Raw genomic sequence first — 144,179 nt, forward strand, 5'->3', positions numbered from 1 at the left:
AGATTTTTTACCAAAAACACCTTTTTTGGCATTAATTTGCCAATTTTCAACAATATCAAAAAATTAAAAAAAATAGTTTCTCAAAATCATATTTTTCATCTACACAACAAATATCAAATCAGTAAGTACTGCGGTTCTCAAGATATTTGAGTGGACGGACGCCTCACAAACGGACATACATACATACATACATACATACATACAGACTGACGACGGACGCCGGACGGATACCCATCCCAATAGCTTCTATAGACTATAGTCTATAGTAGCTAAAAACAATGTTGCGGTATTCAGCTTTTCTTGGGAACGATAAAACCAAGTGAGTGTCGCCATCGGCCACTGTTTCTTCAAGTTGTTTTAAAGAGCGGTGTTCGAGCATTCATGTCTCAAAGGGGTGCAACGTGACGGCAGATTGTAAAAGGGTGCATGTGTCTTAGGTGTAAGACGGATTCCGTAATAAGCAAAAAAGACTGCTGTCAGCGCCAGTAAAAACACAGGGAGTTTTCCTAAAAAAAAACCTTTTTTCTCAACTTTGCGTAAAACACGATTGGAACTAATTTGGGAGAATGTGATATTTTCGCAATGTTGGTTTAATTAGCAACTTTAAGCCCACCTACTTTTTTTTGGAATTCACTTGTTTTTTTTCATCGGTATAATTTGTAATAATGCAACTTTCAGCTATACATCACAGAGTACCATAGACAGAGTGGCAACACTTGCATGCCTTTTGTTCCATGGTCGTCTCGGTAGACTATTGGCTTTTCATATTAAAATGAGCTTCAAAGGTGTTAAACTTTTTGGAGGCTTTGTTTGTGGTTGGTAATTACACGAGATTATGCGAAACATACGACGAGATGGCATCGTACTGCCAGTCGCGTAGCAACCATAGTTACTTTGTGAGCTCTCAGGCCAGAAACACTGCTTCACGCCAATCAAAACATAACACGCCAGCAGTTTCATAAACATGTCCTTTCTTGACGCACGTGTAAAAGACGGTATGACTGACCGTAAACCATTGAGTAACACCAGACAGTATCGATAAAAGACTTTCAAAGTTGGTTCAAACACACTCATTATATATTCATAAAAATATGAGAGGAATTTTTAAAACGGTAAAACCCACTTTCCTGAAGCTCAAAACATTCCCGTTTTTGCCAGCACATCAATTCCGATCAGCACCACACGACAACAACAACACAAACTTTGTCGAACATACTTTCGCTTAACAATTGGTGAAAATCCGAAAATTACCGAAGGGTGCATGGTCGGCACTCTTCGGAAAAGAGAGCCAAGAGCTTCGTGAGGCGAGGCAAACATGGATTGTTTACGTAACCGCTTCACGCCTTAAACAATAGGTGTTGCCACTCTGTGTATATTACTCTGTGTATACATGTAGGGCACCGAACACTTTCGATAAATTTGAACAATTATTCTCCCATATTAGTTCCTGTCGTGTTTTAAGGGAATTTCAAGTACATCGTATACCAAATTAAGAACAAAAATCAGCCGTCACTGTGCAAATTATAGTACTTGAGAAACAAATTATTCAACACTAACCGATATTTGAAATTAAAAATGGCCGTCACCACTTTTGTCTTTAAAGATTGGTTTTTGGAACACTGAAGGCACTCAAAACTTACCATGCTCTAAGAGCTACAAAATGAGCCACCAAAATGTGTCGTAAAAGTTTGAGTGTCCGAATGTCTTTCTCCTAGGCCCATTCTACCTAAACATTGACACCCTTTATTTTGTAGCAATGAAGTGTAGTACCTCAAAAGTTCTCGAAAGGAGCCAGCAGCCAAAAGGCGAAAAGTACGAAAGAGTTTAAGACAACCTCAAGAGTCATAGACCACAACTGCGTGATTTTGAATATAATTCCTTGGTCCAGTAAATGAAATATTGCAGTGCAAAAAAATTCTCTTAGAACACCACTAAGCTTATTGTAATAAAAGGTTACAGCATAAACGCTGTCTTCGCCCTTGAACGTGAGTGAATTGCTCAAGAAGTGTCTAATAAATTAGTTCAAATTCAATGTTACTTTCCTTAATCTAAAGATAGTTTCCCTAAATGTAAATAGTAAATTGTTTAATTAAGCAATAACCCACGCCGCAGGAGGGTATACAACTCTGCGCCCGAGACCGAGCATTTTTATTTTGGGATTACGTACACAGTATCCTACGATAAATACGCATTACGTTCATCAACATTGCATTTTATTCGCCTGCAACGCGATATCATAATACTTGTTAAAAATACCTGCTGCAGACACAGAAAACAGGTCAAGAGTTCAAATCAAAAGAAAAAGTAACAATTTTTTTCGTAAATTTACATATGAACAATAGTCCTGGATTTTAGCATACTAAAAATACATTTTTCTCATTCTGTACCGCTTACGCGTATATACGGTATACTTCGACCGTTGCGACATTAAGAGGTGGTACAATGAAGTTACAGGATGTATTTTTGATGGATAATTCGGACGTTAATTGTACCAGAAATCATGCAGTTTTGAAATAATCCAGACGTGCGATGACTGTAACTGTGATGAGCAGTTGTGCAGAGTGTGTTGCCCGATGCAGGGAGAGCTGGACGCTGACACTGCTCCTTGCATTTGATATCCAATTTTGTCGCAGTCGCCAGGAGTCATTCCATTGTTATTTTGAACTTCTTGGTCTACATCGTTAGGAGACCCTGGTCTGTTGCAGCCAAAACTTTGGTTAAGAATATCTGACATAGTACCGTTACTGTGAGGAAGTGTCAATTTATTAGTGTGTGAACGAATACTAGCTTCATTTTAGAGAAAGGTATACGGTGGCCCCTACACGCCACGGAACTCTATTACTTTTGAATATAAACTCTAATTTTTCTTGACAATATCTTTAATATTTGTAAGAGATTTTATTTCTCCACCGCAAACTTTTAATTTTGTACGGGCAACTTTATCTTAACATTATCTTAACTTTAACTTCTCGAAAGTATTTTTAGTTTTAACCATAAACAAAATATGTTTCTCAAAAGTATTTTTTATTTTGTAAAACAAAAGTAAAAATTTTTCAAGATAACAAACTCCCCTACACGTCATGGAAATTTATTACTTTTGAACATAAACTCATATTTCTTGACAATATATTTAATATTTGTAAGAAATTTTATTTCTCCACAGCAAACTTTTATTTCTGAACGGGGAAACTTTATTTTTGGGGTAAACTGTTTTTAAAAACTTTTAACGAAAAAACTTTAACTTTTAAAAAATAACTTTAACTTTGAACAAAATATTTGTTTCTCAAAAGCGTTTTTTATTTCGAAAAAGAAGTAAAAATTGTTCACAGCAAGAGTTTAAGATTTTTGCTAAGCGCGAACTGAGTTACTTAAATGACATAACCTTATGTCTTTAGAGCAGAAAACTTAAATTCTTAAGAAAAGTTTTATTTTTCCAAGAGTAAAATTAATTTCTTTATCGAAAAAAGATTTTCTCAGAGCAATTGAAATACAGAGAATAAAACTTTTTTCTCAATGGCGAGAAATTATTTTCTGAAGACAACAAAACTAATTCTTTCAAGATATATTTTCTACATATGAGTGTGGTTTAAGAATTTGGTAAAACTGAACTGAGAAAGAACGAAAAAGGAAGGATGAAAAAGTCAAACTTATACTTTTCTTCAGAGCGAAATTTATTTCTGAGAGGAGAAATATTTCATGTGAGGGCGCAATTACCTATAATGCATAGCAAAATCTTTCTAGTGAGAGTAAACATATTTTTGGGAAGAGTAAAACATTTTTCCGACGAGCAAAACTTTATTTTAACGGCGGCGGAAGTTAAAGTATCCCACCATGCAACACCATAGTTTGATGACCCAGAGTCTCCGAGACAACCATGACCTACTTCATCAGCGATACAGGCACGCTAGCCCGGCCCTAGCTACAGTACAGTACCTCGAGGTTTACCTGGGTATTTGGGTCGGACGGTTTGCCGTACTGTACTGCAGCTAGCCCGGCCCTACCCTGCCTGCGTACGATGCTGTGTGTTGGGCCGTATAACGCCGGGAACACACAGCATCGTACACAGGGCTATGGGCACGGGCACGCAAACAAGTCAGTTCAACAGTTGCCACTTGTCTGAGTCCCCGAAGAACGGTTTTGTGTTTGAGTGATTCGTCCTGACTGCAGACGTGCGACGGGATGGACCGCATTGGGTTCCTTCATTAGCTCTGAATGGGCTGTGTGTTACCGGCGTTATACGGCCTCACACCACATAACGCCGGTAACACACAGCCCTGCCATGCAGAGCTATTCCTTCATCAGTTGCTGTGTTGTTAATGTTATGTTGTGTGATAGTCATCTTTTCTATAAGCCAGATTCGTAATTGATCGAGTCTTCGACTGAAACTGAACCTGGCCCGCCATATTTGACCACAGTCGAGCGTTGTTCAATACAGTAGTTGTGGGTCCACAGCTGTGGTGTTTTTGGACGGGATATGCCTTTTACGGGCTGGTTGACTTTCACGTTTTTGACCCCGCAAACCACACGTGAAAGTCAAAACCAGTCCGCGACTGTGGTCACATCTGGCAGGCTCGGTTCAGTTTCAGTTTCTATAAATTACAAATCTGGCTTCTCCTCTTAGAAAGATGAATATCACACATATTGGCTGTGTGTTACCGGTGTTATGTGGTGGGAGACTGTATAACGCCGGTAACACACAGCCCTGCCGGCTGCCATGCATAGCCCTGCGTAACCTGTACGCAGGGCTATGCCATGCAGAGCTAATGAGGAACCCCATGCAGTCCGTCGCACACCGTCTGCCGTCAGGACGAATCACTCAAACATAAAACCGTTCTTCGGGGACTCAGACAAGTGGCAACTGACCCGCGTGCCCGTAGCCCTGTGTACGATGTCGTGAGTTTCCGGCGTTATACGGCCCCAACACACAGCATCGTACGCAGGCAGGGTAGGGCCGGGCTGGCGTGCCCGTATCGCCGATGAAGTCAGTCATGGTTGTCTCGGAGAGCAGATCGTCCATGTAGCCGACACAAACACGAACTGTCTGTTACCGGCTACCAACTCGGAGACTCTGGGTCATCAAACTTGGGTGTTGCATGGTGGGATACTTTAACTTCCGCCGCCGTTAAAATAGTTTTGCTTGTCGGAAAAATGTTTTACTCTTCCCAAAAATGTTTACTCTCGCTAGAAAGAGTTTGCTATGCATTATAGGTAATTGCGCCCTCACATGAAATAGTTCTCCTCTCAGAAATAAATTTCGCTCTGAAGAAAGAAAGTTTGAAATTTGCTGCTCTGAGAAAATCTTTTTTCCATAAAGAAATTAATTTTACTCTTGAAAAATAAAACTTTTCTTTAAGAATTTAAGTTTTCTGCTCTAAAAACATAAGGTTATGTCATTTAAGTAACTCAGTTCGCGCTCAGCAAAAATCTTAAACTCTTGCTGTGAACAATTTTTACTTCTATTTGAAATAAAAAATGTTTTTGAGAAACTAATATTTTGTTCAAAGTTACAGTTATTTTTTAAAAGTTAAAGTGTTTTGTTAAAGTTTTAAAAACAGTTTACCCCAAAAATAAAGTTTCCCCGTTCAGAAATAAAAGTTTGCTGTGGAGAAATAAAATTTCTTACAAATATTAAATATATTGCCCAGAAATATGAGTTTATGTTCAAAAGTAATAAATTTCCATGACGTGTAGGGAGTCTGTTATCTTGAAAAAAATTTACGTTTGTTTTACAAAAAAAAAATACTTTTGAGAACATATTTTGTTTATGGTTAAAACTAAAAATACTTTCGAGAAGTTAAAGTTAAGATAATGTTAAGATAAAGTTGCCCATACAAAATTAAAAGTTTGCGGTGGAGAAATAAAATCTCTTACAAATATTAAAGATATTGTCAAGAAAAATTAGAGTTTATATTCAAAAGTGGAAGAGTTCCGCGGCGTGTAGGGGCCACCGTAAAGGTAGGATATATCGCGTCTCGACTTAAAAGTCCACGGTACGCTGTCGCCTCAATATTTATCATCTACATCACACTCAAATGTGCTGCTTCAGAGATGTATTCTATCATCGATCGCAACTTATTTTCACCAAGACGTGAGTTACAGACCCACACTTTATCTGTCTATCGAAATTCGGACTTCTTTCTTTGAAACAAAGCAGACCGTTTCGGTTTTTCTCGAGGGTCTATGGTGTAGATCCGATGGGTACGTTCAAATGCAGCGAGTGGGAAATTTTCGAAAATGCTGGTTTAGGGGCCCGTTTTACCACCGCTATCAGCGCTAAAACAATATTTTAGGATGGGTGGAATGACCTCTCGTCCAATCAGAATGGCGCATGGTAGCATGATATAATATAATGTCAACTTTCGCGCCCCTGACCACTGTCACTGTGCAACACTGCTTTGTTTACCTGGTAAAATCACGCCAACGTCGACGAACATGTTTGGATTCGTCCAACAATCCACAACGTGCTGTCTTGCGAGCAGACGCCATAGACAATTCGCTTTGACGGAAAGTGACCCTTCAAAAATATTTTGACGGCCTTAACTCTTTGCTCACAAATTTCCTCAAGGAATCTTTCAACCAATCTCTCTCCAAAACTCAAGAATAAAACTCACGGGGATGACGGTGCAAATTTTGGTACTAGAGAAACAAATCACCAAAAGATATAACGATATTTGAAATTCAAAATGGCCGCCATGAAAAATAAAATTTTCGATTTTCTAAAAACTAAGACAGTGAAAAGTTTTCTACACCAAGAGCTGTAAAACTGAACCCCGACAAATAGTATATCAGAAAATAATTGTAAAAGTTTGAGAGTCCGAATATCTGTCCCAGAGGGCGCACTCTACCTTAAATTGTACGATGAGGTATTATCTGTTAAACCCGACAGTCTAGTCGAATTACACATCACAGCGTCGCATAAAGTCGCATCACTCAATGCACCCTATCACCCTACTTGCACAAACGTACGGTGGCTGTATTTTTTTTGTAAAAGCAAATATAGAACATTGACCTCTAACAGCAATTATATCATACCGGTATATTGATGGGGCAAATACAGCGATCGGATTGGTCGAGGCAAGAAAATCACTTTGATATATTCGCGATATAGGAAGGTTAGCACACGTGAGAGCTCTCAGCAAGATCAAAAATCCTTTTTTGACATTTAACGCCAGATTTCCAATATGCTGTTATGATATATAACAGCAGTAAACCACCTCGGTAACGGATGTACCACTCGGTTTTGACCTATATATCCACTCGCTATCGCTCGTGCATGTAGTGTACTTGTAAAAATCTTGTGGTACACTGTCGCAAAGTATTTTTCATTGCTTAATTATATCATATCAGTATATTGATGGCGCAATTGCAGCGATCTGATCGGGCGAGACGTGAAAAGAACCGTGGTATTTTGGCGATATACCGCGGTTGGTACACGCGCGAGGTTTCCGAAATAGCGAAAAGCATTTTCTGACGTTCCTTGCCAGAACATCAATATACTATTATGATATGATGAAAATAAGTCACATCCAGCGACGGTACACGAGATTTTGACCAGTTCACGTGAACTGGTCAGAATCTCGTGGTATACCAACGCTGGGTGTATGTGCTTTATTGCTTAAATATCTACTTCGTAATTCAAATTACCTCATGAACAGTGGGTTGAGATGGTTTCTTGAAGTCCTGTCTTAAATGACACGGATAAGGCTGCATTCACAAATATTGGTGAGGGGGCCAGCGGAATTACGGGGGACTTGAAAGATTGTAGAGGGGTAACTTGAAAGTTTTGCTCAGGGTACAAGGGGGCACCAGAAAATATTTTGGTTTCCTGTTATTTTTTTACTTTTTCAGATTTCATATTTTGTAAGGTAAAATGAATAATATTTTATGCCATGCAAAATCTCTAACCATTTTGCCGCATTTCATGACCTTTATTTTGAAAAAATCCAGAAATGTATTGAATGCCATTGAATTTTCATAAAAAAACAACATCAAGAAGATTTATAACGGGACAGAAGCTGCTACTTTTGATAATTTTTAAAAATATTTTTATAGATGCAATGTTTCAAATACAGTTTCTTCCTGTCTCCCTACAGCATGCTGAAACACACAATTAAGTTAACCGACAAAGCCTGTATATGTAAACACTATTGGTGATAATTGAATAAGAGTCAAGACTGATAGTCATTTGTCAATGACTCAAATCCACAGTACACATACACAAGCCGTGTTGTCAGGCTGAATTTCAACATGCTGTAGGGAGTAAAACAAGAACTGAGTTGTATAAACTGAACTGAAATATCGTCAAATTTTTTGAAAGTTAATAAAGCCACTGCCCTGCTACTACCTTTGGGCAGTGTCACTGTCACTACACACCGGCAGTGACAGTGATAGCTCTGACTATGATGTAGCTTAAGAAGAGCTCGGGTCAAATGATGCCCTCTTGCGACAGTGAAACATACTTGTACACAAGGTCAGGTTGAAGATCAAAACATGGAAGACCAGGAGACTTGAGAATTATCAAAGTACAATGAACAGGATTGGAACTTATTTGGGATAATTGTATGGTAAAGTAATGTCGATTTAATCTTCAAATGCAATCTTATCTTCTTTTCTTCTTACATTACACACATGTTTTTATGATTAATTTGCAATGTTACAACATTCAGCTATACGGCACCTAACACTTTTGAGATATTTGAAAAATATCAAAATCCAATTATCCCAAATTAGGTCCAATCGTGTTAATGGTCAAGAAAGGTATATCACACGAAAATGTTGACTATGATACACAAAATGATTGCATCTCCTTGAGTGCAAAGGTACAGCTTACTTTATTCTTATATGGATAGTACTTGTATTTGTCATTTTACAATGAATACATTGTCCATACAGTGGGACACTGATGTAAAATGATAACTAGGTATGTTAAACTTGGTGTTTTTAACATTGTACTGTGAATCTGATTCAACATGACTTTTTGTAGTAAACTTTTTTAATCATGCTGAAATGTTTTAAAGTTATTTTCACAGAAAAGGTTGTATATTACCATGCCCTGTTCGTCGTATTTTAATTGGTCGAGCTGAACCATGTGCCTGATCACAAATACACATTATACTACCTTGCCTGGTCCAACGCATTTTAATTGGTCGAGCTAAACCACGTGACTGCCCACAAATACACGGTACTGGTTTGTTTACATGCCCGTGAATATGAATGATATCGTAAACATCGTAACTTTACAGCTAAAACATAAATTCTAATTTGTACAAAGACCATGATCAATCACAAAATAAAATGAAGCACTCGTGGGCCAAGTTCAGACACTGTTTTCAAAAAATCTACGGATTTGCAACATTTTTACAGTGCGCGCACTACTCACTGACAAGTTCTGGGGCCCTGTTGTCGTTCGCATGGGAAATTTTGGTAAATTTTGACCGTTTTGGGGTTTGTTGATAATATAATAATATGTTGCAGTTTTATGGTATATCGACAATGCGGTGTACATGAAATACAAGTGGCAGCAACAGAAAGACATAACACATATGTAGATATTGTTGATAGGCTGAATACTTGAACACAATAGGATGACAAACGAGAGATTGCAGTTAATACAAAATACGCAAAACTACCGAAAAGTAACAAAATTTATGTTTGTAATATTGTTTGTTTAAGGGAGTGTCATCAGAAAAATTGTAGATGTTGTTTTACTTTTTATTAAGATTTTTGAATTGTTGTATATGAAAATAATCAAATATTAAAGAACAAAGATGGGGTCACCATGCTTGATTTTCTACAAACAAAAGTCATTGTTTTATCGGTCAAAGTCAATAAAACCATTCATTTCAAGTTCATACAGTGAATGACATGTTAAAATTCAAAGTCGCACAATAACACAAATGTAAAATTTGGACAGGAAAAGTTCTGATTTAATGTCTGCATAAATGGAATTTTTATTTCACCAAATTTGCCATTATTGCACCCAAATTTCAGAGATTTAAAGTTTTATTTAATGGAATGTTTCAACGTCATTTCAAATTTTGAAAATTTCTTTAGAAGTAGGATCTAGGTCATATATGTCTGTAACTGTTTTCTTTGGTAAGTCACTGTGCTCAGATTTTCACACTTTGGTAAATTGTAGCCAGAAATTTCCAATTTGCAAAGTCTCTCATGATTGTCATTTTGTGTGCTTTTCAGCTGGTGCCATTGACCTGGCCAGAGTTGGATTAACTCAAGTCAGCTTACATTGATAAATTCAAAAAAAGTCCACTGATGCATGAGAAATTAATAAATTTAATGTGGCTCTACAAACTGCTGACAACATTTCTATTCACCACTACCGCAGATTTGCCGGTATGTGTGCGTCCAAAAAGGATAGTGTCGCATATCTGCGAGCAGAACTGCTCAATACTTCCGCGCGTACATCCCTTATAAATATGCGGCTATTTGATAGTTTGGAGACCTTGAGAAAATTTGATCATAAAGAGAGGGATTTGGAATGTTTTGTGGTTATTGATAGCGGGGTCTGATCTGAAAAAGAAATTAATCGGAATTCCTCCACCCTCCCAACATTATGTGTGAACACGGCCTTAGACGAGACATTAGGTGTCATGAATTAGTACGTCCTCACACCCGTACCCTAGACTGCCCGCAGTCGCCTTGCCTTTCCCAGTAGCTGAGTTATTGGCTGTGGGTCAAGGCTTTCACCCCAGGATTTACGCACAGCCTGTCACTTAGCCCGTCGGTCTGCTGATTTTCAGTCCTTCAATTTATTCTATGTTTTGATACTTATGTGCCCACAGGCTTGGACAGGGGCGTAGGAAGCACTTCACGGTTGGGGGGGCAAAGATAACCTATATTCTGGTGATGAATGAATTACGATCGAAAATTTGCATATATGAATAAATTAAAATATTAAATCATACATGAATAAATTTAAATATTTAAAACAGGCCAAAATATATCTAAATAGTAAAAATGTAATGAAAGCACCACTACTTACACATACGGCAATGTCTCTATATTTGTGTTTTGTGTATTAACTCCAGTTGTTTTTTTAACTCCCTACGCACTCAGCATCACACAACAATCTATTTGTGTAAAAAAATACTCATCTATGGGCAGGGGCATAGGAAACAATTTTTTGTTGGCGGGGGACAAAAGTTACCAACTTTCTGGATGTGATTGAGATACGTGAAAAATAAATAAACTACAAACATGCATAAAATGCATGCACACAGGAAGCAATTTTTTGTTGGGGCAAGTGTCCCAATAACAACTCGTTATGACTTACTTTCTAAAATTTTCCAAAGAAAGTGACTCTTCTATCATTGGCTGAAGCAAAGTCTCTGGCAATATCTTTGAGGCAAAGGGAGTCTGTGATCTGTTTGTGAATATGAAGCAGCATCACATTATTAAGTCTCTGTTGTGACATTGTGGACCTCAAGTATGATTTCAGGCGTCTAAGCGCTGAAAACGACCTCTCAGCAGTCGCTGTTGTAACAGGAATTGTGAGGTAAATCCTTAATAATTTCTCTACCTCACTAACCATTTGCCTGGCGACTGGTACTTCTCGTATGATTTGTGCCAGAGTGCGAATATTAGTGATCTCTTTCAGGCTAGCAAAAAGAGGGTTACTTTTTGCTATCTTTACAAGATCTGGTAGCAGGCTAAGTTGGTGACCAAGCTTTCTCATGTCAATATCTTTATCATAGTTTTCTCTGATGATCTCAGGAACCTGACAGTGTATTTCTCCACCTTCGTCTGTACAAGATGACAGCAGAATCGACTCAATGGCACTTGGAATTTTCAGAGTTTCCTGAGCGAACCGTCTGTCCATTTCTCCTGCCACAAGATCCAACACTTCAAAATACATTTGTCTGTGATATTCTCTGGGGGAAGAAAATCTGTGTGGCTGAGCTCCATCGTCGATTCTTCTTGGTGCATGCCTATACCTTGGTATAGACGGTTCATTTGTTAGATCTGCGGCCTTTGAAACCACATCATCATAGAAGGTGTCGAATCTCTCCTCCTTTCTCAGCCTTTCGAGGTGTTTTTTTGCCAATTCCTTGGCTGTCACTGCTTCCGCAACCGTTGTATCTATTGACTGAATTGTGATAGATACCTGTTCAGTTGCACTGAACACATCATAGGCGAGTCTGAGGCCAAAGTATGAAGAAAATCGCTCAAGCTGTGCCAATACACCGCCAGCCCGTTGACCATACTCATCATTTTGTTCCCGATTCACCTGGTCCATAGTACTTAAAAGGGCATCATAGTTGACCAAAATAGCATTAATAGCTCCGGTTCTTACAGTCCACCTCGTAGGACACAGAGGTCTGATGTTTCCAGCATGTGACTGACCAAACTCCTTTTGCCATTGGTGGAAAAGCTGCATTCTCTTTGGAGACCAGTTGATCAATTGTGATATGCTCTTACAAATATCAAGAGCATCCCTAATGGCTGTGCATTTTCGAGCCATATCTTGCAATGCAAGATTGAGGGAGTGTGCTAAGCAATGCACACGGAGTGCGAGAGGTTCAACCCTGCTAATCTGTGCAGCAACTCCATTTAAGCGACCCGACATGCTACTGGCACCATCATAAGCCTGCCCGCGACAGAGAACCAGCGGCAAAGAACAACGAACCATTATATCTTTGATTCCCTGTGTTAACACGTTTGCATGTGTTGATGGTACTTGTAGTAATCCCAGGCAATCTTCATGGATTTCTAAGTTCTCATCTACCCATCTGACCGAAATACTCAACTGCTCTAAGTTGGACACATCTCGTACTTCATCAGCCAAAATGGCAAACCATTTTGCAACATGAATTTCACTGAGAATCTTACGAAGTAGAGTATGACCCATCAAAGAAATCTGTTCATTTATGATGACTGGCGACAAGTAATCATTACCCTGAAGCCATTTCTGCATATCCGAACTGTCATTACATATCATTTGTAGCAACTGTCTGAGATTGCTCTCCTCATCTTTGTGACCACGAATTGACAGTCCCTGTCTGAGAAGGAACCGGAGGCATGAAAGTTGTTTTAATAGCATTTGTCTGTGATAGCTTTGGTCTTTCACTACTTTATCAGATAACATGGCAGAAACACTTTGTTGATCATTTCTAAGCTTAGAGACAGCTTCACGGTGCCCATCACTTTCTTCATGCTCCCGAAAACGTTTTGTTGCTTTCTGCCAGCTCTTAAAACCGTTTACAGTAAAAGCTTCTTCTAGTTTTTTGCTTAAGGTTACAAGGCCCCTTTCATGTGCTTTTCGGCATGAGAAACAGTAAGCTGCATTCTTGGTCAAGCAAAGATTTAGCCATGGATGTTGCTTATACCAACATGCCCTAAAACATCTGAAATCGTTCTTGTTTCCTATCTGTCTTTTGGTCGCTTTTAGAACATTTTCATCAACAGGTTGGTGAGGCATATCATTATCTGAACAGCAACATAAAGCAGTGCACGGTTGACATGAAGAATCATGCTGACCAAATACCGATGTTTGTTTTTCACAAGGCTGATTTGAGGGAATGTCAGGTAGTACTGATCCAGTGGCCGAATTATGTGAGGTCGTTGATCTCGAGTCGTAACTAACTGAAGTTTCAGGATGAGTGGCAGTATTGTTTGTTGGAACAAATGCAGGGGAAGCAGTCTCTGGTCCATCATTGCTACTACTACTACTACGACTACTACAACTTTCGGCAGGGTCAGTTCTTCTGTTTGGGTCATTTTCAAGCCGTTGTATTTTCTCTCTGAAATTACAAAATTTATCCAGACCTGCGATCAGTTTGACAGAAAATTTGGCAGTAGTTTCATTACAGGGGTTTCAAACAAGGATAATCAGTCATAAAAACAATCATATTACGTGCAGATAACGTAAACTCGTTTGAAAAGGCAAAATGTGCATATTTTTGTATTATAATAGTTTCGAGGGGTATTAATGCAAAACATGCTCGATAACCTATTATCACAATTAACCTCAGGCCCTGTTATTAGCCATTCATATTTCTTCGTTAATAATGAAAATTGTAAGCTTATATTTTTATTGTTGCATTTATTTACCACACGCGGTTGACTGGAGCCAAACATTCCATTCCAAGGAATTAGTGCAGACTATCAGTGTTTCCATTAACGCGAAATCCTGCGTATTTGATGCAATATTCTTTACTTTTACGCATGAAAAATAAAAAAACACGCCAACATTGAACCATGATCTAGACCTTCTACCGAAAACCCCCCGTACCAATGAATAACAGGTATTATAAAATTCACTATAACAGTAAACAACTTTAGATGATAATTAATGAGGGGTCAACTGCATGTCAAAGTCTTTTTATATGTTCATTTCTCAGGCATTTTGTTTTATGGCTACGCAGTTTTGTTACATTTTACGCAAAAAAAACCACATTCTGACCGCGAAGCAAAATACGCAAAACAAAATTTAAACAGAACCACTGCAGTGCTAACTACCTTTGGCTTTGAAAAAGACTTCTTATATCTTGATCGGACTTCTTCTTTGATGCCATTATCAGTTTTCTAATATGCCAACCTAAAGTAAAGAGCAGCACCAAGTACACTTATCAAAAGTACGGGATAAGGGTCAGAAAATACTCCTAATCGGTCAGAAAATAAAAATGATGCTATAAACCCGTAGTGTTTTCATGGGATTCTTTTTCCATCTTTTCCTTCAGTGTGTCTTTGTCCGCGGCTTATTAAGAGCAGTAGGCCTAAGTATAAGAGCTTAAGCTTATAGGACACAGCAGAGTGCCCTATACGATGAACAGTTACACAATACATTTGTCACAAGCCATAAAGCTGTATCGCGACCCTTATTAATTATGAGGACGAGCAAATTGCTAAAGCCATGCACAATGACAAAATCATCCCACTAAACATAGAAAAAATATTTCCCCAGTTAGGAGAGTAGTGCAAGCTTGCGCCCAATATCTGAAGACAGTGTTACATACGAGCTATGATATTGTTGATGCATCCGGAAATGATGGAAACACTTTTGTACATAAACATTATAATAACTTTTAGGTATATTTCAATCTGGTCTAAATTTTCCCTTCTCTTCTGCTCAATATGTATTAACCGACAAGGACGGAAAATCAAAAGAACATTACGCATTTTACAATTTACTCTCTGCACATGCGCACAAAGTCAGAATACCATTTCTCAATATGTCTTCACGCGCACGGTATCTGCAAGATCCGTACGACCGCTCCGAAGCAATCGCCGAACTCCAGGAAAATCTGGAAACTCTCTACAGGCAGCGGCGGCGATTGATCATGGACATGGCCCCAGTACTTCGATCTCGTTCCCGGACACGGAGGGTGAGGAGGCTGCGTTCAAGGGCAGAAGAACAGCTAGATTCCTTGAACGAGATGATCGAAGCTGTATACCACATGTTAGAAGTACTGGGGCGGCCTTGGTCTGATGAATCAGATTAGTTCTGATTAAAAAAAAACCGTACCAAACGGCCCTTTTCAGGGCCACCACATCCTCCAAAAAGAGATCATCCCAATTGTTATCTTACCTCTGACATACAATTATAGAGAACGCTGTGGTAGTGCTTGCTCAAAATACCCACGGTACATGTGCACGTGGAGCGGTATACGGTACCCGCGTTTCCATACAGCGCGTTCAATTGTTTTATTGCAACAAACTTTGCTACTTTCTACGGTCGTCGATTTTGTTACGTTTTGCCTGATTGGTCAAAATGACCGACATGGGCAGCCCCCCAGCCAATTACACTGAATGTTACATAGTGCGTAAAAACATGTGCTGCGCTTGTTTAATTTGTGTATTCGAGCCGCCTCAATGAGACTACGTCATTCTCTAGATCTATATTTCTATAGTATGTAAAAGTTTAGACAGCTTAGCCGTAGTCAATGTGTATTTGTAAAAGTTTGGGGGGGCAAAAGTATACCTTTGCCCCCCCAACTTCAGCATTGGGGGGGCGGCCGCCCCCCCTGCCCCCCCGGTTCCTACGCCTATGTTGGAGCAAGACTATTTGTACCCGGACTATATATGCAAAGTCACTGAAGCGAACAACATTTCCGTGCGTGAAATTATGGTTAGCTACGCTGTTAACACATCCTGGTAATCGGACCATTGCGACTCGGAAAAAAAAAATCTTGGCAATTGTTCGATGCACACTGCAGCATCAATGAAAATCAAGCAGTAGCTCTAGAGTTTTATAAAGCATAAACTGTTTCAAGCTTGAGGAACAATAACTGAATATGAACATTGTACAGTATACATGACCTTCTGATTAGAGGAAGTATGCTGAAATTGAAATTGCTCACCAGTGTTTTCCAGAAATGTGTAAATCTGAATGTAAGGATTTTGCCAAAATACCACAAGAAGAGAGACAGCCTGCAAACATTTTACTATTATCGTTTGCGCATAGAAAACTCATAACAATGAAAAAATGCGTAGAGACTCAATCCAATGCGTAATATTATTACGCATTGGATCGACTCTCTACACATTTTTTCATTGTTATGAGTTTTCTATATACGCATGTTTTATTCGTAAATGCGAACACTGTTATAGTGAATTATCTTACCATGTTTTTCTTAACAAAAGCGAATGTGTTTTGATTAGAATTGAATGAGTTTGATGGTTTTGGGGAAACTACTATGTGGTAATGAAGAATGGGAAATGGGCAATGAAATGAGCAGACAGCAGGTGATTTAAGATTAAATGTTACATCTTCATTGCAAATAAAACCATAAGTGTGTCATAAATAATACAAACAAAACAAAATCATGTTTGTTTGTTTGTTGTATGTGAGCCACGTCTAAGACACACAACAAAAGTACTGTTTCAGTCAGTAAATGTCACCTCAGATGCCACCAGAGAAAACCATTTCCACTCCAAAATTTCATTTTTCGCCTCGCGAGAGGGGGGACACCCCCCTCTCGCGCTCTCCCCCCCCCTCGTTCGCTACGCTCACTCGCCACTCAGTCGCTTCGCTCCCTCGCAGTCCACCCGTCTACTTTCTTAAATTACCCGGCTACTTTCAAAGTAAGGACAACAATAACAAGTAAATGCCATAAATGTACATGATTTTACAAATATGTTTTTGTAAAGTGAATCAAAAATGTACATGTATTTACATAACTTCATTTAGTTTCTTGAATATAGTCTGTGTGCGATAGAACAGCATCTTGTTACTGGGTGTGAAAAACCAAGCAAACAAACATTGCACCGAAATTTGGTAAAAAAAATATATCTCGAAGAAGGAAAGTGAAAAAAAAAGTTGCCAGCATATGCCCTGTAGAAAAAAATAATTCATGGTGAAGCATGTGGGGAAAAAAATAATGGCTCTCCACCAATCTTCCAAGCCCCCCCCCCAGGATATCAAATGGTCCACCCCTAAAAGTCCACGGTACGCTGTCACCTCAATATTTATCATCTACATCACACTCAAACGTACTGCTTCAGAGATGTATTCTATCATCGATCGCAACTTATTTTCACCAAGACGTGAGTTACAGACCCACACTTTATCTGTCTATCAAAATTCTTTGAAACAAAGCAGACCGTTTCGGTTTTTCTCGAGGGTCTATGGTGTAGATCCGATGGGTACGTTCAAATGCAGCGAGTGGGAAATTTTCGAAAATGCTGGTTTAGGGGCCCGTTTTACCACCGCTATCAGTGCTAAAACAATATTTTAGAATGGGTGGAATGACCTCTCGTCCAATCAGAATGGCGCATGGTAGCATGATATAATATAATGTCAACTTTCGCGCCCCTGACCACTGTCACTTTGCAACACTGCTTTGGTTAACCTGGTAACATGTTTGGATTCGTCCAACAATCCACAACGTGCTGTCTTGCGAGCAGACGCCATAGACAATTCGCTTTGACGGAAAGTGACCCTTCAGAAATATTTTGACGGCCTTAACTCTTTGCTCAAAAATTTCCTCAAGGAATCTTTCAACCAATCTCTCTCCAAAACTCAAGAATAAAACTCACGGGGATGACGGTGCAAATTTTGGTACTAGAGAAACAAATCACCAAAAGATATAACGATATTTGAAATTCAAATGGCCGCCATCCTTGTGTAACCTACAGAGAAAAATAAAATTTTCGATTTTCTAAAAACTAAGACAGTGAAAAGGTTTCTACACCAAGAGCTGTAAAACTGAACCCCGACAAATAGTATGTCAGAAAATAATTGTAAAAGTTTGAGAGTCCGAATATCTGTCCCCGAGGCGCACTCTACCTTAAATTGTACGATGAGGTATTATCTGTTCAACCCGACAGTCTAGTCGAATTACACATCACAGCGTCGCATACAGTCGCATCCCTCAATGCACCCTATCACCCTACTTGCACAAACGTACGGTGGCTGTATTTTTTTTGTAAAAGCAAATATAGAACATTGACCTCTAACAGCAATTATATCATACCGGTATATTGATGGGGCAAATACAGCGATCGGATTGGTCGAGGCAAGAAAATCACTTTGATATATTCGCGATATAGGAAGGTTAGCACACGTGAGAGCTCTCAGCAAGATCAAAAATCCTTTTTTGACATTTAACGCCAGATTTCCAATATGCTGTTATGATATATAACAGCAGTAAACCACCTCGGTAACGGATGTACCACTCGGTTTTGACCTATATATCCACTCGCTATCGCTCGTGCATGTAGTGTACTTGTAAAAATCTTGTGGTGCACCATCGCAAAGTATTTTTCATTGCTTAATTATATCATATCAGTATATTGATGGCGCAATTGCAGCGATCTGATCGGGCGAGACGTGAACAGAACCGTGGTATTTTGGCGATATACCGCGGTTGCCACTCGCGCGAGGTTTCCGAAATAGCGAAAATCATTTTCTGACGTTCCTTGCCAGAACTTCAATATACTATTATGATATAATGAAAATAAGTCACATCCAGCGACGGTACACGAGATTTTGACCTGTTCACGACATATATGCATTCGCTATCGCTAGTGCATATATGTCGTGAACTGGTCAGAATCTCGTGGTATACCAACGCTGGGTGTATGTGCTTTATTGCTTAAATGTCTACTTCGTAATTCAAATTACCTCATGAACAGTGGGTTGAGATGGTTTCTTGAAGTCCTGTCTTAAATGACACGGATGAGGCTGCATTCACAAATATTGGTGAGGGGGCCAGCGGAATTACGGGGGACTTGAAAGATTGTAGAGGGGTAACTTGAAAGTTTTGCTCAGGGTACAAGGGGGCACCAGAAAATATTTTGGTTTCCTGTTATTTTTTTACTTTTTCAGATTTCATATTTTGTAAGGTAAAATGAATAATATTTTATGCCATGCAAAATCTCTAACCATTTTGCCGCATTTCATGACCTTTATTTTGAAAAAATTCAGAAATGTATTGAATGCCATTGAATTTTCATAAAAAACAACATCAAGAAGATTTATAACGGGACAGAAGCTGCTACTTTTGATAATTTTTTAAAATATTTTTATAGATGCAATGTTTTAAATGCAGTTTCTTCCTGTCTCCCTATAGCATGCTGAAACACACAATATTTAGTTAACCGACAAAGCCTGTATATGTAAACACTATTAGTGATAATTGAATAAGAGTCCAGACTGATAGTCATTTGTCAATGACTCAAATCCGCAGTACACATACACAAGCCGTGTTGTCAGGCTGAGTTTCAACATGCTGTAGGGAGTAAAACAAGAACTGAGTTGTATAAACTGAACTGAAATATCGTCAAAATTTTTGAAAGTTAATAAAGCCACTGCCCTGCTACTACCTTTGGGCAGTGTCACTGTCACTACACACCGGCAGTGACAGTGATAGCTCTGACTATGATGTAGCTTAAGAAGAGCTCGGGTCAAATGATGCCCTCTTGCGACAGTGAAACATACTTGTACACAAGATCAGGTTGAAGATCAAAACATGGAAGACCAGGAGACTTGAGAATTATCAAAGTACAATGAACAGGATTGGAACTAATTTGGGATAATTGTATGGTAAAGTAATGTCGATTTAATCTTCAAATGCAATCTTATCTTCTTTTCTTTTTACATTACACACTTGTTTTATGATTAATTTGCAATGTTACAACATTCAGCTATACGACACCTAACACTTTTGAGATATTTGAAAAATATCAAAATCCAATTATCCCAAATTAGGTCCAATCGTGTTAATGGTCAAAAAAGGTATATCACAAGAAAATGTTGACTATGATACACAAAAGGATTGCATCTCCTTGAATGCAAAGGTACAGCTTACTTTATTCTTATATGGATAGTACTTGTATTTGTCATTTTACAATGAATACATTGTCCATACAGTGGAACACGGATGTAAAATGATCACTAGGTATGTTAAACTTGTTATTTTTTAACATTGTACTGTGAATCTGATTCAACATGACTTTTTGTAGTAAACTTTTTTAATCATGCTGAAATGTTTTAAAGTTATTTTCACAGAAAAGGTGGTATATTACCATGCCCTGTTCGTCGTATTTTAATTGGTCGAGCTGAACCATGTGACTGACCACAAATACACAGTAATGGTTTGTTTACATGCCCGTGAATATGAATAATATCGTAAACATCGTAACTTTACAGCTAAAACGTAAATTGTAATTTGTACAAAGACCATGATCAATCACAAAATAAAATGGAGCACTTGTGGGCCAATTATAGACACTTTTTCCAAAAAATCTCCAGATTTACAACATTTTTACAGTGCGCGCACTACTCACTGGCAAGTTCTTGGGCCCCGTTGTCATTCACATGGGAAATTTTGGTAAATTTGACCGTTGTGGGGTTGTTGATAATATAATGATATGTTGCAGTTTTATGGTATATCGACAATGCGGTGTATATGAACTACAAGTGGCAGCAACAGAAAGACATAACACATATGTAAATATTGTTGATAGGCTGAATACTTGAACACAATAAGATGACAAACGAGAGATTGCAGTTAATACAAAATATGCAAAACTACCGAAAAGTAACAAAATTTATGTTTGTAATAATGTTTGCTTAAGGGAGTGTCATCAGAAAAATTGTAGATGTTGTTATACTTTTATTAAGATTTTTGAATAGTTGTATATGAGAATAACCAAATATTAAAGAACAAAGATGGGGTCACTATGCTTGATTTTCTACAAACAAAAGTCATTGTTTTATCGGTCAAAGTCAATAAAACCATTCATTTCAAGTTCATACAGTGAATTACATGTTAAAATTCAAAGTCGCACAATAACACAAATGTAAAATTTGGACAGGAAAAGTTCTGATTTAATGTCTGCATAAATGGAATTTTTATTTCACCAAATTTGCCATTATTGCACCCAAATTTCAGAGATTTAAAGTTTTATTTAACGGAATGTTTCAACGTCATTTCAAATTTTGAAATTTTTTTAGAAGTAGGATCTAGGTCATATATGTCTGTAACTGTTTTCTTTGGTAAGTCACTGTGCTCAGATTTTCACACTTTGGTAAATTGTAGCCAGAAATTTCCAATTTGCAAAGTCTCTCATGATTGTCATTTTGTGTGCTTTTCAGCTGGTGCCATTGACCTGGCCAGAGTTGGATTAACTCAAGTCAGCTTACATTGATAAATTCAAAAAAAGTCCACTGATGCATTGAGAAATTAATAAATTTAATGTGGCTCTACAAACTGCTGACAACATTTCTATTCACCACTACCGCAGATTTGCCGGTATGTGTGCGTCCAAAAAGGATAGTGTCGCATATCTGCGAGCAGAACTGCTCAATACTTCCGCGCGTACATCCCTTATAAATATGCGGCTATTTGATAGTTTGGAGACCTTGAGAAAATTTGATCATAAAGAGAGGGATTTGGAATGTTTTGTGGTTATTGATAGCGGGGTCTGATCTGAAAAAGAAATTAATCGGAATTCCTCCACCCTCCCAACATTATGTGTGAACACAGCCTTAGACGAGATATTAGGTGTCATGAATTAGTACGTCCTCACATCCGTACCCTAGACTGGCCCGCAGTCGCCTGACCTTTCCCAGAAGCTGAGTTATGGATTGGCTGTGGGTCAAGGCTTTCACCCCACGATTTACGCAACAGCTTGTCACTTAGCCCGTCGGTCTGCTGATTTTCAGTCCTTCAATTTATTCTATGTTTTGATACTTATGTGCTTGGAGCAAGACTATTTGTACCCGGACTATATATGCAAAGTCACTGAAGCGAACAACATTTCCGTGCGTGAAATTATGGTTAACTACGCTGTTAACATATCCTGGTAATCGGTGAAAAGTTTTTAAAATGCCGAAAATGTAAGCCTTGGTTCCACTGTGCTATATATGAACAGCTTACTCTGTCAAATTTATCATCGGAAATCGTAACCGTCATAATTTCCGGGTCATTTCGTTTGACCATTTCTGCTATTTATAGATATGGCTGCGTTTAAGCAGAAGTGCTGGTATATTTTTTTCATTCTGTGTTTACAACGCTTATCAGATTAACGTGTCTGATAATGCACCATTTCAAGCTCACCTGAAGTGTTTTTATCGCCTGCAAACGATCGAGCAAAAGTTCACTTCGTATCCATAGCAACAGGTAAACTGTAGACTTTGCTCACTACTTTCAGTAGTTGAACTTTCCTATGGCTGTCAAAGATTATTTAATTTGCATAAAATGACACGCGATACTGATTGACATAACATTCCGTTTATAGCATATTATTACAATGTCTAAGTGAAAATACCTGCAAAAATTTTGTTATTCAATTTCATTCTAGTAGAACGGAGTGGACTCCGGTTGCTAGCCGCAGCAAGGTGCACGTTCAAGCGCGTTTCTTGTGTCTGGGTTTACACCGCTAGGTACGTGATGCGCAGCTACTCTCAGTGAACAGGTTTGATTTTTCACATACAACGTGTTTACGTGTCACAAAGTGATGTTTGATCAAAATCAGAAAGCATGTTTTTAAAACTAAATATTCACGACCGTTCCCCTTTATGGTACCTTCTTTGAACAACCGATCTTTATCGTTACTTCCGTAAAGGTTAGGTACCAGTCACCAACGTTCGTTGCAATCATTATATCGTTTGCAACCAGTCATGCCTCAATTACGAGAAGTTGTTGGAATATCAGAACGGAATCACTTCGGGTCAGTCCCCTGGCTGTTATGTTCGTAATCTCGTATTTGTGTGGACCGCCTTGTACACAAGGTGTTCATAACCGATTTAACCATCACTTTGTTTACTGGAGCGCGATTTTCTTTTCAGGTAGGTGGTCCTTGTTCTAACCGATTATGTCGACATAGAGTCGCTTACTTTGTTCATCTGAAAGGCGAAATATTTGATATTTAATCTTCTAACCAGCCAGTATAGACAACTGTACTACCACTCTCTTTAACGACAGTGTGTCCTTCTCAGGTAGACTGTCCTGTTACAGAGCGATATGCGAAAGACGACTTCCATTCGTTATTCAATAGCCTAACTCAAAATGCATCATTATTGAAAACCTGTTCCACTGTGTTTAACTCAACCTGACGAATTCACAGACAGACAGTCGGGCACAGAAGAAGACAGACAGACAGACAGACAGACAGACAGACAGACAGACAGAGAACAAAACATGGACACGCACATATTCATATCTCCTGACACACATACATACACTAAATTCATCGCATGACTTCATCTATTTGTGTATTCGTTTTTTAATTTACATATTCGTACTTCATTCATTTCTTTCCAACAAAAGTGATGGAGACTAGGACCAAGGGAGCCATGATTGTACTATTGACACTCTGCATCGCTGCTCATCATGATGTCACCTCGGCTGATTTCGTACTACCCGTACAAACACATGCCGACGATCCAAATGCCTGCCTATTGTTCTCGCAGCCAAACGGAGATGGGTAATTACTGTAATGCCTTTATTCATTTACCTTGAATCATGATACTGATTGTTGGACCTATGTTTATGTCGCGTTGATATTGATTATTAAACCTATGTTGATGTCGTCCTGACCGCTCTTCCACTTCGCTCGGGATGGTTTTCTGATAGTAACCACTGGAGTCACCACACGGTCGACAATGAGCGCAGCTGCCCTGCAGAAACAGTATCACAGCAACCGATCTTTGACCTCAGTGTACGTTGACCTGTGACCTATACAAAAACAGAACATGGCTATCATCGTAAGGTAAAAATACGCCTCGAGGATATTCGGACTCTTAAACGTTACAATATTCGTTTTGCCTACTACTTACGGGGATTCATTTGAAGCTCATGAAGTGAGGAACTTTTCATCGGCATAGTTTGTAAAAATCAGGACTTTACTTACCCTACAGGTAGCACAGGGATGGCGGCCATTTTGAATCTCAAAAATCGGTAAATATTTTGAATTTGATCTCTGGTACCAAAATTCGTACAGTGGCCCCGGATTTTTTTATTGATTTTGAAAGAGAACGGTTGAACAAAAATTGAAATTTTGCCTTTTTGAAGTGCGACCTACCTTAACCCACCGCAGGTGCAGTTCGTTGAAAGGTCATTCAAAGGCCATAAAAAGGTCATTCTCGATTTAAACATTAATGGTAAATCGCATGATTCTACAATTTTGAGAGAATGATAGTGTCTTCCTTTTTCCAATGTTATGAAAACAGCTTCGACGCAGAAGAAAACACCTAAAAATGTTCCATTATATTACATCAGCGTGTCGGTCACGTTAATTCTACTTTCTCATTGGACGACAGCTCACGCCAGCCTTGCTTAAAAACTGTTATATCATGTGCTCAAAAACGGGCCAATCGGCTATCATAAAGGCTTAGAGCCAGAGACAGAGAGCTTTGTTAGATAGCAGGATAAGTCAACGTTATAATTAAACAAATGATTAATATATGGCGATCACTGCACAAAGCGATTTGAGCTTGCATTTAGAGTTCCCCTAGTACAGGTCCAGCCAGCGAACAATGTACTTTTAAAGGGGTCTTTATTATGATTATTGTGCAGGACAAGTAATGTGAACTGACTAATTTTAAGTCAAGAGGGTAATTAATTAGCTGTTCGTAATTCGCAATCCAACTGAAAATTTTGCTATTTACCCTCCCGCACTCAAACTACATCTTTAGCCACTCCCCAAATATTGTTTCCCTGTCCCTCCCCGTTTTGAAGTGTTGTCGATTTTCCCTGCCCTTGAAAAAATTCCCCTCAAAATTGTATCATTCGCCTCAGGCTGCAGACATGATCATTTCCTGCCATGTGGTGAAAACAACTGTCGATTTTTCCCTGTCCTTTAAAAAATTTCCCCTTAAAATTAACATTCCCCTGCAGGAATAGGCTCAGCTTCCCCCGTCCCCGTATCACAGGAAACTTACTCCTTGCCTGCAAAATTAACTTGACTTAATTCAAGAAAAAACTGCCACATTGGTTGGCTGTTTCCACTTCTGCTTAATGTCGGACTTCACGTTACGCATTTTTTAAACATTTGGCACCGATCAAGGATTCCAAAACGATAACCATTTCTAAGAAGTCAGTAAAATAGCAGCTTTATCGGACCTGTAATTTGAATATCCTATAGGTGTATATATTCACATGACTCTATCTGGTCTGTAAGTACGTTATCGTTTACAGACATATAATTGTTCATACAGTCACACACTACATTGTCAAAGCACTGGGAACACTTTGCGTTCGTCTTTGCTGACACAGTCCGGTATCACATGCATGTTTGGATTTAAGAGAATTTGTTTGTGAGGGTATAAATTTCCTATTTTACATAACGACTGATCAATGAGGGTGTGCGTCATTGGTGTGTGGAAGGTATGCTAAAAGTTTGTTGAACTGTACGTTGAGTAGTGCCCCGTTTCCCGTAATTTTCGTGTAGGACTGCAAGAAAGTTACTCTTCTTAATCCCCGCTGACTAAAACAGCTTTGTCGTTTGCAAGGACGTACATGTATTCGCTGTCACGTCACAGAGCTCTGCTTTTAGTGAAACCAGCTGAAACTCATTCATCTTTTCATCATTTTAGGTGTTTCCGGCATTAAACATTGGAGCGCTGCAATTTATCCCATCAAAATTACAGTGTGCAACATTTCACCAAATTTGTGAATTTTTCTGTAATTTTTTGACAATGTTAGACCAAATGAACATCACATTTTATTGGCTTCAAATGTTTAGCAAAATTTTAGCAAAATTTTGATAACAGTTGACTGCTGTATATTTTGATATAGGCACCAATATTGACTTTAGCGCTCAAAGGGTTAAATTCCAGTTTAATCAAAAAGTTTAGTTTTACTTCTGTAATCGTATGTGTTTAGCATGCCGCAATCCGCCATATTGAAAATACATAGTCGGCCGCCTGAGAATTTATTGTTCATTTAGGTGGCATAATCGTATTTAAGGTACCACGGCGTTTATTTAAGTAAATGTGCTTTTGGATAGACACTTAGAACACTCTTAAACTTTTTAATACTTCTCTGGCCTACCACTCATTTTAAAGCTCTTGGAGCAAGCAATTTTTTAACAAAGGGACTGCTGCCATGATTTCAAATATTGGTAATTGTTAGGTACAAAAATTGCACATGAACCCCTAATTCCACCGTTGTTTTGGTACGAGTGTGGTGGAGAGTTTAATTGAAGAAAGTTCGTGAAAAGTTTCAGTCTTTTAACTTCGGGGCACGTACTACCTCAAAGTGAGGGAAACACCAACGTGTAAAATTTCGAAGAAATGGCTGACCATGTACTAACCACCTAAATGAATATTTGTGGTTCTGCCTTCCCGAAAATTTAAAAATAATATTGAAAAAGAAGACAAATTGTTATTGATTCAGTGAAAATGAATAGATTTCAATGAAATCAAATAACAATATGTTTGAGAAATATTGGTTACCTTGCCTGATGTCAAGGAACAGAATTGAAACTTATTTCGTTTTCTAGGCCTTAGCTTGTAATTTAGCGAATGCCATTAACCCTTGAGCGCCAAAGTCAATTTTGTCACCCTTATAAAATATACCTCAGTCAATTTTTGTCAGATTTTTGCAAAAGTTTGGTAAAACACTGAGGCCAATGACATGTTGTGTTCATTTCAAGTGGTCTAAAATTATCAGAAAAATTACAGAAAAGTTCATAAAAATTGGTAAAATGTTGCACTAAAATTTGGTGGGAAAAAATACAATACTCAAAGGGTTAACCTTCATCCTTAACCTTTTGAGCGCCAAAATCATTTTTTGTTGCTTTTATAAAATATACCCAAGTCAATGATGTTCATAATTGTGCCAAAATTTTGCTAAAGGCTTAAGCCAATGACATGTGACATTAATTTGGTCCAAAATTATCAAAGAACTGCAGGAAAAAGAGCATACACATTGGAAAATGTTGCACTAACATTTTTGCGGGAAATATCATAGCACTAAAAGGGTTAATACAATATAATTAAAGGATGCTTGTTGCACTTTCTGTTTGTAGATATTTCACATGTTGTCGCGGTTTCTTCAAAAATGACAGCGCTAATCTGATGGAGAATTGTAGGGGTAAGTACAACTGTGTATAATAAATGGAATCTGATTAATGTGTACAAATATAGCACTAACCAGTTATAAATTGGGTCATATGATTTCCCAACCTACCTTGTGCCATTCTTGGTAATTACATAAATTGACAATTTTTTCTTGTAGGAAAGACATCACCCTGAAACTAACAGGCAAACAAACAAACACACAAGCAAAAAACAATCCCTACTCTTAGTGTACTTGGCTGCCCGCACCAGAGCTAAATCCCCCGACACTCTCCCACTCGGAAACGATGTCCTATCTTTGCGTGAAGCTGTTTTTTTTTATTTTCCCCCATTATTTGATTTTACATTAATTTTGTTTTACTCAAGTAGTGCTATCAACGCTATAATGCTTTTCTTCTTGTTCATTTGTGCTTTGGTTACTGCCGAAAGAGTCAAAATCAAGTATACTCCGAGGTCGTTTTATTTTGCTTTCTGCGTATACATGAAAAGAAACATAGAAGTAAACAAAGCGTCACGTTGAATCACGAGGGTCTATGGTTGAATGAGGTGTATTTGGTATGCTAAGATATGAATTCAGTCATTAAAGTGGCACTCCCACTTGGTAACATTTAAAAAAACAAAAAGTTTTTTTAATGCCAACGGTCGATATTTGACGTGGCGACTGCGCGCGGATCGCGATATATCGATAAAAACATGTCTTCAAAAAAGTAAAAATCGAATTCCAGTGGCCCACCTTAATTCAGCTTCCGAACATCGAACGTTCGGCACTGGGCCATTGTTAATTAAGCTATGGAGTAGGAGTCTACCCCGTGGGAGAAAGCCGAGTCTTACTGACTCGGCAAAAAAACGAAAACAAAGTTTGCTGATTCCACCAGAATTCGCATAGGTGACTAGTATAGCTGCTTTGAAAACCATCGGGAGCGCTCGGCATTCTTAACCATTGATAATCGATGCATCGACGGCCTGTGGACTCAATTCTGGTGGCACACTGATTAACCCGTTCTACAAGAAAACTGTCTCAATATTTAGAGTACATTTGACTTGAAAACCCAACATTTCATCACGGAAACCCCCTGGATAATCGCGGTCGGCGCACCTAAGTATAGCACATCTTTGCCTTGCTAAGAGGGCACTGCATGGATAGCCGACTAGAGTCGACAAGGCAATACAATACAGTGGCAATGGACATTCACAGGATTTCAACATTTTGAAACTGAATATGGCAAAAACTACCTTGACACGGTAGGAGATGATATCAGTGATATAAATCTGAACTGTACATTTTCTGGCATATTCAAATTGGAAACATTTTTACGAAACGGAACTTAGTGTCGGCCGACAGGCTGTCTCAGCACTGGGAGATGACAAAATGTAGTCATCAGAGACGGCTAATATTTTACACCTAAAAACTAATATCTATGTCGTGTTGGTTAAAAATATAATACAACTGATTGAGAATAATGAAAACGACAATAACTAAGGAGAAATTTAAAAAAAAAACTTACCTGGGGTAAAGGCATAACGCTGTACATAAAGTCTTCGAAGTGGGGGAAGGGGGTAATTTAATTGCTTCGTTCAAACTTATTATGGGCTCCCTAGAATATCGTCAATCAGCAAAACAACAAACATTCGGGGGGTTTTTAAGTGGGAGTACCACTTTAATGTGCTTGGTAGTATATACATTATTCTATCATTCGACTGTCTGTGTTTATGTTCCGGCTTCGGTATGGTATGTATAGTCGTTTAAAGGGCGATGAACATCTTATTGTATATTATTCTTGCAGAATGTCCTGACGGAGTGTACGGAACTAACTGCCAGAGCAAATGTAGGTGCAGAAATGGCGCTTTATGTAGCAATATTGATGGCTCGTGTGCTTGTCCGGAGTATTACTTTGGCGCCCTCTGTGATATGTCTTGTAACTGTAAGAATGGTGCGACTTGCGACAAAATCGACGGGTTTTGTCAATGCCAGGAGGGATTTTATGGAGACCTATGCCAATCAGAGTGCACGTGTCCAACGAACAGTCTTTGTAAAGGTGGAGAATGCGTGTGCAAGGCCGGATATTACGGAACCGGAAATTCATGCCAAAGGTGTAATTGTTCGGTAAATGAAATGTGTGATTCCTCCACTGGACGCTGCACCTGCAAACCAGGTTACTACGCTGAACGATGTGAGAAGCGGTGTTCTTGTTTTAATGGTGCCACCTGTTTCGCTGATAGCTGTATATGTAGCCAAGGCTGGGTAGGACCGAACTGTACAGTGTGCGATAAGAACTGGCTTGTGAGAAGCGACCGACCGTTTTGTGAAGACAGATGTCTACACTGTTTCAATGGAGACACGTGTTCTCCGCAAGATGGATCGTGTCACTGCACACCAGGTTGGCAAGGTAACAAGTGCGACAGAAGGTGCGATGTGGGTTTCTATGGCAACAACTGCTCAGAACCATGTCGGTGTGTCAATGGGAGCTGTCACCACATTACCGGAACGTGTACGTGTGAACGTGGTTGGACGGGCGAATATTGCGACCGGCCATGTCCTGAGAACTGTATTCTGTGCTCTGCGCATGCCTGTACGTCGTGCAAGCCAGGTTGGACAGGTGTCAATTGCACCAGTCACTGTCAACTCGGTCACTATGGCGACGGCTGCCGCGAAAGATGCCCTAAGTGTCACTGTTCGGATTCATGTCATCATGTTGACGGCAGCTGCCAAAATGTAGATCGGTAAGTGGTATCATTGTTTGCACACTGACGTTAGGGGCCGTGGATAATTAAAACATGCGCACGGTAAACGAAACTAAGTACGTTTGTCCTCAACTCCCTCCCCCTCCCCTAAACGAAAGTTTGTAAGTGCGAAAATCCAACCAAGCCTCATTCTGTATCTGCATCCAGCAATCGGTAATTACGTCGCTATGAAATCACGCATACGCTACCGACCCCCCCCCCCCCAAATCCCCCTCTAAAATAATTATCTGTTCAGCGCCGACTGAACAATGAAGCAACCAATATCCAAAACGATTGTTACGTTATTTTACTAGTGCACTGATTCACATGTACGTACATGTCAAAAGAATGCTGATGTAGCGCCGGCGCCGTACTGGCCTGGTACACGCCAAATAGGTAGCGCGATATTTTGCGATACAGAAAACCTCAGAAAACTTGCAGTGCTATTTTTGCAATTGGTAATTGAAATACAACCAACCCGCTCCCCTAAACACAGAAGATGCGTTTACCATGCGCGCGTTTTAATTATCCACGGCCCCTTGAAGGTAATCTGCGCCGTTGGCGTTTTTCTTTTATACTGACCTACACTAATCATGCTACTGTATACACCATATAAAACTTAAGGTAGTTCGCGCCTCGCAACTGAAAGACTTAAACTATATCTTGCACTCGCCTCATGACAATTTCCAGCCATGCTTTCAAATCCAAGAATAAAATCAGGGGTCACTGTGCAAACCTTTGTAGTAGAGAACTGCTTACGTATAGTTTCGTCAATATTGGTTAAACTTTAAAGATACATATTACCGACTACATTGTTCTACATTTTTCAAACTTTTTTGACTTGATCATGCGTTGTATCTTGGCAGATGTGTTGGTATTGAATGTGTATGTAAAAATGGAGGAACATGTTTGGAAAACCCGTTTTCTTGTGAATGTACAGCTGATTGGAACGGCACCTACTGTGACCAGAAAATTCCAACAACACAGAATTATGGTAGGTATGGCCGTTAAATGTATACTGTCACCTGTTTCAATTTGCCACAGTTACCATGGAAAGAGTAAATCTAACCAATCACAGATTTTAAGCGGGTGGCCGCTTTTTAAAAACAGCGCCCTCACATGGGCATTCTGAATACCAAGGAACGTCCCTTTGACCATATATGGGCATATTTAGATTACAGGTGACTGTATACCTTTAAGTTAAGGTAGTTCATGTGCCTCGAAAATGAAAGACTTAAACTTTTGCTCAAACTTTCCTAAGGCAAACTTTCAACGTTTCAAAATCAAGCATAAAAATTGGGCGTCATTATGCAAATGCTGGTACTAAAGAAACAGACTACTCAATATTTATCGATATTTGAAATTCAAAATGGCCGCCGTCCCTGCGTTATGTCTACGGGGAAAATAAAATTTCTGATTTTCACAAAAACGAAACGAGTGAAAACTTTATTTCCTCAATTAAATGAGCCCCATCCAAGTGTCAGGTCAAGAGAATTTTGCAAAAGTTTGAGAGTCTGAATATTTGTCCCTAAGAGCATTCGACATCGTAATCTAACCTATGGTGAACAGCAAATTCCCCGGTACTAGCTTGTCTCGTATGGAAAGCAACCCAATCGCAGATTTATGAGGTTACTTAATATGATAGTCTGGACGAGAGATATGAACCGGTTTGATAGTGATAATATTGAAATCAAAAGCACTGAATAAAACGAACCACACGATAATCTGTCGTGTTCTATCAACTTGGTAGCTGTTAATTTACCCCCGTGGATATATCTTTACGTATCCGGTAGCTTCGAATTACTACCAGCAACTATCAGACGATCGATGTAGACTATCATCTGACAGTTGCGGGTAATTAGCTGGCAGACTGTTTTGGGACAGCGTTAACACTGAGCAAATCTAATCTTTTAATCTGTTTTAAACCATTGGATTTGATTTACAAAGTGTGGTACAGAGACCGACATTTCATTGGTAGAACGAATTGCAAGTTAAGGGACGCCGACATGAAGGCACACTTTTGTACATTTTCACACGTGTTCGACTATATCTTTTATCACTCTAGACAATTGACTAACACAATGCCCCAAACCTGTGAACCTTGTATATACTATATCGTCGAAAAGTGTCATTGAAATCCCCGATAGATATTTCGGGACGAAGCCAATATATAGCTAGTAATAAAACAATAAACCACACCTAGCCCTGCGACGACGGTATACCACGAGATCCTGACAGTTCACGACATGTATGTACGAGCGATAGCGAGTGCATATATGAAGTGAATTGGTCAACACAGAGTGGTATACCCTGTGCTAGGTTAGTGTTTTGCAATGATACCATAACAGAATATTGAAATTCTGGCGTGAAACGTTAAAATGGAATTTTTCTCTAAATAAGAGCGCGCGTGTTACAACCGTGCTATATTGCGTATGTAACAGGTTATTTCCACGTCCTGACCAATCAGATAGCTTGAAGTTCGTTGGCGCCCTCATTACACTAGTATGATATAATACTCGATTATACACTGAGCTACCAAATGCCTTGAATTTGCCACACAGTGTGATATTCCATATGAATCGCCGATTCCTGAAATTTGGTGACCTCTATACGCACTTTGATGACAGCAGCCTCCCAATGTAGCCTCGACGTCCTGACATTTTCCTGTTCAGCAAGCAACGCATTATCTGTAAACAAGAATCGACTTCCCCATTTTTACGGGTCAGGTCAAACGCCAGATCGACCTTGAGTCATACGTGAAATCACCGACTGTGTCGGTTAAACGTGTGCAAATTCTGTTTCCCTGAAAGGTCAGACCGTACCTGACTCTCAACCAAACTTTACACAGTTTGACTGTACTTGACAATATAAGGCTTGAAATTTCCAACACATTGTGACATAAATCATTCACGAGGAAGGCTGTGACAACCCGTCATTTGTGGCAAAGGAAGTAGCGGTCTTTCGTGGAAAATCAAACTAAATAGATAAAATTTGCACACAACGTTTTAGACTGAAACATTCGTCGCTCGTGGTCGCTCTCAACGCTCCCGGGCGGGGGGGGGGGGGGGGGGGGGGAGAGCGTCCTCGAGCGACGAATCTTTAAGTCTAACAACGTTTCAGCCGTTTAAAGTTGGAATCAGTTTGAAAGTGAAGGAAGCCAGTCTCAAGAAGTCATCTTGGTCATCCTTGTGTGCGGTTAGTCTAAGGACGCACATGATATTAACCCTTTGGGCGTCAACGTCAATTGTTGTCACCTTTGTAAAATGAAACTAAATTTCTTTCACATTTTCTCAGAAACTATAATGAAAAACTGAAGCCATCATGTCAAGTCAGTCCAAATCTTTTACAAAAATTATACAAGAATTTACAAAATGTTGCACTAAAATTTTGGAGGGAAAAATATGGCACTCGGAGGGTTAACAGCAATTTGTAAACGAAGCAAATGAGCAACAAGCGCGTCATCGTCCTCAAAATTAATCTACTATTAAACATGGGTAGTAACTGATATGAATAAAACGTAAAAACCTAGGGGTCATGGATACCGTACACCCTAGAATGGCTATACTTAGACGTAATGCAACTTCAGTCAACAGCTCCTTTCGATGTGGTGAAAAGTGAATAGCAAGTACGCGCGTCTCGGAGCCTGTGACTTGTCGTGTGGGCGTAAATTTGTCATTTTTGTGTTACCGCCGGGGACAAGTCACTAGTAGGGGGAGGGTTAGGGAATATCCACTTGGCATGTTTTTGCATCCACTTGGTATTACTCCCTTGCACGCATACTACCCCTATCAAACTGTTACAACGACTAGGATGGGCTAATAATAATTGAGAAAAATTTAACTTTAATTGTGTAAACTAAACATAGGTCAGCGATACATAGTGGTGGCGCTGTTCAGATACAATGTCAGTGTAACTCTTGAAATTTGTTGACCTCAAAATTTCAAAATTTCTCCCTATTCTGTCCTGGTTTTCTCTGAATTCTACCCTCTGAAGCGATAAGGGCCTTTACTGCATTAGCAAACCATTCGTTTGTGAATCATTTGACAAGTAAACTTAAATTTTAACGGTCATTTTGATTACCCGTCATTTTCAAAATTTGGTAGTATTACAACTGCAACAGAATATACAATGACAAAGTTGATACAATTCACCCTTATGCATTACATTGGATTACTCTGTGCAGGTAATGTGAAGTTTTCAGTGCAGATATGCACAGCATCCAAGGTTTTTGCTTTTCCACATGGGGCTGCGTATGCGATTTGATATTTGGGCAAACATTTAATCGCAGTGTATTATTTTTCTCGTTCAAAATTGCAGATACAGTCCCAGAGGGTAGTTAATAATGTATATACACACCTAATTTAGTGTATTCTCACAAACTTACGCTAGCGTGACAGTAAAATTATAAAAAATAATGCTAAAAGATACAGGTAGTGGTGCTTTAAAAAGGTGGACACATTGTCTTTGATAGAGATTATGTCCTAACCTCTACGACCATGTCTGCCTCAGTCTCAAGGTAGTACGCGTCTTGGAGCGAAATACTTAAAACTTTTGCGCTAAGGTGTTACCTCGATGAAACTTTCAACCATTCTCTTACACTTTAGCAATAAAATTCGGGATCTGGTCTGGTATTCGACAAACAAATTGCCTAAAATTTACTCGAAATTTGAAAATTGAGTTTCGCTGCCATCCAGTGTTAACTCTCTTTGGAAAGAATTTCGGTTTAGAAAACTGAGACGGTGGAAACTTTTCTTGGTCCAAGAGCTGTAAATGGAGCCCCCACAATTGGTAGATCAGAAAAGAATTGTAAAAAAATAGGAGTACAAATATCTGTCCCGTGGGTGCATTCTAGCTCATTATCGGTCGAGTCGTGCAAACGAATATTTTACAATATTCCTGTCATGTTCTTAATCTCTGTATCTGTTGATATTAATGTTCCCGTAATATTTGTATTCTTGCAAACTCTTTGTAAACTAAAATGTGTCCTCCCTCATAAGTTTCACTAAAATCGAAGTTTCAAAAATGATCATTACAGGCCTTCTTGAAAATGATGCTAGCCTTGGCCGGGACGAAACTGAATTGACGAATAAGTCCACTGGAGTATCAGATAGAGTGTTTAACAGGGACCGACCTTCCGCCATTTTGATTACAGCAGCAACTTTGACGGCCCTGGTAGCTATTGTAATGGTCGTTCAGTCATCGTGTGTGTCATCACCAAAAAGAAGAAAACGCGGATAAAACTGATGTAAGTCGGTTACTTCTATAAGCAACTAGATGTGTCACCAATGATAATAAATAGTGATAGATAGTGATAGATTAGGGAAAGACTGCATTAACTTGCATGGTACCTGGAACCCGGGTCCTTGCCTGCTGACCAACTCGGGTGACAAACAGAAGACTTTTAATCCCCCAAGGTGTGAATGTTCCATTGTTATGTTTATCTAATCCAGCTGGTGCCATTGTAGTACCATTGTAGGAAAGGCAGGTCTGTGAAATTGATCCTCTAGGGAAGTCGGGTATTCCTAGGTTAATGGTAGTAGTAATAGTATCTAGTAATACATATGTAAAATGTGGGCATGTCATCTGCAAACGAACTGATAAAATATGAGATTGTACAGTACACAATTCTGAGACACCAATATGGACGCCACGGTTCCGTCATCCTAACGAATATCAGATTTTCCCCTTTACTGCCAGGCTGGCATAAAGAATGCTACCTACCTGTGTTGGCAGCCGGCTGACATTGAAGCATATTTGTAAAATGTCGTCTGCACATTGAGGTAGTGTGCGCCTCGAAAATGAAAGGCTTAAAATTTAATCAAACTTTCCTCAATGAAACCGTCGACTATCTGTCACCAAATCAGGAGTAAAAATCAGGGGTCACTGTGCAAAATTTCAATTGGAACTAGAGAAACAAATTAACATTATCAATATTTTGAGGCTCAAAATAATCGCGATTCCAGTATTTTCTCTAGGGGAAAAATAAATCATCGACTTTCAAAAAAAAAAGCGATACGAAAACTTGTCTCTCCCACAGAGATTCAAAATGAGTCCTCACCAGTATGAGATTATAAAAATTAATTTAAAAGCTTGAAAATGCAAATATTTGTCCACGAGGCGCATTCTACCTTAAATAACAACGTCGGAAAGATATTCATTTACACTATAATGCATTTATCAACCACTGAACATGGAGCTTGAAAACGTCACTACACTGCTTCTTGATTAAGGTAGTATGCGCCTCGCAATTGAAAGACATAAACCTTTGCTCAAACTTTCCCCAGTGAAACTTTCAAACATTCTTTCCACCAAATGAAAATTAAAAATCAATATTTACCTTGGAAGATTTGGCGCTAGTGAAACAAATTACCCAATAATTACTGATATTTGAAATTCAAAATGGCCGCCATCCTCGTGTTAACTCTATCACAGAGTAATATCATAGACAGTCTATGATATTACTCTGTGACTCTATGGGTAAAATTAAATTTTCGAATTTAGAAAAGCCCCTCCATAAATGGTAGAACAAAAAAGAATTGTAAAAGTTTGAGAGTCAAAATGTCCGTTCCAGAGGTGCATTCGTTTTTAAGCGAAACTTGTTATTTGCTGATTTACGTCACAGAGCGGTGAGACGGTTGCAACCAGACCATGGAGGAACTTCAGTCATCCGTACATGGGCACCGACACCAACGACAGGGGGAAATCAAAGAAGTAAAATACGCATGGGTACCCAGGCACTACAGCATAAGGAACAATACACACTGGTCAATGGTGACATCACAAGATAGGATAAAAATGATAAATAGTATCGCCACTTTCTTGTTTGTTCAGTTTTTCAGCCTTGCTTTTCTTTCATTGTACTATAGTTAAGAAGCTGTGTCACGTTATTTAATGTGGCGACTATACATATTATGTTTATTAAACTAGTGTACAAGAAACAACTTTTTCAGGAACCGGCTGTTGTACGGTCAAGTTAAATTCGAGTAAATGTTTCTCAAGTCTTGGGTTTTAAACTTTAACTTATACCATGTTTTTTTTAATACGTTCATAGTCACCATTTATTCAATATGTTGTTTGTTTCATAGACTAATTAGTAGACATGTGGGACCTAAAGCAATCAAACAGACGTCAGACAGACAGACATAGACAGTCAGACAGACAGACAAACGGCGAGTCAAACTAAACTGGTAGTAGTAGTCTATTTATTTGTTGGTATTGCGCCATAAGGAATGTCTTTGAATACGCGCGACTGAGTCATAGTGTTCAAAGGAATTATTTTATTTTGCCTTAGCGATAGGATAGCAAATCGAAAAGACCACGTCACCAACACAACAATTGTGAAAAAACGTACACAGAGATTCCAGTTTCTGCGTAAACCTGCATGTATTTGTATGTACTGCAGTATTCTCGGTTTATCTTCAGCGTCCATTTCCTCGGGAATGATGGCGTAGTTAGAGTGCACCATTTTATTGATGACTTGGCTTATGTGTGACTGTTCTTAGTTATTTTCCAGACTTAAAACTAAAAGTGAAATACTGTTAGAAAACTAGCACATAAAAGCTCTACTAAGTACATCATTGGCGCTAAACATGCTTCATAAAAATTATGAACAGAAAGTTTTTAGAAAGTAACCAGTATGTATATATATATATATATATATATATATATATATATATATGAGTTAGTGTTTTATGTCAAAATCAGAGCTTTAAGTTATGTTTGTTTACATATGTATGTATGTATGTATGTACGTATGTCCGTATGTATGTATGTATGTATGTATGTATGTATGTATGTATGTATGTATGTATGTATGTATGTATGTATGTATGTATGTATGTATGTACGTACGTACGTACGTACGTACGTACGTATGTATGTATGTATGTGTGTGTGTGTGTGTATGTATGTATGTATGTATGTATGTATGTATGTATGTATGTATGTATGTATGTACACAAAGATTAAATATAAAGGAATAAAACAAAACTTTTCTTTGCAATACTCTGTACATAAGGTAGAATATGTTTTATTTTCATGGTAACCAGGGTTACGTGATGAGACGGATTTATCGCCGTAAGTGACGAGATCAACTGATTGTTGTAATTATGAAACGAACAAACGTCCGTGTTATCTTTTTAAGAATACAGTTGCCGATTTTTTACATGAGAAATGATCTCGAGAAACAACTACCCCACGTGCACTCCATGGACGCCTCGCTTAGTTTGTACCTCAATTCACACACAAACATGACAGCTTTGCAGTCGCCTATATATAAAACTTAGCAGGGTTTCGCTGCAAAGTGCGTGTGTACAACAAACACGACAAACAGTAACTGGAAGGATTAAGCCTTGGACAAGGAGAAGCAAGAGATCTGGTTGTTGTTGTTGTTGCTTGTTGTTCATGTTTATATTAGTCGTGTTGTTTTTGTTATTGGCCGATAAAATTCAACGAAAACATAACTTTTGTGTTGTTGTTGTTTCAAACATGATGTAGATGTCCTAAGAAACACTACAGGGACACTATGTTTATTTCACCCGATACAATTCTATGCCGACGTACACTCTCTGTGTAAGTTTAGATAGAAAGTGTACGTTGGGAGAGAGTTGCATCGGGTGAAATAATCATACTGTCCTTGTAGTGTTTCTTATGGCATCTACATCATGTTTGAAACAACAACACAATAGTTATGGTCGTTGAATTTCATTGGTCAAAAACAGCAGCACCACTAACATAATTGTAAATGACGATACTAACAACAACAACAACTACAACAACAATTAGATCTCTTGGTTCTCTGTACCTTGACTTGCTGTTATGCGAGGCCCTGCTCATTCTTAAGTTGTGCACTTTACTCAATTAACCGGTGGTGGCGGTGTGCATGATGAACTATATATACACTCAGGGGGATTGGCTGTATGCTACGCATGTCCAATGTTGTTCCTTGCCCGAGCGACTAAATTTGAGCGTCTTTGATAAGGTCAATGAAATGCTACAACGTGATTGATTGTAAAATATTAAATAATTTTCCAATATAACTAAGAAGGATGCTTCATGGTTCGACGATATGAAGTTGATGAAAAATCTCAATGAAAAAGTTGACCTGACTTCTAACGTTCAAATTTACGCTATCGGCTCCTCACACTTCGTAGTATGGTCTTTTAGCGAGCAAAGGACAATAGTGCGTGTTTCTGCACTGTCCATAATTCAGTTGCGATATCTATTATGTTTATTTGCTACATCTTTGTGTATAAAAAGGATCATGAATGATTACGAAGACGCGATATCGAATTTTAGTTCAAGTGTTTCGCTTTCTTCGGCTACTAAAACCATTCGCATAAACATTTAAGCCCATTTTGAACATGAGATATGTACAAGTACACTTCCCACAATAACGTTTTCTCTTTGTTATGTTTAATTTTTAAAAATGTTTAATTTTTAAAAAGAGACAGTCGAATCTAACATTTGAACCATAAAATTCAAAACTTTTGACAAGAAAAATATCAGAATCATAATTGTTGAGTCACCAAATGAACTTTGAAAAAACCTGGGCCAATATTTTGGTATTATATCTCACCTACAGACAGCAACACAAGAGAAGTCCGCCGAAAGCAGGTTTAATTCAAAATGTACAGACAAACAAACATTCTGGAAGGTTTGAGAAAATTACAAAAATTTACCGGCATAATCTGAAGAAAAAAATGCAAGGCTTCAAAATTTCTGTCACATGCCAAATAATGTTAGCTTGCATTTCCGAATTGAAATGATGTATAAAGTGCGCACTGCAATAGCTCCGAAGAAAGTCTCGAATTAGGCTGCACTTAAACAAATACAAATGAAAATAAATGAAGTCAATAAGATTAGGTATATGGAATATTATAACATTTCTTTAATAAAAAGATTACGTATCACACATTTTTTTTTCATCAATATTCACTAAGTTATATACTTCTTTTTTCGACTAATGCAGCACAGTTTGTGTCATTGTTCTTCTTGCTAAAATAGCGAACTTATAAATCTAGGTAACTTAAATACCATTCTAAAACCTAAGTAAGTCGTAAAAATCTCAGGCGGCCGGCGGTATTTCCAATATGATGGATTTCTACAGATAAAACAAATAAGATTACAGAAATCAAATTAAAGTTTTAGGTAATACGTAAATTTAATGCCACAAGTACCTAAAAGACGAAAAGATAAAGAGTTTGGCTAGTTTCATGAACAAACAGAACTTTTTGCCAAGACAACGATTACATTTAGTATTATTTATCGGATCACTATCTCAAACTCTTGCTGCTGTGAGAAGTCGAACTTTTTTACCCACAATGCATTTCAATATCATGTAGTTCAACTACATGATATTGAAATGCATTGTGCTGGGGAGGCAAGTTGCCTCCTTAGCACAAGACAAAAGCTATTTTAAGTACCGAGAAGAGGTGTGCCAGTTTTTGCTCTGCAGGCTATTTTTACAAATTTTACACAAATTTTAAGCGTCAAATCCTAAGGACCACCGATAGGGACCAGGGATGCATTTATGAATGAATTAAACGAGAAATAAGTCCATTATTCATATAAAATAAACATTATTACATGTACTTGTGACATTTTTTTCCCCAAAGTCAACCACCAGGCCGAGATTTGAGCATGTACACTTGTGAATTCGGCTGATAAGAATCATTAACTACATTTATCATGAACGTTTCATGACATACTAAAATATGGCTACTAAGCTTTAATGAAGTGACCATAACATTTTCAGAAAACCTTTGCTGCTGGTATACCGTCTACGGTGCATTTCATTTATAATAGGTAGCCTAAGTGGCCAAACGAATAGAAAGGGAGCATGTTAACAATTGGATACAGGACATGTCGATGCAAGAATGAAATCAATTATTTATAAGCGGTGTTTTGATTTACAATCGCTCAGCACAGTGGATAAAGTCAACGTAGTCTCTCCGTAAACCATCATAGAAGATATCTGGGACTGTTCGTGCGGAGCGATGGTCCGCTCACCAGCTTACAGTTTGTCCTACATCACTGCTTGAAATGACTTTATAGACACAACAGCATGGCACAGAGACTCGGTGTGTGTTGTAGGTCACTGTTGTGCCTAATTTACTGGTTGAATATTCTGGCACGCAGTACAGCGGCAACGTCGTGTTGGAACCAGAGGAACATCGATGCGGTGTGGAGAGAGTTTGTACCGTACACCGATGACGAAAATGACGTAGACTGGCGACTTAATGGAATTTTACCCTTGGTGGTCGAAGACATGCTTGCAGAGTGTTGTTATGCAGAGTTGGCAGGAATAAACTACACTGCGAAGTCGGAAAACGCGGTCGACCTGGAAAAAGCGTTCAATTCCGGAGGTTACGGCATAGCTCTGCCGGTAGCGTTCAAAGTCACCGCGCTCGGCGGGTACTTCCGAGCCCTGAACGGGAACACATCACATTTTATCCCGGTAATCGAGTCACCTGGATCCGTCCTAGTGATGACGGTTAACAAGTCTAAACAAATCGGTTCAGATTTAGTTAATATCATATTTGATGGGTGGCCATTACTCCTGATTATCATCGTATCAGCTGGAGTTGCCGGGATTGTCATGTGGCTATTGGTAAGTAGAAGTATATAATTATTGCATTCGTCTTTGCCTCAACTAGGAGAGTTCAGTAAACTAATTGTTCACTACCATACACAATTTCTTCAAGTAGATTTTAATGAAACTTTGCCGCTGTGCCGGTAGGGGTACATCTCTGATAAAACTCCTTGGCCGCCACGGTAGCCGGATTGGTTCAAAGCTGAAAGGCCGAAGGGAAGCGGGGCTCTTTATGGTTGATTGGTTGGTTTATCCTAGCGCTGCGCCACCGAGTAATAAGTCAAGGGTGACTGCACTGGTATTTTTTGTGAATGTAAAATATCACCGGACAAATAAAGAAGATATCATTGAGATTTTCGATCTCTTAAGTCTTTGTTTGCTTGTTTTTTAACCCTAAACTTAATGCTTCACACCTTGAAATAGTAGAAAAGCAAATTGTTGTTGTATGACCCTTCGTTTGATATAAAAACATGACTAATTTTTATAAGGTATGATTCGAAATAATTTTAGGTGATGTTCAAGTTTTTCGTAGGACGTTCTACGTATACAATTATAAACAAAATCTTCTTTCGTGACAGGAACTGACTTGATCACGCTATCACGTACAGGTCTGTCATTATGTATCACGTCACGGAAGCAAGGCAACGTGTATGATCAAATGAGCAAACCTAAAAATTTGATCTCACCGGATATTATCATTACCGATACATTATAATCGCTATCAATTTCAAAAAAAGCCACTTTCAAAGTTTTATATTGTAATTAAAATACTGAAGACAACTGTTTGGCTAGGCACAATCTGTATGCTATCCAAATTCACTATAAAATGATTATCGTGTATTTAAAACGGTATCGTGTTTGATAAATGAGAGTCCATCGGCTACATTTCTCTTTCTGTTTGCATTTTCCTCGATTCCGCTCCGACACAAAGACACTGTGCGTCGTCGAGTGGCTTTAGTGTCGCATAATATATCAATTTGCTGACAGGAATTGTGTATCGAATTCTTTATGTCAACAAATTAAACTGAGCGTCATGCGATGCCAGGCATAGGCCAGGCATTGCGTGTCTCGACACATGTGCAAATTGTCAACAATCGATGCCTTGTTTGAACGATTGACATAAGGGCATGTCAGATTATTAAAATCCAGCATTTAACTTAAATAAGAAATGCGCCTTTGATAACGGAAAAATAGATTTTCATTTGAATGTTTGTCCAAAAATCGTTGTGTTTAATACCGTAGGTTAAGCAAACCTTCATTAGAGAGAATCTAGCTCTAAGGTAAAATGCACGTAGGAGACAGATATTCAGACTCTCAAATGTTTACAATTCTTTTCTGATCTACAACTTGTGGTGGTTCATGTTAAAGCTCGTGCGGAAAGAGATATTTTACCGGCTTAGTTTTGAGAAAAGTGAACTTTTTATTTTCCATGGAAGGTTAACACACAGATATCCGATGGCAGTCATTTTGAATTTCAAATATCGGTAAATGTTGGGTCATTAGTTTCTCCCGTACATGGAAACTTTGCATGGTGACCCCTGATTTTCATTTTTGATTGATTCTCAAATAACTAGAATGGAAGAAAAAGTTTGCATAGAATATTATGTTTTTGAATCTTCCTGAATTACCCTCTGTAGTATGTTATCCAGTTTAGCACATATATATATATATGTACGGGTCAATTGCCTTTTAGGGACCGTCCAGGGATCATCCATGGCCAGTATTGTAAGGTGGCACGTCAACATATTGGCAATTCGTTGGTATCAACAAACAGATGAATTTTGTCATGTTCAATGAAAACGCGTTTCACTGTGTTTGGACTCTCTGCCAGAGAAGCCAGGGTACACAAAGTACTGCTGCTATTACGTAATTGAAAATTAAAAGATTAATGGGATAGAATTGTAAGGTCTGTGCTTTCGTAAAAACTGTTTCCTCTTTATTTTGGCATTTATTTAAGATGTATATTAGATTATTTGTACTGGGAGGCCATGAAAACGTTATTGCTTAAAAGTTCGAAGAATTTCAGTCGCTAGGCATCGGCATTGAAAAAAGAATCTGCCCCACAACTTGTTTTGTTTGACAGTGCAAATACCAAGTGAAAGCGCTTCGTCTGTAAACACTCTGTGGTAGAAAGACGAGATGTTCGCATCGCTATAAACACAGCAGGGGTAAACACAGCCTTCACCTATAAGGCCCTAATGTAAATTGTGTGTCAATATTTCACCTATCAGGCTCTAAATGCGCAATATGTGTCAATATCAGCCTTGTATTGCTAAACACATCGTGAGAATTGCTGTACAAACATAGCTCCATTTTGAACTAAATATACATCGTACGTTGATGTACACAAACCCACTTGGCCTGTAACCACTTTTGCTGTCTTTCACTAACACAGCCCTCGGGTCTCGCTTTTGTTCTTCACCTTCAATAACTCCGCAGTGCGCTGCCTGACGGGAGGTATCATGCGAACTGCGGGACGCAAAACATTAACGAATCTTTACTATGTTCGCCTTTTGCACCATTTTTAGCACATTCTCGCGTAATATACAACTTAAATCGAAATAAAACACCAAGCCATGAGATTGTTGTTTTTAAATGCGCAATTTGACTGAGCATATCCATCACAATACCGTAAATAATATTTTAGCACAATGGCTGGCGATGACGATAAGGCTGCAAATTACTATATCTGGACAAGTTACGACGTGATTTTCGTGGATGAGTGTATGGATTATTGTACAAACATAGGATATTGTTTATGTATAACATTGTCGTGCTGCATCGAAACGACATTGTTGGTACACGATCAACGAATTTCGCAACTTTTGCGTTAAATATCAAATGTTTCCAATAATAAAGTGGTAAAGCTATTGATAAAATTGCAGTGAGGTGAACTGTAATAATTTATTATTTGCTTCGGATACAAATTTTTGACACATTCAGTCTGCTAACTGTTGAGCGCATAAAATCTATAAATACCCAAACATTTTAGGGGAAACTGCAAACTGTTTATTCGGTTGCAGTTTTTCCTCACGTTGCGCGGAATAGGAGCTTGGTATTTGAAGAACAGCTGCACTGTTCGTTGTGTACCCTGCCGAGCTTAGAGTAGCAAATACCAAATATGCAGCTGAACAGGAAATTGGATCTCTACTTCAGGAAGCGTTTACTCGTTTTATATCAGACACGCAGCGCGATTTAGCTCTGGTGTTCTCGTTTAATCACGGACTCACTGCTACGACGTGAAGTGCTCCGCTAATCTCAATGTAGGGATATTAAACAACCACGTCTGTCTCGATTGGACTATCGTGTAGGGAACTCGTGCGTATGGAAAGTAACCACTTCAGTAGCCGCAGAGACACAGCGGATAATATCTCTGTATAAATAACCATAAATCTGTAAATTGAGTTTGAATTATTGTCATAGTGACAGGATGAACCGTAAATAGCAATGAATACTGATATTAAGTATTATGGGCTAGGCTATATTCTCGACTGTTTTTACGAAGATGTCATCTCCCTATCGTGAACAATATTCCTAGTTACAAATCGCTTTCACTTCAAAGATACTTAAATTTTGCCATCCTCATCTAAGAGTTTAGGCATTGTTCATTTTTGAAATGTTTCCGAGTCATAGTATCACGCTTTGTAGCTTTTGTGATTTGATCATCATAACTTGTTAAGCATCACCTGGTGATTCTTGCCTCAAATTAAATATGCTGTAATTCATCTTGTTATGTTCATTTCAGCAATCAATTATGGGACACACATGCGACGCCTCGCAAACAAGGGAATGTTAACATTAGTTTACTGTCGTTACATAGTTTCTCCGAAATTGTACTTTCTACTGCTGCAAAAATGTTTAGTTATGATTACAACAACAAGGACGACGACAATGATAACAATAAACACCATCATCATCACCATCAACCCACCGTCAGTATCACGATCATGTCAGAATTAAAGCTACAGTAAATGACTACAAATTAGCAAGTTAGTGTGAATCTGATAATTGTACGACAGAAACAACTGATTGCCACAAATGCCAAAGCAAATCAAATATTTTCCCGCCATGAACACCACCGCAGAAGAATAAGGGCAAAACGAGGGAATTTTATGATCTATTTTGAATAATCGTTTCCATTTATAGATAACGTGTCGGTGTCACGTGGGCCTAATAGCAATATTAAATTTTGGCAGTGTAAACGTGTATATAATAACATCAAGCAATAATTGTCCATTTTATGTGATATAATTGACTAATGTGTGCAGTCAAATTGTACTAGTAGAGAAAAATTATTTTTTGCTAATATCCTTAAATAAAGGACACTTACCGAGAATCAAACGCCACAATAAGGCAGTGTAATACCTGGCGTCGGGAATCTTTGAAAGAAAGATAATTCACATGAGAAACTCTTATTCATTTTGACTATGATCACATCTCGGAGCTTATTTGATCAGACACTTGCGTTGTGTCAAGATTTACCTTTTGATGATTAAACTGTTAAGGCCATTAAACAAGATTATCCATATATAAAATTGATATATATATATATATATATATATATATATATATATATATATATATATATATAGATTATGAATTTCGAAAAACGGGATTTTGACATGTTGTCGAGGGACACCTAGAGACTACGATGAATTGTAACATATAGTTTATCTGAAATTATCCCATCTTGTAAATACAATTATTTATAGTTATTCGGGCGTGCCTTCCTCTAACACTGCGATCCAAACTCTATTACATTTATATTATTATCACATGAACTGGCCCGCATTCCCATCTGTGTGACGTAGAACAGGACGGATAAGAAATCCGAATTACCCCTGTTGTACGTTACAACCGGAACTTTTTTCTTGCATGGTCGCGACGTGAACATAGACTGATTTGTCATGATCGATGCCGTGCTCTCATGACACTTTTTCAAAAAGGTGACCCGATAAATCCACACATGGAAACATAGAAGGCATGTCCAGCGAAATTCGAGTCGCTTAAACTATAACTGTTCCCGAGAATCGAATGGGGATACCGCCGATCCAGTTGAGTCGCCTCGTAAGGCTCAATGTGGACGTCGTACCTGGCGATCCCGGTTGGCGATAAACCTGAAATCTTCACCTCAACGTAAGTTCAACTGAATAAATGAGTACAGTAGTCCAGTATAATCTTCGGGAAAGCGACATACAGGCAAAAGCATAAAGTCATTCGACTAAAAACGATAAATTTCCTTCTGATCATACAAAAAATTCCGTAAATTCTTGCTCGGAATCAAACCTGTAGCGCGGCGTAAGGCCGTAGCGCCAGCGAAGACATCAACTGTTGAGCTGTATATGCATTGCAGCGCTGTGGAATCCGATGTACTTCGAAAGTTGACTCAGACAACACTCAAAACAGAGTTTCCGTCAAGTAAAAATTAGGATGTATCTACAGGTGAGTTATATGTCACTGCAAACATCAAGGTCCTTATAATACGAAAACATTGACGACCGAGATCAGGGTTAACGACTTGACACCGGCATGGCAGAGACCGGTGACGGCAGCGTTGTGGGCGTAAACATGCAATGAGGTACACTCTGTGTGTCATCGAACGGAATCTTTCGCGCTCGCCACGGTCGTAAACTTGTGTGATATTTTGAAAAGCCACGGAATCTCTGAGAATGAGAATTACTGTTTCGATCGTGTCGTTGCATTTACTTCATAAATCTCTTTGTAAATATTCTGAATAACTCTGAATACTATGGCTATCCGTCGCTAGCACGATGAAAGTTATGTCCACCGTACCGATGGCCGACTTGCCTTGGCATCGATATAGCGCGAGACAATGATTGACAGGTTCACGTGACCTAATCCGTATGTCTGATTGGTGGAGATACCATTTCATGTAGCAAATTTCAGCTTGATGGGATTTATGAATGAAAGTATCTCCTTGGTGACGGCCGCTTTACTCTTTAAATGAAAGTAATCCGCGTAAGTAAAACACAAATCGCGACGAAATTCATGCAATTTGTTACGATAATTTTGATCCATTACGTTAAAAGGAAAATAAGAAGACTGTTCATGTGATAAATATATAATCCCATGGTATTTTCTCTGTTTGACGTCATCGTATACTCGTGTTTTTCGCGGAGCCGCACAACTTCTCGCCTTCGGCTCGAAGTTGTACGGCTCCGCGAAAAACACTCGTATACGATGACGTCAAACAGAGAAAAATACCATGGGATTATATTATATTACCACACTCAGTACCGTCTTAATTCGAAAACAATTTAGTGGTAAATACCGTGGATGTTTCGGTGTGATTCACATCACATTTATCACAACACACACAATAGTGAAAAATCACACAGCGTAACTCAGAACTCCAAGCAACGAATCGTATGTGTTAAAATTCACCTTAAAACTTCAGCACCAATCATTTTTCAGGATACAATGAAAATGTAGAAGTGCATCTTTCAGTTTGCAACGTTCATGGAAGATAAAGTTGGATTTGGTTATAATAACTGGATGATTTGTGTATGAACATTATTATACATACATACATACATACATACATACATACATACATACATACATACATACATACATACATACATACATACATACATACATACATACATACATACATACATACATACATACATACATACATACATACATATACACACACACACATACATACATACATACATACATATATACATACATACATACATACATACATACATACATACATACATACATACATACATACATACATACATACATACATACATACATACATACATACATACATACATACATACATACATACATTATTTCAGAAATACACTGGGACAGACAGACAGACAGACCGACAGACAGATGAGTAAGATGTAAGTGATATGAAAGAGATCTCGATCGTTTACCAGAATGTACAAGATTTTATTCAAAAGAGGGAATCCCCCCTAAATCCCGCACTCTATTAATCAGCTCATCAACTGCCAATTACAAGAATGCTCTCATCAAGGTGCGAAATTTAAGGACAGCTCTGATTTATACCATAATGTCTCTATTCTGATGTAATGAATAATTGTCTGACATACGCTGCAGTGAGAATCTGTAATTACCAGCCTGCATGAAGTATCGTCGTATTTTCCAACACCGAGACGGTCCAGTCTTAACATTCCCGACGACGATGTCGGCTCACTGCCAGCTGTTAATTCCAGACCCACACTTTGCCAATCTTATAACTGTCTTTCATTCCTTTGATCAATACACACGACCGTATTTCTGTCTCCATCCACAGTAACAACACGTCTAATTTTGTATGATTTTGCCATCTCAATATCTAATTTGGCCACACACCGATAAAGTATTTGAAATCCGCATTGCAGAAATCAATAAAAAGTCATTGTGAAAACAGCGTCAAATGACTCGCTTCCTACACACGCCGATGTGACTTTATAATGCTGGTAATGACGTCGGCGTGTTCAAAGCATTCTGTGACAAGATGCGGCTAGGGAATACATAGTTTATTTATCTATTGCGTCAAAAGTTATTACCTGACTTTATTTTTCGATTACTCAGCTAGGAACAATGTCATCCGTAGTCATGTATTTGACAGTTTATTCTATTAATTGGCAGTGAATAGTCGAGGAAATCTTGGTAAACACGTAACTGAGGAGTTTCTCAGGCTGTAGATCTACGCCGACTGTCAGCGGTACCGATCCACTTTATTGAATACTGCATTGAAAGAATTGTAAGATATGCACCAGGATTTCGGAAGCAAATGAGTTGTACCTGGTACTTACATTATATTGTTTTGAGTCGGCACTTCCGGGAGTCATTCTTGTTTCAGTTCACTGCTAAGGTAAAGTACGGGAACGATCACTGTTAACGGCAGAAAGAGCAGAAGAGAAATTGTAAGTAATTATAGTTAAGTGTTCCACGTACGACCTTGAAAGATAATCTTTAGCCAAATCACGGCTGCGGTCGAATAACAACGAGTATAACAATATTTTCTTTTTATTTATTTTTTCACGCTCAATCTGTTCGGACATGTTTAATTGGTGGGTCGTGATCTTACGATAGGTAAAACCTGTTGCATAAAAAGTTCAGTGGCTAAATTCGGATGAAAGTAAAGATGTCTTTAAGCGTTCGTGATTTGATAATATTGATTAGAGGAAGTGCAATACTCTGTCTCATTTGGAAGTATGGTTGACACAGTCTTGTGGCAATATTTATCTTTCGTGTATCGCTCACTTTCCGAGCAAGGGAAATATCAAATCTTCAGTGTATCCTTTGTCATCAAATTTGCCAAGCCAAGAGTGATTTTATTAACTTTCAATCGGACCGCCGGAAATGAAATGGAAAGAGCAGGTGCACTCAAGAAGACTAGCAAATACAATCACATCGGAACGAGTACGTGAGGCGTCGTTCAAGTCCTTATTCGTGGGATTACGCGTTCGCAGCTCTCTTCAACGATCCGAACCATATTGGAATTTCCAAGAGGCGCTCTGAAACTAGGCAACGAATGAGTAAAACATTGTCTCCTAGGAAAATTAACCTGCCAGAATTGTTATATGCCAGTTTTTATTCTTTATTTTATCGATTTGTTGTATAATTTTGTGACCTTGACGTCAACATTAAAACAGATGTTCCAGTCAGGAACATCGAAATTCACTGACATGACATCAAATACAAACGTCATAAAATTTGTGCCTTGTCGTGTGCTTTGATATTTCTTACAGTGATCAGCCCTAAAAGCAGAGAGTTATAAATAACGCAGACTACTTAAAATACAATAGTTCATATATATATATATATATATATATATATATATATATATATATATATATATATATATATATATATATATTAGATAGATATTAGATAAATAGCCTTATTTGTCAATAAAGACTTTCTATATCTTGAAGTCAGATTCAGTCTCTGCTTGATTATCTTTTAAGAGACAGATAAGTTGTCAGTGAGTTCCCATTTTCAAATCCAAAACAATTTACCCTGATGACAATAACGATTAGTCGTATTTATAGAGAGTATTTCTGAACAGATATGTATTCAAATGCTATGACCTTGTGTGACCGTTAACGGACTTCTATGCATTGAAATCAAAGCTTAAAGGCTTTGGAGAAGTTTACTGTAATTTTCTGTGAGTTGAAAGTGAAACAAATTTTTCCGAGCAGCAAATGGTATTTTCAATTTACTTTCAGACGGCGGTTGCTTATACTTTAATATATTCAACGACAAGCTCATTACGAACTAGGTGTTGTCAATCAGTTTTTTTCTGAAAAGTAAAACCCATGAACATGGGAAAAATTCTTCCGATAAAATTGTGTCGTACATAATTGTAGCATGTTGATGCCAATAAAAGCACAGCAACCCCCAGTCGTATTGAAATTTATTGATAAGCACACCTTAGTTTTAATCATTCCATTTTGCATTCATCTTCATCCGAATTTAAGTATGCAAGTCGTTACTGTTTTCCATTGACTGGTAACTTACAGTAAACGGTGATTTGGACTACATTTAAACTAGTGTTAGGAAATATATTCTTGTATTACATCATTATTAGTACAGTGTCTTACTATAGATACTTAGATAGCATTCCTTCTAAGACTATAGCTTTGAGGCAAGGCTTCCTATCACTGTTTTATTTTACAAACCAGAGATTCCATCTGCTATGACCATATGTCTAATCCATCATGTGCCTTTCTCGTGACTCATGGACACTTTTCCCGCCAACACTGCTGTATCAATGAGAAACCTCGCCTTCCCTAATCGGAGACTTTTCCACCCTCAACAGAGACGCTTCACGTCACTGGACTCTATGTACGGTCTCTCTCACTCAAGTGTTATGCTTCACTGTATTAGCCACTGTCTATTATTAGTATAGTAATAAAGTAGTCATCTATAGTATTAGAGGACTCCATCACCCGACTGCTTTCTCAGACCTGATCATATTCCACACAACTATCAATTTAATTAAGTGAGATCGTATATGAAATTCAAAATACTTGAGATATCCAAATCATAATGTTCCATTTATCTGTAGCAATACATTGTGCAGAACAAGCTAAAATTGATATACATAATTTCCCGTTCATCAACCGTCGCAAAATCTAATGGTTCCCCTTCAGAGGAGCGTATCTGAAAAGAGAAACATTTCGTTTTTAATTAGTAGCGAATCCTTTTTTCCCGAACTTTTTGCTTCAGTGTTCAACAGTCGGTGATATACTAATATAGTAAATGAGGATTTTTACCATAAATAGTAAAATTTTCGTCAATATAAAACTATAACCTTGGTAATGGCCTCAACCTCTGGCAAGAAACCTTTTGCTGAAACCGGGTTTTCTGTTGATTTCGATAACGAAATGAAGAGTTCCACCTGTTAACCAACAAACAGTTCGGTTTAATCGTTCTCTCAATTTTACAGAATGCATCTTTTTGCATATTTAGTTGTTTAACGTCTTTAGTCACCAAAACTGAGCCTAGATTAGTGTATTCTGTTTAGCCTTGTTTATATATATATATATATATATATATATATATATATATATATATATATATATATATATATATATATATATATATATACATATATATATATATATATATATATATATATATATATATATATATATATATATATATATATATATATATATATATATATATATATATATATATATATATAACTGATTCCGTGTAAGTGTATAAAGCTGAATGCTTGATTGGCAACACTGCTTCCAGTCGGCCACTTGACTTTGCCTCCAGTCCGCATGAACTTCCTGTCTTTAAAATGATAAACCAAATGTTGTCTGCAACTATGGCGGAAGGAAGGCCACACCAGCAACGGTGGCGTACGGAAATTCAGTCAGTCAGCATCAATCATGTTTATGTTGTGTTACCATGACAGCGGTTATAAAGTGATACAGCCAGCTGCTATGAAAAATCTTAATTTCCTAATTTGTATGTGTAATGAAATATTAAACAAATGACTTGTATACGGCAGCTGTCTGTCTATATGGCGATACCGAATCTTCCGTTCTTTTATGCTGATTTTAAGACTTAAACTTTCGCTCCAACTTTCATCAATGGAACGTTCAACCATTCCCTTTTAAAATCAATGGTAGAAATCAGGGGTCATAGTACGGAGTTTGATTCTAGAAAACCAAATCACCATTCAATTACAAATATTTGCAATTTAAGCTAATTATCTTCCCTTCTGCTGAAAAGAAAAATTTTGACTCACAAACGAAAACCTCCTGAAACATGGTAAATATTATTCTTACGAAAGAGTTTTAACCCTTTGAGTGCTGTAATTTTTCCCACCAAAATTCTAGTGCAACATTTTTACCAATTTTTATGAATTTCTCTGTAATTTTTTGATAACTTTTGACCAAATGGACATCACATTCCATTGGCTACACTTTGTTACCAAACTTTTGACAAAAATCTGAAAAAAAAAATGACTGGAGTATATTTTCTAAAGATGACAAAAATTGATTTTGGCGCTCAAAAGGTTAAACTGATGCTTCGCAAATGCTAGACCACAAATGAATTGGAAATCTTTGACTGCCGGGAGGCGCATATCCCGCCTTAACTGTTTACTGACATAGTCACTTTGACTGTAGTATTATTGAAGGCGTCCTTCTGAATTGGCTTGTAAATGTGACTGAATAGTCAAAAAAGAAATTGTAAGTCTTCACCATTTCGTCCGTTACATTTATTTTGTATTATCTTCAAGACACCCATTAGGTATAGCCCTCTAGTGGCAGGTTGCTCGTCAAAGTCTAAAGGAAACTATCCACTCTGAAGAATAGGCTGTTCTCAGCCCTTGCGTGGGAATTGTTTTCGTTTTCTCGCTTGACAATAATCATACACTTATGACTGTGCGCATGCGCAGTCACATCCTGTAAGATATGAAACAAAAATCAACACAAAAGTGTGAAAATAATAATTATGCATGTAATTCCAACACAAAACAGTTTAGGACTAATTTTCCTCAAGAATTGACCATGTAACAATTACCGATAGAATTGATATATCGTATATATATATTATATATATATATATATATATATATATATATATATATATATATATATATATATATATATATATATATATATATATATATATATATATCAGATACAATTTCTTTCACGATATCGTCAGTCTCTCAGGAAATAATGCTTAATCCTTACCACGTTTTTGTTTTACAGGACCGTTGGCGCAACCCGATCGAATTCCCTAGACCATTTATACGTGGATTCTGGGAAGGTTTCTGGTGGGCTTTTGTCACCATGACAACAGTCGGGTGGGTAAAGGAAATCGAGTCTACTGAACATTTTCAAGCAGAAAGCGTACCGAGAATGGATTTGAATAATCTGGCACTCAACGGAAGGGATCGCCCCTTATGATTACTTTTAGTGATGAATGTCGAGCAAATTTGAAGCCAATTCAGTATCTGCTGAATGTTCGTAGTTCACAAGTTTTGTAGCTTTCCAATCACTGCAAGACTTCGCAAAATAAACTTTGCTTGAATCACTTCGTTCATATAGAGCTGCTTAGGTTGCGGTCACCAGTTTCTGTACAGCCGCCATTTTAAAATTTTGTGTATGCACAAGGAATTTAGGCATGTGCTGTGCATATCACAGACTCGTAGTAGTGGCCCCATACGCGCAGTCGCAGAAATATTGTCGAGCCGTCAGCAAAGACTTCAACATTTCGTTCATGTCCCAAAATTATAGCTAGTACTGGTGAAGACTCTGCAAAATATTATGATATCAAAGATGCTTGCTAATTTACAATGATTATTTATGGGATTGCTTGTCTAAATTCACACAAAGCATCAAGAAAATCTAAAAAAAACTTAAAGTAATTATAGCTATGCGTTGTAATGTCGTTTGCCGTTCCGAACGTTTGTGCTATACGCGACGTCCGGTTATCACGTATCACGTGACAAAGATGCTACGCGTGCGTACTGATGTAATTACGTGTTACTAAACATCTCTATTCTTTAACGCAGCTACGGCGACAGATCTCCGAGGTCAATACCAGCCCGCCTGTTCGGAATTATTTGGATCATCGTGGGCGTCGCTATACTGTCTGTGTTCACAGCTATCGTCACCACTGAAATGACTGAAAACACGTTCGCTGTCGAGTACAATCTGCAAGGCATGAAGGTAATCTATGCATATAATAGTCGCCATATTCGTTAACAATGAAAGACAAAAATCAACTAATAGCAATAATTCAGTGTGTCTCCAACGACTCAAATAAGGCGTACAAGTAAAAGAAAATAGCGAAAAAGAGTTTAATTATATTTATCTTGCGCATCAGTTCGAAACATGCGTACCACGTTTTCTTCTCTTCTTTTTTGACGAGTTAAAACAATCCTCATCACCATTTCAAAGAATCAGACAGAACAACAACAACAAGAACAACAACAACGACGACACAAAGTAATTGATTAACAATACCGTATCTGTACGAATGCACGTCAATAGATTTGTGTGAAGCTGCTTTCTTCATATATCTGTATATGCTAAAAAGAAGACAAAACGCTTTGCCGTCTGTCTTGGCATTGCTCATAGAGAAAGGATAATTAATTTTTGCCTCTTATAAACGAACGAATAGCGAGTTTTCATAGGAGGGGATTACTTTAAAGTCTCAGCCGTCTAATTGAGCACGTGAGAACAGTACCAAATCGACAAAAAATGGTCACGAAGATAAAATCTATCATTACAGTGTGACTTTAACCCTTTGAGCGCCAAAGTCAACTTTTGTCGCCTTTATGAAATGTACCCCCAGTCAATTTTTTTTCAGATTTTTGCCATAATTTTGATACAAATCTGTAGCCAATGACATTTGACGTCCATTTGGTCCAAAATTATCAAAAGAATTGCAGAAAAATTCATAAACATTGTTAAAATGGTGCACTAAAATTTTAGTGGGACAAAATACAGCACTCAAAGGGTTAATCTAAATTAACTTTTACTTATTTCAAAAGGTTGGCGTTGTGAATGGAACAGAAGAACATAGAGTAGCACTCGACAGTGGAGCAGAAATCGCTGGTAAATTTAACAACAACCTTTCCCACACACCGTACCATAGCCAAATAGAAAGTGGCAGCGAATTCCGACGTTAAACATAACAATTTGATGCACTCAAGTCGCAGTCTTAATTGAATTCAGCATTCAAGTTAATCAGAAAATCAAAAGCTCTGATAAGGGCAAATAAAAAAAACCGTGTGTTTTCGCTAACATGCCTCACTAATAATATAATAGTAGGTCGGAGGAATTCGTATTTTATATTTGTTTGCAGAGACTCACAACTTTAGCAAGTTGATAAACAATTTTTGAAAACGCACAATATATGTCTAGTTTTGGCGGGTTTTTTTCTAGGGTAGATCGGGTTACCGGAACATTCATAATTTTGTTTGGCCTAACCCGATATTCATCTCTAACAAGAGTGCTTCGAGCAATGACAAAGAATTGCCTTCAACGAAAAACCTCAAAGTGTTGTTCTTTTTTTTTTGTATCGTGCTTCGATTGACGATTAGAACGCAGCATTACACGCTATAAAAAGAAAAAATCAGAAACAAACCGATATAAAATATTTTACTTGGTAAAACGTCAATCTTGCATGGATAACACTTTTCAGTAAATTCTTTCTGTAATATCATTTCTAAATCGCTAGATTACAAATCTATACCTGGCATTTTGCACAAGGTCACAACTAAGCTTTGCCCTGACAGCTTTGACCAAAATAATCCAATCGTCTGCATCGAATGAAATATATAATTATCATTCTTCCTCTCATTTTTCCAGTAAACTAGTGACTTTGATCAATTTTCTACTTTAGTCTTTACCTCCCACCGTGAAATGCTGCGAAATCCTGTCTCTGATTTGGATGGCTACTTGGTTGATCAGTATTTCACCGCAGCAAGGGCCAATGAGATTGCGAAACACGGTTTGGGCGTCGCTAAGCTAGTGCACAACCCCGTGTATTATGGTGTAATGGTGACTAATATGGAGGACGAGACGATTGGCTGCTTTCACGATTACGTCATTCGCAACAGGCAACGCGTCTTTGTTGGACTCAATGAAATGATTGGTTCTATAAGGGTAAGTATGGATTAATAGTTCTTTTGCCGGTCCCATGATGCACTCTGCGCAAGAGTATACAAGGCATGCTTTACTTATAGAACGTTTTAGCAGTGGGGACTATGTTACTCATAGAACGCCATGGTAGGTGACCCTGACCTACTTTTTCGTCGCCGTTGGAGACAAAATACAAAAGGCAATTTTGGCATTGCAATTTCATGTCATTCCTGTAGAACAAACCCCATTACACACAATCAGTATGTTTTTGTTGTTTGGAGTGTATATAGGATGTTCAAAGCCGCAGCAATGCATTGTGGGATGACCGGGAAAAGGTGTATGGCTGATTAGAATGTAAGTGATATCTTCAGTAAAGCTGTAATGTGGTCAATGTTACAGTAGTAACGCCAATTTTTGTTGCCAGTAAGATAACATCACAGTCATTTTCGAATATCAAGTAATCTCGTTCCCTCGTTTTCGATTTCTTTTTACAGCCGATAACATTTGATGTTCTGATACAACCCGAGCCGCTTTTCCACTCGGACACAGTAACCTTAATACTGTACACGATGGCAGGTTGGGCTTGTATCGTCATAGTGGGAATTATTTGGGAGATGTGTTGCTGGAGACCGAGACATAGAAGAGAAAAAGGTATGGGAAGGGTCACGTGTTTATAGGGCTTTCTTCGAAGTTTCGAAGTTATGACGTAAAATCTGGCGTATTTGTGGAACTTTCTGCATTCAGTGTTTCTGCTTTCAGTTGAACGTAATGATGATTCGGCTGGCACAGTGTCCTCCAAAAGTCAGTGTAAATATGAAGATGTATTCTCTGCATTGGTATCTCATCATCATTTTAAACGTCTGGAGCAATATTTTTCAGTATCGCTTTCAGTATGTTGCTTAAGACTTCTACGTACATATGTAAGTGTGTTAGAATACCACGTATTCGGCACTCAACATAGATAATGTAAATGTGTTACGAATATAGCCATTGTTATATATCTATTAACTATTGTTTTATTAAACCCGATCAGACGAGGGTAGATCGTTAATTTCATCAGTAAAGATTCGTATCTTCCCAACTGTCATCAAATGATCTGCATACTGATAGAAAAGCAGAGCAAAAGTTGAAACATGACAATCAAAGCTTGCACAATACAACGCAATGCAAACAACACAATGTTTAATGGCAAAAGTGTAGAATGAGCCAGCGCAGAAAGAAATAAAAGCACACTCTAAACGACAAAAACAAATAGACAAGAAAACTAAATTTCTAAACATATAACTATTCCAATAAGCATCAAGGGTACTCAATTATTTAAATGAACATTATTCCACTGTTCGGCACTATTTACAATAACTCCTCTCGCAGTTAAATCCTTATTTGTTACAGGAACCATCGGTAATTTTCACACCTTAAATCCTGTAACTCCTCCATGATTAATTTCGATAAAAAGAATTTTGATATATTGTGAAAGATTATTTAACCATTTAAAAACCATACGAATATTCTTGTTCTATCCGGTAGTGGCATTATGTATATTTTTAAAATATATAGTCTAAAGTTTGCTCTTTCAAATATATAGTACGTTTCAGCTGCATGACATTTTAGAGGTAAGATTTAAATCGCCAAAGAGATATAGCATCGCTAATTATTTCGGAGATAATGTGTGGTATCGGAACTGGTCTGTAATTACCTAGGTCTTGTTTTGAAGCAGCCTTGAACAAAGGAGCAACTCGGACTTCCTTCCATTGATCAAGAAATGTGCCAAATTTTGCACTTCGATTAAAAATTTTGCATAACAAGGGAGCGTAGAAGTCAGCAACTAATTTAAGCTGTTCATCAGATCGTCTAACCTACTTGCCCTGTCATTGCACAATTCCTTTAAAAACTCAGTTAAAAAATTCTTGTTTCATACATGTTATTTCAAAATTATTTGCTGGTCATGTACGTGTAACTTCATATGTTTGACCATTCATACCTTCATTATCACTACCAAAAGAGACATAATTTTCCGAAACAATAAACTCATTTTAATGGCATCAGTAAGTTCGGTGTCTTTAGCTTTAATATTGCTGATTGCTGAGCCATAAGTGTAGTTTTTTGTCCAAAAATCCCACTATCCATAGCAACCAAGCAATTCGAGCATCTTGAGTTGGCGATCTGCTGTGCCATTTGTCTCCGGTATGTTTTTTTTTTCTCTGTCTAGCAAAAAATGCCAAGGAATACGTGGGAAGAAATGCCAGTGAAGATGAAACAAGGTGTGATGAAGGACTTCCGACAATCAGCCAAAATCTGACGAAAAAGCAACAACGGCGTATCAGAGGCCAAATCAACAGCGGATATGAAGATTGCACGATCGAAGACAGCGAACTATATAGGGCGCCCTCTAACACTAACGAAGACGAGCGTCAGTTGTCGCTGATGGCGCGATCTCAACTGACGGGAATCAGTGGACTTGAAGGCTTGATCATGCGACAAAATTCCGAGCTGCTGTGCTTAGAAGAAGAAATAATCATTTCCGACAAAACTGGGAGAAGAAGGTGATCGTCTTGCAAGAAAAACACAAACGAGAACAGTTACAATATTTGAATACGATAAACACGGTGAACTGCCGGCCTCGTTTTGATCTGTCGTTTGTGACGCAATCACTTGTGTGCATAATAATATACAAGGATTTATAATGACCACTGTTTGCCACGACAGAATAATAAATGCAATCAACAGTTTTACTGTAATAAAACATAAACTAATGATTTGTCCATAAGGAATGCATTAATACTAGAGATTGAAATAAGAGTGTTCATCAAAAAGTTATGCACTACATTTGTTAGTTAACCGTCTTGACGCAGCTAAGGGCAGCAAACAGTTTAAATCTCACTCTGTGCTCCTGATTATTCTGCACGATGCATTCAAATGCAGACAAAGTCATTTATCCGGTTTTAAAACTCCACTTACGAAACAGTAAACAATTATACGCCAATAAGGCGGATGAATAAGCAAAGTTAAAAATGGTGTAAATTTTTGTATAACTGTATTGTACGGTGACATTTTGTCGACAGGAAATATTACAAGAAAAAAGTTGTGTTCCCAGTTTATTTTTTTGTTCAACATCGTAGTAAAATACACCACACCCATTCATTGTATGCCTTTCACCCAGCTTTATGACGAATTTCACTCCTCAAGAATGCAATGAGATGATGAACACAAAAGCATCGGCTATCTCCTTCAATGAAGAGGTTTGAAAAACCTTTAAGAATGACTTTTGAGTGCTGCTTACCATGCACTGAAGGTAGAATTTGGCTTCAAATATTCATCAATAGCGCTGAGAAATTGCTAAGTCACCATTTTTTTCGCAAATTAGTTTGTAAAGAAAGGAATAAGCTTTATTAAAATCTAGCACAGCCAGACCATCTTTTAAAATATTTTACAGAATGTCGTTTCATTCTGAGTTTTGTGTGAAAGTTTCGAGAAAATGGCAATATAGCAAGAACGTTTTCTAGCATTTCTACATGCAAACAAAATGGAATTTGCTGATATTGTGCTACAATTATGTGAAAACTATAAACTATATTGTTGCCTTGGGGTGCTGCATATTTTCCGCAGTACCTTGCCGCTTCATTCATAAAACATGTCGCCCTCTATAGAGGTCGCACGAAAACGTCATAATCTTACATATTCGAAGTTTCAAAAACTGCAAAATACTTTGTTCAGCATTTCAGATTCTCCATTAAATTGATTATTATGGCGAGTTAATGATTTTTTCAAAATAAATGGAATTCTACATAATGGTGAGTGGAAATTATTTCTATCAATAAAAATTGCGATACGAGTATAACCCAGCTCTTCTACTCTCTGATAGTTATAGAAGTTAAAGGTTACTTTTTGAAATATCTAGAGGGTTGAACACATTGCTATATAATGACACAAATGTATATTGTAATGTAATTCTGTGTCTCTGTCTAATTGTCCATAACACAGTCGTCCCCAGAGCAGACAATCAGTGAGACGTGAATAGGTCAACAGCGATACATGACGCTAGGGGTGTTCACCAATAGGACGTAACGAGGCACTTATGAACTAGAATACTCTAAGATCTAATGCACATATGAGGAAGGTTATCTTACAGTGAAGACGACTTTTTTGAAGTCAATGATGTAACATAACACATCAACTTATTATTTGGTTTTCTTATATCTGATATAGGCTCCCTGTTGACTGTACAAAACATACGTGTAAGTGGGAGGTAAAATGGAAACGAAAAAGGGGCAATGCTTGGGCGCTATTATTGACAGCAGAAAGCTAAAGAAGTTATATCTCTATCATTGCTGTAAATATTCACATAAAGCAACTGATACAAAGGGAAGATAGGTGACATTCCTTTTACAAAATGAATTTACTTTAAGCACGATCAAAGTTGCAATCGTTTGTCAGATGCATTGTCCCTCATATCAAACAATGAGCTTTCATAAGTAAGTCAAGGAAATCATAATTTGACATGGCATTCTCAAACTGTGAAAAAAACATTAACACGTCAGGTAACTCAGAAAATGGAGTTAAATGACCTTGGTAGCGAGGTCAAATTGTGCCGTTCGTTGAGGGACGGCATATATAAGTATATACAGCAAGAGTGTCATCGATAAAATGGTAAGAGATTACTCAGAACATATGCCAGTTCTCAAGCCTTAAGGCTTAAAGAACAAATAATGATTCTCTATTTAAATCAAGCCTTGCAATGTGAAGAAATTGAATGTTACGTCAGCCGTTATTCCACTACAAGCAGGCTATTGAATATCTTTGACAATTACTTAAGGAGATAATATATAACAATCACACAATCCATTGCCAGAGCAAGAGCTTTATTGCAAATGTCAAGAAGAATCCAGACAGATAATTTCGAAAGTATAATGAGGATTATCCTGATAATGCTGTTTTAACATAGTATAATCTCGATACATGCTACCTCAGCACAACAAAATGGGCAACCATTTTCACCCGGCCGGCAAATCGGGTAGGTAAAATTTAATGTTAATACATGACCTTAACTGGGCAGGCTGGCAGATAGCCAGCACATAAAATGACACACACACACAATGAAATGTGTCTTGGTTTTGCGAGGAATGAAACAATGATAATGAAGAAGAAGCACAGGGAGAAGAATACTGGATGCAATTTATAATTTCAAAACAAAAACATGAAAAAAGCTGCACACGAAAAGTTCAACCGACGCGTTGCGGCCATGGATTTGTTTGAACACTCGATCCCTGTAATGATTGTCTAACTCTTGGAAAATGCATTCGATGATTTTACCAGCAGTGACGACGTTCTGACTTAGGCGATTACTATCATCCATTGTGATATTACCATTATACCGGAGAGAGTGACATTATTAAGACACTCAAATACCGCCCCATAAAAATCAACCAACATTTTCTAACTAACGTGAACATTTCTCAATCGTTCGAGAATGAACAATGGGCGCTGTGATATCCCAGCTATACAGTCTATATTGTTTCCCATTTCAAATCGGCAGGGAGATAGGCACCAAGGAATGTCAACAAATCACAACCTGCACTTCAGAATCGTTTAGGAATAGTGGACTGATCTCTAATGGATTTTTACGAAAATCGACGATAATTCTCTTTGTCTTAATATTCAGCTTCATTCAAATTCCTATCGGAGCAACATTTACATAACTAAGAGCTCTAAAGGTAGTATCAACGGCAATTTTCGAATGGAATTAGTTTTAAAAATTGCACACAGTAATGTGTAAATAAAGAGGAGTGTAAACCTGACAAGTTGCAGCAGTGCTAGTAACCATAGGAAAATCGATACATAGAGTGAGCTAAATATAAACTTGATAAGCTACACACGAAGAAGCAACGCGTACCAGGTAATGAGTTTGAGTAACATGGTTAAAATTCTTGATTTTATGATTCGGCAAAGAATGTTTGACTAAATTATATCACCATGTTTACCAGATTCTTGCTGTTGATATTCACTGGCTTTCTGCGTATAGTTTCATCAGTCATAAATTATGTCAATTAATTAATTAAATGAAGAATACTGTCAGAGAGATTGTGTCTCAAAAGGTTGTACGATGGGACACAACTATCTCTGTTTCCTTAATCCTTCTAGCTCCATTGACCTATAGCACGATGTCAAAGGTCACAAACGGGTCCAGTCAGGGCTGAACTAAAGTTTTAGACATTTTTATGGGAATCAGATCTTGATTTGACAAAGAGTCGCAGCCCATTCTCAGCTCTCATCACGAGTGATGAAACTCGTCTTGCAGGTACACTCTCATCAAGGGACAGCTGGAATCTTCTCAATATCAAGGCAACTGCAACTCTCATCTCATTCATGGCAAAGTTCTGACCAATGCAATTTCTATAAATGGAAAAAGAACGCTCAATTTCAAAGTCAAGGCAAAGAATTCCTGTGTTGAGATCAGTAAAAATCACTTACATAACCATTACTGAACAGATCAAGCTAGGAATGGCGATAAAAGTTGCGATAGCCAGAAATTATACCGTAATTACTCATGGTATGAGAAAACATTTGACAAAAATTTGTGAATCAGAAATACACTGATACACTGATACGAAGATACACCTAATGCCATAATTTACTGAACTGCCAAGAAGTTCCAGTTCAAGATCTCACTGCATGTAAAGCATAATCCTTGGTGTTCCATTAAAATTTAGGGAACAGTAGCTATACGATTGGAAACAACAGGTATTTCACCTCTAATTCAGACTTACCGTGGTCCAGCTGAGAAAGGCACATATGCGTACGGAGATCGTGACTGGGAATTTTCGGCAGTGAACCTCAGCGGATCAAACTTCTCAGGGTCATCCCAGACAAATCTGTTTGTGTGCAAAGCCATGAAGGACACACCGATCCATTCACCTGCAGTAGACAAAACTGCATTTTAACCAAAGCATTGTTGTCTGTTAAAAAGATCGGATGGTTTGTCGCTGGAGGGCGTTCTTTGTGAGAACATTTCTTTTGTTGCTTATGTATGTATTGTTGGTGTTGTTGTTGTTGGTGTTGTTGTTGGTGTTGTTGTTGTTGATGATGATGATGATGATGATGATGATGATGATGATGATTATACTGATGATGTTGATGGTGAAATTCACTATGAATAAATCTAAACATATTGAGAAGATTGATTTTACATTTGCAGGACCAAAGTACCGCTAAACAGCTACTAGGCCAAGAGAAGAAGTTGTACTTTCTGGCTTTGCTCCTCGGGATTTGCTAACACGTCGTAAAAGTGCACACAAATCTTTGAAGTATAGAATTGAGAGAACATAAACAAAATCACATTCGAATATTTGTTAGTATGTTTTAAGGTAGTTGGCGACTAAAAATTAAATGATTTAAACTTTCGATCAAAATTTCTTCAGGAAACTTTAAACCGTTCCCGTCCGATATTAAGAATAGACATCAGAGCAAATATTTACCGACTCTTATTTTAAATGGCTACCGTCCCTGTGCTAAATCTATTGGGAACATTAAATATCCGGTGTTAAAACCTGTAGTGACGCAATGTCCCACAAGTGGTAGACACAAAATGAATCGAAAAACTTTCCCGAGGCGGATATTATTTTCAGTGGAAAAGAAAGGGACACAATGATAATTAGTGATGGTATTCAGTAGAGAGATTCAAGATTGGGACAAATATGATGATCTGTTTGACATATAGTCTTCACTATGCGTCGTGATGCGCTCTGTTGAGTGATAACATGAAACTATCAGTATGTTTAAATAACATATATTGTAATATCAAGGGAGTAAAAAGTATTATCACAGTGTACTCACACAAACTCATTAATGTGCAATCAAAGCCTGTCCATGATGCAATCAAATGTTATTATAATTGTAATACAATTTGAAAATCACCATTTGTATTGATTGTGTTAGGCTTACCGGCAGGTATTGTGACGCCAAGCTCTGAGACATTCAAAGTTTTTGTAAGACGTCGTCCAATGAAAGGTACAGGTGGATGAACCCTCATGCTTTCCTTGATACACAGAGTCAAGTAATTTAACTTGCTAATGTCATCCCTGTTGCAGAGAGATAATCAAACATTTTACATCAAGGTGAGAAAACACTGATGCCTGTTTTATCATTTGCAATATGTACCAAAACCTTAAGTAGGAGAAAAGCCCAAATCCAAGGGATAAAACAAATAAATTTGACAAAGATAAAAGAAGGTCAAATAAACTGTCTTTTATATATTTGAACTTTTTATGTATATATCTCTACCACTATTTAGGGTGTATTCGATAAATGCAAATTAATATTGAAATTATGATAAAAACTGCATTTTTGTTAAAACTGGAAAGTCTTACGATTCGGTGTAATTGCCCTTCACGAAACCAGGCTTAATAACTGATTTGTTGTTGATGTGTACTGCACACCGAAATACACAAGAATCAGAAGAGAATTGATTGAACTGTACTGGTACACTAGCATAGAAACCAAGGGAAATTTTGGCTCATTCGACGAATTATGTTTAGCACCTTCTAATTAAAATAAAATTAAGAAACAATTCTGTCTTTACCCTTTCGGATACTTTGTTTTCATATACGGCTGGGAAAAGTCAACGGAGGAAGAACAAACAGCTAAAAACAGGAAAAATCGAGCTATTTTTAGGTTTGACTGTGATCACAATCTTCTGGTGTCACAATCCTGCCAAAAATATAAAACATTCCAACACCGCAGACATACCAGTCAATAACATCTTCTTCCTTTCCACTTAACACTTCATCAATCTCTTCACGACATTTCTGTTGATGTTCTGGATTTTTTGCCAGGTTGTAGAGACACCACGATATGCCACTGGCTGTCGTATCGTGACCTTCAAACATAAACGTGTCCACTTCGTCTCGTATCTCCTGATCTGTCAGACCTTTGCCGTCTTCATCCTATTGCGTTAAAGGCATAGAGGGGTTAATCTTTTCGCCGCCATAGTTTGGATAAACATTGTTTTCAATAGTGATTGTGTATCTGTTAACTGGGTATTATGGGTGAACACGTTAACATTTTGAACCTTGACCCTCTGTGACCTGTGACCCCATGCGGGAATTTTGTACTGAACAGCCACACTTCAAAGTATTGCGTTGCAACTATTATTTTCCTTCATGAGATGTTACGAAACACTTTCTGCGAAATAGCTTACTAATTAATCAATTAATAAATAAATTGAATTACTAATTAGTCAATAGATTCATTATTCAGTTAGTGAATTGATTTATTAATTCATTATTTTATAAATCAGTAAGTTAATTTGGTAGAAAGTGTTTCACGTCTCGAATAAATGAATGAATGAGCAAGTGAGTGAAGAAATTGATTGATTGATTGATTGCTATGAGCATGATCTCATTTTGAAAAACGAATTAGAATTAGAATGTAAAAGGGAGCTACATTGACGGTTAGAGTTGTCTTGTACATTTAGCATCAATGAGTACGATATTCTAGAATCAGTCGACTTGTAAGGAGAAAAAGAGAAAAGAATAGAAAATTTTGCATTTACAATGGCGCCAAAGTGCTCATTTCAGACTCTCACTACATACGGTCAATTTTCAAAGAAAACTGCGTATAAAGTTGCCCTTTAGTGTATTATTTTTTGTAAATAAAATTAACAATAACCTTTGCTGCCAGTAATATGTCGAGGAAGTCTATATATTTCCTGGAATTGTCTATTCTTTTCCCTTTCTCTCCTCTCAGAGCCTCTTTCCTTTGTTCAATAACGTTTTTGGAATACTGGTGCACAATCTTAGTGTTTTTCCTCCACTTGTAGCCACTGTAGCTGAGGTGGTAGATTAAATCACTGTAAAATGGCGGGAAGCGAGCTCGGTCATCGATCATCTTGGTCAGTTGGTAGACAGCTTTTATGTATGGATGCTGCTCCCTGGAATTCGAGGAAATGACAACACTGCATTAAGAAATGGGTTGATCTCAATGGTGGTTGTCATAAGCCAAATAACAAACATTTCACGATATCAGACGGTGTTATATTTCATCATTGTCACACAAGATATCACTTTCTGAAGTGTTTTAAAGAGATTAAGAAATTAACTGTAAATTCTATACTCGTTGCACCTGTTACAGGTGACGTGTGATACTCTGTTGTTGTTTTTTTGTTTTTTTATGTTCTTCACAATTCTTATCAAAATGTATATTAAGTTTAGTCGATTGCAATAATTTAATTCAAACTGACACAAGGTTTGATTAAAGAATCTCCTTTGGGTGTGAACACTCCTCAAGCTTTCTGCATTTTACAACATCATGATAAAGTCAATATTTTATACTGTTCTATCTGTACCAGGTAACTGCAAGATACAAGGTAAGACACACTATGCCCAGCTGCTAAATGGAAATACGATGAAAGGGGGAAAATTACAACTTCATGCAACTGGCATGTGTGAACATTGCAATGTGGATCAGCGAAACCAACTTGGTATTTTATTTTGTTCAAACTTTTCATTGAATAAACATTTGTACAACGTACAGTCTCATGATACAAGCCATAAATATTTTTTATCAGTTTACATGTAGCGGGTAATTTTAAACAAACAGCTAGCAAATAGTCACGAAACCACTCTGAAAAATATGTACAACACTCGGCTCACCAACGATGAGGAGAAAGAGGCAAAAAGCATTGCAATTATTGAACTGAAATTTCCAAACACCTTGACGGTGAGTACGGGCTATGATTATATTTGCTAATGTATGAAATTGGACATTACGTACTACATGGCTTTCTGAGTTCATACCATAAAATAGTATTGAACGATTTTGCTTTCATCTGCCCCACCCCTATTCTATTTAATGATACCCGCAGGCGCCATAGATGATAATGAATATGGGACAAACCATTGTGGTGAAAGGGTGTACAAGTTAAGGTATTCTTACATACGTCATGATTTGACAGTGGCTATCTTGACTGAAGATACATTTCAATAGACTGTCCAAGGTCAATAAGCTGACGTGCTCGAACATTTCCAGGGAGCCTTTGTCACAAATCTTTGCCCATTTGTCCTGCAAGAGAATAAAAAAGAGAGCTACAAAAAAGTATTCAACCGATATCACTACAGAAACATTGGACACTTAACCACCAAACACTCACCCTTACCCTATATCCCTAAATATAATTGCAACTGTATGTAGGTGCTCCATGTCCAGGGTTAACTATTCCACACCTTCTCGCATAGTTACGAAAGTTTTTCTACGGTTAACTATCCTAACTAATTTCCTGCAGGCATAAAGCATAACATTTTACAAAATTTGAATAAATTAATCAAACAAGGTGTATAGCCAACCTAAATGAATGACACTTTTTGCAGTTATTTTCAAGAGTGACGACACTGACTTAAAGTTTGCGAATATGCAAGACTTCTTGCGGAGGAAGCAAAATTATTACCACATCAAAGTAGTATATTTTTGTTTGTTTATTTCACCAGGGGAAAGGTTACAAGACACATCGTACAGTGAAAGAATAGAAATAAATAATGGTAATAGCAAGTTACAACAGTGTTTGTCATCAAAATGTTTTAACATCCCTGGTGAGGACCATGGAAATAGTTCTTACAACTAGTCAAGTCCATGGCTCAAATATAATAAGAATAAGAATAATACAACATGACTTTAAAGTGACGAAGCATTTAAGATAAATAAATGAAACAAGGACACACATTAAAAGTATATCGAATGGGAGGGAGAAAATATTGCATGAAAATATAAGTCAGAGTAAAGGGAGTACAGAGTCGAAAATAAATGAGACTATTTAATGTCAATTTATGTCTAGTAGATATTTCTTGAGTTGCGTCTTGAAAGAGTGCCGATTTGTTAAGTTTTTGATGATATATGGAAGGAATTCCAATGTTTTATTGCAGCATTATGTTGACTGATTGTAAGCTTCACTTTGGGTATAGGGAGATTTTCCTTAGTCTTAGAGCAGGTATGATAGCTATGGAGTACATGATCTTCAATATAATTATTTAAAGTACGAGCAAAACGGTTATTTTAAGATCATTGAAAAAAATATGAGGCAAGCGTTAGACGCAGCGCATTTTGACAAGGGAAGGATAACATCTTACCAGCATAGTGTGTGTGCATTCATTGAACACCTGGACGTACGGCTTCAAAATATCAAAATGGAATCCTGGAGTCAGCAATCGGCGATTCCGGAACCATTTGCTTCCTTTGCTGAGGAGCAATCCATCACCTAGCCATGGTTTGACCATTCCATAGGTTAATTCATCCTTGGGCTCTGATGAAAAAAAAATACAGAAAATCAATTGCACTTTATTTGAATTACTTATAGTGAATTTCAAAGTAGCTTGGAGTTACAACCTGCTAGGGTAATGAGTAAAACATTTCTGGCGATAGAAAGATAACTCCAACACGTTCAGTGTAGGGAATCGTTGTACCGACCCGTGCAAACTGTACGGAGGAAAAACCTATCATTAGAGTTCTGTGCAGTTTAAAGCGCAGTGGTCGTCGCGCTGCGTACGCCCCTGTTGTCAACATATCCAAGAATGCCGCACTATACGTTACGGGTTGATTATTGCCGCTTGTTAAATGGCGGCTGATTTGTCACATGCATACAAACTTACCAATATAATAATTACACGCTGGATTAAGATCACATTTGATCATGATTTTCTTAAATCAGTTGCATGGGGCTCGGCTACTGTTATCGCTCGAGCCATGTATATGCCAACAGACTATCAATGACCGGGCTCTAGTCTACGACATCGCTTGCAAGAACGAGAGCTTTCATTTCAAGAGGCCAAACAGGAGTACAATTGACAATAACGCAAGCTACAGAAATCTACAGCTGGCAGAGCAATGCCCGCTGCGGCAAGAAGCATATGTTCCGTGGTCTGCATGAACGTCCGTGTCAAGAGAACCAGGTATATGGCGCTCTACACTCGGCTGTGGAGAATCCAACTCCACTACGAGGTTTACCCCGTTGGGGGCATGCAAACGAGAATTCCGAGCACATCTATCAAGTCAAGCGAAGACCTTTTATAGGTCTCCTTGCTATGGGGGGGGGGGGGGTTATCTCATTAGAAAGGGGATTCAGACCTACCCGGCAATCAGGAGGTACAACAACGAAGTTTCCGTAGCACCGGTAGGCCAACACTAGCTAGCCGTTGGATCACTGCCATGACCGTGCACAGGATCTCTCGATATGTCCCTATGTGTAGCCGTGCAATTTTCCTGCCAAATGCCGCGAAAACCCGCTCGTTTTGTCTATTGTTTCCTGTCATTTGACTATTTCTTGCCACGTATTACTAGAAGAAGTTAGAAATGGTGATCAACAGTGGGTCGTTGGCCAAGTCGTCGCGGGGCCGGTAGGTTGTGGGACCGGATTCTCTTATATCCGTGTACGTCAACGCGGTGACCGTCTCCCTTATCGAAGCAACAGCATCTCCCGTGCCCTGCTCTGGCTTGCCGATCATGCTCTTGAGTGTAATTTTTGTGTTAGGCGTTGTGCTTGTTGCTAGTCTACATATATATATACAATGTTGATCATTTTAGTGATGTATTTTTACTGTACTGTACATAGCATTGTGTACAACCAGCGTGACCGCGCGCGATCAAACCCATTTGTTCACTGTGACTGCGTGCAGTAAACTCAGCGACATATGTGCCGAGTGTAGTGTCTCAATGTTCGTAGCCTTACATGAGTTTATAAATAGAAATACACCACTGAAGTTCGTTTCCGATCTTAATATTTTACTATTGTATGATGTTGAGTCTTACAAAGGCGTTAACAAAGTGGGGGACCGCTCCCACTCACTCAGAGATTGAAGTTCCCATCTCACTCAGATTGAAGTTGAGAAGACTTATATTTACAAAAATTCATGTTTATCAACAAAAAATAGCGCACGCGCAGCGCGACGACCACTGCGCTTTAATCGACGACAAATAAATGTGGTAAAGGTAACATAAGAATATTCAAGCAATCAGTGTACGAGTGAGTTTTTCAATTGGAGCGCAGCGACACTGACGATGTTGACTGTGGCAAAATGAACGTCGTATTGGGTTAAATTGTTGCAAAATTTATCGAAGGAGAACGTTTGTAATGAATGCTGGTGGCTTTATTTTCTATCGCCAGAAACGTTTTTCTTATCACCAAAGCACTTTCGAAATTCACTTAAATAATATATCGTATTGTATTCGAGATAAGCAAGTTTTGCATCAGCGAGTACCGGGCATCACATGATCACACCACTCCATCATAAATATTAACACCAAAGCATATACACACAAGCTTTCCTCAGAATTTTCAATAACATCTGAGACATGGAGGCAGACGTCAGATCTCACGTCTATGTTCATGATAACACTCGATACACTGACAAATTTCACCAACCTTGTGTTGAGAGTATTGCTTTCACTGTGGCTGGGTGGAAACAAATCAAACAGCAAACAAACGGACCATTCCAGAACTGCGTTGCATACTCAACGTCTTTAAGAACTTCCTCTCCATGCTGAAAGCCCTCTTCGTCATTGGTGAACTGTACAACATTCAAACGCAAGAAGATAACATTGCCTGCTGATGTGCAGCCTGATTGGTCGATTGTGACTATTCATTGCAACTTAGGGAGCCTATTTGTTTTATTCCATTATAACGGTAAGATTCAGCCACCCCATTGGATAACAGCTAACGAGACGATGACATGAATGATATTACGACACGCCGCACATCATCCCAACATTGTTACATGACTGATGTATCGACGAGCTTAAAGGTACACTGTCAACTGTTCCAATTTTGCCACAGTTACCATGGAAAGAGAATATCTAACCAATCACAGATTTTAAGTGGGTGGCCGCTTTTTAAAAACAGCGCCCTCGATTTGGCATTTTGAATACCAAGGAACGCCCCTTTGACCATATATAGGCATATTGAGATTACAGGTGACTGCATACCTTTAACTCTCGCTATAGGATTCGATGATAACTTGATGATGACATAGCAGGCCCATACTAAAATTAATTTCTTGTGTAATTTTTAGCGTAAACGCGGGATCCCTCTATTTTTTTGTTAAATGGGTAATTCAATCATTTTTAAATCCCAAAGTTGTCAAGTTGAAGAGAGTTCCAGGCCAGTTTCGGTCAACAAGTTAGGTAGTGGACTGTGCGGCCGGCTACTCAGCAGGAAGTTGCTATTAAGGTAGTATGCGCCCCGAACGTGAAATAATTAAAAGTTTGCTAAAAAATTTCCTCGAGGAATCAATAAAAAAGACAGTTAAAGTGTTTCATACTCCAAGCATGGAGGCAGAACGAAAGAAAGAAAGAAAGACTTTCTTTCTACTTCCATGTTCCTGGGGCTTCAGAATCAACTCCCACAAGTTGTAGGGGATCGGAAGAGAACTGGAAAAGTTTGAGAGTCTAAATTTAAATATCTGTCCCCAAGGCGCGTTCTACTGTAAATCTATGGTGCGTGTTACATTCCATTCATCAAGTATGTGATAAACAGCGGAGTTACAAAGGTCAAATGGCTATAGAGAGATCACCGCAAGGAGTGTTGTTATTTAATGGACACAATTAACATACACATGAATAGATGCGGTGGAGTCGGGGTGGAGTAAAACCCCCAAACAACAGTCAGACACAATTACATGATGATCATCATTGTAAAAGGCAAGCGTTGACTAGTCACGCAGTTTGATTTTCTTTGTACCCTGCTTGTCCTGGCAGACTGCACAATCATTGTTTACTGTAACATTAAGCGCTGGTGCGGATCAATTTTATGTTGGGTCCGACTAGGAAAGAAAAGTTTGTTGACCCATATTACCTGATCCAGGTTACCTAACAGCGGATGTCTCTTAATAGAGAAGAATGCCTCGAACGCCTTCTCGCTCCGCCTACGCTGGTTGACGAGTCTCATCAACGATACAACGACTTGGACGACCACCGCCAACACCACCAGTGTACCGGCAACATTTGAGAACGTGAACGACTTGAAGTCCGCGCTGTACATTCTGCTCGAACTGATCACTAACAACCGATGCGGATTTAGGTTTATGGTTTACGACAAAGTTGACGTTTTACGGTTCTTTGACCACTAAAGCGGATATAGAGTCTGTCCAAAGGTTGAAGGCAGATCGTTCACCCTATGAACTTTCAATAAGGCCTAAACCCTACATGACACACCGCGGTATGCAGCAAGTTCATCTAAACAAGTATGGCCCATGATGCAAACTTGAACAAGGAGACATCGCTGACCTTTGCACTTGTTGTTGCCGCGAATGCCGCCTCACCTAGCGCGATTTTAATACGTGCACACAAGTCGTAGAGGTGATCATACACACAGGTCTCATGTACAGAGAAAGACTCAAATCACACATTGGCTGCAGTGCCAAAGCTTTGGGTCATTCAGTCATTCCGCCCGCACCCGGCAAACATTCAGTTCTGCCGGAAGAACTTAAACTCCGGGACAGGGCAACGAAATCCTGGTCGTAGAGGGCGTGCTTTATTCGAGCACAGATGACCCCAGATGATGCCCTGAGGAGTGAACAGTATGGCAATGGATTTCTCACATGATAGAAAACAAAACTTAAACAGCAAACGTGATACAAATGATAGTGAAAGAAGGAATTAAGAAGGACAACAGAATTAATTTATCGCATAATTTTCTATGTTGATTTTAATTTTAATTTTGATTATAATTCTTCTCAATTGGATGAAGGTCATCCTTTAACTCAATGTTATACAACTGGAGTGCCATTTGTCTCAATAGATGAATACTTCATTTTATAAGATGATCAGCAAAGTTGTTAATTTAATTTGTACCTTCATTTTTAATCCTGTTTACATGTTACCTTTTTGTACCTAGTCTTACAATGAAATAACATTATTTCCTTATGTTGACTGTCTCCTGTTTCCATTTCTCGTTTTGAGGTCAGGCAACATTAATACGTTGTTCCTCGGAATCTCCACTTCTGCTATTGCCTATTAGAATTTAGGATAGTCGAACATACTTCCGCATTAATGTATTTCATAGGAACGTAATTCGGTCTCTCTCCCGGCAACCATGATTATCATCATATAGTGTTAATCTACAACATACTGTGACCTGCATGAGTGTATGGAGGAGAGACTAACTACTGCGTAACGACTGTGTCATTTAAAGCATGCTGTTTTTATTTTAGAGGGCAAAACAGTGTTTGATTGTCACCATCTAAATCCCTCAGGTGGCATTAATATTGTGAGACTATTCAAGTTGTCTTCCTAAATGGCACATGTCTATATCAATGTATATCAATTAGTATTACTATTTAGTTGAAAATCGTGGATTCAAGCCATAATTTCAGCGTGACTATATGTGTACATACAGGCGGTGTTAACAAGCCGTCATTTCCAAATGCCTAACCTTTCATGGCATTTTCTCTAGTACGCAAATATCCTGGTTTAATGTATAAAGATGGTTTAAGGTAGAATTTGACTCAGGGCAGATATTTGGACCATTAAACTTGTAACTTGTAACAATTCTTTTCTGATCAACCACTTGTAGGGGATCATTTTAAAGCTCTTGGAGTAAGAAAAAATTTCACCGTCTTTGTTTTCAGTCCGAAAATCCAAAATTTTATTTTTCTCCATAAAGTTAACACAGGGATGGCGGCCATTTTGAATTTCAATTTTCGGTAAATCTTGAGTAATTTGTTTCTCTAGGACTAAAATTTGCATGGTGACTCCCTATTTCTATTCTTGATTTTTTAAAGACAACGGTTGAAAAATTCCTCGAGGAAAGTCTGAGTGTCTGCCCTTTTGGGCACACAGTCCATGTAGCAGACAATGATATGCAAATGATATGCGGTAAAGGTCTCCTCGACTATCTTTTAAAGACAACGGTTGAAAAATTCCTCAAGGAAAGTCTGCGTGAAAGTTTAGGTCTTTCACTTTTGAGGCGCATACTACTTTAAGAGGAGGGGGGTCGATCAAACAAAATGGAGTAAATATTAACTAGGGCATTTTCCTTGAGAGATAACACAGCCGAGTCTATTGAAATCAATGCAATCGCCGTGTTAGCTGGGAGTCGGGTTATTTTATATCCAAGCTACCGTGTTCGTGTGATCCAAGTTGACTCTTATGACGAGTTGACCCCGAACCATTTCGATACACCGTATTCAAAATACAACAATCAATATCGACCTTGTTCTCTCAACGACTGTTAATAATTTACAACGATCATCCATGTTTCGGATCTCGGTGTTTACTTAACTCCTCACTAACACTTGAATGGTCTATATATGAAGGAAATGACTGAACAAATATTTTATTCGACCAACTTCCCGTAAAGAGTCGAAGGGTTTGATTAAACTTCCCGAATTGCGATGTATTTCTGAGATGTGTCGACACAAAACCATGGAATCCTACTGTATGAGTAATTTTACCTTGCGTACACGTAAATCATGTCCTGAGCCCGTGATTTGCTAAAGCGTCGAAAAAAGTCAATTCCCACGTTAACGTTGTCACAAAATGTCCACACCGAATGCTACAGACAATAGTATCGGACCAACGTACCCTGCTGACGTTTCCTCCTATGTGCAAACAGTGTATTGCATGCCACTGGATAACATCTCTCGTTCGTGTGTTTTAACAGCTATTACACGAAACATACTATATTTGGTCAGCAAACAAATGATTATCGTCGGCGATTGTTATCACTAGCAAATTAAGTTGATTCTATTTAGACAGTGACTCATATATGCTGTTTTTTGTTGTTTTTACATCCTTGTTTCGATGGCACAAAGACCTTATAAATGTATTGTTTCGGTCTGAGTGATATAAACAAATATTTTTGAGTAGAAAAAAATAATTTAGCATTAAAGAAACGCGACTGTTTTGCAATTCTCTAATGTATGATTTACAATCTGATGACGTCATAAGGAATCGAAGTAGATTCTAAAAGTGATCTGAATATGACTTGATTGCTAGATTAAATTCATTCATAAGACCATAAGTGTTCATGTTCAACGATTTGGTAATCGTGGTCGGATTGACTTTATCATTTTTTAACGACTCTGAAGAACACATTTAATTTTCAATACTTAAAAAGTTTTCATCCCAATTTTCAGTAAACTGGTCCACAATCACAATTGATAACATTGGGTTCGGGACAAACCATGATGTCAAATGGGTTGATCAAAGCCTACTGATAGGATTCTACTGGAGGTACAGCTGCACTGAGCAAAGCTGAAATCGCTCGGAGAATATACTCGGAGAATATAAAACATAACAATATGAAATGTTTTGAAGGTGTATTTCACAAGAGATTTAACCCTTTCACCACCATGGTTTGTCCCAAATCAATTGTTTTCTATGGTAAAGTTGGACTTGTAAACAGGGAACTGGGGGTGAAAGGGTTAAAAGTTGGATATTGCAAACTTTCCGATTTGGACTAAGTTTGAGTCGAGAGGCAGCTAGAAAACATGGATACTTTTGACGTTCCGGATTAATTTGTAAAGAAACCCATTCTCATACGATGAGATTATTGTAATTTGAGGGAGGCCCAGATGGGGAAATTTCATCATGAAATTATCCGAATGATCGGCTTTGTTAATGCTGATCGTAAACTCCGACGAAAACAAAAAATAAACGGGAAAATCGGAAAACCAGATAACAATTTTCCATGATTTGAAAGTCCAATATCCGTAAGAGCGGCCCGAAAAAGTGAATACTTGCAAATCGGTAAGGTAGCACTTCTTGCTGATGAGACACTTTATTTTCAGATTACGATTTGAATTTCAGGTCGATTGCAAAGCTGGCCCTACAAAGGTTTATTTTTAATGAAAAAAAACACGCAGGCGGTAATCTAGTGTTTATTGAATGGATATCTCAAAACAACCCTCATAATTTCTAAAATTACCTCAATGATGTACTGAATAAGTGCTGGTTTCCAACTATGACATCATGATTGTGTCAGAATTTTACACTTGGGAATTCCCGTGTAGCTGCTCTCGGTTTTTGGACCCCCTCCCCCAACCATTGTCTGTGATGGTTTATTCATTGACTCACCGAGCAGTAACGATAGCCCCACGGTGCTTGTGTGTGGTGGGTGGACTGTAAGTGGAAATACCCCGATACGTCGTCGATGACTCGTGTTGTAACTCATATCGAAACTCGATTAAATCACTCATTGTTTTTTCGTTGGCAAAAGTACAACTATCGTCCCGCGGTGACGATCCTGCTATGTAACCGAGATATTCCAATTAGCTGTCTATGTTTTCGTGCAAGAAAATATTGCTTATTTGTCTATTTATGTGAGGCAATAGAAACTGGAACGCATTAAAGAGAAAAAATTACGATGACTTGCAGTGAATGTAGTTGCAATCGTTTGATATGATACTGTGATGATTCACACAAAGTAGAATTTATTACTATATGGGAAGTAAAGGAACTGTAAAACGATAATGGCTCTTACAATTTCTTCATTTTCGGTGCTATTTTGCTTTTCACAGAGTGAGGCAAGTGTAGATTTGTCTTAATCAAGTCTTGTCGACACAAGGCAAGTACGGTGATATTTGAACAGCAAGCTCGGCAAATACAGCACAGCTGCCATTCGTAGTTGTCCCTCGCTCTCTGCTTTAATAATTTATTACGCAGTCACAATCACTGACTAGTGCATAGTACATAGAATTTATCTTATTTCGAGACGAAGTCTGTCATTTTTTGTGCAAAATGTCTCGTTTTCAAGTCAATCTACATCCACTGTATTTCGTATTATTAATTATTATACTGAAATAAGCCACAATATTCACTCATTTCCTGCTGACGTCATTCTGGCATCCGTTGGATTATTTAAATAGCGTTTCCCAAACTATTGAAATGCAAGCTATGAAATTTGTGAAACTTTTGTTGCCCATATTTCACTCTAAGTATCCACGTCACTTGTTCTCTCTGTCTCTGCAACTTTGATTGACCATTTAAGTACAATTCTTATCCAAACTTTTGAAACGGGTTGGTGGTAACATTAAAAGAAAATCCTACGTGCATTGTTGGATGACCCACTTATTTATCTTAGGAGAACAGGACAATGCAATAAACGAATTGTTTGTTTCAGTTTTGTACCCTTGCAAGTCGTACGTTTGATACCGAGTCGACACAGCGAGCCTCGTGACATGGACAAAGCAGTGTTGTAAGGGATAGCCCAGTAGATCTTGAGAGGGTGGTCAAAACACAGATATGCACTTTTTAAAATTCGACAATCTTTTCCCATCCAGGCTACACTGCAAAGTGTAGCCTCACTTGCAATATTTGTGGCTTTGCTGATTCCTCCCATTGAACACCCAACATCCCCGGACAGGTAATGGGTTAACTCTGAATGCATGATGTCATCATGGCCTTTAACCCGGAAGAAATACACTCGCGGGGCCGACAGTGCAGAGAAGCTGATTTTCAATCGCCTCTCCCTGTAGAACGACTTCTCAAAAGTGTCCCACTCTATTTGAAAATATGAAAATGTTTCTTATTACAATAGCTCTCCTTGTCTTGACGGTATTTTGTGGCCTTTCAGATGCTCAGCCCGGCCGTGCTCTTCCAGACAGTCCACACACCTGCAAGTGGTTTCAGCCCCCAACCGGAGGTGGATCGTGGTGAGTATCTAGAACAGTGTTATATGTTGGCATTTTCATTGATATTTCAAAATTAAGGACTTTTAAAAGACACCTAGTCCACTAAAATCACTACTTAAGTTGTCTTCACAGTGGTTTATCAGATGGGCGGCCGACCTATTTTCACGGTAATCCATGAAATTAAAAATTAACCATGTTCAAGTGTAAACCATCTAATGTCTGGTCTATTGTGGCGGCCGTCGATGATGGTACTATTCGCATCCCTGATTGTTTTTTAAGCATTTTCGAGAGTAAAAACCTCACTTTACCTATTTTACCCCGATGTCTGGATATAGTAGTCAGGTGGCTTAGCAACAAAAAACAGCAAGATCGTTACACGGATGACAAAAGTGCCAAATTTGCTACAGAGGTTCACATATATGTGTAGATCAAAATTAGCTATTGCTCCAAAAATTTGGGCCACCGGAAAGGCTCGATGACGTCATAAATTCAAAATGGCCGCCATTTTATTGCTTAAAAATGGTAAAATACGGTTTATTCGGCTAGTTTTCAATATTTTTTTGAATCAACTGACATAAACATTCTCAATTATAAATAAAACATTAAATTGATGCAAATCAATTATTATGATGACGTCATAATGCCAAAATGGCCGACCAAATTCAAAATGTCTGCCGTAACATTGTCTAAAATGCTAAAGCACTGTTAATTAAGCCTGTTTCAGCATTTTATCGCCTGAACTGAAATTAAGACCCCAAATTACAGACAAAACATATAATTGATGCAAATTAATTATTTTGATGATGTCATAAAACCAAAATGGCAACCGAAAATTACAAAATAGCCTATTATGAAGTTCACTATGCTTAGTTAAATAGCCCATTTACGTGACAAACTGATAGTACAATTTGTATTAATATTCCATAAACTCAAAATAAAAGATAAATGTACCAAAACTTAGCCAAAAAGTTCAACACAAATAACAAACTCTTATGAGATTATTTATTGTTAAACAATAATCTGTGTTTGAAAAATCGAATCGATATAAAAGGAAATGAAGGCAACTTCACACACTGGCAACCTTGTTTATGATACGGTGTAGTGAGTAGATCAATGTGGTTTCGGGATAGGGAAACATGGTGAGAAACCAGTGAATCGATAGTGTTTTGACCCTCGTAATGTGACCTTGGTCCCAGAAAAAGGTTTTATGTTGGTGATTCCTCCTAGCGGCATTTCGGGCCAAAGTGAGGTCCCTTCTTCAGTCACTTGAATGGTCTTGTATTCCAACATGCTTAGTTTGATGGTAGCCATCAAAGAGAGATGCTAAGATCATTATGTTGTAGTCTGATTGTTGCGTGAATTGTTGCTCAGACCGTTCATTTGTACTCTCCTTGTGTTTGAATTTTGCTTGAAGGAGGATATCTTGTATGTTTTTCTTTCTTTTATACGTTATTATAGGTTTTCTGGAAAACCATGGCCAGCGTATAATCGTCCTTCATTATTTTCCAGTTTCTTATCACATAGTTTGATTAGGCTGGTTATGATGAGGTTGTGCTGACAAGGTTTTTGTTACATCATTACTCTTATTTTTGTTGATGAAGGATGGCTGACGTTTTGTTACATTAACTTCTTTTTGATACAAGTTATGTTTTTCTTTATGTAATCTCGTTGTTCAAGTTTTTGCGTTGAGAAATTGACCTTTTTTGTGAAGTCCATATTGTTGTTGCATGTGCGAACATATCTGAGTAATTAACCTTTAATGAAGCATTTGAAGGTTGGTGGCAGATAAATATCGTCAGATGGTTTTGTGTAGGTTTTACAGTCGAGCCATCCCTCTCGATTGCGTCTCTGGCATTTGAAGACCACAGGGTCAGGGTATGAGATTTTTTCGATAAAATGTTCAATTATGAATTCCCAAGTTGAACGTAGGGTACAGGGTGTTGCACTCGTTTATGTTATGTTCCTGAGTAAATCATGAAAATGTTACCTTTTAAACGTTTCCGTACGAATATTTGACCGGATTTGGGATTTAATATAGTTTTCTCCATTTCATGGTATGTGATATCAGCTATTTCTGGTGAGCCCATGCTGCATTCATAGATTTGTTTGTATTTTTCTCAGTTGAATTAAGATATGTTGCGTTTCAGAATAATCGACAGTAAGGCTTTCATGTACGTTGTTGGTATGTTTTTTTGCATCGTAATAGTTGGCTGGTATTAAATGTGTCAGAGTCCAACGCTACGATCGCTGCATGTATGGCTTCATTTTTGGGATATTTTTCTACATTGATAACACTTCTAATGTTACCAGAATAGAGTTAGCTCGTATTTTTATTGATTCTGACTAGTTAAAGAAGTTTTTGTGTCCCTGACATATGTAAGTCGTCTTTGCATGATTGGTTTTATGACAAAGTCTAGAAATTCCGAGATTTGATTTATTGGGCTCGAGCAGCCATTTCTATTGAGACGTTGGATGATGATTGTTCCTTCTGCTTGGGTTTGTGTATTTTGGCAGGAGATACCGTCGTGTTGTACAAATTATTCTACTTATGGGAATGGGGAAACTGTAAATCACCCCGTCAATGATCTTCTTGTCGCAGATAAACGATATCATATACAATTTCCACCGTATAGTTAAAGTCGCCAAATGTTGCCTTAATGTATGTACAGTAATAGTGTATATTTCATTTGTCGTATTCACAATTGCTATGCCTTTTCCTTTATTGATTGGTTTTATTGTGATTTATTTGTTTTCAGACAGATTGTTCAGAACAGTCTTTTCTGTTAGAGTTGGTCCTTTCTGATGTGGGTTGCGAATTGAATTTCCTCTATCGATCTAAGTTGCTTCGAGACACTTTTACAATTTTTGGTTTTCCGCTATTAGTAGTGTCGATATTGGATTTATCTTAATACAGATGTCTGATTGATGAATTGATCGTTTGTTTCTCATGATATTGCACAATCTTATGATGCGAATAGATTTGTTGATATCTGATAGGACAATTTTTCTGTATAGGCACTTTGGAATGGAATAAATTTCAAGCTTTTGCTTGATGCTTTGATTTCAACATTTGGTAAGGTTTGATTTGCAAGATTTTTGATGAATCTGAGAATCTCCTGAGTTATTGCTTTTGTTTAATCTTCGAATTTCTGTTTATGTTCTTCCTGGTGTTTTGGTTATGGTTTCCAAACAGCAAAACGATACCAAAAACGAAAGGCAAAGACGCTTTTCATAAAATTCACGAAAGCCGCAAAAAAAGCAAGGTAAGCTAGCTTCAAAAGTCAAAAAAGTCTTCTCTTTGTTCATAAACCCTGACGAAACGGTCTTTTTTAGGCCAGCACATCCTCCAAAAAGAGAACTACTGTAGCACAAAACTATGTGTTTGTCATCACACATCGAGACATAAAACAATAGAAAATTCAACAAACGAAAAAGGAAGCAAAAGACCAAAATCACAAACATAAAACCGTTTTTCGGGGGCCAAGGTCACATGACCAGGGGGTCAAGGCATGATTTATTCACCGCTTTCTCGCCATGTTTTTCATTATCATGAAATCACACTACTATTGATCTACTCACTATATCGTAACACTTTCAAAGTTAGAACCGATATGTAAAGTTGCCCTCATTTCCTTTACATTGATTCACTTTTTCAGACAGAGGCCATTGTTAAATAATCAAGAATTTCATAATAGTTTGCAACTTGTGTTGAGCTTATTGGCTAAGTTTTGGTACATTTATCATTTATTTTGAGTTTACGGATCATCAAGAGAAATTGTACATTACCTTGAAACTATTATTTTGTCACGTAAATGGACTATTGTACTAAGCATAGTGAACTTCATAATTGGCCATTTTGTAATTTTCGGTTGCCATTTTGTTTTTATGACGTCATCACATAATTACTTTGCATCAATTACATGTTTTGTCTGTAATTTGGGGTGTCAGGCACTAAAATGCTGGACACAGGCTTCATCAACAGTAATTGAACATTATCACACGATATTATGGGGGATATTTTAAATTTGGCCGGCCATTTTGGCTTTATGACGTCATCACAATAATTGATTTGCATCAATTTTATGTTGCATTTGTAATTTGGGATGTTTGTGTCAGTTTATTCAAAATAATATTGAAAACTGCCTGAATTAGCAGTATTTTACCATTTTTAAGCAATATAACGGCGGCCATTTTGAATTTATGACGTCATCGAGCCTTTCCGCTGGCCCAAATTTTTGGAGCAATAGCTAATTTTGATCTACACATGTATGCGAACCTCTGTAGCAAATTTGGCACTTTTGTCATCCGTGTAACGATATTTTTGTTAAGCCACCTGACTATAGTGGCTTTTTCCTGTGATGTCCAGACTATCTGCTAAACAGCTATTTCGTGGACCTCACCATTTATATGCACCTGTGTTTTCTCTGAATATTTGAGATACCTGTGTTCACTCTAACGATACACATGGTTTGCCAAGCTTGGTTAGCTCTTTGTCTAAGTGTCCGATCAGTGCTGGCTTTTGTCAATGACGCCATTACTACCATGTACATCCTGTACCAACTTGGGGAGGTCGTTACACACTCTCGTCAATGTCATGTATTTCGACAATAAAGCAGCGACGCTGTTCGCCGTGTTTTGAAATTCAACTTCTGAAAAACATTTTTTTGAATCCACGAAGAATAAAGTAGGCTTGAAATTGTTAATTGAAATTGAAATTGTTAATTGTTGTCCAAAAGTCTATGATCGACCTCTGTTCAAATTTGTGACACATTTTATTTGCTCTCCTAGTGTTCTGTTCAAACACTGCAAATATCGGCAACTGACGTCACGCTAACGTTAGCAGTATCGGCGTAATGAATGAGCATCAAAAGTACCATATTCCTATATTTTAATACATGCTCAAAGCTTTGTATTTTCATCATGTCATATCTTGTCAAAATGTGACTGACGTGATATTTATCATGGAAAAACTATTTCAACTCTTCACTTGAGGTAGTATGCGCCTCAAAAGCAAAGACTTCCACTTTTGCTCAAACATTCCTTGATGAAACTTTCAACGATTCTCTTACCAAATCAACCATAAAAAACAGGGGTCACAGTGCAAAGCTCGGTACTAGACAAATTACCTTAAAATATCCCGATAAAAAAATCCCGATATTTAAAATTCAATATGGCTGCTATACCTGTGTAAACTCTACGGGGGAAAATAAATTTTCGAAAAACTACGATCGCAGAAATTTTCTTACTCCAAGAGCTTTAAAAATGAGCCTCATAAGTTAAGTGGTAGACCAGAAAAGAATTATATCCGCATGTCTGTTCCCGAGGCGTGTTCTACCTTAAACTGAATACATTCATCATACATGGTTTCATTCGAAAGGCAAGCGGCGCATGAATATCTGCAAGGTTTTCGTTCCAGCTTTCCTCCAAACTGTGGGTCACGTGAATAGGTCTGCCCACACAATTTAAGACAATTGAATATATCGAGCCCCAGCAGGTGTACGTGAATATGTTAGAGTTAACGTAGTTGAATTCGTGCATGGCGTAGTCGAGATTGTTTTCTTTCGACATAATTAGGTCGTCAAAATAAATTGGCAATTACATCACGCCAAAGTACATTATATATGCTTAACAAACAGTACTCTCCATTTACAGGGCATATCGTTGTTGCGATGGTTACGTTCAAGAAGACCGAACGAACATCTCGTCACCCTGTGTTGGTAAGTTCTCTATAATCAGCCTTGGAATATCGCACTGATACAATTAACAGTAAAACGAGCGATCCTAGCCTCTGGATATTTGTCCTTTCACCTTTGAACCCAGTGAGAGAATTTTACATACTTGTCGTAACCTTACAGAGGATAAATGTTTCTATTTTTTTTAAATATAACATTATGCAGAGGATATAAAAAAATCGACATCACTGCAACCGGATGCACACAGCGTTGTAAAACATCAGGATTAGGGAGCTGTCATCATTTACGTCAGAGCAAAGTGGGTGGGGGGGGGGAGGGCATGCTTACCGTTGTTGCATCTCACTGCTTGAGTATGGTGGGTGAATTTAAATTAATGTAGATTCAGTATTTATAGACATGTAAACATCAAATGAATAAATTTATGTTTAATGTTCAGCTTTAATTAACGCCTATATCCTGACAGGCAGTATCACTTTTATAATGTCAGTATGTTAAGAAAAAAGCAAAATTGAGTATTTTCATCTAACTTGCCTGCATGTTGCCAACACGGTTTTTTTTCACAGCAATATTTCTTACCAAAGATGACAAGGAAACCCCCTCACACTTTATATTTTCAAAACGCCGAGACTCAAAAGTTTATTGTTTTAACAGTAGTTCACTCGAAGGATGAAGTTGATGTATATTTCGGGGGAAACCTCAATTTTGGTATTACTGATAAAAATTAATTTAACTCAAAACTTGACGCTATTTTCTGAAATGTAATACTTCACTTGAAAGAAAAGTATGTAGAAAAACGACTGTTTTATTTTGTATTATCTGTCCTCATTCTAAAATGGCATGGGTTGAAAGATTGCCACGCAAAATAGTAATCAAAACATGGTTAGCAAAATTAAAATACCTCCTAGTCAAAATGTAAGGACTTCATTGCCAAACAGAGAAGTCGATTTTTATGTTTGTAGCATTTAAAGAACATAATGTGAAAATTTCAAAAAAATGACCCAGCCACAGTTGAGTTTCATTTTTTGGAAATCTTGAAATTGGGAAAAGGAAGAAGCCAGGAAATCGGGTGATTTGCATATATTTGCATAAATCAATATTTCTTCATCACGTCACTTACGACTGCTTGACACGCTAAAAGGTGAAACCAACCAATAATGTAATCTTTGGTGAACAAATTCACTAACATTGAATGAATATTTGCAAAACAGTGATTATTGAGCAAAATATGCATTGTTCGGTACAGCGCCCCCTTAATCCTGCTGTTTTCAATGTTTATCTCGTCAATATATCTATCCCACGCTTTTCGCACCTTTCCCAAGGTTCTTGAACCTGGTTGGTTGAAATTGGCTGCTATGGACATATTGACCATCTCCTGCTTACTGTGTCTCGAATGTCGTTACAAACGACTTTGCTAGGTCTGCATAGTTTTCCGGTTTGATGAACGTTTGTGTTGTAATTGTAGGGTAATTTTTGAAACCAACAAATTTGTCTTGCTTTATTCGGAATCGTAACTATCCTAAAAAGGGCACCTGAGTTGGTTTCAAAATGTCGCCACCAAAACAAATATTATTTATCGAATTTTAACACCACCTACAAATAGAATGGTTTGTCCCAATCATATATGTAAGGTGTGTCGAGCTAGTAATCCTTTCACTTCTATCTGAGGATTGCAAGATGCATGAAACTTAAGTAATAGATTTCATTACTTTGTACTTGAAGTAATCTGTTTATATATATATATATATATATATATATTATATATATATATATATATATATATATATATAAACAGATTATTCAGATTATATATATATATATATATATATATATATATATATATATATATATATATCTATAATACAGAGTTTTTGACAAACTAAATATTGTGTGTTTCAGCCTGCTGTAGGGACACAGCAAGAAACTGTAGTTGATATATTGAATAGAAATATCGCAAAAATCATCAACAGTTACAGGTTCTGCCCGGTTACTAGGCGTTTAGATTTTTCGATATAAAAGTCATGAAATGTGACAGAATGGTTCTACATTCTGTCAAACTATTACAAGCAGTACAACAATTGGATGATATGAAAATGGTATTCATTTTTCATTGAATTACCTACAAAAACTTGGAATTGGGAAATGTAAAACGTAAAAGGGAATCAAAAAAATGTCCGGTCCCCCTACAGGCAGAGCAAAATTTTACATTTCCCCCCTCTACTACGGCCAAAATTTTCGATTTCTTCCACCCCAACCGTTTTTTGGTGAACGCTGCCTGAACTGATGAATTTAAATAGACGTGTTGAGTATAGTCCGCTTGACCCAAATCGGCCTTTCCTTGCACCCAAACATCTTTCACACGGAAATATTGATGTTTGCCATCATCACCAGTTTGAGTCAATATTGTGCCTTAATTCCTTATTGCATTAATTTATATGTTCTTTATTGATTAATTCATGCAGAATGTGCAGACGGCTACTTCGGTAATACATGTCTTTATCCCTGCCTATGTGAGAACAATGCAACATGCAACAAGACAGACGGTTCGTGTATTTGTCCGGATCGGTATTATGGCAAATTCTGTTCCACCGAGTGTCCCTGCAAAAACGGGGGCACTTGTAACTGGGACGGTTCAGTTATCAGGTCTTGTACGTGCCCTCCGGGTTACCATGGCGCCTTTTGTGACAAGCAGTGCAAGTGCCATGAACATGCTGTTTGTGACCAATACGACGGCTGCAAATGCAAGCCTGGTTTCTACGGCGACGACTGTACAGGAGAGTGCGCATGCCCGGAAAATTCAGAGTGTCGACGCTCAGACGGCAAGTGTATATGTAAACCTGGTTTCTACGGTAATGACTGCACAAGTCGTTGTGAGTGTTACAACGGAGCTCGCTGTGGAACTGAAGACCCGAACTCTTGTGAGTGTGCAGAAGGCTGGAAGGGCCCGCAGTGTACCGTGTGCGATACCGAGTTTGATTTAAAATCCGTGTACGGTATCGATTTGAATTACTGCCAAGTAAAATGTTCCCACTGCATTAATGGTGACAAGTGTATGAAACGAGATAAAAACTGTAATTGTGCGGCCGGATGGAAGGGTGACAAATGTGATCAGAAATGCCCGTCTGGTTTCCATGGATACAACTGCACCAATGTATGTGATTGCAATAAAAATGAAACATGCAATCACGTGACTGGTGCGTGTTCCTGTCCCCCTGGTCAAAGATGCCCCGACGATAAACCTGAAACTTGCCAGTGTCCTGAAACGTAAGTACACTCTATTAAAATGGAAAATTCATTGAACATTAACTTGCTATATTAACATACTAAACATGATTGATACTCAGTTGACAAATATTTTAATGGAAATAGTAAAGTTGTGTTGAGTATGATACATAAATATTAACATTGTGCAAAATTTGATATAATTAAAATACGAAGACACCAATATGCTCATGAACATATGTCTCTATGCTCTAATACATACATACATACATACATACATACATACATACATACATACATACATACATACATACATACATACATACATACATACATACATACATACATACATACATACATACATACATACGTACGTGCATAGACCTAGCTACATACCTACCCACCTATCCACATACATACACACACACACACACACACACATAGACACATTCTTTACATACACACACATTCAGGGAAACAGGGAATGACATACAAGAAAACGGATAGACAGAAGCATTCGAATATAAATGAATTTTTCTTAAGATCTTGCCGAGACAATTGGTGAGGTGCAAAAGTAAATCGGACACACATAAATCAGATAATTTTTAAGACAAGTGTTGCCGTTGTTCGTCCGCAGATGCCCTGATAAATGCTTACGTAACAGCACCACTGGTACATGTCACTGTGTCGCCACTGCCAAAGTGTGTTCAGGACCGAGCTGTGATGTCGCTTCTACTGGAGGTGATTATAAAAATATGTAATTACATTGTTACCCCGAATCGCCGTTTCTATACTAAAACGTGTTTGGATTATCTTTAAATTTGTGTGCAAAATTAAGCTTATCCATATTATTGTTATTATTATGTTAGTGCTCGTAAAGAGGCGAAAAACTGAGTCAAGTAAAATGAAAAAGCGCAAACGGAAGACCCTGCTTTGAGGAAGTGAAAAAGATTAATTTGCTTTTTAGGGTATTTTCGTTCCGGATATTTTAATGTATTTGGTAGGGAGCATAATGAGGTAATGCTTAGAACCTGTGCCATCAACACTTCCTATGTATGTAATGCCTCTTTTATTGTAGACAGTTTCTAAAATCTTGATTTTATCAGTAACGCTGTATCTTTTTATTTTGCAAGATCGTAAAAAGGGAAGAAATAAAAGAAAATTTGCTCGCCACCTCTTTGGCTTGCCACAAAATATCAGAGAAGCAATATATTTCTCTTAGCTCTTAGTCAGACCTTAGTACAGGCTATCGAAGGGATTGACTGCGCATGTCTTATAATTTATGTCTACAAATACATATTTCATCCAAACATGCAATTAGCAGTCAGATTTAGAAAGGCCTGGTTTATCGAAGTCTATTTTATGCTTTCGATTCAAGTATCTTGCAATGCACACATTTCAACGATGAGGGCGTGTGTTTTAAAGCGCCATTAGCTGTAACTTTGGTCATTTTTAGCTCCCATAGCCATATGTATATATGGCAATGGAAGCTATTCTTATAGGCTAGGGAAATGTCTGTATGTATGTATGTCTGTATGTCTGTATGTCTGTACGTCTGTATGTCTGTATGTCTGTATGTCTGTATGTCTGTCCGTCAACATCAAAAACTCCAAAACCGCTGTACATTTCATCTTGATATTTGGTGTGTACATGGATGATGGGCTGTAGATGAGATTTTGTTCAAATGAAGTTGTCATTGCCAAAAATATGCAAATTAAGTGAAAAAATGTAAAAACAGTCAAAATTGAAAAAACTCAATAACCACAGAGCAGATTACATGAAAATTAGCATGTAAGTACTTTGGGCTGACATGAAATGATTGTGCGCATCTTGGGTCAGTATCTTGGACTTGCTATTTTTCATGAATTTTTTTGTAATTTTTCTCCCATTTTTGGTCAAAAATCTCCTGCTCTGAAACCACAAGTCCGATTGATTTGAAACTTGGTATGGAAGTGCATAGGAGTGACCTTTCCCAAATGTGGGCAAATCGTGGTGAAATTTGCATATTTTTAGTTTACACGTCCATAGACTCCCATGTATAAGGCAGATCTCCATAGACTCCCATGTATAGGCCACGAAAAATAAAAATTTAGTTTCTCATCGTATTCATATTGCAAAAAGGATGCAGTGACACAATTTTTAGTCCCCACGGATGAAGTCCAGTGAGCTTATAGATTGGGTCATGTCCGTCTGTTCGTCCATCCGTGAGTCCATCCGTTCACTCAGATATCTCGGATATTTTGACAAAATGTCATGTGACCTTGATGACCTTTGATCTCAAATATACATATTTGTCCATAACTCAGTAACCACAAGTGCTACCACCCTTCATATATGGTATGATGGGACAGCTTATGACGCCACATATTGTACCTCATTAATTATGCACATATCTAATTTTGAGCGAGCCAATAGAGCTAGAGGTCTGATTTTTGGTATATAGGGATAACTTAGCAATACAATTTTTTTGACAAAATGTCATGTGACCTCGGTGACCTTTGACCTCAAATATACATATTTGTCGATAACTCAGTAACCACAAGTGCTACAGCCTTCATGTATGGTATGATGGGACACCTTATGACGCCACATATTGTACCTCATTAATTATGTGCATATCTAATTTTGAGCGAGCCAATAGAGCTAGAGGTCTGATTTTTGGTATATAGGGATAACTTAGCAAAACAATTTTTTTGACAAAATGTCACGTGACCTCGGTGACCTTTGACCTCAAATGTACATATTTGTCCATAACTCAGTAACCACAAGTGCTACAGCCTTCATGTATGGTATGATGGGACACCTTATGACGCCACATATTGTACCTCATTACTTATGCACATATCTAATTTTGAGCGAGCCATAGAGCTAGAGGTCTGATTTTTGGTATATAGGATAACTTAGCAATACAATTTTTTTGACAAAATGTCACGTGACCTCGGTGACCTTTGACCTCAAATATACATATTTGTCCATAACTCAGTAACCACAAGTGCTACTCCCTTCATGTATGGTATGATGGGACAGCTTATGACGCCACATATTGTACCTCATTAATTATGCACATATCTAATTTTGAGCGAGCCAATAGAGCTAGAGGTCTGATTTTTGGTATATAGGGATAACTTAGCAAAACAATTTTTTTGACAAAATGTCACGTGACCTCGGTGACCTTTGACCTCAAATATACATATTTTTCCATAACTCGGTAACCACAAGTGCTACACCCTTCATGTTTGGCATGATTGGACACCTCATGACGCCACATACTGTACCTCAATAATTATGTGCATATCTCATTCTGAGCGAGCCAATAGAGCTGGATGTCTGATTTTTGGTATATAGGGATAACTATAGGAGAGAAATTTTTTGACCAAATGTCATGTGATCTCGATGACCTTTTACCTAAAATATATGTTTATGTCAATAAATAAGTAACCACAAGTGCTATGTCCTTTGTATTTAGTAGGATGGGAGACCTTATGACAACACACGCTTTACCTCATTAATTATGTACACATCTAATTCTGGGCAAGCGAATAGAGCTAGAGATCTTATTTTTTGGCATATAGGGATTAATTAGCAATATAATTTTTTTTTTCAAAATGTCATGTGACCTCGATGACCTTTGACCTTGATTATACATATATATGCATATTTCAGTAACCACAAGTTCTATACCCTGCAATTTTGATAGGATATTAGACCTTAAGATGTCACATCTTGTACCTCATTTATAATGCGCATATGTATTTCTTGGCTGGCCAATACTGCTAGAGGTCTGATCTTTTTTCCCGATTTAGAACCATAACTTAGACATGCCTCATGTGTTTCAAATTGGGAACAACGACATAGACCTATGTGCCCATAGATCTCAACATATACACTCCAGTGATACTTCTTAATGACCACATTTTCCTGCCCCATCAAGACTAATACTCCTATTACAAGTGGGGACTATGTCATTGTAAATGACTTGTTGAGTTAATGGTTGTATCACAGTATTCGATATATCTAATTCTGTATTTTTTCCATTTTATATTCTGAATAATTACATTAACATATTTCACTGTCTCCAGTACATTTCATTTAAGTATTTTCACTTCATGCACTTTATCCCTTTCACACATGTTCAAATATCTGACCAGAGAACAAACACTAAATAGTCCAGGATGGGAGCTACAGTGTCATTGACGCTATTTTTAAAATTTTGTTTGTTCTGTGTGTCATCTGCAGTTTCTGGTTTGAATTCCTTAACCATGGAGAAATTCCTAATATTTAGCTCATAAATATACCCTTTAACAGTGAAAAGATACATGCCTTATTCAAAAATTCCCTCTGTGACTCTGTCGGTTCGTTTCACCAAAGAGCGAAGCTATTTTTGTTGTCCGCCGGTTCAGAGAGCGAAGTTACTCGCTTGCATTGTTAATGATTGTCTAACTCCTTCCAATGGGTATTTCTTGAGTTCAACTGGCAGCGGAGTTAAACGTTGCCATCATTCAAGGCATGATTTTGTGTATAGGTGCTTAAAGGGACCTTAGCTGTAACTTTCGATAATAAGACAATCGACACGTTGGCATTTGAACAATAACAATGCAGATTATACTCATATAGGGTATATTTATGAGCTAAATATTAGGAATTTCTCCATGGTTGAGGGATTCACACCAGAAACTGCAGATGATACACAGAACAAACACAATTTAAAAAATGACCAGAGTTACAGTTGATGGATCTTTAACATACCATCGACCCTTCAAGAGTACCCAACGAATGCTTAGTTGTTGTTGCTTTTATTATTATTATTATTATTATTATTATTATTATTGTTGTTGTTGTTGTTGTTGTTGTTGTTGTTATTTGCCAGCCAACAGTGTCCTTCGAATTTTTTGGTTGCACATCTAACAAATGTTGGCTTCATGTTGCTTTGCATTAGCTTTGGGAATGAGTTTTCAGACGCCAGCTGAGTTGATGCCTAAGTCTATTAGGTTTCTCTCAGCGACATATGTTACCTTATGACCATGCGCAATAGCTGTGATAACATATTTGAATTCGACTCAAGTTATTCTTTAGGTACATTTACTGGCTTGTCATTGCAGTTGAGTTTAGCAGAGTTCGGAAGAAATGAAAGTTTCAACAATTTAATGACAAAAAAGACTGATCTCTCTCTCTCTCTCTCTCTCTCTCTCTCTCTCTCCCTCTCTCTCTCAGTCACACCGAAATCATCCGAGGTAGGATCCGATAACACAAACATGACCGTCACCATCGTAATCGTTGTGGTTGTTCTCGTTGTTGTAGTATTGATTATTGCGATTGTGCTCTACGTGAGGTCAAGACGAAATCAACCAAGGTAAATGAAAAAAAGTTGTATGCATTATATGAATATATATATATATATATATATATATATATATATATATATATATATATATATCGAAGTATATAGATGTTCTCGTGGGAAATTACAGTTCTCGATGCTAAAGAAGAGTGTTATCATCAAGTACAAAGTAATAATATATGTTACTTAAGTTTCATGTATCCTGCAATCATCTGACAGAAGTAGGATGCAGGATGCATGAAACTTAAGTAACAGATATTATTACTTTGTACTTGAAGTAATTTTGTGTAAATTTATATATATATATATATATATATATATATATATATATATATATATATATATATATATTTAAAACTATCTACTGTTGATTGACCAATCAGAGTGCTCAATTCAGGGTGTTTTATTTACTCATAAAGCCTTGGTCACCAAATTCCAGAAACGAATGACAGCGCCGTAGTAAAGTACTGTCCAATCAAAAGTGAACATGTCATATTCTGTAGACATCTGGTACATTTTAATATTCAAATTTGGTAACACAGCGGAACCAGCTGCAACGCAAAATCTGCTGTGCCCTAGGGCATTTATATAATGTGCCCTAGGGCATTTATAGGATGTTCCATTACATTGGAAGGCTATTTCACAAATAAAAGTTTTAATTCATATCCTAAACATGTTACATTGACAAGGGACGGTCGACGTAAACACATTGAAAACGAAAATATATCAGTTAGGGGCGATAGTTTTTAAGTCGGATAAAACCCTCGTACTCGGGCTCTTCTGGTATATAAAGTCCAACCCTACGATAAAATGTCTCGGCCTGCGGCCTCGACATTTTATCGTTGGGTTGGACTTTATATACCAGGAGAGCCCTCGTACTCGGGCTTTATCCTATACATATTGTGTAATTTCTGACATTTTCCTAAATGGAGACAACTTGGTTTAACAGAACATAAAACATAAACGTCAAATATCACTGTACAGATTTTTTTATTTACTTTTTACTTTTTAACTTAGATGAGAATGTAGTGCAGAGTCATAATTACGTCATGTGAAATAAAAACATTTATAATAGGTCATTGCATATAAATAAATTTGAAGACTTACGTTTTTCATTTTGAACATTACACGCAGGCGTGCAGATTATAAGTATGCCAAACAAGATATGAAGTTGAAAAATTACAGGAAAATTCCAACAGTAACAGTAAGTACAATAAGTATATTCAGTTAACTGCACATAGATAGCACATGAATAGTAAAATAATGCCATCGAAATAAGTGATGTTATGAATTAATATGCAGATCAAGAAGTCATGGTGAATATTGCTTTTACACATTTAGGAAAATGTTTACATGGGTGTTGTAATCATCATTTTCACCTATGATCACATTTATATGTAGATGTCAATTTCTAATAGAAGAAAAGAAATAAATATTTTAATGTTTGAAGTTACATGTTGATGAACAAGTAAATTTCTTATTTCTTTCAGCGAGTGTCTGATAAGAAGATATGCAATTATAGCTGTGGTGTTTGAAGAAGGGATTTTTTTTACAGTAGCATGTTTGTATACCGTCGTATAAAAATAATCAGTCGGCATGTGTGTTGTCTCTGGTAACTAACTTAATGTTTTATGTCAGTATGTGTGTACACTGTCTGATAAGCGGAAACGCTTAAAGATGCTAACATAGTTTGTGAGTGACGGTAGTGAGACGGTTCATGTCTACATACACCGAGGAGAAACAGTGGCTGGTACGAATGATTAGAAAGTTGTAACCATCATGGAATGGGATGACAACTCGGTTGTAAGATTATGAACTACGTGATCGTCCTTTGTCTCATTGTCGGAAGCGAGTTTTGAGAGAGTTTGAGAGAGTTCGAGAGTTCGAGAGTTTAAGAGAGAGGGTTTCACAGAGTTTGAGAGTTCGAGAGTTTGAGAGAGAGGGCTTGAGAAAGTTTGAGAGTTTGAGAGAGTAGGGGCTTGGAGAGTGAGTGAAAAGGGAGAGAGGCAGGGAGAAAGCGGGAGAGAGGGGAGAGAGAGAAGGAGAAAGAGAGAGGGGAGTGCGGCGCGAGGGCGAGGGAGGGACAGAGGGAGAGACTATATGTGTAAGTACGTATGTGGTGGTATGACTTATCATTATAAGACTAAAATATCTCCTTATGTTCACTTTTAAGAAGTAATTACGATAATTCGACTTAATTATTTTTACCTTAGTGCTGGTCACTTATTAATAGAAGTAAAACTTCATGTATTATCAGATTATGTACCGAAATTTAAAGCACATTGCTGCATGGTTGGTGTTTCACTTCACGTTTTGTTGAGATCCTGTTTCACACATTATTGTAAGTAAACTTTAACCTATGACAATCAACATTTCATATACCCATGCCCATATCACTCCTTCCTGATGATATTTACCGTAATATATGAGCCGCGATATTTCACGGCAAACGTCGAGATAAGCAAGATAAAAAAACTTTGTCAGTTTTGGAGTGTTCCCGAACAACAATAAACAAAGTGAAAAAACAAAATGGCTGCCGCGCTCAGACTGCGATGCGATGTTGCCTACACACAAAATTGAAGGGCTTTTAGGAACAAGTATATTTCGGGTAGTTAAGTACGGGAATACAAAGTTGAATCTTGCGATGTTATCCCCTGGTTATTAAATTAAAGTTCTAGCAAATATTCTACCGTTCGCACGGCACGGTCTACCTTCGAACAGGTAGTGAACCAGTTGCGTGGCAACTATCAGCGTAAACAGACGAAATGGCCGCCCTGCTCCGCACGAGCGCCATCGGAATCGGGAGAGATTAAATCAGAGGAAAGTTTTTTGATCGGTAGCGATTGTAACTAATAATATACCGAATCATAAAAAGTTGAAACGACTATTTTTGAGTCTTTTCTTATGGTGTTCATTGCGATATGGAGGATTTGTCGCGCGTGGTGTAGACTTCAGTGAAAACGTCGTAAGCTTATGGGCCTAGTTTATGAATGAAGACTGTTTGCACAAATATTCATTATTTATGCGCAAGGCGACATAAATGTAAATCCCCTAAATTTAAGATTATCCCGGTAATTTGCAAAGATTAGGTCATGGGTATATTATAAATCGGATATTTCGCAATATCGGCAATTCCTGCATTCTATTGGCATTCGAGTAACTTGTCACGTTGGTGCGTCAGACACTCGACATCGTGTCGTGTATGACGCAGCACAAATGACACTCATGCTGATACGACCGAGGAACAAGCGATATTGGGTGATAACCTCTAAATTTCACTTGTTCAGGGCCACTCAACATGAAACGTCATCTTATGTTTAACAGGAGGTAAGCATAGTAAGAGTTTACTATGTTTTTATGCAAGTACTTTCTACGACTTTTCAAGATTGCATTTTTGTACTTTTGGTAATATTGAACCTTCAGTTGTTTTATTTAGTGTGCAGATGCCCTATAAAATTGTCGATATCGTCTTATTTTCAATGTAAAAACTCACAAATAATCAGTATGATTGTTATATCGAAATGATTGTAGATGAATGTTTTATTTGCTGTTTTGTACGTTCAAGAGATTATTTTCCTCCTTTTAGGGATAATAAACCCTTTGCTATGAATCGATATCTGAAGAGATTGTTTTAATATTTTTTGCTAGCATGTAGAGCTGTTATGCTAAGCGTGAAGATTATAGTAAGTTGAAACTAACAAAGGTGTATTTCGTGAGTTTGTCTCACAATTGGATAGATGTACACCGAGATTGTCTGAGTATTGATTGATGTAAAGTTTATCAGATGCTGTTTATCTTGTGGAATTATTTTGGAATTGAAATATCTTGAAATGTATGTTTAATGATAGTCGTAATCTTACCAAATTATAATTATAAAGGAAACGTTTTATTGTATTCCCTGCTCTTTCTATACATCTAAAAACGAAATAGTTAAAATTAATGCAATCATTTTACACTATTTCCCCGTTCTATTATTTTACCTCAGTTTGGAACGATTACAGGTATTCCAAACTCCATTTTATGTAAAGCACGATGTTTTGTTGATATATATATATATATATATATATATATATATATATATATATATATATATATATATCACGATGTTTTGTTCATATATATATATATATATATATATATATATATATATATATATATATATATATATATATATATATATAATCAGTTCATACAGCTAAAACATACTTCAGAAAATTGATAGATTTTTAATCATCTCCTAGGTCAAATGTAACCTTAATATTTAAATCAGGTTATTAATTTGCATACATTTTATTTTTTGTGTAACTGGTTTCAAGGGCGCAAATCAACGATTTATCTGTTGATCGTTAATGAGTGAAGCGAAATTCTGAATCAATTAAATACTCTTGAAATAAATGTTTTACGTCAAAGTAAAGTACATACCTTCCGTGTTGTTTCATTTCGTGTGTGCCTGTGCCCTCCCTTCCTTCTTCCTCCTCTCAACGTAAATATTTATCGCAACAATATCCATTATAATTTTTGATCGGTCGGACTTAAGTTGCGATGGACAAATGCAATGGCTTCTCGTGTCCCATAAGCCGTGGACGGAGATTTGACAAAACCAGTCCTGCAACTTTAACTTTTTTTATTGTCATTTCGGCAAATATCTCAAGAAGATATTTTCATTTTTATCGAATCAGTTTAAAGCCTCTTTAGAGTATTTAGTCAAATTTATATCTTAAATTTTGCCTAAAACCATTCATTTGATAATGGCACGTGGTTTCTTTAGGTTACAGTGGATTCAGAATCGTTCATTATTTGACGATAGATATCCTTTGACATATTATTTCATTACTTGTATAAAAATCACAATTTTATCCATTGTTAGTCAAGTTGTAGCAAAGTTAGGCAAAAACGGCAGGTGATTCGGGCATGCATGCGTTGGTGGCTTAGTTAGGCAAAAAGTTGCGATTGCGTTCAGTTCGGCAAACAAACACGTTGCAAGGTAAATTCACAGTCTTCATGCAAACTCAAACGAACTGACAACAAACTTTAGAGGGGCCACTTGACCTTTCTTGACAAATAACAGTATGGGCCATATTTGCTTTAACCATATGGCATTTGTCTTAGATTGTAGTGTGCGAAGTGCATGTCTGTAATGCTGTATAATGTGCCAGTGTCTTGTTTGTCTAGATATCAGTGGTGTTGAAGAGGTCTGTACCAGGCCTGGTATTACAATGTATACAGTGATGTAATTTCTGAGTGTATCCAATGCTGTGACCACATGACTGAAATACTGGTGTACAAACAGTTGTGTGTCAGTGTTGAATTTGCTGGGCCTGTTACAGGGTCTGAAAATTTGTCAGATTAAGGGTTGTATATTTTCAGAAAAAGGGTCACTTTTGATGTCAGAAATGAATACAAGCATAATTGTGTGCGTATTAAAAAATCATTTACCCTGTCACAGGTATGTATTCACATTGCTGTGAACAGTCCTGTAAATGCAGTGCTGAGACAGGCAGAAAGTCTAGACTCTGTCACAGGTTCGTCTCCACAGCATTGTATACAGTCCTGTCCCCACAGCTCTGGATACAGACCTGCTCATTAGCCCCTGTCACAGCAACGGGACGTCTTTGCTGACACAGATCTGTACCACAGCGTTGTGTCGGGGTATGTACAGGGCCTGACTTTTTGCTGTGTATTAGATGTGCTTATGATATGCTATTATATGTCATCTACTACCACCATACTGTTTCAGACAGACTTTTCCTCAACCTCGAATATCACTTTGTCAGTACTGATTCTTCATTCAGGTAAGTGCCCAGGTTAAGATTTGTGAACGATTTACATTAGCAACACCGACAGTATGAAGTCAAAAAGTTGAGTCGATAGAGTCGTTCGTCACGAGCACTTAAATTCTTCGAGATAAAGTGACGACTTTGCATTTGTGCACATAATCAACGACTATTGTGAGGTTGTCTTCTATAAAAAAACACTATGTAATACCATGTCGAACTCTGAATGTCTCGTGGAGTCAATACTTGAAAAATATTACTACCTAAGAGCGAGCCAGACGAGTAATGACCCAGGCCGAGGAACTGAGAGCCCTCTATAGTCTACAAATTTCATTGTATCAAGTGGCGGAGAATCCTCAAAGTAAATCAGCGCACAGTAATGACTGATGAAATCTCGATGAACTCTAAAATGGACATTGCTAAAAGTTAATAAGCATTGGTAAGTTAATGAGCATTGCTGAAATAATTGCTATAATAGTCGTGAACTTTAATATTGTGTTTAATCAAAATGTGGCAACTTCTAAAGATCTCGCTCGTGTAGGAAATAATGATAATTAGAATAATGCTGGTGACATAGATTGCGTAATTGACTCCAATGCTTCACATCTGGCCCTGAGCAATCTTAATATCACCACATTGATTCTAATCAGTTATTTAGACGGTATTTTCAATGTTTTATGCCGATGAGTTTGAGATTAGGCAGTAAACCACTTTCTCTATCCAAATCAGACAATATCTTCAGTGTTCCTCTGCAATGCACACACATGATGAGATGCATTCGTCATCTCTGTTTGGGAATACAGGACACCGGCGATGTATTTATACCAACATCGGGTTACAGGTGAATGGCATACGGTTTCTTCTATCGTTTATCGTTGGTGGTTTGTATGACACCTACTTTTCAAAAGATATTGTCGCCATTGTTTCTGCCTCAGTATTTAACAGAATGATTCGTTAAAATGTCTTTGCTTGGTTCCCGATATGTTTGTAATTTTCTACAGAAATTCTGTTTTCAAGGCGGATTACGTGATTAATACACGTACTTAACAGATCTGAGTTACGTATATAAGCATTGCATCAAGTACTTATCATTCATTTCTTCACTTTGACAAACACTTGATGTAACTTAGTATATGCCTTGAAATTAAAAGACCTAAACTTTTGCTCAAACTTTCCAAAAGAAAACTTTCAACAATTCTTTCAAAATCAAGAATAAGAATCAGGAGACAGATTACAAATTTTGGTTATATGGAAAGAAGTTCCCATAAATTTGAAATTTAAAATGGCTGCCATCCCTGTGTTAACTCTGTTGGGAAAATGAAATTTTAGTTTTGGTGTTAATTTTATTTACTCAGAGCGTTTTAAAATCAGCACAAACGGTAGGTCAGAGAAAAACTATTAAAATTTCAGTGTCCGAATATCAGGCCTTGGGACGAGTTCTACTTAATACCATATTTACACTGTTTATTCTCTAATTTCTAGATTCAGGTTATCCATTCATAATTGCGCCAGTCGGATCGTGCGCTCTCCATGGCAACAAAGTATTAGCAATGTCCTTCATTTGCTTCAAAAACCTTCCTTCACAAGGTACAAAGGTCACAGTGGTCACGAGCGTAAGTAATCTAAAATACACAACTAAATATTTTACACGTGCATTACTACTGACGAGCTGTCAAATAAAATGTGTCTATATCAACCAACTGAATACCAACTTAATGATGACATATCCATGGAAGTTCTGCCATCTTTCATAGGTAAAATTTTTCAAGTATCACAAGTTAGCCTTCTGTTTCCACCCTCTACAGCGAAAATTCCCCTCACATTCCATGGCTCTCCTAAAATATAATATCAGCGTTTGCCCTTGGCATAACGCAACGGATACACATTGATTTTTGACTTTCTTAATTTGTTGAACTTTATCTCGTGGTTGCATCCGTCTTTTATCGGTGGTGTGTGTGACACCTACAGTAGCATATCAAAAGTCAAATACCCGATACACTTTGACCCTGTGGGCTCAACTGCTATTGACAAATCACGGTTGAACGGTCACCTCTGCACGTATTGTAAAAGATCAGCAATGTTGTTAATACGTAAATAATTCACACAAACATACACACTAGAACATTGCGCCATAATATCTGTCAACAAGTGCAAATTATTTTTGGTGAAGGACAGAATGGTGGAATGTAGTTGCCAAAACTTTAGTGGCTGAGTTTGGCACAAGTGAGGACAATTTTAGCAGCAGAAAATAAGATGTTTCTTTGGGGTTTCCATTTATGTGCCCGATCAAATTAAACCCACCTATTTCCCAGGCTGCTGGTAATTACGTACTACTGTTTGAATTGTGTCAAATAATCTTCTGTCTCGTTTAGGGGGCTTATCACGACACCTTAACTTAAACCGATCCTGAAACTAATGCCAACTGCCGATGGCACTTCACATTCAATTTCTTCTAGGTCCATCGTTGCTTGTCTCTAATTATAAGCGGGAATGTGAACCACTCATAAGGAACTAATGTAGCTGAGTAGCCATTTTCTGTCGACTTGGTTGAGTGACGTCATCTGAAACCGAAACAGTGCTCAAAGTACAGAAAGGTTAAGCAGGTAATGCTTGTAAAGTAATTGTGTTGTGTACAGGTGCGTCGTGTTGTGTATAATACATTCATTTCGCACCTTAGTACCAAATCTTCGAGGAAACACATCGTCGGTTGTTGTTCCTGTGTACACTGGCCACTGACCACTTCTGTTAACATGGGTTACACAAACATCATCTGTTTGGTGTGCTTTGTGCATTGTTTTGACATCGTATCAGCAATTACGGGACGAACTCTTCAAAGTGACCCCCATGCCTGCCTTTTGGAAGAGATCGAGGAATACAAGAAACCGTGAGTAGGTCTATTCTGTATCTGCAACAGATGACTACTGTCAAATATCTACTTCATTAACATGATCTGTACATTACGTTGGCATTTGAGGATATTAGTGCAATCATTGGGCCAGATTGTTGTCAGAAAATGCAAAATACGATACCAATCAGGCTATGAACTTTGACACATGGGTTGACAGAGCGCTAAAGTAGAAAGAAATGTCCCTACTTGGATCACGCTGCTGTGAAAGACTTGGAGGGTGTATAAATTATGCATTTGCATTAATGTTGAATGTTATTTACTCGCAGGATGTACATATGCTGTGATGGTTACTATAAGGAAAATTCCACTGTAATAGAATCACCTTGCATTGGTAAGTACAGTAATGTTATTAGCGTAACAATTTCCGGCTTTGTCAGGTGTACATTTACAAATAAGAGGGGAATTCGTGGTGCTCAACTACACTTAATTGTATCTGATACCCAACGTGAATTAAATGTCGCAAAATCTTGCATCGGTAGGGGCAAACAAACTCCAACTACTTATAATAGAAGCTTAGAGTTATTGAGAGCTTATCAGAGTATTCGATCTTGATAAATCATTGTGTTACAAATACGTCGGTTGCCAGTTTCGATAGCCCTGTAGTGCTTCTGTTTACAATTGTGTCACGTCATGGTTTCGGCATTTATTATTACCCGGAGCCTGCAGTGTAACGGTTGTGTTTTGAGTTCAGTGAGATCAAAGTTAACCCGCTCACGTTTGTCGAAAATGTCGGACAGTCCTCTGTCAATCCCCCCTGCACGGGGATTGTTTCAGGAAACACGAATGGCATTGACATCAATAAATGCGTTTTTCTAGCCCTGAGCGGAGCAGTGATTTTCAACCAAAAGTGTTACTGTATGTATTGTGTCGAAACAGTCACGCAGTGAAATATCTAAATTCCACTGTGCAATAAGAAAACATCGTACAGTAAAACTCACACAAGTACACGTCTCGAAACTGAAAGATTTACCCTTTGCTCGATCTTTCCTCGGGGTGTGTTTGAATTTTTTCATCTTTTAAAACTACTGAAAAAGTTTGTAACAAATGTTACTATAAGGTGAATGACATTAGAGAACCATTCTATTTAAATGAAGTTTACGGTGTTCACAAAAATTGAAGTATGTAACTAAGCAAAGTTCATTAAATCTACACGCTTCTACTGAATTTGAGCCTTGTGATTGCTGTTATACAATCTATCCTAGTTTTTTATCAGTAAATCTTTTTTTTCAGAATGTCTGGATGGATATTACGGAAAGGATTGTTCCTATCATTGTTTATGTCAGAATGGAGGAAGTTGCAGTAAAATAGACGGCTCGTGCCAATGCCTTCCTTCACACTACGGTACACACTGCGATTTTCGCTGTGTATGTGAAAACGGCGGTACATGTAACGTCGAATTTGGAGTGTTCAAATCATGCACTTGCAAAGTGGGTTACTATGGCGACATTTGTGAAAGCAAGTGTTCTTGCCCTGACGGTATTACTTGTGATCCAATAACCGGTTGTCTCTGTAAAGCTGGAACTTACGGTGAAGACTGTAGCGGCGTATGTGAATGCCCGGGTAATTCTAATTGTAGCATAGCTGACGGCTCATGTATATGTCATCCTGGTTTCTATGGAGATAAATGTCAACACCAATGCGATTGTTTCAATGGAGGGCACTGTGGTAGGATAGATCCGACTATCTGCGACTGTCCGACATCGTGGCAGGGGTCAAAGTGTACACAATGTAATCTTCGCTTGTATGTTGACACTGATATTAATGAGACATATTGTGCTAATAAATGTTTGCACTGTTACAACGGAGATGATTGTACACCTCACAATAAAACTTGCGAGTGCACGCCTGGTTGGCATGGAGACCGATGTGATCTTCCTTGTAAAACTGGTTACCATGGCTATAACTGTTCAAAAGATTGTGAATGTGAAGATGTAAATGAATGCGATCACGTGACTGGACATTGCATCGTAACCAATGATCACGAACAGCTTTGCCCAGATAAGTGTATAGAATGTCAGCAAGCAACGGGCGAATGCACAAAATGTGTAGAAGGGTGGAAAGAGCCGCATTGTGACGTCGTATATCTTCAATGCAATGATATTATTAACTGTAATGATACTAACGGAATATGCAACTGCTCGACAAGGTTGGTAAAAATCTCAACGACTGTCTGTCTTCCTTGAACGTTTATATTTATACATGTATGGTTCTCAGTACATATCAATACAGGTATGTATGTATGTATGTATGTATGTATGTATGTATGTATGTATGTATGTATGTTTTGCAAATACACTTAAAACACAAACAAAAACAATTTCTAAGAATATATTACCACTCTTTTGTAGCAGTTATCCGCTGATGGTCGAAGCGTATGGTGGAAACGCAATGGCTGTTGCATTAGTAGTACCAATTTTAGTCATTGCTGTTCTTGTCATCAACTTCGTAGCGATCATGGTATTGAGACGAAGGCGACGTCAGGAGGAACCTAGGTAAACAATGTTGTTTTTAATAAGTTGTGTGATTGCTGACATGTACGCATAGGTTCATAAGATTACGCAACGTTCTAAGCAGAGGCATTTCGTATGGATTACATCTATATTTCGTTTGTCTCTTCAATAATTGGGCATTTTCGAGATGAAGGCAAAAAGGATACAAAAGCAATGAAACATTATTATTTCATCAAGAGAATAATTTAAGTATCGTGTGAGTATACCAAGACTGAAATATGAATGAATTATACCTTTTATGGGATGTTTTTATGCATACGAATTACTCATTTCTTTGTCAATTGGGGTTACAGTTTACATGGACGGCCAACGGCACAAAAAGAAAATAACTATGGTAAGTTTCCGGCAACCGATTTACTCGCTCAAAAGAGACTTTCTCGTACTTTGTAATGTTTAGCAATAAGTCAACACAAAGCAAAATACTTCAGCAAAGGCAAAACGTTAAGTGATATATCATCTCCCTCTCCCTCCCTCCCCTCTCTCTCTCTCTCTCTCTCTCTCTCTCTCTCTCTCTCTCTCTCTCCAGAAGAACATCGCCCTCAATATGATTCACCTACAAATTTTGAAGCATATTCTATGCAGCCACTTCGACCTGTACCGCCTCCGAAGCAAGGGCATGAGCGAACAGAGGTCTCCTATAGCGTGCACGAGACAATTGGTGAGGGCATCTATGAAGCAATGTGATAATAAATCCAATTACAATTTGCCGGTACCATTCGCTGACAATGAAAGGATTGATAGATACATGGATGGTTGACAGATTGATAGATAGCTAACTAGACAGACAGACATGCAGACAAATGACAGATAGATAGATAGATAGATAGATAGATAGATAGATAGATAGATAGATAGATAGATAGATAGATAGATAGATAGATAGATAGATAGATAGATAGATAGATAGATAGACTGACAGACAGACAGACAGACAGACAGACAGATAGATAGATAGATAGATAGATAGATAGATAGATAGATAGATAGATAGATAGATAGATAGATAGATACAATACTTCAGTACGGGCAAAAAAATTACGTGATTTATTCCTTCTCTGTCTGTCTATCTGTCTGTCTGTCTGTCTGTCTGTCTGTCTGTCTGTCTGTCTGTCTGTCTGTCTGTCTCTCTCTCTCTCTCTCTCTCTCTCTCTCTCTCTCTCCAGAAGAACATCGCCCTCAATATGATTCGCCTACAAATTTTGAAGCCTATTCTATGCAGCCGCTTCGACCTGTACCGCCTCCAAAGCAAGGGCGTGAGCGTACAGACGTCTCCTATAGCGTGCACGAGACAAGTGGTGAGGGCATTTATGAAACAATGTGGTGATAAATCTAATTACAGATTGCCGGTACCATTCGCTGATGACAGATGAAAGGATGGATAGATACATGGATGGGTTGAAAGATAGATAGATAGCTAACTAGATAGAGAGACATACAGACAGATGATAGATAGATAGATAGATAGATAGATAGATAGATAGATAGATAGATAGATAGATAGATAGATAGATAGATAGATAGATAGATAGATAGATAGATAGATAGATAGATAGATAGATAGATAGATAGATAGATACGCAGACAGACAGACATTCAAACAGACAAATAGATCCAGAAGCAAGTTATTGTAGCCTACAGTCAATAACAGCACGAAGCTATATGCCGCATAAATCGCCACAAATCAACTTAAGCTTGCACTGTATGATATAAAAGTTTCAGTGTGTGGCAGTATGAGCTACTCAATTCGAAATCCTTATTTTTTTTAAATGTTTTGTCGGTGACAGTACTCCACCTTTCTGACAAAAACAGTACCTCATCACGGGCTTTATCGAGATAACATATATTCTCAGAAAGTAGTTAATCCGTGGAATTAGACAAATTTGGTTCACTAAAATCGTTTACATGTAAGTGTATTTACAGACAATTCGGAATGGCGACCACCCCTAGTCATATGTTTAGTGTAACCAGTTTGAAACTAACTGTTCGGAAATTTGCAGGGGGTTCTATGATAGTTGGATGACAAGAACAAGTCAATTGTAGTAATGCTAATATCGATGTCAAAAATTCACAAGTTAGGCAGCGCTGAAATCACTGAGTCTTGGGCTGACCTTTGAACCGTATCTTAATGATTCTTATTGACTGGTATCTGTAACTGAAAACTGAAGACATCCCGACTGTTACGTCACTGTGTCGAAATTTGACGATGATTAAGGCAGCGTATTTTGCTGAAGAATCACATTGTTGCAAATATTCAATCAATTTTAATTATTTTGTTAACCCTAGATTAACATATTGGTGGGGTTCACTTTTTTGCTTGTCAAACAGTTGTACATCACGTGATAAAGAAGAGTTAATTTATGCAAATGAATACAAATCACCCGATTTCATGGATTCTATCTTCCCCAAATTTCAAGATTTCCAAAGAATATAACTTCACTCTGGCTGGTTCAAGTTTTCTGAAATTTTCACATGATGTTTTTAAAATGCTACATTATACGACTATTTTTAGGCAATATAGGTCTTGCAGTTTAAATTAGAGGAATTTTAATTTCGCTAATCATGTATTTAATCACTTTTTAATGTAACCCTTTACAACCCTTGCCATTTTAGAATGAAGATAGATAATGCAAAATGTAATAGTCGTTTTTTTCTACGTATACTATCCTTTCAAGTGAAATATTACATTACAGGAAATAGTGTCAAGTTTTTGACTTAAATAAATTTTTTATCATTAATACCAAAATTGAGGTTTTTTACCACAAATGTATACCCACTTCATCCTTCGAATAAGCTACTACGACACTAAACTTTAGAGTCTCTGCATTTTGAAAATATATAGTATGAAGGGGTTTCCTTGTCATCTTTAATGAGAAATATTGCTTTGAAAAAAAGTGTGTTGGCAACATGCAGCTCCACCTTAATTCTTGAGAAAGCAGTGACTTGCTCACAGGACTTCATTAAAATATCTGGAGATTGGAAATGTCTCCTATTGATTACGGTCTAATCTTAGCTAGGAGTAATTGGTGTACGATTATTGATTAACTTAATATGTTATCCAATTAGGTGCGTTACGATATTAGTTTGGCAACAAGGTGATACCACTTATTAAAATGGGTATGATCCATGTTAGTAGCGAGTATACGGGTTGGTACTGCATAGAGAGACCTGGTTGCCATGGCATTGTTTATAGCGTTACGAACTGTATATTGTTTATCCATCAGTATGAAATTTTTATAAATAAACAAAAATGTTACTCTTAAAGAGGCACTCCCACTTGGTAACATTTTTAGAACACATTTTTTTAATGCCAACGGTCGATATTTGACATGGCTACTACGCGCGGATCACTAGATATCGATAAAAATATATCCTCAAAAAAGTTAAAGTTTGAATTCCGGTGGCCCACCTGAATTCAGCTTCCGAACATAGAACATTCGACACTTGGGCCATTGTCAACTAAGTTATGGAGTACGAGTCTACGCTGACGCTGCTGTGCGCCACAGCAGTACCACTCGCGTCGGTGATCGGTCATGTCCCGCGGGAGAAAGCAGAGTCTTACTGACTCAGCAAAAAAACCCGAAAAACAAAGTTTGCTGATTCCACAAAATTCACATAGGTGACTAGCACAGATAGGTTGATCCATAGCATGCATAGTGGCCGCCGCGTGGTATGCGCGCATGCACACGCGGCGGCCGCTATGTATCGAACCACGCGTAGCTGTGTGGCAGACGACGAAATGTAGTCATCAGAGGCAACTAATATTTTACACGTAAAAACTGATATCTATGTGGTATTGTTTAAAAATCTAATACAACTGATTGAGAATAATGAAAACGACAAAAACTAAGGAGAAGTTTTAAAAAGAATTACCAGAGGTAAAGGCATTGATAATGATGTATTATAAAGTCATCGCAGTAGGAGATAAATTAATTGCGTCATTCGAACGTTTTGGACTCCCTAGAATATCGCCAATCAGCACAACAACACACTTTCGGGAGATTTCGGGTCATAACCAGAAACGATCGTAAAACTTCGGGATGTGAAAATACGCTCGGGAAATGACATGTTTTATCAATATCTCGCGATCCGCGGAGTCGCCATGTCAAATATCGACCGTTGGCATTAAAAAAATGTGTTTTAAAAATATTACCAAGTGGGAGTGCCTCTTTAACGTCGTTCATGTGAGAAATTTAATAATGTTAGAAGACGTGGTGGATATTCAAAAAATTAGTATATCTGAGACTCTGGTTTTACTGCTCCTTGTGAAAACTATCATGATGGTGTAATTCCGAAACGCAAACCAACGTGTTTATGACATGCTGAAAATTCAAAGCGAACTTTTACTTTGGGACGATGTTATTTCACGTATAGAAGCACCTTTAGAATGGCAGAACATTTTCTCTGAACTTCTACAGGCATTGTAGTCAAACTTTGAGTGTTGTGGGATTCCCTACTCAGCCGGAGAAGTTTTAAATTCAAGGAAAAGGAAAACTACACGAAAGTGATGATGTCCTGTCATTGATAATTATTGACACATCGAGAAGGCCTTGGAAGAATATCGAGAAAATGGTTGTTTTTCAACCCCCAAAAGAAATATATGCATACAGGGTAAATGTCGTGTGTTCTAGGCATTCATTAACACACAAAATTCAAGAGTGCTCCACTTCGGTGTACGTCATGGCTATTATTGCTGTCCCCTTAAATTGAAACTTTGGCCTTGTATATAATTCCTGCTTGACAGTAACCTTTTAACGGGCATGCAAACTTGCGAAGAATACGGCCATTATAATCAAATCGCATAATAAGAAGGTGATCACCGGAAGGCAGCCTAAATATCGACCAACTGTTTGAAATTGCCGGGACAAGCCAACTGCCAAACCAAAAGTGTCATTTACAGCGCCAAAGTCTGTACGCCAGTCAAGGGAAATATTTTCAATAATAAATGAAAAAACACGTTTAAGAGAAGCATGTTTTTTCCATCAAACTGTATCATAAAGGTAAGTCCCATAGCTTAGCAGGTACGTTCTTTTCTGTATGCTAGATATTTCTTTCCAATCGGAGTTGCAATGTAATGTTTACTTAGTCAAATCCACCCCTATCCTTGTATAACTCACTACATTTTTAAAGTATTCTACTAATGTCAAGCAATGTATATTTTAAAAGTTTCAAAAATATTCATCGACATTCTAAATTGAACAAATTTCACAGTTATCTTGCAATTTATAAACAGATTAAGATGTGTATATTTCATCGGTCTCTTTAGATGTACGTGAAGAAGACCTCACTATACAGCAAAAACGCGGGATTCCACGAACATAGTGAGGGACAGCTAGTAAAACTATTTGAGTTACAGCTTTCACCAGACCGTTGTGAAAAAATTTCATTGAAAATATGGATTCATAAAATTTGATAATGTTAAATGTGGCCTCCTTAAGGCTACGGTGTGCAAAATACGACTCTCCCTAAATGCTGGTTTGAAAAAAAATAAAAAGCGGCCCTCCTCATTTCAGCCTGGCCACCCTCTCTGAATAACTGAAAACAACCTAAGTCAATATTTTCTCTGCTTTTGCACAAACCATTATACTTTATTACCATCTGTTCTATCCCGCTGTCCTTAGATTGTACCACCATATCTTGGTTTTGTCGATAAATATAGCCATCGGTCTAAGTGTAATGTATTTGGAGATTTGAAATTGTATCTTTAATACTTATTGTTTCTAACCTTGTTAAATTAATCGATATATGTACCATATGAAATATAAACGAGCATATCTTATTACTGGAAAAAGCTATGCGACATTATTGATTTTCTTTATACATTTATATTTTGCGATATGTACTGCAGCTGCATGTATATCATCACTTGCTTCGCGTTCAATCACCAGCATAATACGTCATACTTTTAAAAGTTGTACAATGTACACGATTCTGAAGATGGGCTCATCATATTTCAATGAGCACAAAACAAGACCATGCACCTTCAATTACGTAGGAACAGAACATCGACTATGGCAGTTAATCTTAATGATTGTTGTACACAAGTGTCGATGCTGCTGTTGGATTTATTAATTAGCATTTTATGGATTTGTCAGATCGAACTCAATGTAAGCTTCGGGTATACGGGTAAAGGATATTAGTAATGATATAATCATAAGTTTTGTAAACAACTATTTTATGACGTCAATCTCCCACCTTCTCAAGAGCGAGAATATATGCAGTCTATAATTATATGTAATTATTGCTTGTGGGAATCAATATTTGCATATTATGATGTTATGGTGTCGAGACTTTCATCAGTACTTACTGTAGTGCCTCTCAAATCTGAATCTTCTTTAAAACTTCAGCATATTGAGTTCCAGACTAGGTAAGGTAATCCAATATGTCAAATTATATTTTCTGGACTGGGATTGTAAACATAGCCACTGAGAGCGACAAAAGAATGCCGAGGAATCTTTCACATGAAGCCGTTTTTGTATCAGATAGAATCTTTCTGTCGCCATCATAAATGTTTCTGCTTTGCCGTTCACCTGTCACTCTCGTTTTGGAGAAGAGCTATGTGGGCAGAAAAAGCTGGTTTACATTCGTCCAGCGCACGCGCGGTTATTGACCGGCCCGATAGATATAAAAGACGGGACGCTTTAATACGAAACTTATGAGCAATTTTGTTCAATTTTCTGAAATCAAAGCCATCTTATTTGAAACATTCGATTCTAAACCTTTGTTGCCTCTAAATAAACCAAGCATGACGTTGCCTAATTCTCTTGAAATTTTCCATTGGATCACAGCATATCAAACATGAGTAAGTAAAATAAAACATAATAAAATGAAACCCATAAAAGTGCATTATTATTACGGAAGGAACTGAAAATATTCGACTTCTAGTTTTGATATAAATTATGTCATTCCGCAAGGAATCGAAGGCTCTGTTAAGCAAAAACATTCTATAGTAACGTTAAAGAGGTCCCACAGCTTTTTTTTGCTGTGCATCAAATGTAATGATACAGATAAATTCACACTGATGCGTTAGCTGTATTATAGAATAATACGCGTGGATTCGCTCTAGTCCACATGAATACGGGCTTGCTGAATACAAGTAGTTGATTCTTGATTGTAGACATCTGTACACGCATTATTCAGCTAAAATACAGGCAATGGTCCTTGCCACTATGTAAGTGTTAAAGAGTTTTCATGCAGTGTTAAAGAGAAGTTTAAGTTAAGATCTCAATATCAATATTAGTGTACTCTAAATACTTCAGAACAGATGGTACGATTCCATATTGCAAAATGATTAGTTTTGATAATTGATTAGGGTAAACATTGTCTATTGACGGTTGTTCGCCATTTGATCTATTCTGCTGTCTTTAGAATGTACCTCCATCTTTCAGTTCTGTTAATAAATATAACCACCAGTCATATTGTACTCTACAAGGTCGCTGACACCGGTATCATCTGTATTAATTTTTTTCACCTTGAACCTAATTACATAAATATATGCTGAAGAAGAAAGAAGCTACAGAAACGCTCCTCAATATTTTCTTAAACATATTTGAAATATCGTTTTTTTCGCATTCAAGCATCGATCGCGTCACGCCACAAGGAATATAGGCGACAGCGTGTACTGTCAATAGATGAATATTTTATATGTTTTTCCGCTGTAGCTTAAATAATTGTGTAAAACCAAATCGAAGCAAATATACGAGTAAAGGATATTAATTAGTATGAAGTCAATAAGTTTAAACTTTCCCAGAGAGTTATATTTAACAGGTTCCGGATTAATTTCGGAATTTCTATTGCGTTTCGGAAAAGTACATTTCTCAGACTGTTTGAATGTACATACATTTTCTCCTCAATGTGGACATATCAAATCATGACATAAACTTTCTATAATCACTTTCAATTTTAAGAGTAGGGTAGGTTAAAAGTTGCTGTTTGGCAAATAAATTTTCCAATTTTATTTTATTTGCAAATGTATGTCACAATGTTTTCACATGTCCCAATAATTCAGGCAATATTTATAGGATCTGCAATATATTTGAAAACCTTCTCGTTGTTAACCAATATATTAGACAATATTTTGAAAACTATACTATATATTTGAAAATATTTTTTTAAGTTCAACAATATACTTGACAATATATTTTGACATAGCAAATAAACTGCCAAATTAACATCTTCCCATTCATCTAATTTCCTGTCTTCACCATTTGCATTTTTGCTTACAAATTTACACTTTGTTGCTTCAACTCCTTATTTCATTTATTACTAATTATTCTGCCATTTGGTGTTTTTCACAAAAATATTAGCTGCTTTGCAACACTGCACATCATGCAGCCAAAAAAAGGTTACCGAAAGAAATTCAAGACCTGTAGCATAAACTTCCCTTTCACTTTCATAATATCCACTACAATGTAAAAGTCTGCAAGCATGAGTGTGTTTTCAGTACATTTTACAAACTCTTTTGAACAAAGATTTGTGGGTAGAGAAGCTGGGAGGTCAAGGCCTATTAATCCACTGTTGGTTCTCTGTCAAGAATATTGCCAAACACCTGCCAAGGTGCGGACACAAAACAAAGAATTTCTGAATACTTTGGCCTTACTTTTATAAAATGTTGTGAAAATCATTCAATTCAAAAAGTCTTGTGTTTGTCTTGAATAGTTTACAAGTTGAAAGTACCGGTACACTGGAGACAGCAGCTCATGACTGAGAACTTAGGTTTTCCCAATGACATTCAAGAGCTCACAAGGAGACAAATCACACGTAGAGTTTATACTATCAAAGTCTCTCTAAATTTGACGACTTTCCTGTGCTTTTTTCAGCAGCTTTCCAGAGTATTTGTGGTCAATATTCCATTTTGTATGTGTATTCAAAAATGGACCTTTCCAGAGGCATAGAAACCAATACACAAAAAAAACACATGATGCTTAAACTTCATTAAATTTTATTTATTTAAACTTTATTCCTTCCTTACATGTAGTGCTTTCCAATGTATACAGTTCCCAACTTCTCTACTCCTTCCTATGATGAAGCAGCTACCTTTAACATCCTCCCCTCATTAATTTTACATCAACCCCCACAGGTGATATGTTGTTCCTTTATTTTTTGTTTATTATTTATACTGAGTCCGGTTGGATCTTCCCCATACAGTTGTATTCCAATAGGGTATAGTGATATTTTTGTTTCTAACTTCTACTCAGTCTAGTTTGATGAATTGCAGCTCCTTGCAAGATATGAACTATTACTGTTTCCCCTGAGATCTTCAAGATGTGGCCAACAGAGTTCATCGTACAACATGACAATCCAGTCCCCCTCCTTAAAAGTTCATCAGTCATGACTGCTTTAACCTAAAAGAGAAGCAAAAAAGGACCTTGCATTATTGGTACCGTTAAAGCTGCAGTCATCACAAAATAACACACATGTTAATAATGAAGTCCTGAGGTAGAGATCAAATCGTTATTTCAAACCTGTAAGATGCATCAGCTTAGTCCGCAAAGCTTCAGTTATAAAAGATAAAGTTTGTAGTAGGTCAGCGTAATAAAATACAACTGTTAGTCATATTCATATTTGTTGATCATGTTCCCTACAACCACCTCAATAAAATCAGAAACCACGAATGAACTAAAACAAAGTCATGTCAGTACTCATTTATGTACCTTTTGTATTCTTAATGCGCATTCCATACCAGGCGATAGGAATTGTCAGCCCTGTGCAATTGTATGCATTTACTGTAAAGACAATTACCTTGCTTAGGTATCTCTTTCAATCTTAACTTGAGTTGTGAAGCTTCTTTGGCTCAAATCTGTGAAATGAAGAAAAATAGCGTAAATGACACTTAGCTCCCATCCTGGACTATTTAGTGTTTGTTCTCTGGTCAGATATTTGAACATGTGTGAAAGGGATAAAGTGCATGAAGTGAAAATACAAAATGTAATGTACTGGAGACAGTGAAATATGTTTAATGTATTTATTCAGAATATAAAATGGAAAAAATACAGAATTAGAAATATCGAATACTGTGATACAACCATTAAATCAACAAGTCATTGACAATGACATAGTCCCCACTTGTAATAGGAGTATTAGTCTTGATGGGGCAGGGAAATGATGTCATCAAGAAGTATCACTGGAGTGTATATGTTGAGATCTATGGGCACATAGGTCTATGTCGTTGTTCCCAATTTGAAACACATGAAGCATGTCTAAGTTATGGTTCTAAATCGGGAAAAAAGATCAGACCTCTAGCTGTATTGGCCAGCCAAGAAATACATATGCGCATAATAAATGAGGTACAAGATGTGACATCTTAAGGTCTAATATCCTATCAAAATTGGAGGGTATAGAACTAGTGGTTACTGAGACAGGGCTTGACAATTTTTTTCCTGTTCACTTGTCCATCGGACAAGCGGATTTTCAATTTCACTTGTCCTAACAAATATTTTACTTGTCCTCCATTTGTAATAATCAGGACCAAAATGCGACGAATTCCGTAGCGGCTTTCAGGGCTTTCTTATTTTGGTAATTTTCGCCGATGTTGATGCTGATTTCTCTTAAAAGTTCACATTGAAATAGCCCTGCGTACGGTCTGTGTGTTCCTGGCGTTATACAGCCTCCACCACAAGAGGCCGTATAACGCCCGTAACACACAGACCTGTACGCAGGGCTAACATTGAAGTTACATATCATACATCGGCTTCCCGTGTTTCGCAAGCATAAATGCCATCGTAAAAAGATATGTCAGTTTCTGTCGCTGGTCGTCGTCATTCGGTTTACGCATTGCGAGTGCATGCGATCGGGGTGTTGGCAAGTGAAAACTAATCGGGCTCAGCGGGACCCGAAAATTTCCACAATAATTGTCCCCGTCACGATCTCATCTGTGATGCGCCAAACAGTCCAAATGCGGTTGACTAAACTTGTGAGACCTTATCGATTCAACGCAAAAAATGTCGCATCCGTCAAGAAAAGCATTTCGCTTCCCCAGTGGCTTGGCAATGGTGGGGTACTTGAGACACGACGTACAGAACATTGTGGAACCGTCATATTTCAACCAAGGCCACTGTGCTTTACATTTCGGGAGTAACATCTACTGCGACTTTCCTCATCATAACGCTTATGTTTAGATCTTTTGTCAGAAACATTGTTCTAATCATCACATCGAGCGTCGATTCTCAGATGATCCCACTCACGCTGGCCCTCGTGGTGTCATCGTAAATCATCACAACGTCGTTTCTCAGAGTTACACAGAGCCCATCGTCGTAAACCACGCGCCTCTTTGCGGCAACAGCTTTGCTTGATTTTTGCGTAGGTCTGCGGAGCGGAAATTACGCTCTGGCTCGCGAAAATGCACAATGCTTGTTTGCGTTTAAGTGGAAATATTACTGTAAAATACTCATATTTACAGTGATCACTCCACAAACTATCTGCCAACAATGTTTGTCTACCTCGCAAGGCCGCTTAAAATGATTTTGAATTACAGCATGGTCGATCGCCTTTAAGTAATATGATTGGGTTTTTACCTAATTTGTTGGGGCGGAGCAGTCAGCATACAACAAAGAAATGCTGTTTACGCCAAATTTTGAGCGACTTATTAAATAGGAAGATGAAACAATTTCATGACCGTCATCGAAAAATTGCAACATTGTGTGAGTCGGCAAGGGAATCTCAGAAAAACATCACAGTTGTATCTAAAAAAAGTCAGTGATTGACATTTATTTTGTGTGAACGACAACGCAAATCAGGCAATACATGCTCAAACCGCAACTTATGTTCGCGTTGATTGCGCCAGAAGTTGTATAAACAACTTGTCCGGCGGGCGACCACATTTTATTTTTGACTTGCCTGAATGTAAATTTCACTTGTCCCGGCGTCGGGTGATAGGAATTGTCAAGCCCTGTGAGATATGCATATATATGTATAATCAAGGTCAAAGGTCAACGAGGTCACATGACATTTTGAAAAAAAATTTTAATTGCTAATTAATCCCTATATGCCAAAAATCAGACCTCTAGCTCTATTTGCTTGCCCAGAATTAGATGTGTGCATAATTGATGAGGTAAAGCGTGTGTTGTCATAAGGTCTCCCATCCTACTAAATACAAAGGACATAGCACTTGTGGTTACTTATTTATTGACATAAACATATATTTTAGGTAAAAGGTCATCGAGGTCACATGACATTTGGTCAAAAAATTTCTATCCTATAGTTATCCCTATATACCAAAAATCAGACATCCAGCTCTATTGGCTTGCTCAGAATGAGATATGTGGATAATTAATGAGGTACAGTATGTGGTGTCATAAGGTGTCCAATCATACCAAATATGAAGGGTGTAGCACTTGTGGTTACTGAGTTATGGACAAATATGTATATTTGAAGTCAAAGGTCACCGAGGTCACGTGAAATTTTGTCAAAAAAATTGTATTGCTAAGTTATCCCTATATACCAAAAATCAGACCTCTAGCTCTATTGGCTCGCTCAAAATTAGATATGTGCATAATTAATGAGGTACAATATGTGGCGTCATTAGGTGTCCAATCATACCATACATGGAGGGTGTAGCACTTGTGTTTACTGAGTTATGGACAAATATGTATATTTAAAGTCAAAGGTCACAGAGGTCATGTGACATTTTGTCAAAAAAATTGTATTGCTAAGTTATCCCTATATACCAAAAATCAGACCTCTAGCTCTATTGGCTTGCTCAAAATTAGATATGCGCATAATTAATGAGGTACAATATGTGGCGTCATAAGGTGTCCCATCATACCATATATGAAGGGTGTAGCACTTGTGGTTACTGAGTTATGGACAAATATATATATTTGAGGTCAAAGGTCACCGAGGTCACATGACATTTTGTCAAAATATCCGAGATATCTGCGTGAACGGATGGACTCACGGATGGACGAACAGACGGACATGACCCAATCTATAAGCCCACTGGACTTCATCCGTGGGGACTAAAAATTGTGTCACTGCATCCTTTTTGCAATATGAATATGATGAGAAACTAAATTTTTATTTTTCGTGGCCTTATGCATGGGAGTCTATGGAGCTCTGCCTTAGACATGGGAGTCTATGGACGTGTAAACTAAAAATATTCAAATTTTACCACGATTTGCCCAAATCTGGGAAAGGCCACTCCTATGCACTTCCACACCAAGTTTCAAATCAATCGGACTTGTGGTTTCAGAGAAGATTTTTTGACCAAAAGAGGGAGAAAATTACAAAAAAATTCATGAAAAATAGCAAGTCAAACATACTGACCCAAGATGTGCACAATCATTTCAGGTCAGCCCAAAGTACTTACATGCTAATTTTTCATGTAATCTGCTCAGTGGTTATTGAGTTTTTCAATTTTGAATGTTTTTACATTTTTTCACTTAATCACTTAATGTCTGAAATAAAGTTTATAATAATAATAATAATAATAATAATAATAATTTGCATATTTTTGGCAATGACAACTTCATTTGAACAAAATCTCATCTAAAGCCATCATCCATGTACACACCAAATATCAAGATAAAATGTGCAGCGCTTTTGGAGTTTTTGATGTTGACGGACAGACATACAGACAGTTCCCTAGCCTATAAGAATAGCTTCCATTGCCATATATACATATGGCTATGGGAGCTAAAAATTACATTAATATTACTCATAAATACCATACAGCTCATTGTGTATGGAAAATGTCAGGATTTAGCAATGTAGCATCTGCAGAACACAAACAATGCCTAAAAGATATCATGAAGTCTTGAGTTTAACTTCAAAAATTTCATAAAAGACCTGGAACTGTCCACTGTTATATTCCCATTTCACAACAAACAGTGTGTGTGTGCGCTATAGCGTATGAGCAGGAAATAAATTGACTATGTCACTGTAGTCATGACTTTTGGAAACATTTCGGCTTTCTGTTATTCATTTGGAATAACAAATGTGAATGATCTAAGAGGGTGACAGGCTTTGAAGTGCATATGCATCCAAAACACATTCTGCGTAATTTTGATAATTCAACAAAAGAATTGTGATGTGACTTTGATACCTATTTAATTTGACACCAAATCTTGACAATCAGGTGAACACTTACATCGAACCACTATCACAAATCCCCTGATAACAGATTAAACTATGTCTTACCCTTGTCTTTGCAGTTCCTCTGATGCCACTTGTATGTGGTGTACTCTGTGACTCCTCTGTAGTCATTTGGCTATAGGGTATACTCCGTGACTCTTTGTTGCTCTTTGGGTGTATGGAAAATGGAAGATGCATAAAGATTTTTCAGAATGAAATGTTTTGCACTTCATGTCAAAATATAGAGTACCAAATTTTAAGGGAAGCATACAAATTGATGATGAATAAAGTCATTTTTGTTCTGCATTTTTGTTCTAATGATAGCAACATATCGTAAGTGCATGTGACACTGGATTACACATTCAAGTGGAAAACATGCTTTAAATAAACATTTACCTTGTTCCAAAGTGATTCTGTATAGTGCAAGTGAAACACCAACAATTATCTCCATGATCACAGGCACTGTTGTGAAGATTAATGTACATTTGCAGGATTCTAAACTTGGCTTGTAGGTGCAACTTTGAAATACAGTAAATTTTCCATCAGGTTCAAACTCATATTGGATGGCACCCAGTCACCTGGCGAAGATGCCACAGCCAAAATAAATGTCAAAAGCTATGTGTTTTCACATGTTCCTAGATTTACTTACAGTCAGATTTTCCATGTTGTGTACACTACATCTGCAGAATTCTTGAAAGGTGTTGCGAGCCCCACAGTTAGTGTCTGAAAAGGGAATACATTTTTGTCAAAAATCAAACATCAACATTCGTGAAAGATTACTATTCACATGTGGCACAGCACTATGCAACATGTTTTATGATATGGTATAGGCAACACGTCTTTGTATAATTCATTGCTTTCATTCATTCATTTCATCAGAACTCTGATTCTTTAATCATTTAATCACTTTAATTATATAATTTTCTGTATAAATATTATCATGTAGGTCTGTTGCTGCTAAATATACCAAGAGAATGGATCTGAATAACTTGCCATGCTTGAACGTATTTTGTAACCTTGGTCAATGCCAGGCTAGCATAAGGATGACCAATTAAGGTTAAAATCTGCAAATTCTGGGATTGCACTACACCTGTCATTTCATCTGCATTTGCTTGAGCGTTTGGATGACATAAACATTTGCATATTTCAAAGCAATTACATTCACAAAGAGATGCTAAAACCCAGGGTTCTCCAATGAATTTTGACAGAGTAGCAAACAATTTGTACTAAATTTGCTTAATTGGTTTACACATATTTGCACAAAATTACATCAGGAGATGTTGCATCTAGGCAGAGTCACTTGTTGTAGAGGGAATGTGATCTAGGGTCAAGGTTAACTTTTTGCTTGGTACTTTACATTTACTTAGGGGGCCGTGCATAATTAAAGTATGCATACAGTAAACCCAATTTCGGTTTTTAGGGGGGTGGGGGAAGGGGGTTTGGCTGTATTGTAATTACTGTGCGCAAAAATTACACGACATGATTTTATATCTCTACATCTCGCTACATGTTCTTATATATCGCAATATACCACGCTATTCTGTTCCTCGTGTACCAGGCTAGTGCATTGCGGCACCAGCGCTACATCAGCATTTCTTAGACAAACATGTGGTTCAGTGCACATGTATAACTTTAAAATCATACACTGTTTCAATTTATTTCATTCTGATGGTTGCGTCATTGTTGAGTTGGCAGAAAATGAGCAGTGTTCTCCCCAGAAATTTCTGAAACAGGATCGGCTAATTTGCATAACAAAAACTATTTAAATTTATGTTAATTATGTAATACAAACGTCACTTCATCATAGCATCAGAAAAAATCCCACAATAAAAGGATAAAGTAAGATCTTTCATGCACTTTAAGCACTTCATATATTACATCCATATTTTCATTCAAAGTCTTCCAGTTCTTTCTAGAATAACATTCAAAATCAGACGTTTAATGTGATCCTCTGTTACTACCGGTACATGTTTGTCTGTAGCCAGATTGCTATTCTAAAACCATGGACGTCTTTTTTATTATAAATGTCCATGGCAAAACAGTCACACGGACAAGTTCGTATGGGACTGAATATTGCACTTACAATTCGGAGTCAGAGGAGCATGCCTGCAGAGAAATATGTTTACTTTAAAACTCAATTCATAATAAAGAGAAGCCCGAAAATATTGATACCAGGTATTTTCAATAATAAGATTTGAAATTGCATCGACTTCTACTTCGACAAACGTACGAAACTTTGACAACTGCGTAGCATCGGCCGCGGCCGTGCATGGGCACGCTTGAACACACGCGACCTTTGAACCTATACTGTATACCCTAACCGTACGTACATAGCTGTTGTATTCAGATGATCACACGAATGATTATTTTAGCTCATGTAGTTCCTTTTTCTTTCATTTCATAGTGCCTTGAATATTGTAAAACGGGTCATGGGTTTTGAAACTGGATCAAGTGCAATTGTTTCATAAAGTCAATCGAACAAATCCATGCAAGTTACGAATGCGTGACACGAGGTGACACACATGGCTTCAACGTCATGTTGACGTACTGCCTAACTCGGACACGCAACGATCTGAACACGCGGCAGTACCATACATTTTTGCATCTGATTTTTGTCTCAATCAATCGTACGATTTCAGCCACTTCTGATCGAAATCACTTTTCCTGACCTTCGGATTCTTACCAGTCCGAGACATTGGTGGCCACGGCAGTTCAACCAGTTGCCTATGTTAAAGATGCTTTGACCGACCATCGAACTACCTCCATGCTTTGACTGAGTGCCCGCTGGCAAAGATGTTACACCGAGCCTTTCGATGAGTATACTCCATGTCCGTTGTATAAAATGGCCGTTATCTGTACGATCGGCAGCGTAACACATTTCATGCTTTTTGAATTTAAGTTTCATCCGTCTTAGCCGATGTTCATTTGCAATACGGCCGGCCTATTTATTCTCCTCACAGACAAGCGGACAAGCGTGACTTTGGGCGCTTTGCACCCGATAACCCTGCCTCATTGCGTGTAAAACAACTAAAGCATCGACATGAAAGGAGAACAGTCCAACCATTTCACACATTTTGGCGATGGAATAAACCTTTTAATCATCTGGCACGTCGTGTTATCGCCACATTAGAACCGTTTCACACTTGATACGCTCGCTGAAATAAAAGTGACAAAATCGCCGCCGAGAAACAATAGGTCTTCAGCCAAAGAGAATCAGCGGACATGAAACAGGGTCGGCATGAAAAATAAAGGATCGGGCGAAAAAATAAAGGATCGGGCGAAAAAAATAAAGGATCGGGCCGATCCTGTTAAACGGCCTGGGGAGAACACTGATGAGTCAAAAAAGGAAAGATTTGCAGGTGATTCATCATATTACAAAGATTCGGTGCAAAACTACATTGTTACAATTTGTTGCAATTTCATAATGACATGATTACCAATTGTAGGTATGCTGATACTGGATGTGGCTTGGTTGGATTTTCACAATTCCAAACTTTCATTTGAGGTCAAAGGTCACCAAGGTCACGTGACATTTTGTCAAAATGTCCGAGATATCTGCGTGAACAGATGGACTCACGGATGGACATGACCCAATCTATAAGCCCCCTGGACTTCATCCGTTGGGACTAAAAACTGTGTCACTGCATCCTTTTTGCAATATGAATACGATGAGAAACTAAATTTTTATTTTTCTTGGCCTTATACATTGGAGTCTATGGAGAACTGACTTATACATGGGAGTCTATGGAGAACTGCCTTATACATGGGAGTCTATGGAGGTGTAAACTAAAAAAAAGTCCTCTAACACAGCCGAATTTGATCACATTGTGAAACAAATCGACGTGCATCTGTACGGGGTAGGGCACTATCCTTGTGCAAAGTTTGAAAGAAATTGACCACGGCATGTCTGAGATATCTGCGTGCACAGACGGATACATGGACGCATGCACAGACATGACCAAACCTATCCGTGGGGACTAAAAACAAGTAAACGTTTCCACACTTACATGTACATGGGATTTTCCTTCTGCATCAGACCGCCGATGCTTCTCTGCAAGCTCCTCATAATTTTCTTATTTCTTCAAACATCCTCCTGCGAATTAAATTGAGAAATACCACAATATTACAGCTTATGATATCAAAAATTTAGGAACATGGTACTTTAGCTGATATTTATATTAGCTTCTAACAATATAGCTGCATGTTTCATGATGGTTATCTGGTTATTTGGGGTGCACCTACAAAAACCTCTATGCTCTGTGTTAAAAGCAGTAAAATTTGTACTTTGCATGCAAAATAAAAAACATAAGAGGTTGAGGAGAATTACAGTATTCCTAGCATGCCAGACATATGCACAATATATACAGTGCCATCATCTCGTTAAACGTCGTATCAAATATAACTGTTCATCTTCGAAATAAACTAGAATTCAAATCCAATACTTTGATGATGTAGTAACTAAAAAATTGATTGCATGGAAATTGAACAGAAAATCATCAGGAACATTTGCTCACACATAAACAAAATGTGTCGATCACTACGTAACTGGTCAACTGGGCTCAATCAATGTCAACTGGACCCAGCATCTGAGTCAACTGGAGTGGATCCTAACATATTTTGCCGAAGCACCCTGGCCCTAATCAATTTCACTCAAAAGATGAATTTTTTCATGTTATGATCTACTACTTGCAGTGACATTCTGGAACGTGATAAACACAAATCAAAAACTAACCCCTTAGAACTTGACTGTCATCGTACAGATGAATAGGTATAAATACATGTGAACATCAGAATTCAGTGAAACTTGTGTTGGTAAATCTTACAATAAGGATAGAAGAATTATGATTGAAACTCTTTTTTTCTGATCCCCTCTAAACTTTTAAAGATGTGTAATCCCCTTATACAGTTTATATGATCATGAATTGTCAAGTCACAATACTAGCAAGATATACGTGCCGAAGCAAATAAACATGAAATGTGAAGTTCTGCTTGCATATGTTCAACGTTCCCTTTTATTGTCACTCACATTATTATTGTGTAGTCCAGTGTGCACTTAAACCAACATGTATTTCAAGACACTCTGTGTCATTTTTATGTATTGCTGAAATTTCTGTGTGAAAGCCCTATATCTACAAGTGAAACAGAAATTTTCTTGCATCACCAACTACCTGTTTGCTTTTTGGCACATTATATTGGCAAACTGCTGTTATAGAAATTTGGCAGCTATTTGTAGAGCTACATGTACACAGGCAAGTTCTTAGACTGATTCTTTTTTAGATTCATCAATGGACATTTATATTTATCAAACTAAGCTAACTTGAGTGAATCAAATCTGGAAAGGTCACACAATGTAGCCCACTGAAGAGAACCCAAATAAAGCATTGCCGAACTGTGAAAAACTGCGGACAGTGACCTACAAGGGGATTGTTTTTTACAAAAAGTTAGATATACATGTATATACTACCAAGATGCTACTTATAAAAGTTTTATAAAGTTGACAATACTGGAAGGTTAAAATATTCAATCAAATATTTTTTTTTATTTTTTAAATTTTGAATGGAATACTAGGAAATTTGGTGAAAACCAAAAACATCAATTTATTCACAAGTGATTTCATTTCAATTAGTTTCTCTACTTTCCAAATTTTACTGAAAAAGTGGTGTGTCATTGTACATTTATAGAAAAATCAAGCACAGTGGCTCCATCTTTTTTATTTCACATATTATTATAATTCCCCAGAATTCATAAAATATATGCAAAAGTATAATAACTACAATTTTTCTGATCATACACTCTGATGCGAACAATATTACAACAACAAAATATACCGCAATTATACAGTGTCGCTCAAATTTGATCAGATTTGGTACATACCAAAGATCAACAATAAGTGTTATTTCTATCTGTTCAGTGCAGGAAAATTATACGTTGATGTTATGACAATTTCTGAACAGTACAACCAGAAAAACAACAAGAAATATTAAACCAGAAAATGAAGAATGACAAAAGTAAATAAGGTCTGAAACTTTAGGTACTGAAGGTCAACTTTAGCAACATGCATAGCAGAGAATCTTTCTACCATGGATGTACAAAAATAGACATCCATGGTTTCAGCAGATCTGTTAATATGTCTCAGTTCATAAACAATGACAGGAAATGACCAATTAGCTGTTTCAACTGCTACCACTCCCAAACATAATGTAGGTATCCTGCATACAAATAGGTTAAAGGTCAAAATCCTCTTATTCAGATGTGTGGGCTGATTCAGTTCACTGCCACCACTCCTGCACACTTGCAGTATTTCCCTTTTTCTTACCTCATTTGCACATTTTTGACACTGATGTGTACATTTGAACAAATTCACATCTCAACCCTTACATCTACCTGTACACCAAATACTGAGACGGTAGCTTTGGCGGTATGGGAGCCTTTGTGTGTGACGGACATACATCCGCACATACATACCCACAAATATACAGACATACAGATGCCACTCAGACTCATCATATAAGCTCTTTTTGGTATTTATATATAAAACCAAATATGAGCTAAAAAATGACATTTTCATTGTTTGGCTTTTTTTGTATTAGGCCTATTATGTCCATCCTCTATTTTTGAAATTACTAGTGACGTCGCGGTGACCTCTCAACTTATAAAAACAAACTGAGTACATGTAATTCATCCTGTGATATCGATGACCATCGTTTATCATATGGACATTGCCAGTCTCACATAACTGAAATCAAACTTTAACTTGGGCAAAAAAATCAGTCCTGGGATCTCAGTTTGTGTTTAGAAGGTGAGAGGTCATCCTCCGTCACTGTAGTGACGTTCTGCAGAGAGCCTCGACCAACTGTTTTACGTTGGTTAGCAAAATGGCGGTCTCCGGGTAGTCATGTCGATTAAAGCTAGAAAAAGGTGGTATTTCAGTGAATTTTAAGCGGATTTCTGGTCGCGGTGAGTCCCTAATAACCAAGCTGTCGATGAGTGTTGGTAGTTGGTATTTTGATGGAAACTTTTCGAAATATCGCCATTCTACGCAGTTTCCCATAGCTGTGGTGGCGGGGTTAAAATCGTAAATCAAAACCAGCCCGTAAAAGGCAGGAATCCCCTCTGAAAACACCACTGCTATGGACCCACAGCTAGGCGTAAACAATGGTTGTCGGTCTCGAGATGCGAATAATAGTTACGCCCGATAAATAATGCCACTCAGGTCCAACCCCGTGATAATATACCAAATACGGAACACAAAACTATGAGCGGGTTCAGAAAATTACCGTACGTAGGTTCGCGAAACGTAAACAATAGCGAATCGTTTCTGGAAGCGTTACTGCTGAGCGGTGGACCGCGGGCACACTACAAATCAAGTGCATAGCGAAAGGATGAAACAAGATTTGAATGAATAAAGAATACATACCTTTTGATGTGTGCCAAGAGCGGAATGCAACAGAACAAAATCGCAATACGCGAAGCGACGCGACATCGACAGTTCAAAAATGGCGGCTCGGCTTGACTCGACTGGGCTTTGTTCGTGACGTAGGGGTAGGGTCACGTGACACTTGGCTTGCTAACTCCTTAGGTAGCCCGCCGGCCGTCCGTCAAGATCCAGGTAACTTCGCAGAGAAGAAGCGATTATATGCCCGACTTTCATCTAAAAGATGAACTCATACAGGAAACCGGCATTTGAAATTATTAAATTTACAAAAGTAACAGCATCTTCAAGAAATAAAGGCATTCTATTTCGACCGTTGTAGGAATCGCTCCCAATCTGATTCAAATCAGATGTAGAGTAGGCTACGGCGACGTATTTTCTAGCTGTTGCCTCGATAGGCAAGAGAATACCGCGCAAGTACAGACGTCGCCGTGTTCTACATTTTAATCAGATTGGAATCGCTCCTCACTAAGTCTTGTCCATGGTATAACGAGTTGCATACCACAATTGGAAGCCTAGCCACTTAGTGTTGCTATGGCGGTATTTGCATTTCGGGCACAAAAAATCACAGTAAAACAATTTTAAGAAGGACGAGGTATCGCTACCGTCAACGCAATAGATTACAAAGTTAATATGCTAAGGTCAATCATTCAACATTCAATACTTCCATACTACACATAATTGAATGCAGATGACACTCAACAAATTGAGGATGAAGAGAGTACACCAACTAACTCAATGTATGGAAATAACAAAGAATTGACTATGGCACAATTGATTTCTATCCCCCAAAACAAACAACAAAAAAACAATCCAAACTCCACAATGTTGTAAAATTCATAAACCGCGACCAAACGATTCAACCACAGACAAAGAAAAATACTGTATGCGATTCAACATTCGCCGGCAGACAAACAATCAGAGAATGTTCAAACCCCACGAACAGAATCTCGGAATACATAATTTTCTTCATAAAACAACCTGTACACATGTATATCAAAGACGAGTTGACTCGACACATGCAGCCAAAGAATAATGCACTTTTAAAGGAGTCTTTCCTTTAACAAGATATATTGTGCATGAAAAGTAATGTGAACTGACTAATTTTAAGTCATGAGGGTAATTAATTAGCTGTTCATAATTTGCCCTCCCACTGAAAACTTTTCGACTTGCCCTCCCGCACTCAAACTTCATTTTTACCCTCTCCCCACTTATTTTTACCTAATTCCCCTCCCCACTGTCAATTTTGAAGCTCCCCTGCTCTATGACGGAAAAAAACTTGCCGATTTCCCCTGCCCTGCAAAAAATCCCCCCCCCAATTTTTGTCATTCTATTTCCCCTGCAGACATGGTGGTACCCTACCCTGCCCCTGAAAACACCATGGCTCAACTTCCCCTGTCCCTATTTTAAAAAATAGCTTCCCCTCTTCTCGTTTTTTCGCAAAGCCCTGTCCCAGGGACAATCAACCGATATCTGCCCTGCCCGACAAAAAAACTAAAATTTGTTCCCCTGCCACCAAAAAATATGTCCCCTGCTTAAGCAAAATTACAATTTCCCCTGCCCTCAAATATTGCTCCTGAAATAGCTTTAACGATGAATAGCTCCGTTGGCTGCACCTGACTCGACACATGTTACTCGAACAAACTAAAGTCCCCCTACACGCAACCTTGCGAGCGCTTGGTGTTGTCTCAGTCTATGTACGCTAATTCACTGCATCATGAAGCGATCTGCCTGGAACACAAGAATGCTAGACTCGGAAACTCCGAAAACAAACCAAAAAAGTTAACCAACCAAATCAAATGCCAAATAGCTGTGCTATCGCTCACTCTCAGTATCGACAGGTTCGAATTGAACGACAAATTAAAAAAATGAAACATGTGGTCGTAGCATACGAGCTTGAAAACGTCACCAGAAATCGTCGAAATTACTTTTCATGGAATTGAAAAGAAAATTATCTCAAAATATGACACAGAAATCTACTTTTGGAAAGATTCAAAAAACGACATATTTGCAATATCACGGTTACTCTACCCCACCGTGACAATATATATCATAATAAAAACCTATCTACCGACTTTCATCTACAATGAACCCTTTGAAAACTCACAAGAAATAAAATAGCTTGAAATTGAATATCCTATATGGCAAAAATTCCCAAAACACATATTGTCTTTGCACAAAGACCAACACACATTACACTGACAGATGCATTCGGGAAAGTCCGGCCATCTCAACAAGGTACAATGGAGAAATGAAAACAGAAACAAACAAACCGGATCGCCACTTATCTGTACAAGACGATCCAAATTAATGTTGACATCGTATCTCTTTTTATGAGAAGAACGACAATGCTGACCCTTAAAATGAAAAAAAAATATCACAAGCAGTTGTTCAACTCCCACCCCCACCCCCACCCCAAACCCCACAGATTTCGAAAGGTAATCGTCAAGCGATTGGTCAAAGGATCAAACAATTAACATTTTCTACACTCAAGATCCGTTACATCTCGCCTGCAAAGCACTCAAATTCACTACACTAAAATTCAGCTATGCAGACCTTGAACGTAACAACACAAAATTAACAGATACAGCGTAACAGAACAGGCCGCTTTCAATTTTAACATACCATTTGTATTTTCCTAAGGAGATGCAAGGCGGTGAGATAGAACACGTTACACCTTTGTAAACCGAAGTTTAAAATACTTTCAGCAACGTGAGGAATATTGCACTGTTAACTGTCTCATTCCCACCAATATAAGACTTTAGGAATACTGCTACACGAAACATGATCTGCTTCCGGGGCTAACTCCCATAGCAAGGCGTAGATGTCTCCCCGGCGAACGAGTAACTTTTTCACCACAAAAAACAAAACAACAAAACTTGAGCATGGGTATATTTGATAACACAGCTCTCTATGGTTCAGTAACAAATATAATGTACCCACGCTCTATAAAAACCTTCAAATGCTTCTATCCTCACAGAATAACACTACAAAAATTCATGCATTGTTAAAAATCAAAACTCTGACAATGGAATGGGTCATTTACTTTGGAAGATATTGTCAACTTGCGTGGCCTATTTTTCGTGAAGTTGGATATGAATAATGAAAATACGGTTGACAACTAATTGAACAAATATTTCTGAAATTCGGCTAAGAGTAAATAACACTGCTAATATTTAAAAAGAATAAAAATATTAAGCTTGAATAGAGATACATATATTAGTGCAAGCATGAATATAGAAACATAAGAACATCCTGCTTCCGAATGAAAGATAACGCGAAAGATTATCATTGCATATGGAGCGGTCAAATTGCTGGTACTGGACACAGCTCGAGATGGGGGGTTCTTTATTAGACTGCGTAGGTACCTACCCAGGATTTCAAATTTGTTCATGGCATGGATATCACTAAACTCTGGCCTTGGCTTTACCATAATCAAAACAAATGCACATGACAAGCTCACAGCAAAACGCAAGTCATCTGCATGATGATTTGCATATTCAACAAAGATAGAGACAATACAGGCTAATTGGCATGACGACATCTTATCTCATCTTCCAGTTACGACTTACGTAATTTATTTATATAAACGATGCATTTTCCTTCCTCAAACTTTGGAGCCAGAAATGTTTCTAGCTCCATGCTCAAATCATGGACCTAGCTAGAAATATTTACGTGCATGCTCAAATTACAAGTACGGTTTATAGGAAAATGAGAGCTTGTGTTGGATCATTTGTGTCAGGGGCCAAGTCATTGGTTGATCTTTTTGGTCTTTACACGACATTATTACAAGACATGGTTTAGAGACAATTTTCTACGCAGACTACTCCAAGCTTTATGTTACCTGTTCTCATGCTTCTGCCCCCATTTCACAAATCGAAAATTGAATCGAGGAGATACGGCAGTGGATGAGTAACAACATGTTGGCAGTGAATGACAATAAGACAGAGGTTATAAGGTTTTCCTCAAAGTTTAGCAATGGGGGTGGGGCGACCACGAACTTGTAATGTACAGGTTGGCGAAATCAGCATTAACTCCTCTCCTGTAGTTCGTAGCCTTGGTGTAATTCTAGATACACCAACATCTATGTCAGCTCATGTTAAAAATATTTGTACATCCGCTGCAAACGTCTCTATATTAGTATCTCAACCGAAAAATAAGTTCATGCATTCATTACATCCTGGCTCGGAGGACACCGTGACATTGCACATTTCTTTGATATCCGATATTTACGGCTACTAGACTATACAATATCGAAGTTACATTGGCCTAGAAAGATCTAGAAGGAGCTGAAATCTCCAATATATAACGGATATTTACGCGCGATTTGACAGAACAAGTATCGTCTAGTATCGAAGATAGAGTCAGTCCTTGGAAGTCGGGTTTGACAAAACCCGTAAGGTGCACCTGCGATTTGACAGAATCTAGTATCGTCTAGTATCAAAGCTAGAATCAGTCCTTGGAAATCGGGGTTGACAAGACCTACAAGGTGGTGAAATCTCCGATATATATCGGATATTTACCCGCGATTAGCATGAATCTAGTATCGTCTAGTATTGAAGCTAGAGTCAGTCCTTGGAAGTTGGGTTTGACCAGACACAGTCCCTCTAGAGGGACTAGTTACCTGCGATTTGACAAAATCTAGTATCGTCTAGTATCGAAGCTGGAGTCAGTCCTTGGAAGTCGGGGTTGACAAGACCCGTAAGGTGGTGAAATCTCCAGTATATATCGGATATTTACCCGCGGTTTGACAGAATCTAGTATCGTCTATTATCGAAGCTAGAGTCAGTCCTTGGAAGTCGGGGTTGACAAGAACCCTAAGGTGGTGAAATCTCCGATATATATCGGATATTTACCCGCGGTTTGACAGAATCTATTATCGTCCAGTATCAAAGCTAGAGTCAGTCCTTGAAAGTCGGGTTTGACCAGACCTGTAAGGTGGTGAAATCTCCGATATATATCGGATATTACCTGCGATTTGACAAAATCTAGTATCGTCTAGTATCGAAGCTAGAGTCAGTCATTGGAAGTCGGGTTTGACAAAATGTTTATGTCGCGATAAATAATCTCACAAACATTACACAAATTACCACGAAACCCCTCGACAAGGGCCGTGGCATCGTCATTGTCAACACAAAAGATTACACATACACGAATGCGAAAAATAATTACGCAACATTCATAAATATGCAGATCGCTAAACGCATTGACAACGCGATCCAAACATTTATGTACTGGCTTCGCTACTTGAAGAACGGTAACATTGAATTCACTAAATATTCACGAACACAAACTGAGGAAAGAATCTACACTGCGACTGATGAGAAACCACACTCGGGTTTCGAAACGCAAGCGTCAAAGGGCCACTTTATCAACTTTTGTAACACCATAGGTCCGGCTGCGTCTCGCCATAAGCTTCCCCTCACAAACAAAACATTACCGTATACACACTAATCCAAACTTCCCTACATATCCTAAGCGAAACAAACATTATATTATCACAAACAATCAGATAAGAATCTAGAAACACATATCAGAAATGAATCAAACACTAAATCGGCACAAATCATTTTGTATAGTAAGGTGGGGAACCTCTTTCACATTTTTTACATTCACAGATCCGGCGTGCCGAGGCACAGGGCAAGTCATTTTAGTATCGTTTGGTATCGATATTAGAGTCCCCAAATCCCCGAAAAACATCGGGTAAATATCGGCGATTTCACAGATCCGGCGTGCCGAGGCACAGGGCAAGTCATTCTAGTATCATCTGGTCACAGTCCCTCCACGAGGGACTGTGGTCTGGTATCGATATCGATATTAGAGTCCCCAAATCGCCGAAAAATATCGGATAAATATCGGAGATTTCACAGATCCGGCGTGCCTAGGCACAGGGCAAGTCATTCTAGTATCGTCTAGTATCGATATTAGAGTCCCCAAATCGCCGAAAAATATCGGATAAATATCGGCGATTTCACAGATCCGGCGTGCCTAGGCACAGGGCAAGTCATTCTAGTATCGTCTAGTATCGATATTAGAGTCCCCAAATCGCCGAAAAATATCGGATAAATATCGGCGATTTCACAGATCCGGCGTGCCTAGGCACAGGGCAAGTCATTCTAGTATCGTCTAGTATCGATATTAGAGTCCCCAAATCGCCGAAAAATATCGGGTAAATATCGGAGATTTCACAGATCCGGCGTGCCTAGGCACAGGGCAAGTCATTCTAGTATCGTCTAGTATCGATATTAGAGTTCCCAAATCGCCGAAAAATATCGGGTAAATATCGGAGATTTCACAGATCCGGCGTGCCTAGGCACAGGGCAAGTCATTCTAGTATCGTCTAGTATCGATATTAGAGTTCCCAAATCGCCGAAAAATATCGGGTAAATATCGGAGATTTCACAGATCCGGCGTGCCTAGGCACAGGGCAAGTCATTCTAGTATCGTCTAGTATCGATATTAGAGTTCCCAAATCGCCGAAAAATATCGGCGATTTTATTCACGCGGCTTCCCATGGGACAACCGCAGTTCATTCTAGTATCCTCTAGTATCGATATTAGTTCCGAAATCGTCGATATGTCAAACTTCGATACTAGATTGTAAATATGAGATATTTAAAAAGTGTGCGAAGTCGCGCCTTCATGCTGGCTCGATTATTGTAACAGTTAACTTTTTGGCTTACCAAATTATCAACTCAAGAAATTACAACTTGTTCAAAATTCTGCTGCACGTTTGGTCTCATTGACAACGAAAGCAGATCATATTCAACCTGTACTGTAGTTTGCACTGGCTTCCTGTTCATAAGCGTGTTGAGTTTAAACTTTTACAAAAATTTTACATGACATTGCTCCTCTATATTTGAAAGAACTTTTAAATATCCGTGTTCCTGGTCGACTGCTGAAGGTGCACTCAATTTGCATCAGCCAATCGGTAAAACCACTTTTTATGGCTATAGATCATTTGCTATTTCAGCTCCACGGTTGTTGAATAAGCTTCCACCCGAGTTCCGCTGTTTTAACGACCATGATGTTTTTAATTCTCATGTTAAAAAATATAAATTTGTAACTTATTTTTTACTTTGCCTTGGTATGTTCTGCGCCTTGACATGGTGTTTTTACACGGAAGGCGTTTTTTAAAGAAATAAATATTAATAGAAATAACGAGCAACGCGCTGACCATTAACGTTTATATATGGGCAAGGGCGACAGGCTTTCCTCGAGCCTGCGCCCATAAATAAAATGTTAATAGTCAGAGCGGAGTCTGTTATTTCCATTATATTATCAACGAACCCAAGAAAACCGTCAAAATTTGCGATTATTTCCGGAGCGAATTACAACTGGGCCCTAGAACTGAACAATACGCGACGCACTGTCACGCGCGTTGTAAAAAAAAGACAAATCCGGAGATCATTTCAGAAAAAAAGTATCTCAACTTGGCCCACAAGTGTTCCATTTTATTTTGTAGTTGATTATAATTTACGTTTGAGCTGTAAAGTTACGATACTTTGAGTTGTTAATCTTATTATTCATATTCACGGGCATGTAAATAAACCATTACTGTGTATTTGTGGTCAGTCACGTGGTTCAGCTCGACCAATCAAAATGCGACGGGCAGTGCATGATAGTATTATTGTATGAAAACTGACACTAGTTTGTAACGCTGCATGCTGACAACACAGAGACCATACAGGCAATGCAGAGATCAACTACTGGTACATTTACTCCCATGCGACGAATTATCTTTCCAAACCGAAAAATGTATTTCCATTACAAATAAATGCGGTACAAATAGCTTTTATCCAAGGGAAACTTGATCAATGCACGGTTACTCTATATGAAGTAACATACAATTTGACTATAACGGTATGAGTTGAAATCAAAGAGATGGGTCCATACCAGAACAATGCATTGAGGTAATAGACACACCAGGGAGATATGGAGAGCATGCCCCATGTCGATATTGTCTATATTGAACGGTTATCACACACCTGTCAATAAATGTCGACCAAATAAATATGGCAAAGAGCACTAGTTTTGACAAGAAAGGGAGAGAGATCTTTTCGCAAGCGGGAGTCAAAGTCAAACAGGGGTTGCATTTCCATTTGCGATGTTGGCCTTGAGAGCTTGCGAAAGTTGGAATTTATTTTCGCAAAAATGTTTGCAAAAGGAATCTTCAAAACCGCATTTTTATCTTTTATTTTTGTGCACGTATTTGCGTTGAAGGTCTTTTGAATGCCACATGCCTGGCACAAGGTTACTATTTATTTCCAAGCTGCCACACGATGCCAGCATTTTCGAAGTTCAGCGAGTGTGACTCACACTTATAATCGCAGCCACTGACTTGAATTAAGCATGACCGAAAAGTCCGACTTTTCGCATATTGGATTTGTACCTTAAGAAATTACACCTTTCATGCTCATAGTGTTCATGAAGTAGCCAAGCTTTGAGTCAGTCTCCACACATTAAACATAATGATCGCATGCATTGTGTTGTTGTAAATCGCTGACTGCATCACGGTTACTCTGTGGGGTAGACTAACCGTGACTGCATAGACTCTTCTTAAAAAACGCTGTGACGTCGGGGATATGCTAATTGGGTAGAGATGAATGAATCACGTGGTGACGCTTGTGACGTAATTGTCCTAATAGCTGGGGCTGTTTTCACTGTCAAATAAGCAGTTTTATAGTATTGTTTGTCTTCTCTCTTTTACCGTAATAGTAGGACGTAAGACTTGCTCAAAGTCTGTATAGGCATATAAACAGAATGACCTGAAAGAGTAAACTTTTAAGAGTCGACTGTCGCGCTTGTAGCAAGCTGTTGCTTGGATCATGGAGGTAGCAGAGACCTCTCTGCTACCTCCATGCTTGGATCATGGAGCTACCAAAAGATTTGGTGGCTTCATGCTTGGATTGTGGGATAAATGTGTTGGCCAGCCAGTAATGCTGTAACTGCTGCCGAGAAAAAACCAAGCTGGGACCAGTCAAAGGTTTCAGGTGAATCGTTGCGTCAGTCTGAGGTTGCGTATACCCTGCACACACAGTGATCGAGGACCTTGAGACTTGCTCAAAATTTCGAATTCTCCATTGGAAACTTCACAGACAAGAATTTGAAAAGGAACGCTTTTAACCTGACTTCTAAAATTGGAGAATTAGCCAACCTTAGTTAACCAGGCAACAGAGAGTTCTACAACCGTGGATCAAGTACAGAACAGGATCTATTGCCATAGAAAAGCAGTCTTTCTGACTTGCTGATGTAAAATAATCACACCTTGAACATTGTCCCATATATGGAACAAACACGTACTCTTGTCTCCACTGTCTGCGATCAGCCTGAGCTCGCAAATGCCACGGTTAAAAAGACTTTCAGGGTAAACAGCACGGACATCAAAATGTATTTGAAAGACGCCCAAACTATATTTAGAGTACGATATGAAGACGCAGACTAGGAAAGGCGGCGAAAAGTTAGCTTTATTACTCATTCTGTTGACCACGCTAGACAAGCAATAATCACAGCAATACAGAATATCGGCACAAACAAATAAAGTGACTACACTAATGCTTCACAAAGTCCTGCTTCTGATTTCGAAATCAACTCGAACTTTGAGGGCCATAGATATGTTTCTGTTGTCTCCAACACCCATCTACATTATAATTACCGCCAAACCTTCATAACGCCGGGAACACAAAGACCTGTACGCAGTGTGGTGAAGGCCGTATAACGCCGGGAACACACAAACCCGTACGAAGGGTTACATGCTCTGTTGCTGCTCTAGAGAGATTAACGCCAGTATCTGACTAGTTGGCCCTGCTAGAGAAATAAATTTGGCTGAGCTTTATGTGGATCTTTCTGCCGTCTCGAAACATCGGTTAAACAAGCAACATTTCGGTGAAATTCCAAAGTCATTTTTTTCCATAACTCCATACAAACCTTTGTAAAATTCGACCCCCTTTAATCATTGATTGTAAAATTTGACCCCCTAAATATGATTTTTGAAAAAGTCAACCCCCTCCCTGATTTCAACCGACCCCCTCCATGTACAAAAGGAATGCTCCCTTAGTGTACATAGACTGAGACAACACCAACCCTAACAAGGTTGCGCGCAATGGGACTTTAGTTTGTTAGATTTTCATGTGTCAAGTCCACTCATTTTTTATGTATGTATAAAGTTAGTTTTTTTATGAAGAAATCTATATATTCCGAGATTCTGTTTGTGGGGTTTCAACAATCTCTGATTATTGGTCTGCCGGCAAACGTTTAATCACAGACAGTATTTTTCTTTGTCTGTTGTTGAATATTTTGGTGGCGGTTTATGAATTGTACACCATGTGGATTTTGTTTTGTTGGGGTCTAGAAATCCATTATTTCATAGTCAATGTTTTTATTTTCATACATTGAGTTAGTTGATGTATCCTACTCACTTTATCCTCAATTTGTTGAGTGTCACTGATCTGCGCGAATTCAATTTTGTGTACCTGGTATGGAATTATCGAGTGTTGAATGATTGACCTTGGCATATTAGTTTTGTAATCTCTTGCGTTGACGGTGGCGATACCTCGTCTCCTGTCAAATTGTCATTGTGATTTGTTCATTCTAGATAAATGTGCCCGAAATGCAAATACCGCCATTGCAACACTGGCTATTTTTTTGTGGCATGAAACACGTTATACATAATACCATGTAAAAGAACTAGTGGGTGCGATTCCTACAACGGACGAAATAGCTTGCCCCTGTTTCTTGCAAAGCTGTTAACTTTTTGAATTTCATATGCCGCTCTCCTGTAGTAGTCGTATACAAGTATTTTCCTCGTGTGGATGAAAATTAGGCATAAAACATTACTGGTGCCAAAACAGATCCTCAACTAACACTTTCTCATGGAATTTGACAAATAAAGTCAAATTGATTAAGGCTGAATTGAATGCGTCTTTGAGGTCTCAAGATTGTTAAGTTTTCTAATTTGTAGTCTGCAGGAAAGAACACCTCAGCAATCATTGTTTGAATTCTAACGTGTATGTATGTACGGAAAAATTGCTGTGGAGGTCTTCTGAATGTGAAAACCAAACCAAACAAAATAAAACAACAAACACAAACTGCTGGGCTAGTACAGTTTGGAGAAAAAAGTAGCTGCCGTGGTAAAAGTAAAAAAACCCAAACAACCCCCCCCCCCAAAAAAAACCCCATTTTAATGACTTTTTTTCTTCATTCCTACTCCAACGATATCCTAAAAGCTTATAACCCCTGTCGTGCGATCATCGTATCGGGGGGGTGGGGGGGGTGTAGCGCCCCAAGAGGCTGTTGCGCGACAATTTAGCATGTACACGTAGCTTGCCTGTGTCGCCCAAGACCTGAAGAAAAGAGGGACGTGCAACTCCGGGCTTGCAACTGCAGTTGACATAAGTAATCGTTTCTTCTCTGTAAAACACGGTCCCTCATAGTGGCGAACGGCAACGCGGCACGTCATGAGTCAACTGGGCAAGTGTCACGTGACCGGACCCTTTACGTCACGATCAAAGCGCTGGTCAAGCCGAGCCGCCATTTTTTTTACTTTCGATGTGGCGTCGCTGCGCTGCGCTGTGATTTTGTTCTGTTGCATTCCGATCTTGGCAATATACAGACGACTGGCTGATCAATAAGGTAAGTATTGTTAATCCTTTCAAATGTGTGTTCATCCTTTCGCTATGCAATTGATGCGTAGTTTATGTGGGGCAATCGAGTATTTTGTGACCGCGGTACACCGCTCAGAGGTAACGCTTCTGGAAACAGCTATTGTTTACGTTTCGCGAACGTACGACGTTACTGTAATTTTCTGAACTCTCTCGTAGTTTTGTGTTCCGTATTTAAACAGTAGACTCTTTTTAGTCGGAACATTATCCAGGGGTAGGACTAAAGTGTCATTATTTGTGGAAGTCGGGCGTAAATTTGGATCAATTGAACAAATAAATGTACGCATCTCGTGATCGACGACCATAGGCATTGTTAGGGTGACCGGACACGTCGACGAGAGGCCCTCCTAGTATTCCCTACAATGGGGCTGACACAAGTTTTCTGAGATTGAATGCTCGAAATCGAAGGCTTTAAGGGGGACCCAGGTAGTGATAACTTGTACAAATTCATCTTGAGTATGCAACCGTTGTGCACATTTATGTCTGTGAACAAGGTAATGACATGAAAATCTTGAAGTTTATGAACACATTTTGTCAATGATAAACACTAAGTTCTGTCCTTTGTCACATAATTTATGCATTGTTCACTGTCCTGTATAGTCAAATCCCCATTCACCTCACTCGCGTGCGTGAGGTGAAAGAGATGTTACTCCGCGGTCAAGAATAAAGATATTTTCCTACATGTTTTGTGCTCTAAAAAGGCTCAGCTAACAGCGCAAATTAGCAGCCACGGTTTTTCCAAAGCAGGAAGTAAAGTTCGCAATAGTGCCGTACTTGAACAACTTGCTTTTTCACCGTCCCGTGCACACTTGTCTCTGATCAGAAACAATGACTTGTATCCATGATAATGGAAACACAAAGGTCAGCGTGGGGACAATCTTCCATTTTCTTTCACTGGACTTATCAACCCATACAATATTCTAACAGAAATAATTTGGAAACTATCAATGCACCTTTCACCGGACTCATTATTGTACAGTTAGTTATCTTTGAGCCATTTTAACAATATTTGATCCGATTTACATTACAATGTTCTAAGGGAAAGAATTTGGAAACTTTCGAGAGGCTGCCAAATTGTGATTATGCTAATTAGCCAAATATTTTTTTCAGATTTGGACTTTGTACCAACACTTTCAACAGGTGTCATCAAGATTTTGGCAAAAATTTCAGTTTTCAAAATCGTCCGGTCACCTTACCATTGTTTTAATACGCCCTGCAAATGTTGCCGGTGTTTCATTCCAACGTGTTGAACTTAAAACGTAATTTTCCGAACCCTGTCATGATTTAAATTGCATTTGAAATGTCTAGTATTGTTTTGGGATATCGAGCCTACATTTGGAACTGAGATAACGCATCTCATGATCGGTTTCTAGCTGCAAAATTGTAGCCCTATGGTGAAGCAGTCGGTGAGTTTTGGTTTTTTCGACCTCGCTCACCAGTAGAGCGACAATGCTGAAGGCCCTGTAGCGTTCAAAATAAGCGCGTCGCACATGACGCGGCATTTTGATGTGAAATCCCACATATTTACTGCATTTGGTCGTACCAATTTGTCACTATTGAAGACTAAACACTATACACTAACCTTGTCGTTTATGGGGTTTTGTATTTGTTCAAACACATTGATGGTGTTCCAAAAATATTTCAGGGGGCCGCTATTACCAGCTTCTGCAAGTTCGGTGGAGGGACTGTGTTCTGGTAATGGAGGCTCACAGAAACACGCTTAATGAATTTACATTGAATGGCCTTTCCCAATTTTAATGCACTCAGTGTAGTTTAGAGTGTTAAATATGAATGTCCACTGACGCATTTAACATTTCAAACTAAGAACATGCCTATATAGCTCTACAAACAGCTGCCAACATTTCTATAACAGCACTTTGCCAATATAAGATGCCACGAAGCAAACATATAGTTGGTGACGCAATAAAATTTTCGTTTCATATTTCAAGATCTAGGGCTTGCACACTGAAATTGCAACAATACCTCAAAATGACACAGAGAATCTTGAAATAAATGTTTGTTAAAGTGCACAGTGGACTTCAGGATAATAATGTGAGTGACAAAAAAACAATTGTTGAGCATTTGCAAGCAGAAATTCACATTGTCTTCAGTGCGTACGTCTCTGACAAATATTTGGCTGTGATAATTGGGGCACTTGAAAATTCTTGTTCATGTATAGGTGGATTGCAAATTTTTTAACAGTTTAGAGGGGGATCAGAAAAAAAAATCAATCATGATTCTTCCAGCTGCCCCACCCCTTTCACTGTTATTTGTGAACGCATCCTAACTATCATGCTTGTTCTGGTACAAAATGCATTCTATCCATTTTTGTAGCATTTATTTGTACCTACACAAGTTTCACAGAATTTTCATGTTTGCATACATATATTTAGACCTGTTTACCTGTACAGTGAAAGTCAAGGGGTTGGTTTTCTATGTGCATTCATCACGTTCCAGAATGTCACTGCAAGTAGTAGAACATATTGTCAAAAATTACCCTTTTGAGTGAAATTGATTAGGGCCAGGGTGCTTTGTCAAAACATGATAGGGTCCAGTTGACAAAGAGACAAGTTGACCAGTGTGCCTAGTGATCGACTGCCATGATTAACGTGTTGAGCAAATGTTACGGATGATTTCCTCGGTGTTGATTTTCACTGTAATTTTCTGATTTCTCCAGATATTTATATTCATCTATAATGTTCAATTTTTTCTTTTCTTTTGTTACTACATCATCAAAGTATTTGATTTGGATTCCAGTTTATTTGGAGGATGAACAGTTATAGGTGGTAAATGGTATGAAATTGACAGTTCTCGAGATGATGGCACTGTTTACATTGCGCCAATGTCTGACATGCTAGGAATACAGCAATTCTCCTTATCATGTAATGTTTTTTTATTTTGAATGCAAGTTTATGTTTTCTCAGTAGGGCAGTAACCAACGTACAAATCGTCATATTTTCTATTAGCACAAAGCATCGAGGTTTTTGTAGGTGCACCCCAAATAATCAGATTACCGTCATGAAACATGCAGCCATACTGTTAGAAGCTAATATTAATATCAGCTAAGAAGCTAATATTAATATCAGCTAAGGTACCATGTTCCTAAATTTTTGATATCATATGCTGTAATATTGTGGTATTTCTCAATTTAATTAGCAGGATGATGGGGAGCTTGCAGAGAAGCCTAGGGGATGTAAGGCAGAAGAAAAAGACCATGTAAGTGTGGCAAGGTTTACTTTTTTTCAGAAATTTGTGACTATCAGAGCGATATTTTACATGGTGCTTGCAAATAAAGGTGTGCTGAAACTCAAGATTCTCAATTGACATAAAGCTGAACATAAAGTTTGTTTAGTATTTTTTGTACGAAGATATCAATGTGGTAGGGTATGTAAGTGTGAAAAGATAATGGTGAGTGGGAATGAGGGTGGCGTGTGATGCCATTGTTCACAGCTTGGACGCCATTGATCGCACCAAGATATTATGATTATTACCCTCAACCCTATCAAGTGCACTGGCAAAATGTTCTAACTTGTCAACTTTTATACAATAATTCATACCACATGAGCAAGAGAGATTTAAGGCCAATGAGTTGCCAAAATTTGTCGAATCTCAAGGTACCTCCAATTTCCTCAGATATTCATTGCAATCTGCGAATTGAATGATATAGTCATTAACTATGCCTCAAGTTCTCTACAACATTTGCTTGTAGCAAAATAGGCATGAAATTGAAAAGGTTTTTGTTTTAATTTTTGACCATTTTCAAAAACATGGCATGTACTGTAAAAAACAGAATTTTTTGTCAAAGTGGAGTGAATCCCTTTCCTGTCCTTTCAGTGGGTTGTAGAGTATTGGAACTTTGTAAAGATTAAAATGTGTACATGCACCATTTATGCTGTTTATGATGCAGTTGTATGGAAGTGGCCATATTTGGGTGCAGCACCCGTATTTTATGTGCGTACAGGCACCTTCCCATGCAGTCATATTCAGTGGATAATTATACTATAGTAAACATCTCTGAGTAAGAACATTTCTATGAACTAATTCTAAATATAAAATCACGAAAATAATGCCAAAAGTTGCAGCTCATGTGCCTTCAACACATACATGTCACTTGCAGCTTTTTTGATTTACAATATCACAAGGTATTTATCCTTTCAATTTGTATGAATACAGACTGATTTCACACATCCCACCCTTGACCTTTTACTGGTGGCTTTTAATTCCACTGACCCAGCCAATGAGACAGAAATATTCAATTGTTGATGTCATTCAAACGGTCAAGCAAATGCAGAGGAAATGACAGGTGTAGTGCAATCCCCGGAGATTGCAGATTGCAACCTTAACCCTTTTCCTGCCAGACAGTAATAACTGTATCACTTCCCCATCAGCCAAGTCAGTAAAAAGCGGTATTGAGCCAAAACATGACGTATTTTCACCCACTTGGCTTGGTATGTTATAGCATCTTTTGTCCAAAAAAAATCAACTTTACAGTATTATGTTTTCAACAGCCTTCAAATGTACAGTATTATGTTAAAATACATCATATGGAATAGGTTGTGTTTCATTAATTTTAACCATCTTGACCTGGTGGTGAAATATGGACTTGGCAGGAAAAGGGTTAATTGGTGATCTTTATACTAGCCTGGCATTGACCCAGGCTACAAAATGTGTTCAAGCATGGCAAGTTATTCAGATCCATTTTCTTGGAATATCAAACAGCAACAGGCTGACATGATAATATTTTATGCAGAAAATTAAATAATAGTTGTGATTAAACGATGAAAGAATCAGAGTTCTGATGAAATGAATGAATGAAAGCTATGAAATATACAAAGATGTGTTGCCTTCGATTCTGGTAATTAACAAAATTATGCTACAGTGCTATACCATACCATAAAACATATTAAATAATGTTGTGACACATGTGAATAGTCTATCACAAATGTTGGTGTTTGATTTTTGACAAAAATGTATTCCTTTTTCAGACTCTAACTGTGGGGCTCTCAATACCCTTCAAGAATTCTTCAGGTGTAGTGTATACAACATGGAAAAAACTGACAGTAAGTAAATCTAGGAACAAGTGAAAACACATAGCTTTTGACATTTGTATCGGCTGTGGCATCTTCGTAAGGTAATGGGTTGCCATCCGATGTGAGTTTGAATCTGATGGAAAATTTACTGTTTTTCAAAGTTGCACCTACAGGCCAAGTTTAGAATTGTGCAAATGTACATTAACCCTTTGAACCCGGCTCGGACAGAAATGTCCGATGACGTCATAGAGTACCAGGGGGTCAGGGTGCAAAGGGTTATTCTTCGTAATGGTGCCAGTGAGCATAGATATAATTGTTGGTGCTTCACTTTCATTGTAGAGAATCAGTTTGGAACGTGGTAAATGTTTATTATTTGAAGCATCTTTTCCTCTTGAATGTGTTATCCAGTGTCACATGCACTTGCGATATGTTGCTTGCATCAGAGCAGAACAAAAATGACTTTATTCATCATCAATTTGTATGCTTCCCTAAAAATATGGTACTTTATATTTTGACATGATGTGCAAGACATTTCATTCTGAAAATCTTTATTCATACCCATTTTCCATGCAGCCAAAGAACAACAGAGGAGTGTGCAAGACATTTCATTCTGAAAATCTTTATTCATACCCATTTACCACACAGCCAAAGAACAACAGAGGAGTAACAGAGAAAACCACATAGCCGAATGACTACACAGGAGTCACAGAGTACACCACATAAGAGTGGTAGCAGAGGAGCTACAAAGACAATGGTAAGACATGGCTTAAATTGTGATAAGGGAATTGAAGATATTTGTTCGATGTAAGTGTTCATCTGATTGTCAAGATTCGGTGTCAAAGTAAATAGGTATCCAAGTCACATCAGCAATTCTTTTGTTGAATTTTCAAAATTACGTAGAACTTGTTCTGGAAGCATATGCACTTCACAGCCTGCACCTTCTAAGAGCATTCACATTTGTTTATTCTAATTGAATATCAGAAAGCCAAAATATTTCAAAAAGTCATGACTACAATGACGTAGTCAATCTATTTCCTGCACATACGTTGTAGCTCACACACACTATATTTGTTTTGAAATGAAAATATACAGTGCGTTTCACCTAGGTACCGCAACTAAGCGTATGAGATGAAGTAAATGATTAGCTCGGGTATCATGACACATTTCAAAGCTACAATCTCATTGATTATTTACAGCAAAACCTTCATGGAGCAGCCCCTCTGTCCAGACCGAGAGATATACTTTATATACTATGTAACTGTTTTTACAATTGCAGCTGAGAGTTCAAGAGCTAAAGCTTTTCTCAACAGAAACGTCTGCACTCGAAATAAACCTTTCTTGCATTGACAACTGACATTTAAGATTCATGTCAGATCTCGAAGTCAACATCATGTTCGGGCCCTGCGTATTTCATTTCTTGCAAGGTCAAAGTTTCAGCTCTTCAACTCTTAGCTGCAATTGTAAAAACAGTTGCATTGTCAGACCTTATGTTTTGAGGCGAGCGATTGCTCCGCTCGCCTACAAATCTCATGCAAATCAAATTCTGCAAGAGCAATTAGCCACTCGCGCCACGGCTGGGACCCAATTTTTTGAGACCAAAGGCACATGTACCCAAAATGTAACATACTCTAATCTCCTCCGATCATACGCAGGGAGCACAGTGTAGCTAATAATTATGCTTTCAATGTTCAGTTCACTTCATTTCAGTATGAATTACGTTCTTGGCAAGCAGATTCTAGCAATGGAATGGATTGATTTAAGTGCAACAATGTGATACAGTATACAGTATCAAACTTTACATGTACACAAATTTACAAAGTACAGCCGTTCATTCTCACATATTCAAACAAATTCTATTTTCTTGGCTGCTAGATTCTTTTGTAGTGTTCAAATTTCATCGGAAAAATATGCGTGACGAACAAGGATCATATTGCTAATGCTATTGAGATGGAGATCGAGCGTGGAGAAAATGTCTACGACATGATTAATGGCACTACACATCACAACTCGTGGAAACAAATGCA

General features: G+C 37.9%; 6 protein-coding genes and 1 long non-coding RNA gene across 7 annotated transcripts; 4 read left to right on the forward strand and 3 right to left on the reverse strand.

Annotated features, from left to right (window-relative positions):
* Positions 1-11,196: 11,196 nt before the first annotated feature.
* LOC139127998 (zinc finger MYM-type protein 1-like) lies at positions 11,197-13,714 on the reverse strand. Its single transcript, XM_070693859.1, has one exon. It carries the CDS (start codon positions 13,433-13,435, stop codon positions 11,294-11,296), a length of 2,142 nt encoding a protein of 713 aa, XP_070549960.1. The 5' UTR covers positions 13,436-13,714; the 3' UTR covers positions 11,197-11,293.
* A 9,058-nt stretch (positions 13,715-22,772) lies between these two features.
* LOC139127999 (multiple epidermal growth factor-like domains protein 10) lies at positions 22,773-35,395 on the forward strand (the record flags this gene model as incomplete). The annotated part of the gene is made up of 6 exons (XM_070693860.1): positions 22,773-22,846; positions 23,733-23,889; positions 27,436-27,500; positions 29,269-30,205; positions 31,072-31,199; positions 35,241-35,395. Coding segments are annotated over exons 2-6 (1,440 nt in total), but the record flags the coding sequence as incomplete, so codon positions are not given.
* A 5,695-nt stretch (positions 35,396-41,090) lies between these two features.
* Positions 41,091-60,862, forward strand: LOC139128009 (uncharacterized). The gene is made up of 7 exons (XM_070693870.1): positions 41,091-41,816; positions 54,035-54,129; positions 54,841-54,997; positions 55,825-55,888; positions 56,679-56,941; positions 57,412-57,568; positions 59,127-60,862. Exons 1-7 carry the CDS (start codon positions 41,271-41,273, stop codon positions 59,462-59,464), a joined length of 1,620 nt encoding a protein of 539 aa, XP_070549971.1. The 5' UTR covers positions 41,091-41,270; the 3' UTR covers positions 59,465-60,862.
* Positions 60,863-61,299: 437 nt separating this feature from the next.
* On the reverse strand, positions 61,300-73,406 carry LOC139128040 (ultra-long-chain fatty acid omega-hydroxylase-like). Its single transcript, XM_070693903.1, has 9 exons — positions 72,747-73,406; positions 71,319-71,463; positions 69,031-69,203; positions 67,851-67,972; positions 66,581-66,842; positions 65,660-65,856; positions 64,856-64,992; positions 63,682-63,829; positions 61,300-63,307 (listed from the first exon to the last, which is right to left on the reverse strand). Exons 1-9 carry the CDS (start codon positions 72,930-72,932, stop codon positions 63,121-63,123), a joined length of 1,557 nt encoding a protein of 518 aa, XP_070550004.1. The 5' UTR covers positions 72,933-73,406; the 3' UTR covers positions 61,300-63,120.
* Positions 73,407-78,285: 4,879 nt separating this feature from the next.
* Positions 78,286-96,391, forward strand: LOC139127987 (multiple epidermal growth factor-like domains protein 10). Its single transcript, XM_070693847.1, has 7 exons — positions 78,286-78,546; positions 84,178-84,242; positions 86,678-87,479; positions 88,075-88,178; positions 92,649-92,787; positions 93,910-93,979; positions 94,266-96,391. The coding sequence occupies exons 1-7, from the start codon at positions 78,407-78,409 to the stop codon at positions 94,308-94,310; spliced, it is 1,365 nt and encodes a 454-aa protein (XP_070549948.1). The 5' UTR covers positions 78,286-78,406; the 3' UTR covers positions 94,311-96,391.
* A 4,719-nt stretch (positions 96,392-101,110) lies between these two features.
* On the forward strand, positions 101,111-104,651 carry LOC139128000 (multiple epidermal growth factor-like domains protein 11). Its single transcript, XM_070693861.1, has 6 exons — positions 101,111-101,433; positions 101,724-101,788; positions 102,688-103,603; positions 103,806-103,949; positions 104,261-104,301; positions 104,494-104,651. The coding sequence occupies exons 1-6, from the start codon at positions 101,300-101,302 to the stop codon at positions 104,649-104,651; spliced, it is 1,458 nt and encodes a 485-aa protein (XP_070549962.1). The 5' UTR covers positions 101,111-101,299.
* Positions 104,652-112,878: 8,227 nt separating this feature from the next.
* Positions 112,879-125,594, reverse strand: LOC139128037 (uncharacterized). Its single transcript, XR_011551168.1, has 6 exons — positions 125,452-125,594; positions 122,042-122,127; positions 118,684-118,757; positions 118,101-118,202; positions 113,706-113,763; positions 112,879-113,308 (listed from the first exon to the last, which is right to left on the reverse strand). It is a non-coding gene; the product is annotated as an uncharacterized lncRNA (long non-coding RNA).
* Between the last annotated feature and the right edge of the window lie 18,585 nt (positions 125,595-144,179).

The sequence above is a fragment of the Ptychodera flava genome, unplaced genomic scaffold (genome assembly GCF_041260155.1).
Source record: "Ptychodera flava strain L36383 unplaced genomic scaffold, AS_Pfla_20210202 Scaffold_41__1_contigs__length_1339820_pilon, whole genome shotgun sequence".
Taxonomy (NCBI): Eukaryota; Metazoa; Hemichordata; class Enteropneusta; family Ptychoderidae; genus Ptychodera; species Ptychodera flava.

Bases quoted from the DNA above. Each gene is read 5' to 3' on its own strand.
- LOC139127987 (XM_070693847.1), top strand. From the start codon at position 78,407: ATGAAAATGTTTCTTATTACAATAGCTCTCCTTGTCTTGACGGTATTT. The intron at 87,480-88,074 runs GTAAGTACACTC...GTTCGTCCGCAG, and splicing joins ACTTGCCAGTGTCCTGAAAC to ATGCCCTGATAAATGCTTAC. The intron at 92,788-93,909 runs GTAAATGAAAAA...CATTACACGCAG, and splicing joins TCAAGACGAAATCAACCAAG to GCGTGCAGATTATAAGTATG.
- LOC139128009 (XM_070693870.1), top strand. From the start codon at position 41,271: ATGGCACAGAGACTCGGTGTGTGTTGTAGGTCACTGTTGTGCCTAATT. The intron at 54,130-54,840 runs GTGGGTAAAGGA...TCTTTAACGCAG, and splicing joins GTCACCATGACAACAGTCGG to CTACGGCGACAGATCTCCGA. The intron at 54,998-55,824 runs GTAATCTATGCA...TTATTTCAAAAG, and splicing joins ACAATCTGCAAGGCATGAAG to GTTGGCGTTGTGAATGGAAC.
- LOC139127998 (XM_070693859.1), bottom strand. From the start codon at position 13,435: ATGCCTCACCAACCTGTTGATGAAAATGTTCTAAAAGCGACCAAAAGA.
- LOC139128040 (XM_070693903.1), bottom strand. From the start codon at position 72,932: ATGTACAGCGCGGACTTCAAGTCGTTCACGTTCTCAAATGTTGCCGGT. The intron at 69,204-71,318 runs GTTGGTGAAATT...TTTTTTCATCAG, and splicing joins AGCAATACTCTCAACACAAG to AGCCCAAGGATGAATTAACC. The intron at 64,993-65,659 runs GTATGTCTGCGG...TCTCTGCAACAG, and splicing joins GAAGAAGATGTTATTGACTG to GGATGACATTAGCAAGTTAA.
- LOC139128000 (XM_070693861.1), top strand. From the start codon at position 101,300: ATGGGTTACACAAACATCATCTGTTTGGTGTGCTTTGTGCATTGTTTT. The intron at 101,434-101,723 runs GTGAGTAGGTCT...ATTTACTCGCAG, and splicing joins ATCGAGGAATACAAGAAACC to GATGTACATATGCTGTGATG. The intron at 101,789-102,687 runs GTAAGTACAGTA...CTTTTTTTTCAG, and splicing joins AATAGAATCACCTTGCATTG to AATGTCTGGATGGATATTAC.